Below are 143,815 nucleotides of genomic sequence, written 5' to 3' on the forward strand. Positions count from 1 at the left end.
TGTTTTAAAGTTCACGTTGTCTGCAAATAGAATGGCCACTCCTGCCTTTTTTTGGATTCCTGCTGCATGAAGAATTATTTTCCATCCTTTGACTTTCAGTCTGTGAGTATCCTTCTGGGTTACATGGGTTTCCTGTAAACAGCATATGGTTGGATTTTGTTTCTTGATGCATTCTTCTAGTCTGTTTCTTTTGATTGGTGCATTGAGACCATTGACATTAATGGTTATAACTGTTAAATGCTGGTTTATTGTAGGAATGTTATCTCTCTGCTGTTGCATCTTTATCTTTCTGTTCTGTTTAATTATTTGCTTTGCTTAGTGGTTTTTTCCTTTGTGTATCTAAACTGTCTTTCAATATTTTTTGCAGGGTTGGTTTGGTGTTCATGAAGTTCTTCAGCTGTTCTTTGTCATGGAAGTATCATATTTCACCATCTGTTTTGAATGATAGTTTTGCAGGATATATCAGTCTAGGTTGGAAATCATTTTGCTTTAGGATCTGGAATACTTCAGTCCATGCTCTTCTTGGCTTTATTGTTTGTGCTGAGAATTCTGCTGTGATTCTGATAGGTTTTCTTTTATAAGTGATCTGTCTTTTCTCTCTGACAGCTTTTAATAATCTATTCTTGTGTTGGATTTCTGGGATGGTGATTATTATATGTCTGGGTGTAGTTTTATTTTGGTTATGACTATTTGGAGTTCTATATGCTTCACTGATCCTGATGTCAGTTTCTGATCTCATGCTTGGGAAATTTTCAGCTATTACTTCTCTAAATATCCTCCTGACATCCTTCATGTTGTCTCCCTCTCTTTCCTTAATCATTATCATTCGTATGTTATTCTTCTTTGCATCGTCTTGCAGTTGTTGAATTGTTGTTTCCTGATTCCTTGTTATTTTCAAAAGATCTTTCCTTTCCTGTTCACTAGCTGCAATCCTGTCTTCAAGGTCTGAGATTCTATCTTCACTTTCATTAAGGCGGTTTTTACAACTTTCAGTGGAGTTTTTTATTTCCTGTATATCTCTGTGCATCTGCATTATGTATTCTGTTTGTTTCTTATATTGCTCATCTAGGGATTCTATCTTTTTGTTTAGTTCCTCCAATTTTTTATCTGTGTTTTCTTTAGATATATTCAGAATCTCTTTCATTTCTTTTATCATTTCTTGTTTTATCTGGAAGATTATTTCGAGTTTGAATTTCTTTTTTTAATTTTTTTTTTTTGTCTTTTTCATTTTTATCGGTACCAGGGATTGAACTCACGACTGCCTGCTTGAAGGCAGGCGCTTATGCCGCTGAGCTAAATCCCCAGCCCCATCGAGTTTGAATTTCTTTAAAGCTTCCTGGAGTTGCTTGTCAATTGCAGTAGCTATTGTGTCCGATATTTGAGGTGGATGGCATGTATTTTCTTCTATATACATTGCTCCTAGGGTTTCTTGAGATGGGCTGGAGTTTTGAGGTTGTAATTTGGTCTTTCATTTTGTCATTTTCCTATATTTCTGTGTTTCAAGTGTTATTTGAAAGCTTCCTCAGGATCTGTTTGAAATCCCCTTCTATGTTTGCAGCTACTGAGACTCTGGCACCACGCTACCCCGAGCCACTGGGCCTGCAGAACCAGTGGCCCTCCTCTGCCTGCTCAGAACTCCGCAGTTCCAGCCAAGCTGGGCCTCAGGGACACTGTGCACCCACCTGCCCCTTAGAAGCTCCACAGCTCTCCAATCACAGCCGGGTTAGGGTACTCACCACAGGCCACGGTGCCTCAGGAACCTGCAATCCCTCCCTGCTTGCTGAGATATCCACAGTCCTCCAGACACACGGAGAGGCCGATGCAGGCGCCCCAGATCCGCCCAGCCCCTCCTCTGCACACGGATGGCTAGGTGCGGCAGCGAAACAGGCTGGGCTCCGGGGATAGTGTGGGCCCGCCCACCCGTCGGAAGCTCAGCAGTTCTCCAAGTGCAGCTGGGATGAGGAGGCGGATGTAGAGGCCTCAAACCCACTTCTCCACTTCACTGCACCCGGAAGCCTGGAGGGTCCGGAACAGTCTGAGATTTGGGCAGAGTGTGCTGAGCACTCACCACAGGCCACGGTGCCTCAGGAACCTGCAATCCCTCCCTGCTTGCTGAGATATCCACAGTCCTCCAGACACACAGAGAGGCCGATGCAGGTGCCCCAGATCCGCCCAGCCCCTCCTCTGCACCTATCTTCACTTTCATTGAGGCAATTTTGACAACTTTCAATGAATTTTTGATTTCCTATATATCTCTTTGAATCTGCTTCATGTGTTATTTGTTTCTTATACTGTTCTTTCAGGGAGTCTTTTTGTTTTGTTCCTCTAAATTTTTAATTATGTCTTCTTTAGATGTGTTCAGCATTTCTTTCATTACTTCATTACTTTCATTACTTCATCATTTCTTCCTTTACTGGGAGATTATTTCTAGTTTGAATTCCTTTAAAGCTTCCCAGAGTTGCTTCTTTGTTTTAGTTGCTATTATTTCAGGTATTTCAGGTGTATAGCATATATTTTCTTCTATGTCCATGGCTCCTAGACTTTCTTGGGGTAGGCTGAAGGTTTGAGATTGCATTTAGGTCATTTAGTCACTTTTCTATATTTCCATATTTCAAGTGTCGTTCCAAGGCTTCCCCTTGGCATGTTGGGAATCATCTTCTATTCCCTTGGCTCCTGGGACTGAATGAGAGTTTCTGAGCATGGTCCAGTCAGGCCCACAGGACCTCCCGTGCCACCTCCAGTGTTCCAAGAAGCTGGGCAGGCACCTAACCACTGTGGATGATGGTCCAAAGCTCTCCCTGGGCAAGGGCCAATGCACTGGAACTCATTTCACATGCTCTCAACTCCCCTGGTTGAAGGTCGCTGGGTGTAATCTAGTCAGGCCACAAAATTTCCCATGCCTAATCTAGAGTGGCTGGAAGCTGAGCGGGTCCTTGACCACTGGGAGCAATGATCTCCTTTTCTCAAGTACTATAGTTTTCATTGTAGAAGTATTTTATTTCCTTAGGTTAATTCCTAAATATTTCATTTTTGAAGCTATTATGAATGGTATTATTTCCCTAATTTTCATCTCATTGAGCTTGTTATTGGTGTTCAGAAACAAAATTGATTTTTTAGTGCTGAGTATTTTTCCCCACACTACTGAACATGGCTCTAGAGTTCATTTGATGGAGTTTTGGGGGACTTCTATGTAGATCGTGTCATCTGCAGATAATGATCATTTCATTTCTTCCCTATCCATATTCCTTTTGTTTTTCTAATTGTTCTAGCTAGTTTCTAATTGTTCTAACTCTGTTAAACAAAAGCAGTGATAGCAGATATGTTTGTCATGTTCCAGATTTTAGAGGGAAATCTTTCATCTTTTCTACATTAATTTTAATGTTGGACATTCTGTGTCATAGATGGTTTTTATCTGATTAAAAGAAAGACCTAGTCCATTTTCTTGCGGGTTTTTTTATTCTGAATAGATGCTGAATTTTGTCAATGCTTTTTTTTTTTTTTTTGGTACTTGGGCTTGAACTCATGACCGCATGCTTTTAAGGCAGGCACTTATGCTGCTGAGCTAAATCCCTGGCTATCAACACTTTTTTTGTTTCTATTGAAATAATCATATGATTTTTGTCTTTACTTCTATGTGGTGAATTATATTTATTGATTCATATATGTTAAACTGTCCCTGCATCCCTGGAATGAATCCTACCTAGTTGTGATTCATGAGCCTTAGGCTGATTTGCTGCTGCATTCTGTTTCACAATATCTTATTGAAGATTTTGCATCTAAGTTCACTAAAAAGATTGATATGTAGTTCTCTATTTTGGCTAGACCCTTGTCTAGTTTTGGAATCAGAGAGATGCTTGCTTCCAGGAATGACTTTGGGAGTACTGTGTTCCTTTGATTTCATTAAAGAGTTTGAGGATTATTGGTGTTAGATCTCTGAACTTCTTGTAGAATTCAGCCATGAGTCTGTCAGGACCTGGGATTTTTTAAATTATTTTTTTGTTTGTCTGTTTGACAGATTCTCCTGATATAGCCCAGGCTGGCCTTTTACTCACAGCATTCTTCCTAACTCAACCTCCTGAATGCTGAGATTAGAGGTGTGTTTTACCACACTGGGCCTTGGATTTGGAATTTTCCTTTTTTTTTTTTTTTTTTGTCTTTTTCGTTTTTATCGGTACCAGTGATCAAACTCACGAGTGCCTGCTTGCAAGGCAGGCGCTTATGCCGCTGAGCTAAATCCCTAGCCCTGGATTTGGAATTTTCTTACTTGGTATTTGTTTGTTGGTTTGTTTTGTATTTTTTTCATTTCCACTGAGTAGTATTAGCTATTGCTATAGTTTGTGTCTCGATGTTCCCCCAAATCCTCATGTAGTCATGGGACCAGGCTTCTAGAATTTATGATTAACTCATAGTCTAATGCTGGGATTATGAGTGTGAATGCTATACCCACTCTAGACTGGGTGTGGCCTACATACAATATAAGGGACAGAAAGAGGCTTCCCTTGGTACACTTCCCCTTTCTTTTGCTGCTTTTGCTGTTTTCTACCATGAATACTTGCCCCTGTGGCAACACTCTGCCTTGGACCCAGTTGATTATGGACTGTCACCTCCATAAACTGTGAGCTAAATAAATCATTCCTTCTTTAATTTTGGGTGTCTGCTGTTTTGTTTCAGCAATGAGAGAAAAAACCAAGACACTGATGTAAACTTTTTATATGCTTGGTTCTGCTTTGGTAGTTCATATGTATTTAGAAATTTATCCCTTTCTTCTAAGTTTCAATTTTATCTAGATTAATCTTTTGTGGTTTTGTCTTTTAAAATAACTTTTTCTTTTATCTTTTTGAGACAAGGTCTCTCTGTGCAATTTGGGCTGGTCTTGAGGTCACTTTGTAGCCCAAACCATTAGGTCAAAGTGATAAAAAGTAAATTGTAAATTGAAAATATTGCAGATAGAATAATTTAGTTTCACATTATCAGCAAAACCTTATACTATACAGGGATATATAGGACAACAAAATTTATTAAATATATCTAGCTAATATATACAGAATATACAGATAGATATATTTCACATTAATTAAGGATGATTAAACAAAGATAAATAGAAAGATAGCTCACTATGGATGGGGAAACTATATACATTGCTATAATAAATTCAAGAATTGATTATAACATGATTATCAAATGTAAAATTATAAAAGTCATAATACAAATATAATTAATATAATAAATTCAGCAAATATAGTCTCATCAATATTGAAGAAGACAAAAAAAATTTACAACCAACTATAAAAATATACTATTATCAGCATATTAAAAGTATAGTATTTCATGGGGCTGGGGATTTAGCTCAGTGGCATAAGCACCTGCCTTGCAAGCAGGCAGTTGTGAGTTCGATCCCTGGTACTGATAAAAATGAAAAAAAGACCAAAAAAAAAGTATAGTATTTCTTGAATAAGAAAAGAAGACTGGAATGCATAAATGAATTCTGAAACAGTAATCCACAGAAAAAAGTTAGTAAATTAAAAATATTAATAAAATTAGAAGTCAAGGGCAAGACCATAGGAAAGTGAAGAATACAATCATAATTAGTATAAATAATAAAATTTATTAAAGATTTATTGAGAAGATCCAAAGAATTCACTATAAGAATAAAGTTAAGGGGCTGGGGGTTTAGCTCAGCGGCATAAGCACCTGCCTTGCAAGCAGGCGGTCGTGAGTTCGATCCCCGGTACCGATAAAAATGAAAAAGACAAAAAAAAAAAAAAAAAAAAAAAAAAAAGAATAAAGTTAAAATGATGATAAATTACAGTGACTGCACATGGCAGTAACTGTACCATTATTAGGGAAATAAATGAGTTATTTGTTTATTAAAGTAAATATCATATTTTAATCTATTATCAGTAAAAGGGTAATGATTTACCTGACATTATTTCTATATATTTTAGGAAACTGTATGTGTGAACTTAAGAAGGCTACTTACTTCCAGAATGTATTTTAATTTTGATCCCTTGCAAAGAACATCTATCTTTTTTAAATAAAATAATGTAACACTTGGGGGCAAAGATACAGCCCAGTAATCCTGCACTGGATGCCAAGATAGAGAAGACCTCCATGGCCACCATGACCCTCCCCTTCGTGCTGTGGTATACAGGGAGGAAGGTGACCCAGACGCTGCAGAACACCAGCATGTTGAATGTGATGAACTTGGCTTCATTGAATGTGTCAGGCAGGTTTCTGGCCAGGAAAGCCACAGTGAAGCTCACTAAGGCCAGCAAGCCCAGGTATCCCAGCATGCAGTAGAAGGCAGTGAGCGAGCCCTTATTGCATACAATAATGATGAAGCCATGTTCGAAGTGTGCATCTCTGTCAATAAAGGGTGGGCTTGTCCCCATCCATATTCCACAGAGAGTGAATTGGATCAGGGAGCAGATGGGGATGATGCAGTTAGGTGTCCCTGACACCAGGAACTGCCTAATCCTTCTGTCTGGAGTAGTGACCTTAAAGGCCAGAACCACAGTAATAGTTTTGGCCAAGATGGTGGAAACAGCCACAGTAAACACAATTCCAAATGTGACCTGCTGGAGGATGCAAGTGGCTGTATTAGGGCGGCCAATGAAGAGCAAAGCACAGAGAAAACAGAAGGACAGAGAGAGAAGCAAGATATAGCTGAGACTTCGGTTATTGGCCTTGACAATGGGAGAACTGCAGTGCTTCACAAAGAGCCCAAGAATAGCAACTGTGAGAATAGTGAGGCTCAGGGCTGTGCCTGCCAGAGCCCTCCCTAAGGAGTCTTCATAAGCCAGGAAAGTCACAGATTTTTGGACGCAGTGCTTGTGATGGATATCAGCATACTGGTGATCTGGGCACTTCACACATTCTTCCATATCTAGTATGAAATGCAAATTGTCATCTTTCATGTTCAGCATTTCTCTTATTCACCACACACACACACACACACACACACACTCCCACATGCATGCACACACACACACACGTTGTAGGGGAGGAGAGAGAGAGAGAGAGAGATTCATTGGATTGGTTAAGGCAAATTTTTCTTTGATTTCCTATACACCAAGTAAAAGAGTGTTACAGAAACAATAATTCCCAATTAGCACACTCAAACTGTATTATGACACAAGGAAAAATGCTACCATTTCTTATTATTGATCTGATGTACTCATAAGACCATTTTTTATTTTCATGAAGCACTTGAAGACCCCTCACAAACAAAAAATTCAACCTCTTCATGTGCGGAATTCATTCAATATCCAAGAACTTATAGAAAAACCACCATAATTTCACTAAGTTCCAGGAAAGTAAATATTTCACAAGAAGTTTCAGTGTTTGCCAGGGATAGCTCAGTGGCACAGGTTGCCTGCCTGGCAAGCATAAAGTCCTAAGTTCGACTCCAGGTACCCCCCTCCAAAACAAAGAAGTTGCAGTGTTTATCAGAAAACATTGACATTTTGATTACAGTTTGGTTGAATCAACAGATCAATTTAAAAACTACTAATATTCTCCCATTATTGAGTCTAAACATGAACATGCCCACCCAACACTTATTTCAGTTGTATTGTTACAAATGCTTTTATATAATTTATTGGAAGATTGATAAGAAACCTTTATAATAATTTGTTACCAATGTTTAATACCTTTATACTGTAGTGTCATCTATTAAATTTCTTTAATGAATAGTTCACAAGTGCAGTGCAGAAATAAGTTTACACACTAACTTTGTATTCAGTGACCACTGAGTTTAGTCAGTATAACAATAATTTACCTGAATTTTATACTTACACACTGGTATTGTTGGAAAATAATATCAGTTGTGTTTCTTCCTTATGAATATATTTTTGCTTTTTCTTTCCCTGACAATATTGTACTGGCTGGGACCTCAAGCGTCATGTCTGGTAGAAGTTGTCACAAAAAATTCTTTTTTCATTCTTACTTCCAACATTGAGTAACAAAATATAATATCTATTTTAGGAATCTTGAGATATAGTTTTTGGTATTAATACAGTTTCATTTTATTTCACATTTATTAAAAATTATTTTTATTTCTAAACCAGTTGAGCTAATTTATGTTTGTAGTTTTCAAAAAACTAGCACACTGAGTTATGCTTTGAAAGAAAATTTGGTCATGATATACATCCCCTAAAATCTGTAGCTCAGTTTGAAATAAAATATGAGAATTTAGTTCAAGACAGAAAGTGGCAGCTGTGTTTATTTTTCATAATGTTAAGTAGGCTATGGATAAAAATCTGCCTCTTCTCAACAACTCAGCAGAGTTTCCCCACTTCTCCTTTCCTCTGAAGGATTTCAAGGTCAGTGTTATTATGCTTTTCAATGCATATAAATGGCATAGTGTGACTCTTAAAGTAAAAGTTGTGGGAAAATATAAAACTATTGTATGAATAAAAGTGTTATAGAGACTTATTTTTATGCTCTTTTTCTGAGAGTTTGTGAATTTCATTTAAATTTTCAAATGGTTTCGCATGAAATTGTTTATATATTATTTTCATTTGAAAAGTTGCTATGCATCTGTAAATATTACCCACTTTTACATTGCACTGTTGCATTAAACTTACTAATGGTTACCAATAACTTTTCTTTTTTGGTCCTGGGGATCAGACTCCTGACCTTGTGCTTACCAGGCAGGTGCTTACATTGCCAAGCTAAATCCCCAGCTACTAATAACTTTTTAAAATAATTGTCTACTTTTCTTGTTTTATTTGCTTCTTTTCTTAAGATTTCTTATACATTACTTTTTATTTTTCAGTTTTCTTTATGTTCAGTTTGTTCATTATTTTTCCAGTTTCAAAAAGTACATTGAATACTGAACTTCACCATTACATTGTTTAAATATACATAATATGTAAGTACAAGTAAAATATATTTTTGAATAGTTTTTAGTTCAACTCAGTAATTTGGTAAATATTTTAATTATATCAAAACTTCTGTTTTATAAACTACAGGTTGCTATATATTTAAACCATAAACGTATAGTAATTGAAGCTGCTGGGTGCATTGTATTCTCTATGTGCACATGGAACATGTTCATGGAAGCACCGGATTTTTAATCCATATACAGTGTACTTTCCTAAATTATCTACATGATACAAAGTGCAGTCTCAATAAATTTCCAAACAAATTTTAAATTATACTAAGTATGTTTTAAAATTAAAACACTTTTCAGTCAAAAAGCAAAAATTGAATTAGACAATGTTTAATACATAGATGATTCATGATGAATATTTATTAAAAATTCAATTATTTGCAAAATGGTAATTACAGTCTATGCAAGTCTTCCATTCTGGCTTTCTGTACCAATTTTATACAATGTCACAGCTCATCTTTATATGTTTTGTGTTTTAATGACATCAAACCTCACTTTAGCTCTTTTAAATATACAAAGGAGAATGTCTCATTTTGGTCACTTCTGCTAATCCTAAGAAGAATTTATTTCACTGCTCATCTTTGGGTATAATGCTACTGCCTCTGTAAAGAAGTCTGTGATATTCTTCCAAAAATCTAGATTCTATCCCTTAGTCAATCCCATTGTTTGTGCATATCATTAATTCACTGCTGTGGCATGAAATATCATTTATAGCATTGTCTGCCTTGCTCAGTTATCAGTTCCAAGACAGCAGGGATAAGATTTAAGTAATTGAATGCTGTACCTTAAGCATGTTATACCCCAAAATATGGATATGACAAAACCTGTTTTGTGCCTGGCACTTGGAAAATAAGGATGTGCCAGACCCTGTCCTCAATGTGATCTAAATGTGGCTGCAAAGATAAAGACATTGTACTTAATACTGCTGTGTGCTAAACATCATGCTAGAGATAGAATTTAGAAACTGGGAGGTAGAAAAAGATATATTTTTTAAAGAAAATAATGCTTTCAGTACATTAGAAAAATGAATTGAGGAAGCCAGGTGTGGACACACATGCCTGTGATCCCAGCTGCTCAAGGCACTGAGGTAGGATGATTTCAAGTTCCAGGCAACTTAGTGAGAACCTGTCTTACAGACAGAGACAGTGAGACAGAAAAAGACAGACAGAAAAGAAAGAAAGAAAGAAAGAAAGAAAGAAAGAAAGAACTTTTTAAAGAATGTAGTTATACAAAAATGTAATTGTCAATTGAAAGCAGAACATATTTTATTGTTGTTCCTTTCTTTAAGATACTTACTCATCTCTTAGATAAATGGTAGAATATAAAAGAAAGACAATTTGTCCTTAAGACATTCACTCACCTGTGTCATTGGCAATCTCATTTTCCGGGCAAGGGGTGCAATCAAAACAACAGGCCATCTTTCCCTCCTGAGAGGACTTTCGGAATCCCGGATTGCAACTCTCACTGCATACAGAGCGGGGTGTCTGAGGAAAATCAGATGTGATCAGGTAACTTCTGGGACTTTCACATAATCTATCATAATCACAGTGATAGAAATTAACTTCTCTACATGCATATATCCAGTTATATAAAAACTCATGTTTATTGAGTAATAAAATATATGAACGCTTAAATAAATGTGACTTTACATTCAGCTGAAAGTGGATCAGTAAAGATTCTTTAATTTGAAAGAGTGTTGTGAAATTGCACCATTTTCTGAGTGAAGTTGAGGGCACAGACCCTACAATACTGTACTGTTTGCAGTTAATGAGGTGCATTATGATTAGGTCTAACATACCTCTGTAATTCCTGTGGCCCACTCTATCATGTCCTCAGATAAAGACAATTGTTGATTATGTAAAACATGTGAGGAAAATGATCCTACTTTGACCTTAAGTCTAAGGCCTTCTGGAAAATTCCAAAAGTTGAAAATGTCATACTCCGCATCCAGCTTCCTTTTATTGTCTAAATTCACTTGATCTCCAGCAGGATTGTTAACTTGAACATTCTTCAAATAGTGGTGAAGCTAAAACAGAGAAACTGTACCATAAAGAACTGGGCCACTGTATTAATACATAAAACCCAAATGAGGGGCCCCTTCAATTGTCTTTAATTCCTGTATCATAATGCAAATTTCAAAACAGCATCCAGTGAATCAAAAAAAAAATAGAACAAAAGAACATCTATCTGTGACTAAAATAGAGTGTCATTTAAGAGAAACTACTCAAAACAAGCTCATTTAAATGCAAGTTTTATGTGAACATTAAGTAAAATTCAACTGTGGAGTCAAAGTTCCACACACCTATTTTTTTCCTGATTGTTCCCGGAGGAGTACCAAAAGGGGTCACAGAATTCAGTGAGAAAATTCATATAATGTATCCGTCTGCTGTAGTGTTTAGCACCATTGAAATACTAAAAGAACTACATCTTTTCCTGGTCTTCAATAACTGAAAGTTCAGATTTTCTTATGAAAATATTAGGTGATCAGGGTGTTAAGGCCCTTTAGAAAAGAAAGCATTGATACTGAATGAGAATTAATTGTCTCCTTAACAGTGGGTCTTGAGTTCTACCCAGGTTAGATTGACCCCCTTGACAATGAAATCCATACATAATTTCTTGATTTTTTAGAGGTAATATCTTAAGTATTTACTTTGAGCACCTATGGAACCCCTTAAGACATGCTGCATAGCAACCAACAGAATGAAACATTACCTGCCAGGGGGAAATCTGTATTCCTTCCCTATGGCCCATTGATTGCCTTTGTACTTGCTGAAGAAGCATCTCATGGAGTGCGTGGGCCATGGCATACACAGCATTGTATATATTGTAACTGTCATCATTCATGGTCATATCAAAACGATTCCCAGGCAACCATGCCAGAGATGCATTAGGTGTACAGTTCTTCAACTTACAGTCAGAATCAGCCACTGAGCAATGAAAATGATCATACCAAAATAGAGTGAGGAAATTGTCTTCTGGATACATGGAAGGGTTCACAGCCTGAATAAACTTTTGGAAACCACGAATCTCCTTGTGATGCTTTGCAAAAATGAGAGTCCCATGGAATGACTCAAGTATAAAGTTTCTTCCAGGCATATCTGCATGCCACTGTGAGTTTGTGATCCAGACAGTCCATGTCATTCGATACTGTCCAATATTATAGTTCACATCATTCAAGCTCTTGGTGTCATAGTAAATGATACCCACGTTTACTGGTGATGTCTCCCTGGTCAGGAAATCATGTTGCTGTGCATGAGCAAGAACCGACAAGACTGCATTCGAGATCATTTTCACAAATGCCACACGGACTTTGTTTCTGTTCATCTCAGTTTTCACATCTGATAGAAACTGATGACCTTTCTGACCTTCTGTGATGACCAGCCCCACCCATGTCCAGCCAAAATAAAGCATCAAAGAGACCATGCCAAGAGCCAGAGATGTGTCCTTTGGGGCCGTCTGATACAGAGAAGAAAACTCTGCATTTTCACTTAGCATAGGATCAAAACAGCCAAAGGTAAGCTAAGAGAAAAAAATTTTGAGGCAGTATAAAAAAGAGATTTAGAAAAAAGCACAATCTTTGACTCAAAGATATTAAGCAAGAGCTAGAATTATTGGCAGATCCTCGCTGATGCAAGCTTTCTGTTTTGTTTTGTTTTGTTTTGGTACCAGGGATTGAACTCATAACTTCACACTTGCCAGGAAGGCACTTTTGCCACTGAGCTAAATCCCCAGCATTGCAACCTTCCTAATAATTTCATTCACTGAGTTTTAGAAAATTTCTGATCAGACTGAGACTTCCTGAAACTTTTTTCTGTTCTGCTCTTTTACTCTTTGCTGTACATAAAGAAAGTATGGGTCACCCACTGAGTCTCAGTATTTTCCCATGCACTTTCAAAAGTGCATGACCAGACTCATTCTTTCACCCCTTGAGACACCTGAAAATGCCACCCAAGAAAATGCGGTTTCATCTCTTCCCATCCTACCCACCCTCACCTGTGGAAATTTGTAGAGTTCCAGCAGGGTCCCAATTTGAGCAGCTGTTGCCCATGATGTTCCTGTTAGTACAGCTATGGAATTGCTTTGTCTCCTACAGGTGTAATTAGGGATCTCATCCTGTCCTGTGAGCAAAATGAGGGAGCTCTCCAACACCCTCCAGTGGCTGTGCATGAAATTGTGGAATTCGTATCCCAGAGATATGTTGGGTAAAAGACAAGGATTTTTATTGATCTCTTCAATGGCAAAAATAAAAGCTAGAACATTCTGATAGTTGTTGGGCATAAGCCTGCATAGAGGTGAAAAAACACAAACCATGATGGTCTTCACACCAGTATAATACCTTGTATGAACTACATGCCTTCATCATTTCCCCAAATTTGTATGTCAAATTCCGTATCTGCATGTGATTGCATTAAAAGCTTGCTTTTGGAGGTAATAATGTGAGATTTCTTATGAATGTTAACAACATCCTCATGAGTGACCAAAAAGAGACTACTTGGTCTTTCTTCCAGTAAAAGACGCATTGACAAGCCTGCCACTCATAAGCTGGGAAGCATACATAATAGTAATTGTCTTAGCACCTACAACTTTTAAAAGTATAAACTAAGCTTATATGACACCTTTTATGTGGTACATTTGTATACCACATTTATATACAGCAAACCAAGTTGGGACAATACCCTATGGACAAATAGGTGAGAAATTTAAGATGCTTTTGGAAGTGCTGGGTCTTATAAAGACATAAAATTAATAGTCCTTGCAAATAATATCATATAGGCACTTAAACTCTTTCATCAACCTCATCAAGCATGGAAAACTATTTTTATTTACGAAGAAAAGCATAAACAATGGAGATGACTATATTCAAGGTGGCTTTTGTAAATGATTATTTGTGTCAATAAAAGAACTGCACATACTAACACATCCTCAAATGTCTCATATTATACAACAATATTCACATATATTTGGAATTACCAATAAGGAGTAGTACTAATTATGATTGAAGGGTAGGGAGAAGAAGAATAACATGACATCTGTGCAATGACTATGGGATGGTATTTAAGATACTTCAGTCTCTACCCCGTCAAAGTTATTCATATAGTATCATCAAAAACTGGGAAAATGATACCAACTCAGAGCCTGTGAGGAAGAGGGATTGCAAAAGGCAAGGATATTTTGGATATTTTGTTGAAGCATTGGCAGGACTAAAGGCTCTTAGAAATTTAAGAGACATGACATTGCAAAGTTTAAGTGAATTATTAATTCTTACAATAAAAATATTAAAATGTTAGTACAAATTTAATATCTGAGCAGTGCTTATTATTTCAAATGGCTCCTCATCTCCACACCAGGGTTCCTTGTCATTTTTCATATCCTTTAGGCGCTTGTCTGCACAGCAGGAAGTTAGTGTTGGGAAAACAAGCACCTCGTATTTACAGCTGCTTCCTACAGCACATGTTACCACCTGAGCTCTACATCGTGTCAGACCAGCAACACAATTGGACTTACTTTCCTTTTTTTGTCTTTTTCTTTTTTATCAGTACCAGGGAATCAAACTATTGACCACACAGTTGCAAGGCAGATGCTTAGACTTAACTACATGCGAAGGATCTAAGATGTGCACTCGTTATGAGAATCTAATGCAATACTAATAGAAGTGTAAAATATTATCGTAATAAAAATAAAACACATAAAAAGATCATACACTTAATCACCCAGAAATCAACCTGCTGCACTCTGTGAAACAGTAGTCTTCTGTTAAAGCAGTTCTTGCTCCTGGATCTGCTATTTTACACCTTTCCTAGCACACAAACAGATCAGCAATCAATGACAAATTCTTGCATTTCTTTTCCTTGGCATTTGATTATATAAAAAATAACACAGAGAATCTCCTTGTATTATTTTCTTTCATCTCTGTGTTCAGAGTTAGTTAACAGCCCAGTTTCTGTTCATTTCTTGTTAATGCTCCTTGCATTAGTGTGAAGAATATGCACTCTTACCACTTTCTTTTCCACTGCATTGCTGTAGTTTCAATTCAGAGCCTTCCTGCTAAATGATGTACAAAAGAGCTATATCCCCAACCCCAAATATGTATTCAATTGTGGGCTTTAACTATTTCCACGTATCCAATAAATTAGGCTTGGGGTGACTGCATAGTGGATTGCCAACTTGATTCACTTTGGCATCTGCCTAAAGAATTAGTGAAGAATGCTTCCGAGTATATCTGAGGGAGTCACAGAGCCATTTCCTTGGGGGAAACCTCTTAGAAGTGATTTTAAGGTCTTTGCTAGGGGTGAAGGTGGGGGATAAAGGGAAAATGTCAGCAGAGTGAATATGCACATATAGAGTTTATGTATGTATACATTGTTATTTTGGACCTGGGTGATATTCTAGTGCTTCTTACTCCTCTCAAATGAGCATCCTCTCTGCTTCTGGAGGAATTAGTGGTCATTGAATCTGAGTTCTGATGACCAGGTATAAAACACTCATTTGGAAAGTAGCTTGAAGATCATACTCTGCACATCTAGCCATTGTGATTTCATCCAATTCACTGATAGAAAGGTCCCAGAAGATCCTTCAAAATAACACAAACTCCAAAGCCCAGAAGACAGGGCTTCTCACACTCTCAGAACAGAACTAGCTTCCTTTCAGTATGTATTACTTTATTCTGTCTAATAAATCTACCTCTGAATCGCCCTGATCTGTGACAATTAGTAAAGAACTTTGCATAGGTTTTGAGTTGAGATCCCCGTCTTTTTTTTCTGGGGCCTAGGATCCTATCCAGTGATACTACAGTACCATCCAGTGCCCTCCATCCTGTTCTTTGAGTATCTGTTCCATGAGCCTATGTAGCATCGAGAGCCCAGTCCAATGTCCTTCTCTCTGCAATACCACATTGAAGTGGTTCTTACAATAAGTTATGTCCTGATTAGATAAATAACTTATATCCCATTCAACAAGTAATATTTTTGCTTCTTTTTTTTTTGTCTTTTTTTTTTTTTTATCGGTACCGGGGATCAAACTCACGACTGCCTGCTTGCAAGTCAGGTGCTTATGCCGCTGAGCTAAATCCCCAGTCCCTATTTTTGCTTCTTTTAACCATTTCAGAAGACAATGACCAGGCTTACTTGACTGAGTAATAAAAAATGCCTGAGTACAGCACTTCATAAGAAACAACAGTCATCTGCAGCTATAAAATAAACATTTTATATTAAACCCATCAACAATGACTTGCTAACATTTGGAAAACTATGAAAGGAAGAAGTGTGTTATATATGGTGGACCATTTATGTAATCCCAGCTACAGAGGAAGCTAAAGCAGGAAAACACTGGAACCCCAGAGTTTGCTCAGTACCTATAAAAACATGAGAAACACATCCAATATTAATAATGTAAGCAAATGTCTGGACATGATAAGGAACATGAGATCAGTACAGATTTCTACTGCATGGAAGAGGCCCCAGTTCCTGTTATTCCCATCCCTAAATAGGACCAGATACCACTTGCATGGCTTGGGGTTCTAATGTTTAATAAAAGCCATAAGCAAATATTGATTTTAGTTGCAGCCCATTTTCTCATGGGAATACAAGTCATTTGTAAGAATTCTCTGAGTGTTATTAATTACACTTTTGCCTGCTAACCTGATGTTATGATAGCTGAAACAAAATATGCATATTTCTGAATGAAAAACAACCAAAATGGATAGTAAAAATCTCAGAGACTATGGATCATTGTTCCTGGTCTGATTTACACCTGAGTTGACCCAGGCCTGAGCACCCTTGTCAGAAAACCAGATTTATACACTACTTCAAAATGTAAATGAATATCTACAGAAAGTAGTGTGCTGAAGCAGGTGAGATATAAAAAAGAATGACCCACCTATGGAGATGTTAAATATAAAATAGAAACATCAGCAAACCCTTTAAAAGATACTTTGTGAAACTTTGTGAATGATGTACTTTGCAACAGTGTCTTAGCACTGAACTCCAGTCAATAGTTTGACTTGTCATTCTAAGGAATACCACTTAATGTCATGCCCTGACAGCTAAGGGAGAAAAATGAGGTGGAGAGTGGTTCTGCCTCAGCTTCCAATACTGAAAGGCAGAAGCTGAAAGAGTCTTTCATAAAATACTATTATCTTCCCACTTCAAAAGGTGAAAAAGAATAGGAAGAAACCAAAGAGAAAGAGCTCTGTCAATGAGTGGAAAGTGTATAATAGTTACTAGAGAAAACTGATCTATTCCTACAAAGACTCTCGAGGCATTATCCCTCCGGTTAATCAAGCATAAGAATAAACTTTAAACAGAGCACTTACTGTAAAATGATGGATTCCTTGTTAGGCTTTATGTCACTGCTTCCAGTTAAATAGAAATAAGTTAAAAGTGAGAAAAACCCTGCAATCATCACGTCCCCTTTCTTGTGCACAATGTTGCTCATTCTGAGAAGGCAGTCTTCATCAGCCAAATTACACAGTAAGAGGGGATGATGCAGTAGGAGGAAGAGAACCACAAACAAGAACATTTCAGAAATGTCTGTGAAGCCTATGTCTGAGTGAAGGTGGAATTGAGAATGAGAGTGTTAGTATATATATATATATATATATATATATATATATATATATATTGTATGTGCTATTTTTGAGGACTCAGATTGACCCTCCAAGGTCTCTGACTTCCATCAGTCAAGCCTCTTCTGTGTGCCTGGGGGGGAATTTGTCACCATTTGTCTCTTGGGTTTTACATCTGATGTTTGGTTCCAGGTGAAAAACACAAGTGGAAAAAAAAGTTTGAAGATAATCACCTCCACCTTCAGGCACCACTGACTCATCCAAGTTTATTGATAGTGAGGCCCCATGGGTCACCCCCTCTTAAACAGAAATAATGCCAAGCCTATGTCAAGAAGTTAATGGGATTAATAGTATCTGGGATGATGCAAATAAAATGCATTAGAGGATTCAATTTTAGGTGTTTGGTAAAGTGGTTTGAATGGGTTCATGCTCTGCATTGGATTTGGGAACCAGTGCTCCAAAGATCAAGATATAAAGTTCTAGCCTCACATTCTCCATGTTCAAAGCATCCACAAAACACTCTGTTCAGTGAAATGGAGACTGAAAAACAATACAAACAATCAATGAATTGAAAAGCTGGTCTTTGAAAAAATAAACAAGATATATGAACAAAAAAATTTTTAAAAAGAAACACAAAAATCAATGCAGTTAGAAATGAAAAAAGGTGAAATCACAAGGAACATTGTCAAAATTCAGAAATTAGCAACAAATTTATGTCATAAAATTGGAAAACTCCAAAGAAATGGAGATATTTCTAGATAATTTTGAATTACCAAAGCTAATCTAATAGTTAAAAATAATAATCCAGTAACAAGTAATGAAAGTTCTCCCGAAATAAAGGCAGCCCAGATAGAGAAAAAGCCAATCTTTGAATTTTCTTGCTTAAGGACAAAGTCCTCTCATACTATAAAACAGTGTTAAAGAAAAGACAGAAACAGATAGACTAGCATTTGGTTCTGAAAAGGTTGAAACCTAATGAGTCTGAAGCAGATTCGAGTGGGCTACAGACTCTCCCAGTGAGAGAAAGAACACCAGCGAGCCAGATTCTTGATGTTCTTATGGAAGGGGACCTTCTTCCAAATGTTAACCACCATCCATGTCTTCCTCTCTTCCTGCAAGTCAAAGATGTCAATTTGAATGGTGATTATGGTATGAAATTGTTGTTCCTAGTAAACTAGGCACATTTTATAACTTTTTGATGAATACACTACGACAATTATTTGTGTTCCTGGTAAATTACGTACATTGTACAAGCCTTTTTTTTTTTAATGAAGAGGTTAAGGGGTGCTTTGGGAAATTTGGAACACATTAAGCATATTTCCATTATTTCTTGAAAAAAATAGTGTTGACTTACAAACAACTTGAGTTACAACCAATCCTCCTGAAAGAAATGAGTTTGTAAGTCAAGCATTCACTGTATTTTCATATTTGCTCTGATGCATATGCTGCAAAAGTAGGGGGTCATGCAAAATGTTGGAATCAATGAATCAGAGCAGCGTTTAACATTATAACGGCATATATCTTTTTCCGCTGGTAAAATTGTAAATTTGTTTCCTACAGCTGAGAGAGGTAAAGAAGTTTTCCTTAGGCTTCAGGAGCAGAGAGATGAAAATTACTTGCTGGAAATGTCTGAAGTGTACTATTGTCTAAAGTAACAAAAGCTCCTGTAAGTGCAGCTCGATGCTCCAAGAAAGTATTCCATTCCCTCTTTTTCTTTTTCTGCTTTCTCCAAGGTTCCGGGGGTGGGGGATAGGACCTGAAGAATAGGAGTAATGGGAGTGGGGGAAGGGGGTGGCCTGGATAACCAGCAGGCTACTCAACGCCTGGGTAAACGTAAGCAACTAACTACATTACCCAGAACTCTGTGCGCAGCGTATGGCGGTTTCTCTTGGCGGAAGGGGCGGGACTTCCGTCGTCGGCCTTGTGACGTTTCCTCCTGCTTTCAGTCTGTCAGCGCTGGATACCTGGTTGGGTCTCTGGAGGTGGGAGGCAACAATAGTGAAGAACAGACGCCGTCTCCGCGTGTGTGGCCCGGGTCTGCACCGAGGCTGGGCGGCCTCGCGGGGCCATGTCCGCCGAGCTGCGCAGTTCCGGAGCACTGCAGGCCTGCGCGCCGCGCCTCGGCCTTCCCCTCGTGCGCCTTGGCCTGTCCCCGCCTTTCCCGCCGCCTTGACCTCCGCGAGGACGGGCCGCGCGCAGGTGAACGGACGTCCTCAGCCCCTCGCTACCCCAGGCTTCCTCCATTCCTCCTGAGGGCAGGCCAGTGCGAGGCAGGAAGCAGAGAGGTTTAGCGGGAGGAGACGCGGCAAAGCTGCCGGACTCGAAAGCTGTGTAAATCCCTGGCAGCAGGGTGAGGCAGAGCAATACAACTGCCGCCGGTCTCCATCTGATGAGAAGAGAAGACAGCGGTTCGTGGTCTGGCCTGTAACCGAGACCTAAGAAACTGAGATTTCCTTCTGAGCGCGGAGGGAGCCGCCAGTGGTTCGCTGGAGAGGTGGGGATGCCCAGGCGCAGTTTCTAATAGGATTTCCCTGGCTGCGGCTGATGTGTTTGATGTGGTCTTTAAGTAGGCCTACCAGATCTTCTGAGGAAACTTTGGTATCCTGGCACTCCTAGACTGAAGTTCTGTCTTCCTTGAGTCTAGGAGTCTACAAAGAGAGTCTCTTCTAGCTCATCTCCTCGGGTCCAGGGCAGAGTTACATGGAGAATTCCCTTTTTTGGCTCCAGTGGAATAAAGAATGGAAGAGTTCATTATTCCTAGGAACTAATGTGTGCTAATGCTTGGAGGCGTAAGATAGAGTTAGGGGTACTGAAGGAACCAGACATCTTAATTTTATGTGTCGGAGCTAAGCAGGAATAGCAGATCAAAAAGCAGAGCTCATGTTCTGAGTGTGGTGAAAAGCATGAAAGATTTGGAGAGGATGGAGATGATTTGATTCCAGTATTAGCAGTCTTCCATGGTTGTGAGAATAGGCTGTGGGCAGAGGCAGGAGCCTACTACCAAATTGTTGGTCTCGTGTTCTATTACCAGGGATGTGATAGGGAAGTGATAGAGGTTTAGTTTCCTTTTTTCAAGTGGGATGACAGGACTTGGTGACATGAAGAAGAAAATGGACGACCTCAAGGTTTTATTTGTTGTGCTTTAGGTTGTAGATAGGACTGCCATCAACTGAGATGGGCCACTTTCTGGCTGGAGTTATTTTAGTGATTTTCAGGAAATAGGTAACTGTGTTTTGTTGAAGAGGTTCCATACACCCCTTTGTTGAGACACCAAACTATATATCAAGGTTTTTCATTCTGGGGAGGACTCTTTGGAAGAAAATTCAAAAAGAAACTCCAAAGTAGAGGGTGACATAGAGCTATGGGAGTGTCCAGATGGCAGTGCCATTTGTCAGTAAGTGAGATGAAAGAGAGGAAGGGGAAATGACTTTGTTTTGGTACATAGGTGGGAATGATGCTGTAAATACATAAAGGTGACTATTTCTGTAACTGTGTGCACAGAGGCCTGCTGGAGACATGATGGAGATGTGTGTAGTATGAACGAAGAGTGTATGGGCATTGCTGGGGGCTTTAGAGTTGAGGAAGGTGTGGTCCTGAGTGAAGTGCATTTTTGGGAAGAGCGCACACTTGACAGTAGTGATCCTACTACTGATGGCTTCTGAGACAAAGCTCAGCTGGGTTTATTTGTGTCTGCAGGCATGTTCTGGACATATCCACATAACTGATTGGAAGGAGAGTATTTGGGACCTTGTGTGCCATACAGTTTAGGCAGCACCTGTCTGTGTTCTTGCTTGGTTCTCCAGAAGGCTGGGTACAGTAGTGAGAGAGACTTGGGGAGACAGTAGGTAATCGTGGTGCTAAGACCTGACCTTGGCTGTGATTTGGAAGTCCAGGAAGAGAGTGATCAAGGATTGCCTGTATTTGCATTGAATCAGAAGTGGGATGGCTTTGGGGAGAGGTGCTGCCTGTGGGTTCATCTGTTACTGTTATTCTAGGGCTGTGTGACGTTTGAGGATGTGTTCGTGTGCTTCTCCCAGGGGGAGTGGGTGCTTCTTGAGGAGGCTCAGTGATTCCTTTACTGTGATATGATGCTGGAGAACTTTGCACTTGTAGCCACACTGGGTAAGGTCCTTTCTTGGTGTCTATTGTTAATTGGCAAATTACCCAAAGTTTAATGGCTTAAAACAATAGAAATGATTATCTGTTAATTGCAGCACCTTAGGTTTTCTGTCACAGCTTGTGTAGGTGTTGTTGTCTCAGTGCTTTCATGAGGTTTCATTCAAAGTGTGAGCTAGAGCTGTGGTGTCATCTAAAGCCTGTTACAGGAAGTCTACTCACAAGCTTGAGCCTTGCTGTTAGATAGCCGGAGACCTCTTTCCATGTCTTGTCTTTTCAGCTAACTTGTGCTTGACTTTTCTCATTGCTAAGAGAAAATACCCAACACCCAAAATTAAGGGAGGAAAGGTTTATTTCATTTGCAGTTTGTAGAGGTTTCAGTCCATAATCAGCTGACTGCAAGGCAGGATGGCTTGACAGAGGGGCATCTCAGAGGAGAAATAGTTCATGGTGGGCAGAAGATGGCAAAAAGCAACAAGTGGGAGAGACATCTCTTTCTGTTCCTCATATCCAATGCAGGCTACTTGCCCTATGGCAGATATAGCACTCACATCCTTTTTTTGGTTTTTTTTTTTAATCAGTATCGGAAATTGAACTCATGATCTTGTGCTTGCAAGGCAGACGCTTATACTGCTGAGTTAAATCCCCAGCCTGTCACATCCTTTATCTGAGCCAGAACTATGCCAGATCAATCAGTAGACTGATTTACTAATCACACACCCATAATCCCAGCATCATACATTCTAGATTCAGCCATTTCTGAAAAAACCCTGTGACCACATGAGACTTTGGAGAACACCCAGACACAAACCATAAGAGCAGTTAAGGAGGAGAGTGCCTGAGATGAAAGCCTGATTATAGCCTAATTTCTTTTTTTCTTTTTTTTTTTTGGTACCGGGGTACTGGGGATGGAACTTAGAACCTCATGCTTACGAGGTAAGCACTTGAGCCTCTGAGCTAAATCCCCAGCCCAATAGCCTAATACTGAAAGTGACAATTCATTATTTTTTCCATATCCCATTTCTTAGAAATCAGTCAGTCAGTGCAGTCTCTAATCAGGGAGAGGCTTATGGGAAGGCTAGAGTGGGAGGAGGTAGGATTTCTGGTGCCCTCCTTTGAGGGTGCTTTACACAGGTTGCCACACTCCTGTGTCCTTGGTGGAGTTTGATCCTCCCCAAGGTATACCTGTTGGCGTCTGCCAGATCTGACTCTTCCCTCCCTTCCTCTGTTTTTTCTTTCTTGTGTGTGTTTCTGATCATCAAATCCAGGACCCTACCCATGCTCCGCGAGCACTAGTCCAGTGTACTACACCCCATCCCTCTTCCCTCCCTGAGCTCCCAGAGTAGGTGCTGTGAGTTGGAGTTGGGCTGAGTGCAGTGTCCCCTGCCTTCCTGAGCAGTCCCCACCAGACTTTCCCTTGTGAGCCTCATAGGAAGGGATAGGGATGATAGGATTTTTCAGTGCTGTCAGTGGAGTCTATAGAGCTCGAAGATTCACTGTCCTGCTACCATCCTCATGGCTGGCACTTGTGTTTCTGAGGATTTAGGCTCATCTTCTCCCTGATATTTCCTGATGAGTGGATGTTGGTGAGGGTTCAAGCTGATCTGGCATCAGGCGTCTTAAGTGATAACCAACCAGCAGCATTCTCCCTGCATAGCTCTAGTGTGTTTCCTTCAGTCTCCCCTCCTAGATACAAATAAACCAATGAGTGGAGTCATCTCTGAAGCTTTGTGACTGTCTGTGCTGGGAATGTGAATGATGTCTTTGCTATTTGCAGGAGACAAATTGTGTATTTCGGCTTGGGTGAAGTCACTCTGTCTCCCACAGAAGTCCCTCTTAGGCCTGGATTATAGGGTCTCCTTGCTAGTCTTCCTGCTGCCCTTGGACACAGTGTTGTAATCAAGTCTCCAATAAATTCTCTTCTCTGCCCTTATAGATGTGTCTGTGTCTCAATTTTCTTAGCAACTTGCAGAGCCTGTTCTCATACACTAGCAGTGGGTGTGTGTAGAACAGTTCACAAGTCGGACAGGAGTCCAGGAATATGGGCAAGAGGAAGGAGCGTCTGTGGCACAGTCTCCTGCTGGGTAGCACGGTCCATGTGGTGGGTGATTCCAGCCCCCTGGGAGACAGGGATGTCCCGAAGCACTGCTGAGTTTGGAGCAGTTGTTTCCTGAATGCCCCTGGTCCTACGTGCTAAAGAAGGATGTTATGTAGCTGCTGCAGTGCAGTGTCTTATGGTGACCTGTTCATTTGGCCACTGGTGCCCAGCTGTAACGGAGAAGAGGGCAGAAAAATTTTCAAGTTTTACAACCTGAACGAGATGTATGTCAGTCTGCCTCTCAGCCTCTTATGTGACTGAGAAAGTGGAAGATCAGGAAGGCAGTGTTTTTGTTTTTATTTTATTTTTATTTTTTGAGACAATCTCACTATGTGTGTGAGTTCTTGCTGCCCCTCTACTCACTCTGTAGCCCAGACTGGTCTCAACCTGAGGTGAGCCTCCTGCCTCAGCCTTCTGAGTGTTGGAGTTATGTGTGCAACCACACCCAGCACAGGGCAGCAATCTTGAAATACTTGATTCTTGCTTTGTGCATCTGAGGTCAGATCGCTGAACAGAAGCGATGTGGGAGCTCACTGCAGACCAGGGTGGGCAGTAAGGGGTTGGAATCACTGGGAAGAGGAGAGTGAAGAAGCAGTGAGATCAAGGGACGACCTGGGGATCCCCTGCTGTGTTCTTTGCTTTTAATGGGTCAGAAAGGCACAGCGCTCAGCTGGGTGGGGGTGGTTCCTATTCATGAAGACTGTTCAGGGATAGGCTGCAGCAGAACACCAGATACTGTGAAAACTTTGTTGTTTTCAGTGCTGGGAGTTGAATCCAGAGCCTTGTACATTTTAGGCAAGCAGTCTACTATAGAGAGCCGTATCTCGGACCTGATTGCAAAAGCTTTTGAACAACTGCCCTGTGAGATTCTGACTGCTTGGATTAAGAGATTCTGGGATAGGAGACGACATAGTAATTCTCTGGTGGAAAATAAAGGTGAAAAAATGACTATTACCATTCATTGGGCCCTGTAACACTCAGGGTTTACTAGAGAAACAGATATAACACAATACACAACTTCATAAGAAATTACAAGATTGGCTTATCATGGGCAGCCAGCATCAGATGAAGGAGCGTGCAGAGGATGTCTGCACACTGGAGGTTTCCTGTACAAGTCCATATCAGGAGCCTGATGGATCTACGACAGAACACGAAGAATCTATGACAGCTAAAGAATACAGTGAAGGATGAAGAGTCCGAGCAAAAGCCAGTCTGCCAGAAGCCAGGAGACGATGTCCAAGCTGAAGGCTAAGATTAGAGCTCCTCTGGAGAACCAGCATCAATTCCTCCTCACTTTCCTTTATTGTAGGCAGGCTGCTCCCTGGGGGTGAATGTAGCACTCACAGGAACAGTGAGCTCTTCTCTTGCACAGGCTGAGGATGTTACAGACTAGGAAACCTGGTCCCTGCTGAATCAGTTAGTTAAACTTCTGACCTCCAGTTGACACAATGAACATGTCTGAGAAGGGCTTGTCCTCTACACCCCAGGATGTAGAGCTGCTGAGTCACTTAAGCTTCCAGACTTCTAAAGTTGACTCAATGTATAAACCATAATAGGCCCTTGGGCAGCATCTACATAATGCCTGACAAACCCAGGGAAATCATTTCTTCCTAAGATGGATCACCTTGGGAATGGCATAGGCAGTCACCAGAGCACAGGTAACCCACTGAAAAGTAGAGAGGAAGCCCAAGTGTTCTGAGGACTTGAACATAAGACACCCACATTTCAAAGACCTGATAAAGTAGCTGAGGTGTAAAAAGCAAGTGGTTACAAGATGTTCACCTCAAACCTGCTGTCAGGATGTGTCTGGTGGGTGAGGCATTGCTGACCTGGAAGAGACTGAATGGGCCAGGATGGGCCTTGTTACAAAACCTGATTAGAAAAAGAGACAGACAAAAATGAGTATTAAAGGGGCATAGTAGAATCACTAGAAAACAAATAGGGCATGATTTATTTTTGCCCAGGGAACAATATCTAGAAAATGTCATGCAGTCTTGGCAGACTTACAGAAGGAATGGAAACCCCAGTAATTCTAACCTTTCTTTTCTCTTGGAGCAGGCTGAAGAATTTCTACTTTCTAGAGTTACTGTCAGTACAGAGTGCATTCCTTCAGGTTTAGAACTGGAGCCATGGTTGCTCCAGGATGTGGGTGACCAGAAACTTCACCTACAATGCATTATTTATTGTGTTTCCCCTAAAATAAGATTGGGTCCTATATTAATCTTTCTCTAAGAGATGTGGTAGGGCTTATTTTGAGGGAGGATCTTTTATTTTTTCATGTACAACAATCAACATTTATTCATTTACAGAAGTCTACATTTATTCAAGTACAGTAATGTCATTTTCTGGAACATTGTCATATCTCTCCAAATCCTAAATTTCTTGGGATTCCATTTCCTATAGTACCATTAACCCTGATCTCATGTCCAAAATTAAAGTGCTCCTTCAATGAGCACTTTTTATCCATGTAGCCTGCTTGTAGTAAGTACATTGGCAACTCAACTGTCAGTGACTTTATCCCATGAGTCCTCCATCAGCTTCATGGCCTCTTGTAGTTTCCATTGAATCAAGTGTTAATTGAAGACTTACAAGATACGACTGGCAATAAAAATGGTGACAGTTGAAAATGATGGTCCATGCAAAAAGTGAAAAATTTGCAGGCACTAAAATTCAGAAAATGTTTCTTATTTCACACGAGTGCATTGAGAATGTCTGTTGCAACATGTGGCATGCTGAATTAGGTGGTTTCATATTGTCTGTTATCAGTTGTGGACAATAGGCATGCATTGTGTCTGTACTCTGGTCATTTGTCAGTAAGTCTCAAGTTCATCTGTTTGCATAGGCATTTACCTTTCATCCAAAGGCACCCACTTGACTATTTACAAATAATTATAATTTACATTATCATTTGTTTTCAGTATTTTTATTGTTTATTTTCAATTATATATTAGTATTATTCAATGCAGCCATCATGTGTTAAACTAGATATACTAAATGGATCCATCTGGCTGACAGTCTTAACTGGGGCTTATTTTTGAGGTAGGGCTTCTATTACAAGCATCCTAAGAAATCATACTAGGGCTTATTTTCCAGTTAGGTTTTTTTTTTTTTGTACCAGGAATTGAACTCAGGACCTCATGCTTGCCAGGCAGGCATTGTGCTGCTGAGCTATATCCCTGGCCAGTTAGGTCTCATTTTGGAGAAATATGGTACTTGTTCTTCAGTAACAAGGAGTGAACATTGCTGTGCTAGATACAGATGCTGAATGTGGTGAACAGCAGTCTTGGCCAGCATTGATAGCTATGGTGTAAGGCCATCCCAGTGAAGTAAGTTTTGTTGCATCTGGGAATTGGGAGCACATCCCGTTCCACGTGTGGTACTGATCTCCCTGGCCCTTGAAAACATTTTCGAGATGGTTATTCTTGTGGGAAAGACATTATCGATCTTGGTGGGAAAATTTCAGCTAATCCCCAGGTAGGAAAGGGGAGTATTGAGTTACAAAGCAGAATGGGGTTCTGTTAGCGTTCATATTCCTAGGAGGATAGTAACTAGAAGACAGTTTAAACTGACACATGGGCTTGCTGGTATTGGAGAAATAATAAAAGAATTAAGAGTGGATTGGGATTTATGACCAACTCAAAGTGCCCCTAGTGCCCTTGTGTCACTGGTGAAGCCAGATGGGACTTAAAGAATGACCGTCAGCCACAGGGAGCTAAATAAAGTGATGCCTCCTACCTAACACTACTCAGGTCCTGGAAAAATATATCCTATGGCTGTGTGCTTTCTGGAGCTTACAAATCCCCTTTCCAGCACTTGGTTACCAACTGTCTCAAACCAGTTCACCTTTTCTTCAGATGAAGGGTGGTGAACATTCCATGTTCTGTCTCAGGGATTCTACACAGTCCTGCTCTCTGTCCTGGAACAGTGGTTTAAGACCTGTCTCTGTCCTCACTTCCTGCTCCTTTCATCTGGTTTCATTACGCTGATGATATGCTAGCTGATGTGGGTTGCGCCCTTACAGGACAGACTAGGTCCACTGTGCACTCATCTGTACATGAGGGAGAGGGCTGTCCACTCCAACAGCACCACTTGAGAAGTTCCTTGAAGTGATCTGGAAAATAAGCCCTAGCATAATTTTTCATGTGATTTCAGGCCCAGTGGATGATGAAGGGCAAACTTCCCCGTCCCCGTGTGGCAAAGTACACAGGGTTTTCTGGGGTCCTGGATTGCCAGGTGTTTGTCACACACAGGGCTCAACCCATTCTCAGTGTATTGACTGATTAAGAAGAGAGTCACATGCAACTGGAGTGAGACTCAGTAGGAAGCACTTGAAAAGGCACAAACTTCGAGAGCACAGGTATGTGTTCCAGACACCTCCATCAGGTGTGCCAATGCAATACCCTGGATGGCATGAAGTGGGCTCTCTGGTGACAAGTCAAGGACAAAAGTTACATCTGTGTTTCTGGTCACAGCTATAGAAGGGATCTGATGCTAGAAACATCCCTTTAGCAGTTTAGCACTGCGTACGGGTGGTCACTGAGCAGTATGTCTCCAGTTGCAAGGCAAACAGGCCTACTGAGAAAGGGGTGCATAGGCTGTTTCACCACATCTATCCATGGGCCAGCATCTGTGGCACAGATCCCTACTCTAAACAAGTGGCATTGAATATTTACAACAGTGTTCTGTCTGACAGTTTATTACCTCCCCAACTGTGATGGTGTTGGCCTTGTTATCAATGAAGCTGCCACTGGCTGCCCAGAACCTATGATCCCATAAGTACAGGAGGGGGCGGCACCCACAACTAAAGACTAGAGGCACAGCTGGCTCCAGTGGGAGAGCCCAAGTATCTGAACCATGCTGTGATATGAGCTACCTCTGCCGTCCTCTGATTGGTGGAAGGAAATCTGCACATCCAGCTAGAGTAACTCGCAAGCCATGTGCAAGGCTGTGCTGAGAGCTAGGCAGTGTACTGGGCCACACACTGTGGATGTACAGTGGTGAGAACAGTGTCTACACTGGGAAAGCTTTTCTGGGGAGCCACTTCATGAACCAGGGGCACAGCTGACTGTGTAATGCGTGCTGCCTACAAAGACAGGCGGATGCTCCCCTGAGGTGCAGGCCCTGCCCCTGCCCCAGGTTGTGGACAGAAAAGTGCTAACATAGGGTGGGCCATAACCAAGAGGCCAGATCACTCCTGAAATGCTGCTGTCTCACATCAGGTGTGTGTACACCTCTGTCCCAGTTCGATGCACAGACAGGAGTAGATCTGTCTGTGTAGCCCTTATGGGACTGGCAGCTTGATGAAATTGGCTTTTTTGAAAAAATAACGGCATAAATATGCTTTGGTCTGTATAGATAAAGCTACAGGATTCCTGCAAACCTTTCCCAGCAAGAAAACTAACCAAGCTGCGAGTCTAAGGCCTCACAAGGTTAAGTGTGTTGTATACCCAGTGTGCAGTGAAGCAGTGTTTGGGCACCTGTTTCACTGGATGTGCTCTTTAGCACTGGGCCATGTTTCACAGGCTATACCACTTCCCACTGTGCTGTAAGCCTCAGGAAGCTGGACGATAGAACAAAGGAACAGCTTGTTAAAACAACAGATGTGGATCCTATTAGGCAAACCCAACTTGGCTAGCTGGATTGAAGTCCTTGGAGAAACACTGATAAACTCTTGATAGCCTCACAGCTGGCATACCAGCCATTTATGAGCGCCCCAGGGCCCTGGACCCCACCCTAAGCAGTACACACTCCCATACCTTATGCCCTGATGCCAGAGTTGAGACTGAGGGAATGCTGCTGGTTTGCATTCTGCAAGCATCAAATCCAGAAGAAGGGACAATTAAGTAGAGGCTTGGTAACTTCATTCCTTCCACTTTCTCCGGAGTTAGTTGTTGCTTAGTGCAGTATGTGGAGTCTGTCCCAGCTAACACATTCCCTGTCAATCCTGTTGGCCCCTGGACCTGTGATTGCGACCCATGCTCTAAGGGCACATCTTGGGCTGCACCCATCCACTTGTGCGTGAAGTGGGTTCATGAACAGTATAGGAATCCAAGCAGCCAAATTGATAAATTTGGAATTTAATTAGCTAAGCTTAGGACCACTCGTATAGAAACTTCCATGTTTCAGAGTCTCATTAAATGCCCTGAACTGGAAAGTTACAGTGTTTTTAAAACAGAGAACCACAAAAAGACATCCTGTTGGAAACAATTAGCTAGAAGCTTACATTAATCTTTGGCTGATACCAGTATCCTGCTTCTTTATTGAGCAAGTTAATTTTTCTCCTGTGGGTGCAGCTCATTCTGCTTTTCTCATGGGACTTGTACCCTAAGTAATTTTCCATTTTCCTGGGTCAAGTACAGGGCATTAGTTAAATGCAGGGCTCAAGATGGCATCAGTTATGCCAAGCTACAACAGTGTAGATAGCATGTTGCTATTTCTTTTCTTTTCTCTTTCTTTTTTCTTTTCTTTTTTTTTTTCTGCTACCAGGGATTAAACTCACCACCTTGCACTTGCCAGGCAGGTGTTTGTACCACTGAGCTAAAAACCTGGCCCAGTGTTGCCTTTTCTTTTGGAATCACTTAGGAGACCTGACTGGTGGCCATGTGTGACCTGCTCTACTGCCTCAGGTCCATGTGCTGCAGTTCTGTTCTGTCATGTTGAATGGTACAGGTTTACTGTTAACATGTTCCTGCTAGATATTTATTGTTCTGTTCACAGCTGGAGTCTTTTGCTGTTTTTCCTGGATAACAAGCCCAAATTGTGCCTTGTATGGCCCTGTCCCTCCTGTAGGTAATACTCTAGGCTGTTGGTTTGGTTCCTAGGGCTCCTCTTTATTTTCATTGTATAGTGAGTCTCTACTGGTTTTTGTGCATGTGCCTCTGCTGTAGCTGTGGACTCTGCTCACATGGTGGACAAATAGCCACATGCCATGTCACCCACACCATGCTAAAACCCCTCCTGGGTTCAGGGCACATTGAAGAAGAGGTAGGCAAGTGAGATTGTGTGATTCAGTTCTGAGAGGCAGAATGCAGGGATTCAGCTTGTTTGGAGCAAAGCCACCTTGAGTTGCTGCCACCATGACCCAAGTAGCCCTAATAGGACTTTTTCTCACATAGTTTGCCTATACACCATAAATCAGGGAAGCCACACAATAGTATGGAGCTTCAGAATTGGGTCCTGTGTCATTAGCACCCAGAAGATGTTCTTGATCTTAGCTTGAGATAACCAGGTAAGGTCTGGGTGGATAAAGTCACATTTTTCCTCACCAGGATATCAGCTACCTCCCCCTGCCCCAGATCTTTCAGATTCACTGGTCTTGCTGTCTCCTTGTCCACAGCTCTGTCAATAAGCAGCTAATAAATTGCACTCTGGCACCCTCTCTGCCTCTTTGTTTCTAGTGTAGTGGTGTCTTGTGTCCAGTTCTCAAACACTAAAACCATGCTTTTCAGAACCCTGTGCCATGATACTGGGAACTAGGTAGTGGCTGCATATAGGAGTCCTGGAGCTATTCTGCCACCCACCCAGTTGGAGATCCCTGTTATAACACTTTCTTTTCTTCACTGGGGTGGGCCTGCCCGGGCCACTCACCTGTCCTTTGTTTTCCTTAAAACTTCATCATCCAGATTCTATGTAATTGCCAAGTTGGAGAAGGGCAGAAAGTCCAGGTGTCTGGCAGCACAGACATTACTTCAGCCAGTGCAAGAGGGCTGGGGAAGGTCTCCCCTTGCTGCATAGGAGCTGGGGCAGGTGTCATGTTAGGACTGGGTCCATATGGAAACTGTTCTCTGTTTTTGTTTAGCAATGTTTTGTTGCTAAAGCTCATAGCAACACCTCATTCCTATTCTTCCTTTCCCAGTCTTCACCCTTTACCCATTCACTTCTCCCCTGACTTCTGTCTCTTGGCAGATTTGCCACCCTCTGATCTCCATGATTCATTCACTGTCCTTGTTTGCTCTGTGATGCTGTACAGCACTGGATTCCCTTGATGTGTCATGAGTTTTGCGCCTTACCTAGTCCTTAAGAATCAACTACTTGAGTCAGACATGGTGATGCACACCTGTAATCCAGCACTTTGCAAGCTAAAGCAGGAAGATTACTGTGAGTTCAAGGCCAGCCTGGCCTACATTGTGAGCTCAAGGCGAGTCTGAACTACACATTGAGACCATGTCTCAAAAAAACAAAAAGAATCAACTAATAAACTGCTTGCTTGCAGTAAGCAGTTGGCCTAGACACATCCTTCTGCACAGAATGTTATTGACTCCAATAGCCCAGTCCTGGAAGTATCCCTTTTGCCGGTATCCAATTCACCTTCTGTCTACCTGTCTCAGAGTTTCACTATTCTGAGATCTCTGCAGACCTGGTACCGGAAACTGGCCCTTCCTTACACTGATGTTGACTTCTCTGTCCTTTTAGCAAGCCAGCACACTCTCATTACAGTAGAGCTTCTTCCCAACACATCAACATGCTCTTCACCAAATTTCTTTGCTTGGGGCTGGGGATTTAGCTCAGCAGCATAAGCACCTGCCTTGCAAGCAGGTGGTCGTGAGTTCGATCCCTGGTACCGATAAAAATGAAAAAGACAAAAAAAAATTTCTTTGCTTTCAGGTTGTTGGTGTGAAGCAGGCAGTGAGAAGGCATGTTGTGAGCAGATCATTTCTGTAGAAAAAATATCACAGATCAGGACTAAGTCAGGTCTTTTCTTCCATAAAGGCCACCCATGTAAGATGCATGACATGCTCTTCAAAATCATTTTGCACTTGGATGAACACCAGGGCTCAGATGCTGTGCGGAAAGTGTGCACATGTAAGCCACATGGGAGAGAGTTTTCATTCAGTGCAGAACTTTACCATCATCAGAAGCGGCACTGTAGAGACATTCCCTTTGTGGAGAATGATGGATGGAACTCTTTTGTGAACAGCTGTGCAGCCCATCTGTTAGAGATACCTGTTGTGTGCAGAGAGGCTGACATGGGCTTGGTGGACAACACTGTCCTCTTCCAGCCCCAGACTCCACATAAGGAAGTGATTGCATACATGAGCAATGAGTGCACAGGGTCTCTCCCAGCCAGCCCCAGTGTTAGCCAGCCCCAGGAAGACCACAATGGACAGATGATTTTCAGTTGCAACAATGGAAAAGGCTTCCTAGATACTGTTGGTCTTCTCAACAGCCAGAGAACTCAGACTGATAGGAGTTCCTTTAGATGCCTACCATGTGGAAATGTGTTTGAACAGAAGTTAAGTCTTTTTAATCATGGAGAAATTCACAGTGGAGAAAGAGCTCACATGTGTAAGAAGTGTGGAAAGGCCTTCATTCACCTGTCTCACTTAAAAATGCATCAGAAATGCCATGCTGGAAAAAGACATTACATGTGCAGTGAATGTGGAAAGACCTTCAGCTGTAAAGACACACTTGTTCAGCATGAGAGAGTTCACACTGGGGAGAAGCCTTTTAAGTGCAGTGAGTGTGGCAAAGCCTTCAGCCGTAAAGACACACTTGTTCAACACCAGAGATTTCACACTGGAGAGAGGCCTTATGAGTGTAGCAAATGTGGAAAATTCTTCAGCCAAAGCTCCCACCTTATTGAGTACTGGAGAATTCATACTGGGGCAAGGCGTTACGAGTGTGCTGAATGTGAGAAATTCTTTAGCCATAAATCCAGCCTCATTAAACATCAGCGAGTCCACATAGGAGCACAGTCTTACGTGTGCAGCAAGTGTGGGAAAGCATTCAACTGTAAAGACACACTTGTTTAGCACCAGATAATTCACACAGGAGAGAGGCCTTATGTGTGCAGCCTGTGTGGGAAAGCCTTCAGCCGTAAGGATACCCTTGTGAAGCACCAGAAAATCCACACTGGAGAAAGGCCTTATGAGTGCAGCGAATGTGGAAAGTTATTCAGACACAGCTCCAACCTTATTGTACATCAGAGAATTCACATGGGGGCAAAGCCTTACAAGTGCAGTGAATGTGGAAAATGCTTTAGCCACATTTCCAGCCTTATTCTCCATCAGAGAGTTCACACTGGAGCAAGGCCTTATGAATGTGGCGAAGGTGGGAAATTCTTTAGCCGAAACGCTAGTCTCACTCTCCACCAGCGAGTACACACTGGAGAAAATCTTTATGTCTGTGGGAAGGCCTATAGCAGGAGCTCCCATCTTATGTAGTACCACAAAGTTCACTGTGAAGAGAGGGCCTATGCATCCATATTTAATGATCCCTAGCTGTGGCTCTTTAACTTGTTTTGCATAAAAATTCACACAAGAGAAAGACCTTATGAATGCAGAAGAGTCGACATTTCATCTTTCTTGCTTATTTGAGAAACGAGAGTTTTATGTACCCTCTGGAGTCAACCATTTGCTCACAGATAAACTGTTCTTACATCCATCCTAGGGAGACTCCAATAGATGCTGTATTTGTGGAAAGTTGTCGTGAGACATGTTAGACTCTCAATGCAGTCCAGGGCTCTTGGCAGTTGTGTCATTGCCACTTCCTGGGGTGGAAGCTATCATACGCTTTCAGCTGTGTGTCGGGCTCTGTTCTGCTTAGTGAAGGCAGGTATCTGCTTACTCTTCTGTTCCCTGTAGGAATTGTGAATGTTCTGAGCCTGTTAAAGGTCTTCATTTCCTCCTTCATGCCTAGGTTGTGAGTGGCTGTGATCTAACTCTGGTGTGAAGGATCTGAGCTAGGGTCTGCCAAGATTTCCAGGCAAGATTCCCCTTGGGCAGTGTCAATCATGAACATGATAGTCATCCAGATCATCCAACCTGGCTTAACTGCCTATCCCTTGACTCCAATGTATGCACTGATAAATGTTGTTATATATTATGTCAACCTTTCTTCGTGGCACTGTGTACTGTGTCGAGTGGATTGAGAAAAAAAATATTATTCTGCCAATGTGAAGGAAGGGGAGTACCTTTTGAGGCACACATTTTATTTTCATGACCATAGATTGGCCAGGAATAGTTCTGTCTAGTTTGACTTAGTGTACACTATTGTAAGCCTACTAGAAAAGATTGAAAAGCTTTATCTGCCTAATTCTCTAGCTTGAATGTAAGGGTCCCTTGTGAGTAAGTGTTCATTCTGAGGAAGGTATAGCTCATGTGAAAATCTCCCATGCTTCTAGACACAATAGGAATCAAGTCCCTTAAATGTCACATGTTCCATAACATTGTTGAGGGATTACTGTCTCGTACACCTGTACAGAATCCAGGCTTTGATATGCAGAGTCCCATTGGCAAGTGCTGTGCATTCTAAGAATCACTGGTAGAGAAACACTGAAATAGAGATGTAGGGGTAACTGTGGCAAACACTGACTTTCTAAAAGTGGAAAATTTTAGGAAAGTTGAGAAAAAATTTTTTTAAAGTGCTATCCACCATGTCCATGTAATTGTGGCTGTGAGAAATGAGGGTGTACAGGAATTTTCAGTCTTCAGACATCAGTATTTCCTGGGGCCACAGCTATTGTGAGTGAATAAAGATTTGTGGATTTTTGTAGCTCCATGGGCCATCACTGCACAGGTGCTGCTCTGACCTCAGAAGAGGCGTGACGCTTCTCTGACCTAACTTCTAACTGAACAAACTTTATTGTTCTCTGGATTTTGGTTACATTGAGGCAGGAATCACTCTCCTAAATTGGGAGGATACAGTACAGCCAAAATAGTTTGTATATCTGACTTTCCATGAGGAGTTGTAGATGAATTTTCCACCCTAAGCCCGAGTATTAGGTCTTAACAGCTTTTTTGAGATAGGATTAACACCTCATACACTACAAATAGGTAAATGGTAAGATGTGCATGTTTTCAGCATAATCAATGTATGTATCAATAATGAATGTATACAATAGAAGCAAAAGATTCCTTGTGTCCCTTTATAGCCCCACCAGCCTTTATTCTTCCCAGATTAACAAACAGCAAGAGGCAGTTTATGTAAAAAAAGGAAATCATGGTATATACAAAAGTTAGGGGCTCTGAATTTGTTTCAGTAATCATCACTATTTTAAGATTAATTTATATTGTTGCATGGGTAGTTTGTTAATTTGTATTTCTGAGCAGTATTCCATTGTATACAACAGTTAAAATCCATTCAGTTGCGGGCTGGAGATTTAGCTCAGCAGCATAAGCACCTGCCTTGCAAGCAGGCAGTCATGAGTTCGATCCCCAGTACCGATAAAAAAGGAAAAAGACCCCCCAAAAAATCCATTCAGTTGTTAATAGATGTTTGAGTTGTTTCCAGTTATTTACTATTATAAATAAAGCTGCTATAAATATTTGTGTTTGAGTTATGAGAAAATAATATTCCATTGCATTGATATGGCACTTTCTGTCCATTCACTGATTGAAAGTAGTATCAGTTGGTTTCAAGATGTGGAAACTATGAATAAACCTACTACAAACATCTGTGTGCAGTTTCTATGTGGACATATTTTAAACTTTTTAGTTATCATCAGGGAATTATATCTTAAAGATATATTTATAATCATAAGTGACCTTTCAAAGTGACTATACCATTTTGAATACAGCCATCAATAGATGACAGATTTGGATTTTAGCCACTCAACTAGATATAAAATTGGGACTCAGCGACTCAAGTGCCTGCCTGGCAAGTGTGAGGTTGTGAGTTTGATCCCTGGTACCAAAAAGAAAAAAAAGATATGAAGTGTTAATATCATTGTTGCTTTAGTTTGTCATTGCTTAATGACAGATGATGGCATCTTTTCATATTCTTTTAAAAGTGTCTTGCAGAGGGGTTTTTTTTTTTTTTTTGGCTTTTTTGTTTTTATCGGTACCAGGGATTGAACTCACGACTGCCTGCTTGCAAGGCAGGCGCTTATGCCGCTGAGCTAAATCCCCAGCCCCTCTTGCAGAGTTTTTAATCAAGTTCAGCTTACTCAAGTTTTCTTTCATGACTTTTATTTTCCATGTTTTTGTTAGCTTTACATTACTATAACAAATGCTTGGAATAAAGAAGTTATGAAAAGAGGTTTATTTTCCCAGGGTTTCTAATGGTTCATGTCCAACAACAGGCATCTCTATTGGTTTGCTAAGTGTGAAAAGTCATGGTGGGAATGTGTATTGGAGCAAGTGGTCACATCTTAACCTAAGAAGGGAAAGATAGTGTAGAGAGCCGAGCAACAGCCCCATTGCTGCCTCCCTGCCTCTCTCTCTCCTGTGGGCACAATGCGTCTGCCTACATTAACCATAATCCTCTCCTGCTTACCTCACATACCTGGACATGATGATGACCCTATTGCATTCACCCCCGTAGCCTCTTCCTGTCCCACCTCCTGCCCTTGGCTTATAAAAGATGTAATCACTTCCGGAATAAACAGGGGGCTTGATCAGATTCTCTCGACTTGCTTCCATCTCTCTGTCTCCCCTATGTCTTTATTTAATCCCCGTTCCGCTTCCAGGTACACCCCACGGATTGATCCGCAGGCCAGATCAGATAGAATGAGAGCTCTGTGAGTGGGAGAATGCAAAACTCATCAAATCCGTAACAGCAGTGGCTGATGAGTGATAGAATACATCATCAAGGATAAAAAGTAAAAATAGGAGCACCAAGAGAGATCAGATTCTCCCACTGATGTAAGAGAAAAAATAGCCTCACACTGTCCACTGTTTCCAGGCCCAGTATCATTTCAAAGCTGATGACTAAATTATGACTCATATTAATTTCAGAAAAGCACATTTTAAAAGGCAATGAAATTCCTAAGTGGTTTTTGTTTCATTTTGTTTTTACAATGTTATCTGTAACCAAGTTGTTACATGGTAGTGTATTCATTTCCTTTGGCAAAATCCTCACTGTAAAATGGCAGGATCACATATATGTTAAATAATTGCATGCTTTCAATGTGTTTCAGGAAGGATCATTTTTTAGTTTACTGAGCTACTCAGCAGAAAATACAGAGTTGTTATATATTCTACCTATTCACTACTGTGCTAATCTCCATTTTTTTCCTCTTAACATTTGTTAGTGTATATTCAGTATCTTTCAGAGAAGGATACCTCTTCAATAATTAGGAGAAACACAAAATAGCAATAAAGTTTTTATTACTTTCAGATCCTGAAAGAAAAAGGCACACTCAGCCAGCCCACATAGGCAGTGAGGAAGCCCATAGAAAGGAACTGGATATGGAGATAGAAAGGAAGAGAGTCTAGAAGAAAGTAAATAGGACAGTGCCTTTTCCAGGAAAGTCCTGGGAAAGATAACATGGGGATATGGCTATTGGGCAGGAAGGGAATATATACATGTCAGGCTCTGTGGTTTAAGGAATTCTAATGAGTTTTCTGTACTCAAAAAAGCAATATTCAAGAAAGGTGAGCAACTTTGGCTTTCCATTTGTCTCAGTAATTAATGAATATCAAATTGACAGTTTTTGCATCTAAGAACACATGCAACAGTCCTGTATATATGCAGAGCAGCTGATAACTATTCACAATGTATCTCATGCATCTACTATGGTACCTGAAACTCAGTATATGCTCGTTGACATTTTGTAAAGCAGTAAATATACATCAATGTGCTGCTTCCCTGTTCATCTGCACCTTCGTGGCAAGTGTTTCACTTTATTACCTTTACTTATCTCACCAAACGGTTAGTGAGCAATAATTTCAGGTATTACAAAAAATCAGTTTGGAAACAATAACATGAATGTGGCAAAAGTTTCAATACAGCCACGTGTTCAGCTTCATTCTGACTTTTTACACTTAACGGTCTCTTTCAAACTTCCCAGAGATGTTCTTTCCCCTACACGTCACAGATACGTTTCATTATAAATAGCTCTTGGAAATTTGTTTCAGCATTTTCATGGATAATTTCAACTCCCCCACATGGACAGCATTGCAATTACAAATGAGATGAATGGGATGATAAATCACTTCTCAGCAAGAAAACGAAATTATGGGATTTCACTTTTTCTTAGGAAAGAATCATTCTTTGCACATATGCCTCTACTAAATGGCAGTGTCTTGGCAGGAAATTACATGTTATCAGTTGCTGTGGTTTTTCATCTTGAGATTAAAACAACTGGAAAACAGCTGTGAAGTAGTATTATTTTAATGAAATTGTTGTTCCCAGGGTAGGAAAGTTTTGACTGATTATACAGCTAGGAAAAATGTTTTTCCAGAATGAAAGACACGTTTTCATCCTTTCAGTATACCTCAGCAAAGCCTATTATTCCTCCTCCTCATTCCACTGCCTAGTCTTGCGTCTCCTGGACCAACCGTATTGGAGATTGTCATGGATTTTTGTTATTTTATTCTTGCTGGGGACTGACCCTAGGGCCTCACTTAAGCTAACCATGTGCGTCACCAGAGGGCTACTCCAAACTTTTTGGAAGCTTAGCACTCTAAATATTTAAAAACCGGCGGGACAACTGAGTGCTAACAGCTATCTGGGGAAGCAGAAAGCACTCCCATGGTGTGTATCTCGTTAGATGTGTTGCCTTTGGCAACAGTGGGTTACTAACATTTCTGAGAGTATCCCATACTCCGAGGAAATCTGTGTACCTTGCCTGTAAGAAGAAGCTAAACACCCTGCCATCTCTGGAGCCCTAGCGCTCCACTTTGCAATGTCCACCCAGGTGCCCTGGGCCCCTTACCAGGAAACAAGGGACAGTTTGCGGAACCGCATCTGCAGTGGCGCGGAGACTCCCTTACCCAGAAGCGCCTGCGGTGCGCGCCCTGACTACGGAGCCGAGGACGACGTCTGCGCGCGCATGCCGTGAGGGGCGGGACTTCCGGCGTCTCCCTGAGGGGCGCCATGTTGGTTGCTCGTGGTTGGGTCTTACGGAGTGTTTGGTTATCAGTGAAATGACAAAGCGAAAAATCAAGAGAAATGGATTGATTCCCAGTCCCAAGAGGAGGGGATGAGGCTCCGCTGAGCTAGGCTGTGCGGCAATGTTTGTCTTTGTTTTACTGTTGAATCCCCGCCCAGATTCCCCCGGGCTCGGTTGGTGGAGCCTATGAGGTCGGTGAGCAGGTGGGTGCTGCGACCCTGGGTGCCCACTCGCAGTGCTAAGCTCAGGTGGACGGGCCCAGTCCGTTCGCCGCAGGTCAGGGCCTGTGTGCAGGACGGGACGATCTTGTGGGTGATCCTCTTTTTGACACTAGCCCTGAGAACCTGCTCACCCGAAGGCTGCAGGTGCCGCGGAGTCGGAGCAGCGGGGAGACATGAGGTGTCTCTCCTGAACGCGGTTGGTGGAGTCCCCTCTGGATGACCACCAGAACTTCTGGAGGCCCAGGGGGGCATGTCCTGAGTTAGCAGTTGATAGTTGGGGGAAACGGGTTAGGGAATTAAGGCAGAGACTGATGAGACCACTGCAGTTATACTCCAGCAATACCGCGCTGGGGCTGGACCAGGGTGGTGGCGGTAGAAGAGCAATGTGATGGGATTCTGGGTAGACCTGAAAGATCGAGTCCAGAGGATTTCCTGTTGCATCAAATAGGACTGCAAGAGTAGTTAGCATTCTGTCTTCCCCCCAGTTCCCAAGCCAACATCTGAAGCAGTGCTGTTGAAGAAGTGAGAGTTTAAAGAAAAGATCCTGGCTGAAATTATCGTTCACAACTCTGACCTAGAAAGGCACATGGTTATAGGAAACGAGCTCTGGATATGGTTAAGAAGCTGGCCTAGGAAAAAGACTTGAATGTGAGGTTGTTTAGATTTTACACCTTCAGGCCTGGCAGATCCTTAAGGCTGCTGTCTGTGGAACAAGACAGGGCATCCAAGTTAGTGGTGCAGCTGGACTTCAGGCCACTGCTTTTTCCTCCACCACATCTAGGGCAAGAGGGGCTGATTTAGTATTGTAATCAAGAGACCTGAATAAGCTCCCTCTGCTTGCAGAAAAGACTAGTAACTGACCTGCCAGGTAGGTCCTCCCTGCAGCTTGTTAACTGCAGGATGTGTGAAACACTTAATACTAGGTAACTACTGTCCCTCTAAGTATGTACACATCTGTAGCAAGTGAAGTTACTCAGGAAGTGAAATTTCGGCAAGCATTTCATAATTGGTTTGACATTGATTTACTTCTGTTTGCCTCTCCAGCTGGCCAATTCCCTGGTATCCTCCAGATCTTACTTCCCACAGCCAAGCTCAGGGTCACCCTTCTCCCCAAGTGCCTAATGTCAGAATCGAGGGCTAACCATTCGCGCCTCTCTACCTGCACATCACTGTGAACACACCTCTCCCACAGCCCCACAGCAGACACTTCCATTACCTGCCAGCTGGAGAGGGTAGCATTGCACAGAGCAGCCTGACAGTTTAGATGGTGCCTTTTTCCACTTGTGTACCAGATTGAGTGATGAATGAAAATGAGAGAAAAGGCAGCAGCGCCACCAGGACTGGTATCTATTCCACAATGGGAAGGTATGGAGAAGACTGAGCAGTGAGTGGGTGGTTTAGGGAGAGAAGGACTTTGAACTAGAGAGAGAAAATGTAACAGTGGTTGTACCTGTGGGGTACGTACAGATATGAGTGAACGCAGTGACAAGGGCTTTGTTCCTTACATTTCCCAGAGGGGCTGCACACCACACAGGGTGGTATGGCAAAACATTGCCTTGGTTAAGAGGCGTAATATAGGAGCAAGGGGAAAGCTTAGGCCGCGGTCTTTACTGGGGCTCACAAGGGAAAAGTAAAGCTGAGCAGGGAGATCGGCTTGGCTTTGGCATGGAGCTGTCCCTGGATGTTTGGTACTTACCTGGTGTTGATTTAGGACAAGGAAAATAGTGGCCGGGGCTCTGAAAGTTAGAGGAGGAGGTCATTCAGAATCAGGCTGCACATGGCACGGGAGAGGTAAACAGACCTAGCTTGTAGCCCTTTAGTTACTGTGGTCCAAATGGATGAATCTAAAAATTGAAGAAAGCATAGTTGCAAAAAAGCTGCATTTACTGAGCTATATTCGTTGTGGCAGGGCCAAGTGGTCTTTGAGGACGTGGCCATCTATTTCTCCCAGGAGGAGTGGGGACACCTCAGTGAGGTCCAGAGACTCTTGTACTGTGATGTGATGCTGGAGAACTTGGCACTTTTGTCCTCCCTAGTTAAGGCCCTCCATCCCACTCAGTGCAGTGGTGGACTGTGGTCTCCCTGTTGCCCAGGGCAGCTCTGCCTTCCCACATCCTGACCATGGCACAGGGTTCTTCACTGGTTTCCCGACAGTGTGCTGTGGGAGGTGTGTGACACTCTGGGTTTGTCCTCTCTCCCTGTGCAGGCCCATCCCTTGCTGCTCTGAGGACTTGAGAAAAAGGATTGTAGGCAGAAATCAGTTCCTCAGTTGAGGATTTAGTTCAGTGGCATAAGCACCTATCGGGTGAGCACTGGGTTGTGAGTTTGATCCCCAGTACCAAAAGAAAGAAGGAGCTGGTCTTGGTGACTCATGCCTGTAATCCCAGCACTCAGGAGGCTGAGGCAGGAGGATCATTTCGAGTTTGAGACCAACCCAGACTACAAAGTGAACCTAAGGCCAGCCTGAACCGCATAGCGAGACCCGGTGACAAAAAGACCAACAAAAAAAAAAAAAAAAAAAAAAAAAAAAAAAAGAGAGAGAGAAAAAGAAAGAAAGCAGTTTCTCTAAGAGAGCTTGATGCACTGCCTGTCCCTGTCCAGGTTACCCTGTCCATATGTGTGGCCTTGCTCCTGCTGATATTTTTGGTGTCTTCCTGTGCCTGGTCACTTCCTATGCCTGACACTAACCTGGTCACCAGTTGAAAGCCACGAAGTTGATTCTGCAGTGCTTCTCTGTGATGTGATTTAGCATGTGCGGTGCTTTGCGGTGATCCCTGGACTTGTTTTTCACTCTTTTTCACTCTTTCCCCTCCAAATGGCTTCTCCCAAGTTCTAGCCAAGTCACTTTGATGGGAAGGTTTTGGGTACCTGGGAAGATGGATATTAGTACCAGTGATTGTAATAGTATCTCACAGGGACATGGTCCTGGTGCCAGGGAGTTGGGAAGGGCCTTCATATCAAGAGTTTGGTTTTGATCACATTGGGAGCCTTTTTTATACCTACCGTTATTTGATGCCAGGACCAGTGGCCAACCACAGTTCCACCTTTGTCATTTGCTTAAGAATTCCTGCCACTGTACTCCTGGTCCTTTGTCCGTCCATTCCTCCCCACCCCCAGTCCTGTGGCACTACCTCTCATGCATGCTCCCATTGCTCCCTAAGCAGAGCCCTCCAGCGCTCATGGTGCAGTAAAGTGTGCATGTCTCATTCAGTATTCTGTGGACTCTGCTGCATCTGGACACAGGCTTATGCACACTGCTCCCTGGTCACCAGCAGCTGTAGCCTACTGAAAGCATTTGCAGAGGAGTGAGACAGCGAGCATGCTTCTTTCCCTACCATACCTCTTTGTGTCCTTATTTATCACCTTACTTAGTGTCTTTGTGTCCTTACTCATCACCAGGCTTTCCTGCACAGCAGGTCCTCCTCTCACTGAGGGCTATGCCTCAGTGAGAGAGGCACTGAGGCACAGTGGATTTCCTGGTGAAGGAGTTTTGGTTGGAGCTTTATGTCCATCACCAGCAGGAAGCCTGTGAACTTACTGTGACTGTGTGACACACATATGGGATGAGGATGTCCTCCTACCAAAGTCAACAGACACCTCACCAGCATGTTCTCTTCTTACAGGTTGCTGGAATGGAACTGAGGATGAGGCACTTTCCAAGCAAAGAATTTCTGCAAGAGCATCACAGGTTATCACTCCAAAGCCAGAGCTGTCCACTGAGAAGACCTGGCCTAGGGAGACATGTGACGCACTCTTGAAAGATATTCTGTGCCTCATTGAGCACAGTAGAACACAAACTGAACAAGAGATGTGTCGTTGTGAGGCAGAACTTTACCAGCCTCAAAAGCATACTGGAGAGAATCTTTCTAGAAGGGACACATGGAGACTTTCATTTTTGAAGAACCACAGAGTTCATATGGCACAGAAAACCTTCACACAGGGAGAGATGGAAAGAATTGCTGGCTACTTCGGGCCTTCTCCAACACCCAGCCCCTCACTGTGGGTTGAAGCCAGATAAGGAAATTGAGGACAGGGAACCCCTTCCAATGGGGCACAACAATTACACATGCAGTAAATGTGGGAAAACCTTCAGATGTGAATACTCCCTTGTTGAACATGAGAAAACTCACACATGAGAAAGGCCATATCAGTGTAACAAATGTGGGGAATTCTTCAGGTACAGTGCCAACTTAATGAAACATCAGAGTATTCACAGTGGAGAGAGGACTTATGAGTGTAGAGAATGTGGAAAGTCATTTATGTACAACTATAGACTCATAAGACATAAAAGGGTTCACACTGGAGAAAGGCCTTATGAATGTAATGTATGTGGGAAATTCTTTATGGACAGCTCTACCCTCATTCAACACCAAAGAGTTCACACTAGAGAAAGGCCTTTTAAGTGCAGTGAATGTGGGAAGTTCTTTAGGTACAACTCTACCCTCATTAGACATCAGAGACTTTACAGTGGAGAAAGGCCTTATGAGTGCAGCATATGTGGGGAATTCTTCAGGTACAACTCCAACCTTGTTAAACATTGGAGAAACCACACTGGAGAAAGGCCTTACAAGTGCAGCGAGTGTGGAAAATGCTTTAGGTACCACTGCAGGCTCATTAGAGCAAGTTCACATTGGAGAGAGGCCTTATACGTGTAGTCAGTGTGGGAAATTCTTCTGATACAACTCCAACCTCATTAAACACTGGAGAAATCATACTGGAGAAAGACCTTATGAGTGCAGAGAGTGTGGGAAAACCTTTAGCCACAAACATGTACTTGTTGAGCACCAGAAGATCCATACTGGTAAAAGACCTTATGAATGCAGTGAGTGCCGAAAGGCCTTCATTTGAAAGTGCCACCTGGTTCATCATCAGAAAATCCACAATGCAGAAAGGCTGGTGCGCTCTGTGAATGTGAGGAATTCTATAGGTACAGCTCCAGTTTCATTAAACATCAGAGATTTCATCATGCAGAAAATTTACCGTTGACTTTTAATTGGACAGTGTTTTCTGAACTCCCATTGTTCCTGCAGTTAATCTACAGAACTTACAGAAGTAAAACCATTCCCATTAAATGAGAATGCTGGGGCTGGGGACTTAGCTCAGTGGCATAAGTGTCTGCCTGGCAAGTGTGAGGTCGCGAATTCCGATCCTTGGTACCAAAAAAAAAAAATTTTCCTTCCCCTGCTGGCCCTTACTACTGCTTCTCTATAGTTTTAGCTAGGAGTTGGACCCCTAGTGCTACTTATAAGTGGAGTCATACAGTATGCCTTTTTGTGACAGACTTCTTACTTAGGATAGTGCCCCTAAGGTTCATCCATGTGTAATATGTCAGAAATTTGTTCCTTTTTTTAGTGAAATAATATTCCGTGGTGGATGTACACCATACTTCTTTATCTCTCCATTGACTAATAGATACCTGTATAGTTGTCACTTTCAGCTATAAGGGAGAATGCTAGTGTGAGGATGAGTGTACCTCATGGTTTGAACCCTGCTTTCAGTTTGGGTGTTTCCAGAAAGGAAAATACTGTGTCATACAATGTCTTTCACTTTAGTAAGGAACTGTTTTCCACAATACCTGTACCACTTAACGTTCCCACCACACTGCACAGCATTTGTCTGCCTCATTACCAACACTTCCTTTTCTGTTTCTGGTGTTTGTGTGTTTGTGTGTGTATTTACCTCACCTTTTGGGCCTGAGAACACATGGCTTTTCATTTTTATATTGTCAGTGATGTAGAACAGCTTATCTGTGCTTATTAGCATCTATTCATCTGGAGAAATACCAGCTGTTACCATTTTTAATGAGGTTTCTTGTTGTTGAATTACAGAAATTTTAGAAATACAAATTTTTATGTGATCTTAAAATGTTTTCTCCTAGTGCGTAGATTGTTGTTCTGTCAGTTATATCCTTTGCTGATTTTTTTTTTTTTTTGTCTTTTTGAGACAGGGTCTCGCTGTGCAGTTCAGGCTGGCCTTGGGCTCACTTTGTAGCCCAGGCTGGTCTTAAATTTTCAGTGATCCTCCTACCTCAGCCTCCCTAGTTCTGGGATTACAGGAGTGCACCACCGTGCCCAGCTCTTTGCTGAAATTTTTTAACTTTCATATAGTCCACATTCTTTTATTTCATTTATGCTTTTGATATATGCAAGAAAGCATTGTCAGCTGGGGATTTAGCTCAGCGGCTCAAAGCACTTGCCTGGCAAATGCGAGGTCGAGTTTGATCCCTGGTACCAAAAAAAAAAAAAAAATGCTAAGAAAGCACTGTCAAATCCAGTTTTATGCAGCATTTTCCTTATGTTGTATTCTAAGTGTTGTATTTATAAGCCTTATATTTATGTCTTTTATCCTTTTTAGGGGGATGGGTAAAGCCTTACTATATTACTTAGGCTGAACTCATGGGTTTGGATCCTCTTGGTTCAGCCTTTCAAATAGCTGGCACTAGAGGTATGTGCCTCTGTGTCCAGCATTCATTTGTTTTTGTATAAGATGTTAGGCATACCTCCATTTTCATGCTTTTGCATGTGGATAACTAGCTTTCTAAGCTCTGTTTATTGAAATACTACTTTTTTCTTTTCTTTTTTTCTTTTGAGACAGTGTTGCTATGTAGTTCAAGCTGGACTTGAACTCATTATGTAGGCCAGGCTGGCTACAAACTCACAGTGATGCTCCTGCTTTCGCTTCCCAAGTGCTAGGATTACCGGTATGCACCACCATGCCTGGCATTTGTTTGTTTGTTTGTTTCTCTTTAAGCATATACTATTTACTATTTTGAATCCTTTTGGAAGCCTAGGCTAGAGGTAGACCAGTTCCTCTGCTGGAAAGCTGCTTATATCTTTACTCTCAATTCATTCTTTTCTTGGGCTCTCAGGCTCTGGGCACTAGAGATCAGCCCAGATAATTCAGATTAGCCATTTCTTGGAACACTGGAAGCCAAGCTAACCCAGTCCTGTTGTCTTACATAAGCTGATCCGCTTTTTCCTAGCTATAGGCAGCAAATACTCCTGTTGCATGTATCTGACATTACGTCTTGCTGTGAAAAAAAAAACCTTTGTATCTTGTGTTTGTGTGTGGGAGCTCTATACCCAGAAGGGCAGTAAAAGTGCAGCAGGCTGGGGATTCAGCTCAGTAGTACAGCACTTGCCTAGCATACAGAAGGCCCTGGGTTCTGTCCCTTGCACTGAAAGGGGAGTGGGGTGTTAGGTGTGGTGAGGTGGGGTGTTAGGCTGAGGCAGGAGGACTGCAAGTTCAGACCAGCCTGGGCAAGTTTCCAAGGGCTGAGGTATAGCTTAGAAGATCCTAGGTTCAGTCTGTATTAGGAAGAAAAAGAATAACAACCAAACTATGATGGCACATGCTTGTAATCCCAACACTTAGGAGGCTGAGGCAAGAAGATCAGTCTAAATTCAAGAATAGCCTTGATTACATGGCCAGTCCCTGGAAAGGAAGGATGAAGTGACTTGAAAGTCATTAGGTGTTACCCACATTCAGCACCAGCAAGTTCTTACTGGAGAATGGCCTTAGAATGCAGGCAGTATGCTCTTTGCTTGTTCAACTAATAGAGCAGAAACTCCAGGAATAGGCTTTGTAACAAGATGGGCAACAGCTGAACCTCTAACATCCACAGCAGGGTTATACTTTATGTCACCAGATACATGGCAGAGTTGCAAACTACATTGCGCCCTTGGGTTTGCTTGCCGTCTTTGACAGTTATTTCACTGTTGCTGTCTATAACAAAGGTCATTTCTCCCTGCCAGCTGGCCAAAAGCCACAGAATGTGGTATCATTACATTAAAAGGCTCAGGCATGAACCAGGTGTGGTGGTGCATGCTTGTAATCCTTGGCAAGAGGATCACAAATTTGAGACCAACCTGGGTGACTTAGCAAAATGTCTCAAAAAATAAAAATAGTATCTGAGTGATAGAATGCTTGCCCAGCATGTGCAAATTCCCTGGTGTGATCCCTAGTACCATCAAAACTAGGACAGAAAAACAACAAGTTAGGACATGGCATTATCCTGGTTTATCTTTGGAGGATGCATGGGTCATTTGATTGCTTTGGGTGCCTTACTCCCTTGCCAAAGGTTGGTTTGGCTGTGGATGTCAGCTTTGGATCAAGGACATGGCCTGTTGTTGACTAGGAGCTTGCAGAAGTTTTCCTTAGGAACAATATTGGTTATCTTGAGACCCTCATGAGTTTTTCCAACCTCCCAGTAACCCATTCTGTGAACTGTCCCCCATTTGTTTTTTGTGATGTGTCATAATAAAAACCTGAATATAGGATGTTTAAGGCATGTTGACAAAAGCAATACACAAAAATATGTAGGATACACCTTGTATAATAGACAGCTGGCCACCCTTTTCCTTACTATTGTGCCTGAAATCCAGTGAATAATAAATATGATGCTAGAGTAATAAAGATGTTGCAGATGCCCTATTCACTTTTACGTTCTGTCAATTCTTTACTATTCTGTCTTTACATTTTTCTCCAAGTTATTAGTTTTTGAGATCAGGTCTCTATTTCAGGCATTAACTCATTAGTTAGCTCAGGTAGTCTTGAACTCACAGTGATCCTCCATCTCTCATCCTCCCCAGGACTGGGGTTACAAACTTGTGCCACCCCAGTCAGCTTCATCCATTTGTAATATACAAAGTTTGCAAGACTGAAGAAGGATCAAAGTTTGGAAATTTAGTAAGTGTGTCCAAGGTTCCCGCATAGCCAGAGTGCTTTATCCTCTGATACCTACCTCATCATGGTGTTGCTTGTTCAGACTTCACTGACAACTTTTACTTCTCTAGTCAAGGATATGTTACTGTAGAAGAGTTTATTTTTTGATAAAGGATCTCCTATAGTTCAGGCTGGCCTCGAACTCCCTGTGTAGCCCAGGCTGGCCTTGAACTCGCTGTGGTCCTCTTTCCTTAGCCTCCTGAGTGGTAGGTTCACGGGCGTGGGCCACCACACTCCGTGCTAAGGCTAGCTAGGCTATTCTATTTGAGTAATTACATAATCATTACGGATACCTTTGATAATACCTAGTTTTCAAGGACTTTTCTATTTTTGAGACAGTGTCACTTTTGTGATTCAGGCAGACCTGAAACATTACCTAGTCCAGGCTGGTCTGGAACTTTTGGCACCTCCCGCCTCAGACTCCTTGTGTTGGGATCACAAGCATGGGTAACCACACCCAGCCACATGGACCTACCTAATTTCAATTTGTGCTCACTGTTGATTCAGTTCCAGGTGAAATGATGTCACTTCCCAGAACGGAGATGAACTTATCAATTCCCAGACTTTTATTTCAGGGTTAAGAGGTCTTCTTTGAACAAACAGTTTGACTGTTAGAAGGCTGCTCTTGATCTGTCAGGAAATAGGACGTCATTTTTTTTTCAGCTAAGTTTAAAGTTCCTAAAAAACCATCAGATGTAAAGTAGCAACTATTAAATGAATAAAAGTGTTTGCTAGGCTGGAATACAGTCGCAGGTTATTTGGACAGGAAAGAACCTTCCTCTTAACTCCTCATGCGTCCGATTTGGGGTCTTTCTTTTCCCTGGGTACCATGCCCAGTCTGTGAAGCTTCAGCCTATTTGTATTTCATAGACAACACACGCGCTGACCGCAATGAGTGGTCGCCAAGTGTGGCCATCTGCTGGGTCTGTCGTGCTGTGTATTCTTTAAAACTTTGTTCTGCTTCACAGAATCTTAAATGTTTTCTGAAACATCCTTTGGGTCTCTTCTAAACTTCGCTACGGAACAATCTGAGTTCTCATTTAAGAGGCAGGCAAGCCTCGCCTGTTCTCGGAGCCCCCCAACCCAGTTTCCAACGCCCCTCTTGATGCCTCTGCTCCTGTCTGGCTGGTGAGAGCGGATTCCGGACTCCGAGAGAAGGTGGGCATAGGGGTGGGAACTAGGTTACCCACAAACCTCTGCTGCAAACGTGTCGGCGAGCTGAGCCAATGAGGACCCAGAAGGAGGAGAGGTGCACGCGCCGCGAGTGGGCGGAGCTTCTGGCGGCGACCTTCGGGGCGGGCGCCTTGGATGTTAGTGGCTTTTGTTTGAGGGTCCGAGATCCTCGGATCAGCCCAGCGGAGATTGGGCTAGTGAGGCCGACCAAACTTGCCCAGAATTCTGTTTCCCTTGTCTCTTAGTTGTCTCGTGCTCCGTCGGCGGAGGCCGCGTCCACCCCGAGCCCTGAGCCAGAGTCCCGCGGGCCAGGGTCCGGCTCAAGACAGGGAGTCCTTTCCGAGTGTCGCCGCTCACGCGAAGGCCGCAGGTGCCACGAAGTCGGAGCACCGAGGAGACGCAGACTGGATGTCGGGAACCGAGGGTGGGCGGAGGCCCTGCTGCAATGGTGTCCTGAGTTCTGAAAGAGGCCCCGGACGCTGCGTCCTTACTTCTTCGGTCCTCGGTTCTTTGTGCCCTTGTTGAAATCATTTCGATCAAGACATATAGGCAGCCACGCAATAGTGTGGGTAGAACACTGTAAGGAAGAAGTAGAGGCTATGCCTTCTAGTGAGGAGGGGAGGCATTGCACAGGGTGGGAATTTGGATACATTTTGGTGCACTCGTAAGTTATTTGTAGAGTTCAGGCAACTAGCATGCTTACGATGTTTTGTATTTATAATTTACTTTGGAATTGCAAAATGTTTTCTTGTCCTTTTTAGGTAGTCATTGTTTCCCCAGAGGCCTCAGTCATGTAAGGAGCTTACAAAAGAAATTTAAGAAAGATAAATTCTTAATGTAACCAGATCCCAGCCCAAGGTAAGAGGTCTTTAAAGTTTCACTTCCGCACATGACTGCACTGTAAGGCTGTGGCAGCCAGGAATATTGCACGCCTTGCTCTGGAGTTAGATGACCAGGCGGCCAGTTATTGGAAGGATGTGCCCCACATGTAAGATGTCACAATGCTTTGTGGAATCATTTGACTAATGAGACTTAACACATGATTGTAAAAACATCTTTTTTTTTTTAAGTAGTAGCAGACGTTTGAACGCTACCTTAATTCCCTGACTCCTGATGTTCGACTGCTTTCTTAACAGAAGGTGTTGGAAATGGTGCAGTGAGGGTGGATTCGTTGTGGGATTAATCTGCCAGATTTTGGAAGTTTAACATTGTAGGGAGGATAAAACCCCATCGTCGAAGCTCTTGCATTTTGTTTGCACTGAAAGCATGCAAAAGTTTAATTCTGTAGAATGTAGCCATTTTAATCTCCAGTTACAAAAGAGGACACTGAGGCTTAAGGAGACTCCGTGTTTGTTTAGGGTGACAGCGGTGCTAAGGGGCAGCACTGCAGTTCGAAGGAGGGCGGAGGTGGTGCTTAGCTTATTCCCTAGGATCCTGCAAGAGCCAGCATGGGTAAATGGTGGATGAGTCTTAGATTTTCACCCATTCCAGTTTTGGGCATCCTTATAAGGGAATGCAGTGTCCCAAGACTCTGGATCCATGCTTTCTCTCTGCCAAATCATGACACACACAATATACACCCCGCCAAGACCTGGGGTCCTAAACTCAGTCTCTGGCTACATAGAATAGTCTCAGTTCTAAAACTGGGCTAAGATGTCCCAGGATGTCCCGGGCTTAGGATCCAGTGTGATAGATCCTTGCTGTTGAAACTTAGCTGGAGTGCTTAGGGCATTGCAAAGCTATGTTGTCTCTGGCAGGACTAGGGAACAGGGTGGGAGGTTGGGACAATCAGGGATCAGGAATGGCATCTTGAGTTCTGGGCCTCTCATCTGAAGGGTGTGGGAAGCAGGAAGGATTTGAGGCAAGGTGTTTTGACCTACATTTTAGGAGGCTCCCTCTGCCAGCAGAGTGGAGGACACAGTGGGAGTGAGGATGGAAGCTGAGATATGGTTTTGATAATTTCTGCATCAGTCTAGGCAAGAGTGGGGGCCACAAAGATGTGAGGAGTTGTTGGCTTCTGGATGAGTTGTGACCTAGAGCTATGTACACTTTATGACATGGAGAATAAGGGAATAGAACGGTGGTTGAAGGACCCAGGGGAAGCCCTGCAGTTTGGGGCCTTGTTTGTAAGGATGGCCCAACAGCTAGGCTATCATGGAATTCCTGTGGTAATGGAGTTTTAGCCAGGAATATGCAGAACTGGATTTTGACCAAGTCAGAAGTGTTCCAGATGACCCACCTGGAGATGCTGGTAGCAGTTGTCAAACTTGTCTGGAGTTGAGTGGAGGTGCTCAGGGTAGAGACTCTTGCCACCTGTGAAGCTATGTGACAGATTTAGGAGAAGGTGTCTTTGAACTCGTAAGGTAGTTCTGTCAGGGCAGAAGGTTTGGGAACAGAGGGTTTCTCTCTTGGTTGGTGATGGTGGCTTTCACAAAGATGTGAGAGAATGAATTGGCTTTGTGTGAGTGTGTGGGAGAGGGAGAGAGAGAGTCAGCTTGCTGAGGATAACAGGATTTTCAGGGAAAACCAGACTCGAGGCGGATGACAAGGCCGGTCTGCCTCCGAGATTAGGTAGTAGTGAGTTCAGGGTGGCGCTTGTAACACTGTTATGGACTCATCAGGTTTTACAGCAGCTCTTCATGGTACTTAGATGCTTTCTTTTGGGCTGTGGTCAGAGGAAGGGAGGTGGAGTCTCCCACACAGGGACCAGCCTGGGGTGGGGATTGAACTAGAGGTGAATGCAGCTGACCTTTGACTAGTGCGAGAGAGTGAGAGGAGGTCATGGCTGCATGGGCCAGTGTGTGCAGTACAGAGCTGGAGGGCAGCCTAGATCTGGGGTTGAGGGGAGGTGTGGGGGAATGAGGAGGTCCTTGTGTAGGCCCCTAAAACAAGAAGCAGGGCTGGAGGGAGCCTTTCAAAGCAGGGCTTAGGGAGGCTCTAAAAGTTAGGGCAGCTGGGTGTCCTGGGCATTGCAGAGGCAGGTTCTTGCTGCATTTTCCCTGCTCTGCTTGGATTCCTAATTCATAGTGGTATGTTGAGAAGTCACAGAGAAATCCCTGTGGTGTGGGTGGAGGGACAGAGTGGGGTTGCAGTTGTGGAGGCTCTGGCGAGGTAAAGGATGTGCTATTCAGAGAACAATGTGAGTAGAAGGCAATGGGAGGACCCCAGGGAAATTGACTGATTTAGGAGGGATGGGACCCTAGTTTCCAGCTTTGATGATGCTTTTCTGCCTTCTGTCACCTCTGTTCCCCATTTTTGCCCCATGCTGGAGTTGGCAATCAGTGGAAATCAGGAGAGAGCAGGTGCTTTAATCCCCAAAATCTGGCATTCATTCCACATTGGGACCTGGGAGGAGGCTCCCAAGGGAGTGGGGAAGGAGGAGGACTGGAGATCCTGAAGGCAGAAGTGCATCATTGACTGTACCCATAGGATTTTGATTTGCTGGTGTGAGTGATAACCAATGACCCTGGAAATTTTTTGTTTTTTCTGTTTTCTAGAGCAGGGGGCATGGCCACGCATACCACATAGGCCATGAGGACTAGGTGAAAGCAGGCTTTCTCAGCCTGTTTCAGGTGGGACAGTCAGCACAAAACAGCTTCTGTTCAGCTGATTAGAGTAAGCCTGGCCAGCCGTGGAGAATGTGAACTAGCTCTGCTTGTGTCATAGAGGGCCTTGGATTGATTTAGGCTGGGGGAAATAGTGGTGAATTAGGTAAGGAGGTGGTTCAGAGTGTGGGCCCTAGATGCCAAAGGAAGCTGAAACAGACTTGGGCTGTTCAGCTGGCCCTGTAATTAATAGATGCCAACTGCATAGATGTGGATCTTTGGAACACAGCCAGAAGCAGTTAATGTGAAGTGTCATAACTGTGGCAAGGCCTCATGGTCCCTGAGGGCTTGGCCATGTAGTTCTCCTGGGAAGAGTGCAACCTCCTTCATGAGGCTCAGAGGTATCTATATGTGGTGATGCTGGAGAACTTTGCACTTTTGTCCCCACTAAGTGAGTCCCTCCCATCTACCCAGGATCTTGGGTGGGTACTGTGTTTTTTCTTTGCCACAGTGTAGAAAAGGGAAACTGTCTTTCCCACACTGGGCCATGGGGCTGAGTCCTTCTCTGGCTCTCTAGCAGGTGTGCTGTGAGTGTGCACTGCGTCACCTTACCCCAGGCAGTCCTGGTTCCTGTTGTTTGTTGCCTTAGAAGCTCAGGAATTGGGAGTGTTGAGTTTGTGCAAGGGATCACAGCAGGTCCTGGTCAGTTGCTCTCTACAGGTGCTTTGTGTCCCAGACTGTCTCCCTTTCCTGTTGCTGACATTCTTAGCGACTATCCCTGTTAGGAGTTTCAGGTGACCATCTGTTCCTCTGTGCCAGGATTACAGGATTATTTGTGTAAATCTCTTCTCTAGATGTTCTCTTAATTTTAGGGGGCTGGATGTCCTGGGTTATACACTCTAGGCCTGTGCTGGCCCTCTTATACCTAGAACTGGCTTGGCCAGGGCTGGAGAGTTGCTCACCTTAAGCAGGGATGGGGATTCTGGCTTCTGGACAGGGCGGCCATCACTCCGGCAAAGACAAAAGAGGAGGACTCAGAAGGACACAGCTGTAGTGTGAGGGAGCTGAAGAAGGCACTGTGGTCAGAGCTGGGTGCAGATCACACTGCACATCTGTCCAGCTTCTGCCGATATCAGTGGTCACACCCTTTTCCACCCTCTTATTAGTTCTTTTTTTGGCCCATGGATGTCCTCCAACCCAACTTTTTGGTTTTCAACCCTTTGTGCTTCTACTTAATCCTTTGTGGTACACCTGACATTTGACACTCTGGTTATTTTGAGCTCCTTAAGGAATCTTTGAGTACCAGCCACTGTTGCAAGAAGTGTCCCTGGATTTGGACATAGCCATAGACTGTCAAGGCCATTTACAGGGTCGGATTTGAAGACTTTGCTCCTCCTTCCTCTTCTATCCCCTCCCTTGTGTTTTTGACGAAAGTGGGAGCAAACCAGGGCTGCTCTTCACTACAGCTACCTTTTTCCCTCTTATTCCCTCTGTAAACTCATAGATGACCTGTGGTGTGCCCAACAGACACCATGAGAGGACAAGAGTGCCTGTTCCACTCGAATTCAAAATACCTCCACAGTGTGTCTCTTCTCATAGGCTGGCATGGAGTTGGGGATGGGAGGAACCTGCCAAGCAAGGTGTTCCTGCCGTAGCATCATGGGTCATCATTCCAGTTCCAGGCTCAGCCACCCAAGAGACCCAGCACTGTGTGCCATACAGCTTGCTTTTGTAACCCTTTCTGCACATGGCTGAGCACAAGGCTGCACATCCTGAGCGAGAAATGTGCAAGCGCCTGGCAGGGCTTTACCAGCAGCAACTCATAGTGAACCATCCCAGAAGTGCAGAGTGGTGCCTTTCATTTCCGAAGAACCTTAGCATTCACACAGCATGAAGAGGGGAGCAAGCAAAGAGAATGGGAAGGACTTCACTGCCACTTCAGGCCTTCTGCAGCAAAAGGCCTCTTACCCTGGCTGGAAGCTGCATGGTGATACTCAAGGCAGTGAGGCCTTCCAAAGTGGACAAAATGATTATAGCTGCCAAGAATATGGGAAAGACTTCGGCCACTGATACATGCTTTTTGAGCACCAAAAAAATCCACACTGCAGAAAAGCTATGACTATAGTGAATGTGGGAAATTATTTAGGTATGAATCCAACTTCATTAAACATCAGTGAGGTCACATTGAAATGTGGTGAGTGTGGAAAGGCCTTCAGTTTCAAATATAACATTGTTGACCACTACAAAATTCACACTGGAGAAAGGCCTTACACGTGTTTTAAATGTGAGAAGGGCTTCATGAGGAAGTCCCACCTTGTTCAGCAACAGAAAATCCACATTGAAGGATTCTTTACAAAAAGGTCTAATGGCTGTAACCAGAGAATTCACACCAGGCCAAGGCCTTATAAATGCAGCCAATGTGAAGAGGCTTCCACACTGGAAAAAGACCTTGAGTGAGTCAGTGTGGGAAGTCCTTTATGCACAATTCTACACTGATTAGATATCAGAAAGTTCACACTGGAGGAAGACCTTATGCATGCAGTGAATGTGGGAAATTCTTCATGGAGAGCTCCATCCTCATCATCAGAGAGTTCATACTGGAGAAAGGCCTTAAGAGTACAGTGAGTATGGGAAGTTCTTTAAGTATTGAATCACACTGAACAGGCTGCACTCTGGGGAAAGGCCTTAATGTATGCAGTGAATGGGAAGTTTTTATGGACAGCTCCATGCTCAGCCACCAGAGAGTTCACACTGGGGAAAGGCCTTATGCATGTGGCAAGTGTGGGAAACTTTTTAAGGTATCACTCCATATTAGATATACACCAGAGTTCATACTGGAGAAAAACCTTAGGAGTGTAGTGAATGTGGGAAATTCTTTAGGCACAATTCAGATCAAATCAGACATTGAAGAAATCACATGGGAGAAAAGCCTTATGAGTGAATGTGAGAGAGTAGCCAAAAGTCCCATCTCATCTGGCATCAAAAAGTTCATACTCAGGAGAACTCACAAGTGCAGCAAATGTGGGAAGTTCTTTATGGATAGCTCCACAATCATCAGAGTTCACACTGGGGAAAAGACTTATGAGTACAGCAGATGTGGAAACTATAGATACAACTCCAGCCTCATCAAACATAAGAGAACTCATACTGGAGAAAGGCCTTACCAGTGTAATGAATGTGGGATGGGCTTTAACCAAAATTCCTGCCTCATTCAACACCACAAAGTTCACACCAGATGAAATGTATAAAGATTTCAAACAGACATGTTTGGATGTCTCACTATGAACTATTACTTTAGATTATAAAATTCAGGTAAAAAATTTACTATATGAACCATATTTAAGTTCACTTGTCTTAAGTCATTGATACACTATTATGCAGTGAGTATGCAGAAGTCTTTTTACTTTATGAAACTAAATTTTATACTGTTTAGCAGCTAATTTCCCAGGATATCCAGCTTCTGATAACTGTCACTATGACTTTTACTACTACTGGTTCTCCATATAAGAAAAATGAAGTTTCTGCCTTTTCTTAATTCCTTTGTGCCTTATTTCACTTACCATCATGTCATAATCATGACAAGTTCTATCCTTTTAAAAAACATTAAAGTTCCATTTTATGCATGTAGCCCTTTTTCTGTATTCATTTTCCCATCAATGGCCATTTGGGCTCCTTTTTATTTTGATGATAATGCTAATGAGCATGAGTGTGGAGATAACTTGGGAACCCCAAGGGAGATTTGATTCATATGTACAAGGTGTCAGCAACAACAGCAGGTGGCATGGAGCACAGCAGAGTGAAAGAAAGCTGCCTGCATCTTTATTGTACAATTTCTCATACAAGTTATCTCATGTTTATATTCTTACATAGTGCTGTAACCAACAAATATGTGTTTAACCTATGTTAAGTCATGGTTACATAGTGTGTGCCTGCACTAGATGAGTAGGGTCATGTCCTCAGGTGGTCTTAGATGCCCCTGAGTTTCAAAGCAGTTCCCCACATGCCACCCCCTCTAAAGTTGGGGTTATGTGAATGTAACATATATGTAAGGGGCACAACTACTTGTAGTTACCAAATGAAGTCATGTGTTTCTGTAAAACCACTTTTTTCATTTGATCAGTTTCATCCATAAATAACGTCAAAGTCTGGCATGGAACATTCAAGGTCTGGGCCATATGTTGAACAAGGGCTTCAATTGGAGGGCTGGGTCTGTGGTTCTTTCTCTTGGTCAGATGCTATTTCTAGTGGGCAGCCATTGCAGTGCCTGGTCAAGGTACCTGGTGAATCATTTCCCATGAGAGGAGGGGTTTATGTCCAGAACCATGACACCTGGTCCGCTTTTTTTTTGTCTTTTTCCTTTTTATCGGTACTGGGGATCGAACTCACGACTGCCTGTTTGCAAGGCAGGTGCTTATGCCGCTGAGCTAAATCCCCAGCCCCACCTGGTCAGCTTTTAACCATGCTCCATACGTCTCACCACAGGTTGGCACCCAACAAGGAACAGTGCCCTTATCTGTCATTTCCTACCAGTCCAAGCTGGCAGCCAAAGTGACAGCCCCTCAAGATGGCCCAGCTTGCCATGCACACATGTAGGTTGTTTCTTTCATGCATCACAACAAATCATACTCTACAACCATGCACATTGGTTGACCTGCCTGTTCTGGTTTCAAACCAGAGTACTTGTGGACTGGACTGGACAGTGACCACTGTCCATTGTGGGTTTGAGTCATGATTAGAGCCATTAGTTAATCCAGCATCAGTTGTAGGTCCCTCTTTTCCTTCTGCACAAGGACAAGGGGCAATTCTTGTAGTCTGTCCTGGACGGGTTCCTGGGCTGTGTATATCAAGAGTCCCAAAACTTTGCCGGTTTAGCTGCCAACAAGCTAGTTGAGAAAGAGGCCTGCCATTGGAGGTGCATCCCCCAACGTGTGAGAGAGGGTCTGTGCCACCCCGCTGTTGGGACATCCATACCTAGACCTCCATCTGTCCTGTGATTACCCACAGGCACGCACAACATTATACAGCGCTGTTTTTCAATAAGGAAATACAGGTTCTTGGCTTCCTTCCACAACTGACCAAAACTAGCAGGTTGCTTCTGTTTTCCCTGTGTTTTCCACAGGCCGTAGGCAAACCCATTTTCATTTACATTGATGTTTAGGGTCAATGATGCATAGGGCTTGCACCTGTGCAGCAGCCCTCTTAAGTCTTAGCTTCTGCTGCATCTGTTCAGCCCTGTGTTGTGCCCTTTTGATCGTCTGGTATAAAGGGCACGACATGGTACTTCTGCTGGACATAAGCCCCTCCCCTCACAGGAAATGAATTAACAGGTGCCTTGACCAGGTGCTGCAATGATAGGCATAGCATCTGACTGAAAATGCTGACTGCTGCATATGCGATGCTGCTAGGACTGGCATCTGACCAGGAGCAAGCACCACAGACCCAGCCCTCCTAGGACAGTACTCCTGCCAGAAGTCTAGGAAGCCCACAGATGCCTGTAATTGGTGTGCTGTTGTGGGTCTGGTCTTACTTGACCATGTAACACCCAAGAATTTGACAAGCCAGTTCCCGGACCTTGTCTTTGTCCATGGCCTGCACCCATGTCAGCAAAACTTTCTTCAGACTGTGCATGGCAGCTTTCAGATCTGAAAGAAAATCAGATTAACATTATCAATACAAAACAGTGATACACTGGCTTTTTCCAGGTGTCCAGGTGCTGGGCCACCAGGCCATGACACAAAGTTGTGCTATGCCAGTAGCCTTCTGGAAGGTCCACTGCCTGCCCTCCTGGGGAAGGCAAATTGGTCCTCCCTGCCAGCATCAGTGAGACTTCACAGCTGCTGGCCAAGACCTGTCTGGCTTCTGCGTGGGCCTTAGTGAAGGGCTCTGTGCAGGGCATATCATGCCTCCATTTTCCAATTTTAAGACAGCCTGTCTCATTGCTTCATGACTTCCAGGCAGCTGGGACCGCTTCATGCACACCACGCCTGCGACTTGTGGGAATCAGCGGTATGTGATGTGGATGACCTTGAAATATGGTTTTTACCATGCAAATTCACAACCAAAATTCTCCTTGCACGGTGTTAGCAAAACACCAGTTAGTATGGCCACCCTTAGTATGTATTTAGCAACCAGGGAAGCATAAACATCACACAGGTGTTGGGGCAAGTGTCCAATACTCACAGTCACCTGGGCCTTCTGTGCCATGACATAGTGACCTTCATAGCCTTCTATGCATGCAGTAGGTCCTGTAAAATGGGTTGGGTTGCTGTATATTAGTGTTGGCTCAGCTCCAGTATCCATCAATTGTACACACTGCACACTGCGGGGGAGGCAGTAAATAGTTCTACATGTGGCTTCCAGTCCCTTATGATTCCCCAAAACCCAAGTCAGCCTTCTAACTGGGGTAAAAGGCCAGTGTCACTTTTTCTGCTTCCCTGGGGCTGCTTTGACCTTGTGGCCCTGGCCCATTCCCCAGTAGTGCTGCTCAGGGCGTAACTACCTCCACAATCTGCAACACAGCCAAAGGCTGCCTGTCTAACTTATCTGTGCTTAGGCCAGCGGCCAGCAAGCTTGTTGAGATACAGCGCCTACTGACCATCAGGGGCCCCACAGCCTGTCCTTGGGGAGATAGCGTTGCCATGATGTTTTGCCTAACTTCAGGTCCAAAGAAATGAAACCGGTCTTTTGTGGACGGAAACCTATGGAACCATAAGCCAAAATAAATGTTTCCTTCTTAAGCTGTTTTCCCTAGGTATTTTGTCACAGCCATGGAATGCTAAGTAACATACTCCTCTTCTAATTCGGAAACCCAGTCCTGATCAAAGGAACTCCTGATTCTCTTCAGTCTGCTTATTATTGCAGAGGTATTTAAAAGGAGATACTATCTCATAACACATGTATTTCTCCCATAGCCCATATTCCAAGCAGTAAGGAAATTTTTAGCTCACCTTTCCAGTAATGTCAAAAACTGACCACATCTCAGGACCATTACTACTGACTCAGTCATTACTACCATTCCACTATAATAGATGCATTTTACTCATGCTTCTAAATGGTCTACCAGCTGCTGACAACTCTCAATGTAATAGCCCTAAATAATTAAGTCTTCTATTCAAATCAATGTCATGGCTCCCTGATTCATTTAAATAAAATTGAAAATTCTTCAAGATCATTTTCCCTGCTGTCTACATTCCCCACTCAGGACAAATAATCAGTGGAAAATATTTTAATTACAAGAATATACTCCCTTTTTTCATAGCATTCTTAACAATTTCTTATAATTATCCATAGCATAAAAATATAATTGACCACATCATTAAAATGATCTCTGCATTCCTGTTGCCTAAAATGAAAGCCACATGAGAGTGAGGGTATTTTAGCTTGGGTTCTGATGTGACCCATAGACCCACAATAGCACCTGAAACCCAGTAGGAACTTACTGGGTAAGTAGGAGGAAATAAATGTTACCAGTGATTCTTCTCTTGTGTTTTGCATTCTGGAACAACTGGTCTTTGTATCTCTTCAAGGTGTTATTCTCAGTGTACTCAAGGATGATTAAAATAAATTACATCTAGATTGCAATAGCTTCATGGGACCCAAACTTCCTGTGTAGCAGAATTTTAACCTTTACTGTCCGCACTCCTTAGGCATTGGTGTCTTTTCATACCTTCCTGAGATCTTGCCCTTTCCAACATGCCTTCAACATATTTCTGCAGAGGTATTCTATTATCTCAGTTCTGGAGACCAGAAGTTTGGTAGACCGGCACTCCTACAAAAGGCTCTCAGAAAGAATTCATTCTCCTCCCTTTCCACTTCTGGTGTTGGCCACTAAGATTGGTTAACTATATAATTATTAATCTTGGTAATATTTTCCTGACATCTTTTAAGCTCCCCATGCTTTGTCACTGCAATCACATATGAAATTACATTTGCATGTCAGCAAGGAAAGGGGCTTATAATTGTTTTATCTCATCAAAGTAAGGTTATTTGTTTGAATATATACCTGTAACGAGGTAGTCTCTATTGTGTAAGCAAACCTGAACTTAACCTGGAATCATTTCTTATAACTGACATTGGCTAAAAGTCAAAAATGAGCTCCAGGTATTCATAAAAGTCTGTTAAGCCCATTGATTATACAAGCAACCTCCCACTAGACCACATTTGATTAAGGCAAAGTTTTCATCTCACCACCCACAATAAGGCAAACTTGGCTATAGCCAATCAGTGCTCTGCTTTGCTTACCTGTTTGGTCTCCAAAAGATTACAGCTCATGAGGATCAGAGATCTGTTTCTTTGCATTCTGAGTGCTGCCTGAATCACAAGTCCATATTTGTATTAAGAAACTAATTTGTTGAGGTCAGATGTTGTGTTGCTTTCCTGTAATCCCAGGTACTGTAGTTGAGAGTGTAAAAAAGTGTAACAAGACCAAGGATGTAGCTCTGTTACGGAGTTCCACTGAGTTTGAGTCTCAATACTTAGTACTTTTTTGTTGAAAATTTTTCTTCTAGCTATCTCAAGATTTAGATACTGTTTTCCTAAATATGCTGACTGTGATTACCACAGTCCTGGTGGAAAATGGCTTGTAGTAACTGAACCCTTTTTTCCCAGATAGGTTTTAGTACCTAAAAAATAACTGAATGTGCATCAGGGTATGGAAAGAAAAATAATATTTGGATGAAAGTTTCACTTCTTGAAATCCCATCACCAGTTCTGGATTATTCTGAAGAAACCAATCACAGTCACAGCTGCTTCTGACCACTGCTAAGGCCTCATGACTTCTCTCCAGACACTGCCAACTCTTACTGTCTCACAGCAGTGATGGCAAATCTTTAAAAGCTGTTAATAACAAAGGCCACCGGTGGCACAGGTGCCATAAGTTTACCACCATTGCTATAACATAACATACTGAACTTCACAAATTCATTAAAAATAGTCTATTTAAAGAGGAATAAACCTTTTTTTGTCTTTTTGAGACAGGGTCTCGCTATGCAGTTCAGGCTGGCCTTGGGCTCACTTTGTAGCCCAGGCTGGTCTTGAACTTGTAACAATCCTCCTGCCTCGGCCTCTTGCGTGCTGGGATTACAGGTGTGTGCCACCACACCCCACAGAACAACTTTTGAGATTTTTGACCAAGTTACATCAGTAATATAGTACACACGTGCCTGTCTCTTCACAAGGAGCCATTACTGAATGACAATTTCATGAGCTACATCAATTTTGTCAGCCTTGTCAGGCCAAGTACTCAAGGCTCACTTGGTAGCCAATACAGCAAGCAGAGTGTCTACAGAGGTGTGGGAAGTCACTTCTGGTAGCTAGATTAAAATTAGCTTCTGCATGGAGACATGGAGCTTGTTGAGAGTGCAGTTGGTTCAAAGCCTGATTTTGCAGTGTGAATGTGCTTTATTAAGCAAGGAAACTGATCTTAGCTGAGCTGAGACGGACGGCAAGAGATCCTGGGTTCGTGGCCTTTTGATCTTGTTATGTGTTTACCAGGTGGTATGATGACAGGCCAGTGTGGCACCACCATACTCCATTGCTGAATGTCCCTCCTTTTATATGGCCCAGGTGAGGGGGTTGCATTTTTTGGTCTGGTGTGTCTGATAAACTCATAGACCTGGTTTTTTCTGCTATAACTATGTTACTGTATGTATGATTTAATGTGAAACAAACAGATATAGATGTTGAGCAGAGAGGCCTGGAGGACAGTCTTTTTCCTTTTTATCAGTACCGGGGATCGAACTCACAACTGCCTGCTTGCAAGACAGGCGCTTATGCCGCTGAGCTAAATCCCCAGCCCCGAGGACAGTCTTTTCATTCACATCTTCACAAGTGGACATCTCTGGATTTGCCACCACCTGGACCTAATCAGAATCAGTACCTTAAACTTGGGCTCTCTCTGCTTCCTGTAGCTTCTGCTTCTCCTGCATGTCCATGGTGTACACAGAGTGGCCTATGTTCACCAGAGACAGATTGGAGATAAAGAGGATTTGCAATATCTAGCAGAAAATGTGGGACTTGGCTATAGCAAGAGTTCTGGAAACTAGTAGTACAAAAAAAAAAAAAAAAAATCAGCCTTCCAATCCTGAGAAAGATTTGGCAGCCACACCCAACACAAGTATTCAGAATACAAAAAGGGCAGTGAACCAGCCCCTGCAGAATACCATGGAGAGCCTGTTGACTTCCTCCAGGAAACATCCCAATAGCTCCTGTCACCCCTCTGGGAGGGATGCTTCCCAGACATCTGGAAGTCATCATCATGCTTGGGGCACTAGTTCATGTCACTATAAAAATAGTGCAATTTTGAAGTCAAGTGTGCTCAAAATCTCCTCCTAACACAGTGAAAATACAAAGAGGACATTTTAAGCCAAATTACAGCATGGCTCCATACTAATGGATTTAGGTATTAAATGAGCTGTGTTCCAAAGTGGATTCTCAGGGGCTGGGGGTTTAGCTCAGCGGCATAAGCGTCTGCCTTGAAAGCAGGCAGTTGTGAGTTTGATCCCCGGTACCGGTAAAAAGGAAAAAGACAAAAAAAAAAAAAAAAAAAACAACAAAAAAAAAAACACAAAGTGGATTCTCTGCTTTTATTCCCAGAAGTAGTTCAGGAGGTCTGGGGCGGCCTCCAAGAATCCGAATTTGCAACGAGTAGCCCAGTACTCCTGGTGCAAGAAGTGCAGGAACTACAGTTGGAGAAACCCTGGAGTAATGGAAAGCAATGCAGGACACTGGCCTGCTGATGTGACACAGCATGTGCTTTAGTTTCCTGGACTGCCAAGTGTGGGTGGGCAGGAATACTTACATGAGGTTTTGGACAATTGAGTGAGATGAAGTATGTGACACACTGCAAATTGTACCACAAATGTTCCAAATTTGAATGGCTGTTGGGGGGAAAATGTTTTATGGCTCCACAGGGTATAAGTAGCTAGGTGAAGGATGGAGTTGTGAATTTGGCTTCTGGGGAACCGTGCAAATTTTTGGTGATTCCTTATATTTAAACAAATATTAGTATTATTAGTAGTCTGGAAACACTATCTTTAGCAGAAAGGATTTTTCAGCTGTGCTGAAAGGTGAGTAAAAGCACACTTTGGCCTCCCAAGTTGTTACAGATGAGTCCTGGCTTCCCCAGCTGCTATGCAGCAGACAGTGTTGACCTCATCTCTGTGTGGCATAGCAATTCCAAAAGTACAGCTCAGTTTTCTAAGTTCTCTGCTTGTAGAAGGTCTCTAGGAGTTCCTTTTGTCCATCAATGACAAGTCTTGACAGATTCCCAGTGCCTTTTTACTTATGCTTACCTGGCCTCTCACCAAGTAAGCAAATCCCATTTATCTTTCATAACTGAACACAATCATGGTTTTCGCTAGTTGCCTTTGCTCTCTTCAGCTACCGCAGTGACACTGAAGTAATTTTCACCATGTTTTCTAATCTCCTGCCTGTGTTCTTCCAGCAGGTACTTCATGAAAAAAGACACTACTGTTTCTTTTTGTCTTCGGAGGCCCAGAGTAGGTGTTCAGGAAATGTTGGCTGAGTAAGGGAGAGAAGGGCTAAGAAGCACCAATGCTAGAATGACTCACTGAACTCACTCAGAGTGCTACCTTTACTTACAATTTTATTTTTGTTATAAGGCGTAAGACTCAGGAAAAGCTAAATGGAGAACACATAAGGCAAGGTGTAGGATGACCCCAGATGTGGAGATTCCATGGCTTCACCTGGAACTTTGATGTATTTGCCAAAGTAACCAAGCCTTAGCATCCAGAGCTCTTTTTTTTTTTTTTTTTTTTTTTTGGTACCGGGGATTGAACTCACGACCTCGTGCTTGTCAGGCAGGTGCTTATGCCACTGAGCTAAATCCCCAGCCTCAAGCATCCAGAGGTTTGACTGGAGTCTCATTTCGTAGTCATGATTGTGCTTGGTAATGTGGTTATGATTTAATCAATCTTTTTCCTTCCCAAAGGACATTTTGACAAACGTTTTAATCCTCTAATGACGTGGTTGGCATTTCTGGTGACCAGCAGTTATTCTGAATTTTCCTGGGCCAAAGACAAGATGTATTCCTTTTTATATTACACTTATTTAACGTTACATTAAATTTCCAATTGTTAAGCCATCTGGGCATTCCATACATGTGTCATAGATATGCATGAGATTTAATTTGCTAAAAATTCTTTAAGTGTTTTGCTCAGTTTTTTGGTGTCTACATTTATGTCACTTTTGGTGTGTAGTTTTTAGTACCATTACCTACTTTTATTTATTTATTTAATCTTTTTCCTTTTTATCGGTACCAGGGATCGAACTCACAACTGCCTGCTTGCAAGGCAGGAGCTTATGCCACTGAGCTAAATCCCCAGCCCCATACCTACTTTTATTCTGAGAGTAACAGTGACTTCACAAAATTAGTGGGGAAATGTACCACCTTTGTTTAATATCTTGTAAGAATTTAATAGAATATTAATAGGATATAAATTATTACTTCATTAACTACTTGGTAGAATCATTAGTGAAGCCACTTTGATCTCAAATTTTTGGTGATTCCTTATGTTTAAACAAATATTAGTATTATTAGTAGTCTGGAAACACTACCTTTAGCAGAAAGGATTTTTCAGATCCACCCCCCCCCCGCCCCCTGTACTGGGGATCAAATGCACGATCACACGTTTGCAAGGCAGGGACTTATGCTGCTGAGCTAAATCCCCTGCCCCCTTTTTTGCCTTTTTGAGACAGGGTTTCACTATGCAATTCAGGCTGGCCTCAAACTCTCAGCAATCCTCCTGCCTCAGCCTTCCAAGTGCTGGGATTACAGGTATGCTCCATCTCTCCTGGCCATCTATTTGTTCTTGAATGAGCCTGATCAGTAGATATTTTAAATTGAGTTTTCTTATCCAAATTTAAATTTATTAAGAAAAAGTTGTTTAATCACACTTAATCTATTGTATGTTTCAAGAATATTTCAATACTATATCATCTTTCCTTGGTCACATTTGTAATTTTCAGGTTCTCTTTTTTATCTGATTTGGTTGGAAGTATACTGATTTTGCTGTTATAGTCAAAGTATTTACTTTGGGGGCTCATAGATTCCCCCCCTCCCCCCCGCTTGGTATGAGGGATCGAACTCACGACCTTGTGCTTGTCAGGCAGGCACTTATGATGCTGAGCTAAATCCCCAGCTTGGCTCATAGATTTTTCAAGAAAACAGAAAAGCTGGGCATGGTAGTGCATGCTTGTAATCCTATCACTAAAGAAAAAAGAAAAGCTAAATAAAATGACAAAGTACATTGCATTCTCATTAGGCAAGCAAATGATGTGAGATAAATCAATGTATTAGGTTACTGTGAAAATAAATTCTCAGGCTGTAGAGCAAGTATGGAGAACCCAGAAGAATCCCAAAATTGTTGTGAGTTATGGAGGCAGAATCTGACACCTGGGTAGTTGGAGTCTATATAGAAATGGGATGGAAAAAACTTAAGAGATATACATAAAGACATCTCCACAAATTCAGTAGAGTACTAATTGGTATATACCTACACTGAACCATCAGAGGACAAGTAAAAAAATCAACTGAAGGATTACATTAATAATTTTCAAAGCTTATCCAGAAACCAGAATATCCAGGCCTAGCCAGCTTGAGTGGAAAACCGCATAATTCAGGAATTATCAAGAAGAGAATGAATGTACAATGTTTATGCTATAATAGAGGATAGGGAATTAGCTTTAAAATAAATGCTACAACAGTGCCCCTTAAAAATGCTTAGAGTTGAGATCCAAAAAGATCATATTGTTTCCTAGGAACTTGACAGGGTAACTGAGAAAAAAAATCATTTATAGAGATGCAAAATATTTTCCATTCTCCAGAACAGCAAAATTCAAGGTCTAATCAAAATAAATGCAAGTTAACAGTATTACACAAAGTAGATTTTTAAAGCAAAGAACATTCTGTAGAGGATGATGACAGAAATCAACTCACTAAATAGACATAATAGAAAATATTTACTCAATTCAATGACTTCAGAATATGTAAGAAAAATTTAAGTCTACTTTTATATTCAAGCATTCTCTTCAAGTAATTGATACAAACAATCCAAACACAGAAACTCAGGACACAAAAAATTTACACTAATTAGACATTGTAGCCTCTGGCATTTGTAGGACTTTTCATTGAACAAGAGTACATTACATTCATGTCAAGTGAATCTGAAACACTTGCCAAGTAGCTTATATTTGGGCCAAGAAAGCAAGTCCCAATACATGTCAATAATTCAACTCATAAAAAAAAATTCAACTCATAAAGCATACATGCTACAGTGGAATTAAACCGGAAATCCCATAAAGAAAGTAAGCAAATATTTGGAAACTAAATAACATTTCTAATGAGAGCCGTGTATCAAAAAAGAAATTCAGATATAAGCTGCAAAAGATTTTAAACTTAACTAAAATGAAAATATAATACATCAAATTTTGTGTTAGACATCTAACACAAACTAACACAGTTCTTAAAGGAGTAAGCTTAGCATTGTATAATTACTTTAGGAATAAAACAAAGGTTTCAAATGAAGGACTTCTTTCTAATAAAAAAGTAGAAAAAGAGAAATGAAATTCAGCAAAAGCTGAAAATGAAAGTAAAAAGTCAAGCGAGGAGAGGTGTGGCACCTCTGTAATCCCAGCACTTGGGAGGGAGGCTGAGAAAGTGCCTTGAGTTCAAAGCCAGCCTGGACTATGTAAGAGAGTTTAAGGTGAGCCTACAGTACACAGCAAGACCTTGCCAAAAAAAAAGCAAAATGGAAAAAAAAAGAAAGTGGAAAAAATATAATGAAACCAAGTACTGTAATACAATCAGTAAAACTGATAAGTTTCTATCCAAACTGATCAGGAATAAAATAGTAACACTGTATGGATATTAACAGCTTTAGGGGCTGGATGTCATGGTGCAGGCCTTGGGAAGCTGAGGATCATTGAGTTTGATGACAGGCTGGGCTATACAATGAGTCCAAATCAAGCAGGAATTACATAATGAGACCCTGTCTCAAACAAAACAAAAAAGAAAAACAACTAAAGCCAAACCAGTATTAGTGGGAATTAGTACAGATTCTACATACTCCTAGCAATAAGGTAATATTTTCAAAATGTAAATCAAATACTTAAATAAAATAGACAAACTTGCTAAAAGACACAATTTATCAAAGCTCATTCTATTGGGGGATATATATTGTGCAATTTTATAAGACTTACTTATTAATTTCATATGTTTAGAAAGATATTTTTCACCTGAAATGTGGGTATGTGTGTTCATATATTCAAAACTTGTATAGCCTTTTACCTATCATGGACATTAAACTTGCACTTAAAAACTTCCCTGCAAAACAAACTCATACCATACTGTCTCACTGGCAAATACTTCCAAACATCTAAGAAAGAAATAGCAACTTTTCCATAAATTCAGCAGTAAGGCGTATCTGCCAATTTACTTGGTAAAGATAACATTATGCAGAATACCAAAACCAAACCAGCATTAAAGAAAATTATCAACTAACAACCCTCATGCATATAGATGCAAACATATTTAAAAAGAAAAAAAACAAATCAAATTCAACACTTACCAGCAATACCTAAAAGTAACAAACAAAAACATCATTACCAAATGGACATTTCCCCAGAAATTCAAGGACTGGGATATCGGTCAATTTAATTTGCCATTCAAAGAGTAAAGAACTGGGTGTAATGACACACATAGATAATCTCAGGACTTGAAGGCAGGCTGAGGCAGGAGGATTGCTATGAATTTGAGGCCAGTCAGTACTACATAGTGAGACCCTATCTAAAAAAAAAAAAAAGTTAAAAAGTAGTTATCAGTATCTAAGAAAAAGCCCCATCCTTTTTCAAGGAAGGCTTCTCTTCTGGCTAACATCCAGTGAAAATCTCTGTAAATTCCTACCTTACATTCTCACTTTCATACAGTTCCCTTCCACCTTAGCAGAATGAGTCCATTCACCTACTGAAGGTATCAGAAATGCTGCACAGCAGGTCCAGGTTAAGTTACAGCAGACTATGGCTTAGCTCTTCTGAGTTCTCTCTAGATAACTTGTTTTGAAACTAATTATCTTCAGTGGACTACTAACAAAAGAACAAACTACTGAGACACAGAACAAAATGGATGAATCAAAGTAATTATGCAAAATTAAACAACTACACTTGAGTGCATATTGCATTATTCCACATGTATAAGTTCGAGTGGCAGCAAATCAGTGGTCTCCTAGGGACAGGAGCCTTTATAAAGAGAATTGGGCAACTTTTGGATTCAGTAGTGCAAAATGTGCACCAAAAGTTATGAAACCACACACTACTACTATGTGGTTTGTTGCAGAAAATACACAGGTCTGCAAGTTCTTTTCTGCCAAGCCATAGGGATGGAATGCACGTGGATAACTTCTACTCATTGAGGCACGGTCCAGCTATGTTGCTTGGGCTGTTCTAAACTCCTGGGCTCAAGCAATCTTTGTGCCTTAGCCTCCCAAGTAACCTAGACTTCATGGGTCTCTGACCATGCCCAGCTACTCTTGGGTTGGATTCCCTGTAGTTTGTTGTTGTCTCCAAATCCATATCAGTGTCCCTGCACTAATTATGATTTTGAGCTGGTCCAGTATTTGCCTACTGAATGAAAGACTTCAGGGCTCAAAGGGTCAAGTTTTCAAATGAGCTGAGAAATATGAAATATATTCTGAAACCAAGGGAACTCAATTCAATCTGCCTTCAGACACATTAGAGATTGTCACAATAAATGCCCACTCACCAGGGTGACATTGATCATTCAAATAATTTTGCCATAGAATTCAAGATTGCCCATGACAATCATTATTCTTTCTTAGAAGCACTTATGCAGCAATGCACAATGGGCAGACACTGGATCAGAGCTATTCTTTGCCCTTCTATCACCTATGAGACACACATGCATCTATAGCTCTCACAAAGTTGTTTATCCCTTCATGCTTGTGGAGCTCAATTCTCACGGAGGTTCCACTCACGGAGTGAAAAGAACCTCATGGTTACAGGGAGTGCAAAAATTAAGGCGTCACACCAGAAGACAAGGCAGATTTTGAATTAGGTGCCTTGGGGATTAGACAACCCATTACAAATGCTACATGAGACCAACAATGTCCCTAAAGGAGGGCAATGGGCAGACAGCTCACAGAATTCTCCTGGCCAAAACTGGGCCGTATCTATGCTTAAACCAACTTGGGTGGGACAGACAAGAATGAAAGTCCTTGATGGGCTTCTAATGATTTCAAGGAGGAGGTACACAGAGGCACACCTTTTAAATTACTGATGTGCACAAGGCAGGACTCTGCTAGTGCAAAGATGACTTCTGTCAGACAATGGCAGTGGTAGAATTTTGGCAAGGGGCTTAGCAGACAAAAAATGCAACATGGCCCCAGGAAGCTTCCCATGTAGCTGGCACTTAAGATTTCCTCAGTGTGGGTATTCAGATGTATGACGCTCCAATTCTGGCTAATAGTGCACAAGACTACTGAATTTTTCTCTGGTGTCAGTTGTCAATGAGATGGAATAGTTCCCGCCAATTTAAGGCCTTTCCCCAGTGTGAACTTTCCAGTGCCGGACAAGGGACGCTCTTTGCCTGAAGGCTTTCCCACATTCACTGCATTTATATGGTCTCTCTCCAGTGTGAATCCTATGGTGCTGAACAAGCACATGCTTGTGGCTAAAGGCCTTTCCACATTCACTACACACATATGGCTTTTCACCGTTGTGAACCCTTTGGTGTGCAATAAGATCAGAACTTTGGCTGAAGAACTTCCCACATGCAATGCACTCATAAGGTCTTGTTCCAGTGTGAACACCCCAATGTTTAATGAGCCTGTATTTGTGACCAAAGTATTTCCCACATTCACTGCACTCATAAGGCTTTTCTCCAGTGTGCACACTCTCATGCTGAACAAGTGTGGATTTGTGGCTATAGGCTTTCCCACACTCACTGCATTTATATGGCCTTGCTCCAGTGTGGACTCTCTGATGTACAATAAGGTTAGAACTATGATTAAAAACCTTTCCACAAATACTACACTCATAAGGCATTTCACCAGTGTGAATCCTCTGGTGCTGAGCAAGTATAGGTTTGCGGCTGAAGGTTTTCCCACATTCACCACACTTATAGGGCCTTTCTCCAGTATGGACTCTCTGGTGTTGAACAAGTGAATCTTTTCGGCTGAAGGCTTTCCCACATTCACTGCAGTTGTACTGCCTTCGGCCACTGTAAAAGGCATCTTCCCTTGTGCTACTGCCATGCAGGCCCCACTCACTGTGAGGGGTCTGGTGCTGGAAAATTCTTGGGCTGCTGTCCTTCAAGCTCTCCCCTGTTACAAAAGGCCTCGGTGAGGGCTGGACAGGACAATTGTGAAGAAAAGTCCTGCCTTCCTTTCTCAAGGATTTCTCTTCACCATGCTGCTTCTGGTGCTGGTGAACATTTGCAGTAAACTGCAACCGTTTCCCACATACTACACCCATCTGCCTAGCATGTGCTTCCTGGTGCTCAGCCAAATGTAAAACATCTTTCAGTACCAGGCCACACATTTCACAGCAATGAGCCTTCTGAGTAGATGGGCTTCCCCTAGAAATCCTGATCTGTGATACTCCTTTTATAGAAACGCTCTGCTCACAAGGTATCTTCTTATCCTCCTCTCCACGCCAACAACCTGCAGGCAGAAAAATGCTGGTGAAGTGCAGATTGACCCAGGTAAGGGGACAATGTGTGTCTAACACAACAAACATTGTAGATGACAGGAAGTCAGGTTAGGGGCCTATGCTTCAGTGATGCCTGCTGTGTAGTAGCTGACAGCTCATGGTTGTAGAATAGATGCAGCCTTGACAGGGAAAAGACAGAGATGTGGGGTACAACACAGGAAAAAGAGGTAGGGTGTCTGGTGAAGCCTTTCATCATCAGATTTCCTTGTGAGCTATGGACACGTGAGAGGTGCAGAGGGGCTATGTTCATGCTCAAGAAAATCAAACTGCTACTAGGTGGTATTTAAGGACCATGTAGGGTATGTGCATATCTCACAATGCACTGAGCACAGGCCAGTGTTGGAGAGCACTGCGAAGACAGAAATGGAGAGGAACAGCTGAGATGAAGAAGCAGGGACATAGGGGCTGGGGATTTAGCTCAGCGGCATAAGCGCCTGACTTGCAAGCAGGCAGTCATGAGTTCGATCGCTGGTACCGATAAAAAGACCAAAAAAAAAAACAAAAAAAAAAAAAAAAACAAAAGCAGGGACACAGACCAGTTGAGAGGCCCAGGTCAGTACCCAAAAGAGAAGAGATGAAGTGTGGCTAATGGCTTTGACACTGAAACAGCTATGGGCATAGAGGTTACGGAATGAGTTGAACAACCCTGATATGACCCTTTACCCATCTGTACTTGCCACACCTAGCTACAGTCTCTCCAGCAATGACAGTCATGTGCACCTAGTCAAGGAACTACATGGAATATGGAAGATGAATATCTGGAGGAAAAACAGAATGGGCAAAGAGCCAGCACAATGGAGAAAACTGAGTATTAGAAAATAATCTTACAGGAGTGTTAGACCATCAGTCCTAGCAAGTACTGACCAAACCTATCATTGCACATCTGGGCATAGGCATGTCAGCCAGAGGGCAGATTCTAGGGCATTCAAGTGTCATGGATACGGATACACCCTAGTCAGGGAAGAGACAAGATGAGTATGATGCCCTGGGCTGATTCTAAGACTTGATTCTCAGATCCATCATTTGCAAATACTCAAAAGCAGGAGGCAGCAGGGCACATTCAGAACTATTATCCAGAGTACTTCCAGGGAACTGGGGAAGGTGGTAGTGCCTATGGCTCTGATGTACGAAGGACACAGTTGCCTTAGGGATAAGGGAAGGGCAGAGTGCAGTCCAGGACACTGGGTAGGTGGGATGGCCTTACCCAGTGAGGCCATAAGAGCAAAGTTCTCCAGCATCACATCTCGGTACAGGAACCTCTGAGCCTCATCAAGGAGTTCCCACTCCTCCTGGGAGAAGCACACGAACACGTCCTCAAAGTTCACCTGTCCCTGCCACAGTAGGGAGAGGCAAGTCCATGAGCAACTTCTCTGCCAAGGATTCCCACCCATGTCCCCATTTATCTAACTCCTCAAATCAGAGGAAATACCAGAACCAGCTAATACGGTATCTGCTCTTTCCTCATAGTCCTACTAGTATGTCCACTCACGGTACCAACAGGCAGTAGGCAAAAGTAGACCATTTAAGTTCAGGGCATGGCCCTACTTCTGCCAGCTAATTCCTCTGGGGTTGCTAGGATCATGCTAAGCAGTCAGCCTAACTTGGGCTCATCTGGCTCCCTTAAGCCCAGTACAAAGGCCCAGGACCCACCAGTCTATGCTCCTGTCTGTGTGTATATTGTTCTTTGAATTTGTAATTGCCCCTCAACTCTGTCCCTCCATCCAGTTGGTAGCTTTCATCCTCATAGTTCTAGTTCACTAACTGCACCACCACTGTGTAATTTTCCATCTTAAATCCCAGTCTTTACATCATCACCTGACTTTTGTTTGTCTCCACACTAAACCCCTGTATATAACTCCAGTCCTGTGGTTTCACTAGTCAAGATACTTCCCCTCAGTGTTCTTTGGACTCTCTTAAGACTTTCACATGGCCATAAATAAAATCCTGATATCCACAATGAAAGACACTTCCAACACTGCCATGCCTTGCTAAGATATGGAGCTCCTATCCTCACTGGTAAGTCCAAAAACCTTGCTGTATCTGTTTTTTTATCTCACATTAGAAAATTCAATCACTTCTCCTGTCTACACAGGCACCCCTCTGGCCCATCTGTTGTCACCATTCCTCTGGAAAAATGTAGTAACCCTCCTTTCTGGTCTCCTTGTCCATACCATACCTCGACAACCTTTTATCACACCCAGCCAGCTCTCTGCTTGGCATCCGCAGGGAGGCTATTAAGACCTCGGTCAGACTGACTCCCTTCTCTGCTGCACACTTCCCATTACCCCTGGAAGAGGCACTGCACTTCTGTCAGCCATTTCAGGCCTGAGTGCTGCCTCTCTGTCTTTGGTTTCTAACAGACATAGCAGAGAGCTGCAGCTTCTGTAAGGTATTTTGTTTTATTTTGTGGGTGGGTCTAGAGTCATGTTATGTAGTTCCAGATGGACTCACTATGTAGCCCAAGCTAGTCTTGAACTTGCAGCAATCCTCCTGCGTCAGCCTCCCAAGTGTTGGGATTATATGTGTGTGCCACCCTGTCCACATGACATGCAGTTTCTTTACAACTCCCATCTCGATGCCACCTCAAGTATTTGCTTATGCTAGCTCATGTACATAGAACAATTTTCCGACCTTATTCCAACCTTTGGTACAAATGGGAACTTCTCCATATCACACCTAGCCTGGACACAGGACCCTGAACTGAGGAATTTCTCTAGGGTCTTCATCCGCAAGAAATTAAAAAAGCATTAGGAAACTGTTTTTTAATGTTATCATAGTCCTGGAGGCCATATAGGTGAGGGTGGACTCAGTGAGACCACGGGACATTCTTCCCTCACCTGTTTAGGGCCCATAATTACTTCTGTGTTCACAGGAACCTGTGGGGAGAGAGAGACTGTGAGAAGCAAGAAATCACAAAGAAACCCGGAGGGTTCTGGCCTATCCTTCACTTCAGCTCTGCTACAAAGTGACCGGGAACTCACTGACTACCTTTATACCTGTTTTCAGGGTCACCTCTGAACTACCATGTTACTTACCTTGCACTAGCTCTCAATCCTAGCATACCTCACTGAGCTCATCTTTTCCATACCCACACTATTCTTTCCTGGACAGTCGAGGTACTCTCTAAATTCTCACATTGCATTTCTCCTCCATTCAGAAGCTTCCATGGCTCCTATGGGCCCCTGAGCAGAGGTCCAGATGCCCGGGTCCCGCGAATACTCCAGCGGAGCCGCAGCGCAGCTTCTGCACATGCGGGTCCCGGGTGCCGTGACGTCCTTCCACCACTCATATAACTAGGTGTCAGAAAAGAGCTCACCACAGAGCTTCCACTGCCCCGGACCTAGAAGCCCAAACCAGGATTCAGACACTGGAGCAGGGCAAGACCCACCTGCGCAGCGTCCAGCAGCTCGGCCATAGCCATCAGTCCTAAAGACCAGGGGGAGAGGAGGCAGGGTTGGGGATCGCGGATTCTCTCTGGCCCCGGTCGGGCCCAGAGCTGGGTCGCACGGGCGGCGCCACCGTGGAGTCTGAGGCCAGCTTCTGTTTGGACGACAACGCCTTCCCTCGCGTTTTCCCGTCCCGTCACTAGGAGCCTGACACTGCGTTCTGGTGACTGACCTACGAACGCGAAAGGAAACAATATGTCCGCTGGAGGCGGGAACAGGAAGTCCCGCCCTATCACCCTGCCCAGCAACGGAAACAACCCTTTGTTGTGTTCTGATTGGCTTAGAGCCGCGAGGGCAATGTTTTTAGGGTGCATGGTTACTTGGGTGACCTTCGGTATATAGTCTCAGTCAGTCCACGGTAAATTGGTGGAACTTGTTATATCTAAAAGGGGCTGCGACTATCTGATGCGTGTAATCTATTATCTCAGAAATAGAGACTTTAGGTGAATGCAGGGAATACCGACGCGGTAGGGGGCGGGAGAGTTGGCAGGAGAGTGGGGTAGCAACGCAGACTTATGTGACAGGATGCTATTATAAATATTATGGTACTCTGAATACACTGACCTTAAAACTCTACAGGTAAGTTTTTAGAGCCTTAGCATTTTGGATTAGTCACAAGACAGAAAAGATTGCATAACAGTAACATGGATTAGGGATGTTTGGTAGCCCTAAAGCTGATCCCCTGGAAGATATTTATCCTGCCTGTCAGTGATTGTGCCAAACCCCGAGAGTAACACACTTTATCAAGATATTTTATATTCCATATACAGAGATGTATCAAATAACTTTTAGTATTTTACAAATGTCTGAAAAGATGCTTGATTTAATGTCATCTGGCAATGATGTAGAGGCTATTTTGATGTAGAGGAAATTTTAAAACTTATATGTCTAATACTAAATGTATTTCTAACACTGTTCAAGGATGAAACTAAAAGACACAGCCTGTTCCCATGGTTAGAAAGTTACAAGCTTGGGGCTGGGGATTTAGCTCAGCGACGTAAGTGCCTGCCTTGTAAAGCAGGCAGTCATGAGTTCAATCCCCGGTACCGATAAAAAGGAAAAAGACCAAAAAAGAAAGTTACAAGCTTAAGAAGCCTTGACACTGTGGGTGCCCATTGCAAGTGTAGCTCAGCCAGGGAAAAATGTTTCTCTTACTTCCAAGTCCCAAAGTATTATTACTACAAGGACATTTCTCTTGGTCTCAGACAGTGATGAATTCTTCCTCTATGTTGTACCCTAGTAACCTCATCTAGTTACTGTTTCTGTAAGAGTGATTTATGCCTAGCAATTAGTGACAGAGACATGAATAGCCAACCATAGAATATTATGTTATATGCCTTTATACTTTCTTTTGGAAATATATGTAAGTGATTGGAAAACTCTAGCTGGGGCTGATGTTTTGGAACGGAGATCCCTACCAGTCCACTAATGTAATAAACCTGCCTTCTAAAGTTCCTCTGGTGCCATATCTCCATTTAGTGTGGTCCTGAATTCTGTATCAATGAAAAGAAAAACATGAAGAATTTCTGCATGGAAGAAATAACCACCAACTAAATTGCTATACATAGCAAAACTGTCTTTTTTGAAGGTCTGATAGGAGACTGTGTGAAGACAAAAAAAGATAAATGTAATAGGAACACATTTACACATAAGTTACTTAATGTAATACTAAATAACAGAGAATGTGGATCTAGGAAAGTCTGCAATGATAGAACAAAAGGTGATGGGAAGTAATGTTCATCTTTTGATTGATATAATAGCTTATTGTAGTATGAAACATAAATATACCACCTTGTGGTATAAAATCAGTGAATACCTATGTATAACTTCAGTAACCAATAACTTGAAAGGAGGCTAAATGCTCAACATTCTAAATCATATATATATATATATTGGGGGGGTACCGGGGAATCAAAACTCACAACTTTATACTTGCCAGGCAGGCACTTATGCCACTGAGCTAAATCCGTAGCCCAGAGGGGTCCCGGGTTCCTGGGGCACCTTGGCCCGTACCCAGCCGCGCCTGGCCGTCGGTGTGCGGAGGAGGAGCTGCGCGGATCCGGAGCCGCCTGCAGAGGCCCCTTCCTTTGTCTGGAGGAGGAGGGGTCCCGGGTTCCTGAGGAACCTCGGCCTGTGCCCAGCCGCGCCTGGCCATCGGTGTGCGGAGGAGGAGCTGCGCAGATCCGGAGCCGCCTGCAGAGGCCCCTTCCTTTGTCTGGAGGAGGAGGGGTCCCGGGTTCCTGAGGCACCTCGGCCTGAGCCCAGCCACGCATAGCCATCTGCGTGCAGAGGAGGAGCGGGGTAGATCCGGAGTGCCCGCAGGAGGCCCTTCCTTTGTCTGGAGGTTTGTGGATATCTCTGCAAGCAGGGAGGGATCACAGGCTCCTGAGGCACTGCGGTCTGTGGTGAGTACCCTAACCCGGCTGCGATCCAAGAGCTGTGGATCTACCAAGGGGCAGGTGGGCGCACAGTGTCCCTGAGGCCCAGCTTGTCTGGAACCGCGGAGTTCTGAACAAGCAGAGAAGGGCCATTGGTTCTGCAGGCCCAATGGCCTGGGGTAGAGTGGTGCCAGAGTCTCAGTAGCTGCAAACATAGAAGGGGATTTTCAACAGATCCTGAGGAGGCTTTCAAATAACACTTGAAACACAGAAATATAGGAAAATGACAAAACGAAAGACCAAATTACAACCTCAAACCTCCAGCCCATCTCAGGAAACCCTAGGAGAAGTGTATTTAGAAGAAAATATATCCCATCCTCCTCATATATTAGACACAATAGCTACTGAAGTTGACAAGCAACTCCAGGAAGCTTTAAAGAAATTCAAACTCGAAATAATTTCCCAGATAAAAGAAGAAATGATAAAAGAAATGAAAGAGATTCTAAATATATCTAAAGAAAACACAGATAAAAAATTGGAGGAATTAAACAAAAAGATAGAATCCCTAGACGAGCAATATAAGAAACAAACAGAATACATAATGCAGATGCACAGAGATATACAGGAAATAAAAAACTCCACTGAAAGTTGTAAAAACCGCCTTAATGAAAGTGAAGATAGAATTTCAGACCTTGAAGACAGGATTGCAGCAAGTGAACAGGAAAGGAAAGATCTTTTAAAAATAACAAGGAATCAGGAAACAACAATTCAACAACTGCAAGATGATGCAAAGAAGAATAACATAAGAATGATAGGGATTAACGAAAAAGAAGGAGACAACATAAAGGTTATCAAGAGGATATTTAGAGAAGCAATAGCTGAAAACTTCCCAAGCATGAGATCAGAAACTGACATCAGGATCAGTGAAGCATATAGAACTCCAAATAGTCATAACCAAAATAAAACTACACCCAGACATATAATAATCACCATCCCAGAAATCCAACACAAGAATAGATTATTAAAAGCTGTCAGAGAGAAAAGACAGATCACTTATAAAGGAAAACCTATCAGAATCACAGCAGACTTCTCAGCACAAACAATAAAGTCAAGAAGAGCATGGAGTGAAGTATTCCAGATCCTAAAGCAAAATGATTTCCAACCTAGACTGATATATCCTGCAAAACTATCATTTAAAATAGATGGTGAAATACGATACTTCCATGACAAAGAACAGCTGAAGAACTTCATGAACACCAAACCAACCCTGCAAAAAATATTGAAAGACAGTTTAGATACACAAAGGAAAAAACCACTAAGCAAAGCAAATAATTAAACAGAACAGAAAGATAAAGATGCAACAGCAGAGAGATAAGAATCCTACAATTAAACAACATTTAACAGTAATAACCATTAATGTAAATGGTCTCAATGCACCAATCAAAAGAAACAGACTAGCAGAATGGATCAAGAAACAAAATCCAACCATATGCTGTTTACAGGAAACCCATGTAACCCAGAAGGATACTCACAGACTGAAAGTCAAAGGATGGAAAACAATTCTTCATGCAGCAGGAATCCAAAAAAAGGCAGGACAGACAACGTGAACTTTAAACCAACAATGACCATAAAGGACAAAGAAGGTCACTACATACTCGTAAGGGGAAAACTCCAAGAGGAAGAGATAACTATCTTAAATATATACGCACCAAACTCCAGAGCGCCCAGTTATATAAAACAATTATTAACAGAAATGAAAACTCAAATTATCAGTAACACAATTGTAACGGGAGACCTTAATACGCCATTGACACCAAGGGACAGATCGACCAGACAGAAAATGAGTAAAGAAATAACAGAACTGAATCATACCTGTGAACAAATGGGTTTGATAGACATATACAGAATGTTCCACCCAACAACATCAGAATACACATTCTTCTCAGCAGTACATGGATCATTTTCTAAAATAGACCATATATTAGCTCATAGAACATATTTAAACAAGTGCAAAAGAGCTGAAATCATCCCTTGCATGTTATCGGATCACAGCGCTCTGAAATTAGAAATTAATGATAAAAGATACTGCAAAAATCCCACAAACACATGGAAACTGAATAACACACTCTTGAGTAATCAGTGGGTCACAGAAGAAATTAAAGAAGAAATCAAACAATACCTAAAAGAAAATGAAAATGCAGATACAACTTACCGGAATCTGTGGGATACAATGAAAGCCGTTCTGAGAGGAAAATTTATTGCACTGAGTTCCCACATCAGGAAAACAGAACGAATACAAATAAATAACTTGATGCTACACCTCAAACAGCTAGAAAAGGAAGAGCAAGTCAAGCCCAAAGCCAAAAGAAGAGAGGAAATTATAAAAATCAGAGCAGAAATCAATGCAATAGAGACTAAGAAAACAATCCAAAGGATCAACAAATCAAAGAGTTGGTTCTTTGAAAGAATAAATAAAATCGATAAGCCCCTAGCCAACCTTATTAAAAAAAGGGAAGAAAAAGCTCAAATTCATGCAATAAGAAATGAAAAAGGAGAAGTCACTACAGACCCAATAGAAATACAGAAGATCATCAACACCTATTTTGAAAACCTCTACTCTCAAAAGTTTGATAACACAGAAGAAATAGACAGTTTCTTAGAAGCATATGAAGTGCCAAAGCTAGATCAAGAGGATGTAAAACTGTTGAATAACCCAATCTCGGTTACTGAAATTGAAAATGTAATTAAGTCCTTACCCACCAAGAAGAGCCCAGGCCCAGATGGATTCACTGCAGAATTCTACAAGAAATACAAAGAAGACCTAATGCCAACACTCCTCAAACTATTCAATGAAATTGAAAGGGAAGCAATCCTGCCTAAGTCATTCCTGGAAGCAAATATCACTCTAGTACCAAAACCTGAGAAAGACCCAACTAAAAAAGAGAACTATAGACCGATCTCCCTAATGAACACAGATGCAAAAATCCTCAATAAAATATTGGCAAATAGGATCCAGCAAATCATCAAGATTATACACCATGACCAAGTGGGATTCATCCCAGGAATGCAAGGATGGTTCAATATACGCAAATCAATAAATGTAATTCACCATATCAATAAAGCCAAAAATAAGAATCACATGATCATTTCTATAGATGCAGAAAAAGCCTTCGATAAGGTCCAACATTTATTCATGATAAAAACTCTACAGAAAATTGGAATAGATGGTCTTTACCTCAATATAATAAAGGCCATTTATGACAAACCAACAGCCAGCATCATACTAAATGGCCAAAAATTGAAAGCCTTTACTTTAAAATCAGGCACAAGACAAGGATGTCCTTTATCACCACTCCTATTTAATATAGTACTGGAAGTACTAGCCAGAGCAATTAGGCAAGAAAGAGAAATAAAAGGGGTAAAGATAGGAAAAGAAGAAGTTAAGTTGTCATTGTTTGCAGATGACATGATACTCTACATAGAAGACCCCCTAAGCTCCATTGAAAGACTCTTAGATACAATAAATAAATTCAGGAATGTGGCTGGATACAAAATCAATACTCAGAAATCAATAGCATTCCTATACACAAACAACAAAACCACAGAGAGGGAAATAAGGGAAACTGGACTATTCACATTAGCAAGCAAAAAAATGAAATATTTAGGAATTACTCTTACGAAAGAAGTGAAAGACTTATACAGTGAAAACTATATTACACTGAAAAAGGAAATTGAAGATGATCTCAGAAAATGGAAAGACATCCCTTGCTCATGGATAGGAAGAACAAACATTGTGAAGATGGCCATTCTCCCAAAACTCTTATACAGATTCAATGCAATCCCAATAGAAATACCATCAACATACCTTATAGATCTAGAGAAATCACTCCTAAATTTCATCTGGAACCAGAAGAGACCTAGAATCGCAAAAGCAATTCTAAGCAGCAAAGACAAAGCAGGAGGCATCACAATCCCTGACTTGAAATTATACTACAAAGCAACAGTAGTAAAATCAACATGGTATTGGAATCAAAACAGAGCTGAAGATCAATGGAATAGATTAGAAGATACAACCACAACTACAAACACACTCAACCACCTTATCTTCGATAAAGGAGCCAAGCAGGTTCACTGGAAGAACGACAGTCTCTTTAATAAATGGTGCTGGAAAAACTGGCTCTCCATTTGCCAAAAACTAAAGCTAGACCCATGTCTATCACCATGTACTAAATTAAAATCTAAATGGGTCAAAGATCTGAATATTAAAACAGAAACGCTAAATCTATTGGAAGACAAATTGGGTAGAAACCTTGGAGACATAGGAGTAGGTAGAGAATTCATGAATAGGACTCAAACTGCACGGGAAATACTTCCCAGAATCAATAACTGGGACCACTTCTTATTAAAAAGTTTTTGCATGTCAAAAGAAATCTCCAGCATAGTGAAAAGAAAACCCACAAACTGGGAAAAGATTTTAGTGAACTCTCTCTCAGACAAGGGACTCTTGTCTAAAACATATAAAGAATTAAAAAAACTCAGACCTTCAAAATTCAAAGATCCAATCCAAAAATGGGCATCTGAGATGAATACGCAATTCTCAGATGAAGAAATGCAAATGGCAAATAAATACATGAAAAAATGCTCATCATCATTGGTCATTAGAGAAATGCAAATTAAAACCACACTGAGATACCATCTCACTCCTGAAAGAATGGCCAGGATCAAGAAAACCAACAACAACAAATGCTGGAGAGGCTGTGGGGAAAAAGGAACTCTCCTGCACTGTTGGTGGGAGTGTAGACTGGTACAGCCTTTGTGGAGATCTGTCTGGAGGTTTCTCAAAAAGTTGGGATTGGAAATCCCATTTATTCCAGCTATTCCACTTCTAGGCATATTCCCAGAAGAACTGAAAGCATCATACCACAGGGATATATGTGCACCTATGTTTATAGCAGCACAATTTGTAATCGCCAGATCTTGGAAACAACCCAAGTGTCCATCAACTGAGGAATGGATAAAAAAGTTGTGGTATTTCTATACAATGGAGTATTATTCAGCTATAAAGAAGGATCGCATTGAGATATTTATCAATAAATGGGCGCAGCTTGAGACCATACTCATAAGTGAAATAAATCAATCTCGCATGTATGAATACCGAATAGTTTCCCTAATGTAAGTAATGATTCAAATATATAAAAATATGTGATAATCATGATTCCCCATTATGTGGCCTTGAAGCCTTATAAAATTTACACTTATTAATTAGAAAGGCTTTACTCTGGGCTTTTTGATATGGAAATATTTGAAGCTATAGTATATGAAGTTTTATCCAAAAATTTTAGGAAAAAGACAGACACTATGGTAACTACTATTCTTTAAAAAAAATTATTTAGCTATTTCTTATGTTTATTTTAATTAAGGGAAAAACTTAAAAAATTAGGATATATAGTAGTAACTCTTTTTGATCTCCTATTAACTTGTTTTGAAGTCCTGTAATACTCCCAAGATCTTGTTTTGACTGATTAGACTCTGTTCCATTCTGTGCGATAGTAGCAAGTTTGAAGGTATAGGCAACTAATTTGAAGGCAATAAGATTCACAAAGATGCCCATTCTGGTTTGACTATTGTCTCCTTTGGAAGTCCTGTAATGTTCACAATGCCTAAGTTTTATTGGTCTTGTTCTCCACTGTTTTGTCCGGCTTTATAATATCTAATGAGATGGACAATTCCTTTTAAGGAAACAAGAGACAATGTTGATAACCATTGTTGATGACCTTGTACTCTGTTCTACATCATGTGCTATGTCTATCCTTGGTTTGGACTTACAGCTTTGTTTTGCCATATTTGACTTTATTCTCTCCCCCCCAAGAGAGTAATGAGAACTGAGGAGTAATAAAATCCAAAATGTATAAATTTTGTTATAAAAAAGAGAGGGAGGGGGAAAAAAAAAGAGCTCTAACGGATATAACAACAAGTGTGTTTAGGGATGTTAAATAGCTGACTATATTAATGTTTTTGGATCATTGAACACAGCTGTTTGCAGTCTCTCCGTTTGAATGTCTACTTTGTATTCTTTGATACTGTGATTTGAGCAACTATTTCCAAGATGATATTATGTAATCTATTAACAGGTGATTTCTTACTGTTATGTTTTTTTTTGTAGTTATGTATTATGTGTAACCTTACACTGCTTTGTTTTGTTTTGTGTTTTTCTCTTTTTCCTCTTAAATAAAAAAAAAAATCCGTAGCCCAAATCTTTTATATGTTTAAGTACAAAGAAAATATATTCACAACCTATATTCTTGTAGTCAGGGTTTTCAAGGGAATAGATTTAAAATAGGACATACAATTTATAGGATTATTTATAATATTTACCCAAAGAGCTAAATGCAAAAGAGTGAGAAATCTGTCCACACACTAGCATCTGACACCCAAAGAGTCTGGCTGAGGGCCTGGATCCCATGGCAATATCCTGCATAAATCCATCTGGAAGCCTAGAGCCCATGACAGTGTCTCATGGAAGTCTGTATCAAGGATCTGCACTGGGAAGAGTGAGAAGTCAGTGGTGGAAGGTAGAAAGTCTGCACCAGTGGAATGGAGGATCTGTGCCAGCAGGCTGAGGGATCTGCACTGAGACAGGAAGCAGCAGTCAACATAAGGACCAGAGCTACCCTAAAGAGAACCACAGCCATCCTTAGTGACAGCAAGGACCTGAGCTCCTCCCATGATGAGAACATTTGAGTTTATATCAGGAAAGCCAGTGTGATGAACCTTTTCAGGAGGATTAACAACATGCCATCTTCCCCTCCAGTTCTTTTTATGCTGTTGCAACAGTCCTCAAGTGAGCACCTTCCATACGCACACCATGCTGATTCAGTTTAGCTGGGTATTACAGGTTGCTCATTAGTTAATCCATCACAACCCTGATTATTCTTTATAATTTTAGCTTAAACATAATACTTAGAATCAGAATTCTGTACCTCAGCATGTTCTCTCAAAAACACAATATTAACTAAAAATTAGTCATTCCCATAGCAAATCTTTCAGAAAGTATGCCATAAAAAAAGGAAAATCTTTGTGATCGCAGTAAGCAAATATGTCTACATCAAAGGTAAGAGTAACAGAAAAGTGGATACACTTGACTTTCTCTAAATTGAGAGAATCTGTGAAAATAATCTTGTGAAAGGAATCTCAGAGTATAATAAAGGGCAAGCCAAACACTGAATAAAAGTATTTGTAAGTCACAGATGCTGGGTGAAAACTTGTGAAAAGAATATATTAGCAAACTTCAAAATTCAAGACTATAACAATAAACAAAAATAAGTAAAAGATTTAAATCAATAATTTCACAGAATAATTAAACTAGTTGCAAATAAGCATGTGTAGATTTGCTCAACATCATTTGTATTTAGGAAAATGCAAATTACAACTAGTATGAGCTATCACTACATGCCAGTAGGTTGGCTTAAATTAAAAATACTGACCATAGTAAGTGTTTTCTGATGTTAGGCATGAAGTTAGTGATTAACAGATTGAAGACAAGCATAGGGGGCTACTTAAAAATCAAAGAAGACAGGATTCCCTCTTTTCTTTTTCCTTTTTATCGGTACTGGGGATTGAACTCACAACTGCATGCTTACAAGGCAGGCATTTATGCTGCTAAGCTAAATCCCCAGCCCTATTCCCTCTTTTCTTAATCATTAGCTGTTGATAACATCCATACAAGATTGTAGTTTCAAACTTTAGTGCAAGGGAATATTGATTGAGTGGAAAATTTGTACTTGATCTAGAGCATGGCAGAAAGAGAGAAGGCAACTAGATAAGAAAATTTGATGGGGGGGGGCATGGAGGGAGTCACCACAGAGAAGGCTGTGGCAGCTTTCCTGCAGACAAAGGGCAGGTTCTGCCTGATACAGCCTCTGATGGGGGAAGGGCTCTGGTGGCTGGTGTGAGCTGATTTATTTCGTGAGAATGCAGGGGGTAAACCTTTATATGCTGAGTTGTGGCAGACTTTTGGGAGGGAGAAGCCATGGGGGCTTCTGGGAAAAAGAAGGTGTGTCTTGTCAGGGCACAGTGGTTTGAACCACTGTCATGATTGTGCTCAGATGGTGGGGGATCTAACATTCCCATCTCTTTGGTGTTAGGGGGTGTTGTGGAGTCTGTCTGGCTGCTTTCTGCTGAGAGGGGGCATTGTTGGAATGTAGGGTAGAAGAGAATGGGATGAAGGGATCCATTCTATCCAAGTTTGTGAGGTAGTGATGTTGCTCAGTAATAGGATTTCTTTGGTAGTGAATGCCTGTATTCTGGCTTGGATAAACTGCCAGGGAAGCCTAAAGGCACAGGGGGCAAAAGGCAAAAAATTATTATAGTAATTAAGGGACCATAATGGGCATTAAGATGGGAGCCCATGTGTCTAGGGAGGCCCAACATGATGACCAAGAGATAGGTTTTGAAAAGCGGTATCTACTTCATATATCAGTTGGCAATATTTTGAATTTTGTACCTGGTCTTTTATTATATATGATTGCCTAACAAAATAGCAGCGTTCTTCTCCCAACATGGCATAGTATCCCCCTTTTTCTGCTGTGAGGATACTGAGTTGAACTACCGTGGCCAGTGAGTTTATTTAATCTTGGAGTGAATCAACATTTTGGGGTGTCTGAGTGTTGCAGGGTAAGGTGAAGGTGTCTGAGTGTTGCAGGGTAAGGTGAAGGAGTAGATTGAGGAAGAGGAGGAAGCTTATCATGTTGACTAAGGCTATTGCGGAATGTAAACATTAAGAATATTATTATGATAACTGTAAGCTTGTGGAGAATGGTGTATTTTTTTGGAGGAGAGTTTTAGAGCTCCTGCGAGGAAGAAAAGCATAGAGCCATATGTAGGCCAAAACCAGGTAAGGTAGCAAAGCATTAGCATTTGTGATATGTTAATCTGAGATCGGTGGGAGCTATTGGATGTGAGGTTCATAAAGTCCCTTTAGTGTGTCTGGGATGGAGATTACCAGGCAGCAGATGATATCTCTTCACCTGGGTGATATGAAACAGCATGGGAATCCCTTTACCTTTACTGCAGTTGGAGTCCCAAGGTTTACCAGCTGAGCTGAGGTCTGTTTTTCTTAGGTTGAAGAGTTGAAGTTGAACCTGTGGGCCGCTCTCTGGTGGACAGGGCGGTCGCACTTACAGTGGGCTTCTTGGTTGCAGATGGGACTGGTTCCTAGTCATGGCCGCAGATCAGGGCAGGCTCATGTCCAGTGCTGTTTTTGTGCCACACTTAAAGCACCTGGTGGGGGGGGTTCAGGTTTTAGATTTTTTTCTCCAGTCTATATTTTATCTCAAACTCCGGGTGGTGGGGGTGCTGCTCACTGCAGCTGTAGCTGCTGTGGCTATGAATTGACCTTAGAGTTTTAGCCTGGAATGCAACCTTTTTCGTAGCTGTCCTGGAATGTAACTTTTTAATGGTCCTCTTGGAACGTAACTTTTTTTTTTATCGGTACCAGGGATCGAACTCACAACTGCCTGCTTACAAGGCAGGCACTTATGCTTGCTGAGCTAAATCACCAGCCCCTGGAACGTAACCTTTTAAAGGTCATCCTATTGTTGTTATTTTTGTCCACTGTTGAAGACATGGAAAGCCATATGTAAGAGATCTCCCTGGGGGGTATTGGGGGCCAAGATCTGACATTTTGAATTTAGTCTGAATGTTAGGTACTGCTTGGGAAATAAAGTGGAAGTTTAGGAGGACTAATGGATCAAGTATGATGGGCAGGGGAAGAAAGAGGAGGGGACTGAGTTGGGTAAACAGAGGAGGAGCTCACAGTGGTGTAGGAGGGGGCAGATTTACGCAAACAGAGGAAGAGTTCACAGTGGTGTAGTCCTCTGAGAGTAACTGTAAGATAAGGAGGGGGAGAAAAAGGGGGTGGTGAGAGAGCAGAGGGGGCCTCCATGTCAGTTATGGCAATGGGGGTGGAGGTATTTCATCTGTGGGGTCTGAGAAACTAGAAGGAGAGTCACAATGGCAGACTGATAAAGAACAACTTGTGGAGTGAGCCAAAAGAATCTGAGAGGCCTTGCAGGCTTGGAATAGGTCAGGGCATGCCAGCAGGTGGACATAAGGTATTTACCCCCCACTTGCCATTTCAGTAGTAAAACTTACATAAATCTCTTAATGTTAGCCTCTGGCTGAGAGTTTGTTTTAGCCCCAGTGTATCTAAGTGCATCCCAGAGGAGTGGTTGATTAATACCCATGTTTTCAAATGAGAAAAGTGAGCTGGGGGTTGGAAGGGTAGTCCTTTGAAGTAATAGAGTAGTTCCAACAATGAATTCCCTAGTCACCAGAGAAGACAAGGGTGAAATCCCAAAGGATGCAGAGGTCCTGAAAGAGTAGGGGGGAGGCTCATCTTGGGCCTAATGAGATGGAGGCTGGTGTTGGATGTTGACTAGAAATGGCAAGGCAGAGGAGTCCCTAGTCTCAGAGAGAGAGAGAGAGAGAGAGAGAGAGAGAGAGAGAGAGAAGCAGAGAGGAGATCCATAGGCAGGGGGAAGGTGCTCAGACTGGAGGACAGACCCTCCAGGAGCCACACAGCCTCCAACTGCTGAAGTCATGGCACCAACTGATTGAGTGGAAACTTTGTACTCAATTTAGGGCAGTGCAGAATATTAAAAGAGAGAAGGCAACTAGGTAAGAAAGAGTTCAATGGAGGGGCACAGAGGAAGTCACCCCAGTGAAGGCTGTAGCAGCTCTCCTGCAGATGAAGGTGGGTACTGCCTGATCCAGCCTCTGATGGGGTAGTGCTCTGGGGACTGATGTGAGCTGATTTATTTCATGAGAGTGCAGGGGATTGGGTAAACTTTTACATGCCTGAGCTTTGGCAGACTTTTGGGAGGGAGGAGCCATAGGGGCTTCTGGGAAATAGAAGGTGTGCCTTATCAGGGCACAGTTTTGGAGCATTGCCATGATGATTGTGCTGGCTCTCAGATGGGGGCTACTCAAACATCAAAGAAGACATGATTCCTCCTTTTCTTAATCATTAGCTGTTGTACTCTGTCATCCTGTTCTATACTCGCTGTTGCCCTAATTATTTGCCCTAATTACCCTGTAACTCCCTTTGCTAAAGCAGCTGTTTCTCACAACTGACCATCCTGGAGCAACTGCCACAGTGTTGTAATTTAACCAAAGTGTTGCCATACTGTTCTATATGCACTGTCACCCTGGTAACCTGTTGGCTGTGTTAACCTTTGTTCCCTTTGTGAGGGACAATTGTTCCTGGAATTAGTCGACCTTGATTTACCTATATTCCTTGTAACCTTTGTCTCCCTTTTGTGAAAGACAGTTGTTCCTGGAATTAGCCAACCAAAAGTTGCAAATTCCTGTAAAGGAAGAACTCATCGACAACCAAACGGTGAAACTTCCCTTAAAAACTCTGTCCTCAAGCAAAAGGGAACAAAGGTCTTCCTCAACCAAATTCTCCTCCCACCCCCTAACTTTTTGGTTTTTCCCTTTATAAGCCTGACAAAATTTTAACCTAGTTACACACCTTTGCAAACTCCAACTGCACTGTGTTGCTGGTGCCAGCTTAAATAAAGCACTTCTTTTTCTTTTAAAAGATATCTTGCCCATTTTTGGACAACATCTCAGGGTCTCATTTTTGGGGTACAACATTAGCTATTGACAACATCCATACAAGTTTGCAATTTCAAATTTCAGTTCAAGGGAATATAGCCTCCTTTAAGTCTGTCTTACATTCAATCCTTGTTTTTCTAGGTGATTCTTTTTTTTTTCTTGGTACCAGGGATCAACTCACGACCTAATGCTTGCCGAACCTAATGCTTGCCAGGCAGGCACTTATGCTGCTGAGCTAAATCCCCAGCCTCCACCTTTTAGTCTGTTGATAAGGGCCCATACACTCCAGACAGTAAGTGAGAGGCTGGAGAACATTAAGGTCTCAAACTAAAGGAAAAACTTCCACCTAGGGAATAAACAGGGACCCACTAATCAACATAGTTCATGTTGCTTGCAAAAGAGCAATGACCTCAAAAGAAACATTCTTTGTAAGATCCAGTTAACCAGATAAATGTAACTTGAGACCTTATTGAGTGCAACTAGCAGGTTGGTGTCTACCTGCCTACCTTCACACCTGAGGGTGTATTTTCTTTCTCTTTGTATCTGTCTCTTTCTCTCTTTCTTTCTCTTTCCCCTTCCCCTCTCCATCTCTTTCTCTCTCCCCCTTCCCAAAAAACTATCATTTTGCAATAAACTCTTGCTATCCTCTATATAATGGTTTAATGGCTTACATGTATCAAAGATACAAAGACTCTAGATGCATTGCCAGTTCATTTCTATGTTAGGACCTTGCAGTGTTAGGTCGCAACTTCCAGGTCAGAGATTGCAACAGTATAGAGGTAGGGAAAACTGTGTTGATGGTGGAAATGCAAAATGATACACTTACCTCTGAAAAAAGTTTAAGCAGGTACTTACCATACCAACAGTCTACTCAAGTAAACATCAACTTCACTTGTTTTATAGAAAACTGTTAAAAAAAAAAAACGACAAATGTAGTGTGGTTCTATTAGCCTATAATTTCTCACAAAAAATCCTTATTAAATGAATGATTAAAAAACAATGTTGAAGGGGCTGGGGGTTTAGCTCAGCGGCATAAGCACCTGCCTTGTAAGCAGGCGGTCGTGAGTTCGATCCCCGGTACCGATAAAAATGAAAAAAGACCCAAAAAAAAAAAAAAAAAAAACAATGTTGATGCCTGGCAAGCATGAGGTCATGAATTCAGTCCCCAGTAACAAAAAAAAGAACAACAACAAAAACCCCCAAAACACGCCCCCCCCCCAAACAAACAAACAAAATAGTGCTCTGGGAATATAGCTCAGCAGCACAGTGCCTGTCTGGCAGGTGCAAGGTTGTGGGTTTAATTCCTCATACAAAACAACAACAACAATAAAGTACCAAAAAAACCAATGGTGCACACATACAGTGGAGCACTACTTGGCAGTATAAGTAATAAAGTGTTAATAGAAATGATCAGGGTGAATCACAAATGTATCATACTAAGTGAATGGGGTCAGGTTGCCAGCAGTTGAATCTTACCTACAGAACTCTAGAATGCTGTGTCTCTAAAACTCCAAGGACTGAGATCAGACCCCTGGTTTCCAAGGGTTGGGTACACAAAGAAGAAACATGAGACATGAGAGAAGAAAGCTGATACTGAGCACTAAGTACACTGTCATGCCCGGTTCCTCACATTGCTCCTTTCCCCACTCTCTACCCCTTATGTCTTCCTTCCTGTTACTCCAAATTATCAGTCTTTTTTCTTACCTCATCTCTGGCACTTCATCTAACTTTTAGAGCCATATTCTAAACATGGTGGTCCAACAGCTGCTTCCTTCTCATTTCCTCATCTCAATTCAGTTATTACTCTGTGAAAGCCACCAACATCTAGCCTGTGCAAATGTGCAGTTTCCTAACACTCAGTTTAAAAATTGAATTCCTTCCTCAGTTCAACTGCCATTCCTTCACGCTCGTCCCCTTCCTATTCTCCATCCTTTTCACCACCATATTCAGAATGATGACTGCACTTTTCCCATTTTATATCCAGTTTCCACAATATATATATGGGCTGAGGTAATTATATTAAATTAGACCATAATTTTCTAGGCATGATATCAGAGGAGACACTTTACTACATATATTTGGCATGTGTAAAGAAAATAACTTTTCCCTATATTTTTAGTCCTTTTTCACTCAGTTTTCAGCAAAGCAAAAAAATTGAGGTAAGACTCAAAGCTGGAGTTTCAATGAGAGGAAACAAAGGATTATAGTTATCATGATCAGATGCATCCTTGGGTAATCTTTGAATCCTTGGACTGGGGCTTCAAAATAGTCCATTGTTAGCAAGACACCATCTACATGGGATGTTGTCTTTGGGTATAAGACTTGGGCAATACCGGGAGACAGGAATACTTACCTGTTGTAGAGTTAAACTGGCCCTCTGAAGTATCATGCTTCCCCCACCCCCAAGAACACAATTGTATTCCTTTATTATGGCATTAATTCTTCCTAGGAATGGTGCTTATAGAAAGTTAGCCCAACATTTAGGCAATTAGATCTTAAGTAGATTTTAAGGACAAAGGGAATCAAAACAACATGTTTTGCCAGTTATATTTTTTAACCAAAAAAAAGCCTCAGTATATAATTTATAATTAGTGTATAATGTATAATTTATTATTATCTGTGGGTCTTAGATAAAATGATAATTCTGTGAGGGCATTTATAACCTCCAAACCCACTATTTGCTCTTTGGTCTTTTCCTTGAAACCCTTCAAACCCTAATCTTGAAAGCTTCCCTTACTTTATAGACTATATAGATCATAGTCTAGATACTCAGCTAAGCAGTTAAACATTAAACAAGTGAACTTAAGTGAATTCCCCCAAAGGCCTCCTTCCCCCTAACTGGCCATAAAACCATGGAAAGGGGAGCAGTTTTATCTCAAGGTGGACAAGCTACCCTATAGCCACCTACTATGTGTCAACCAGATGTGTAAGAAGGTCTGGTAACATTCTAAAGTAATGATGGTATTGTAAGAAATGGTATCCATGGCTGGGGGTTCAGTTCAGTGGTATAAGCACCTGCTTGGCAAACATGAGGTCGTGAGTTCGATCCCTGGCACACACACACACAAAAATAAAAATAAAAAAAGAAATGGTATCCATGACAACCCTCTGACTTTGTGAACCTTCGTGTGGGTTTATAAAGACAGTAGAACAAAGGATCGAAGCCAGAAGTTTCAATGCCTGAATTAGCTATTGCTGACTGCTGCAGCTCTAAATAACCAAATAAATCTCACTAGTTCCTCTATTCTGTTTTCTGGGGGTAACTTTCTCAAGTGTTCCATTACAACCTGTTGGGAGCCGCGGCCGACACCGGTCGCCTTACTTGGCGGACGTAGGGCCTGTGGGTGGGAGCGGAGCCTGAGCTAGATTGCCCCTCCCATCGAGTGAGTCAAGTTGGCGCCTGCTTCCTGCCCCCTGATTGCGCTGGCGACTTAAACAACCCGCTCTGTAAGATAGTCTGCCTAGCAACAGCTGATGTTAGCCAGTCAGCCCGCATCGCGCGCTTTGAACTGATTGGCCACTGTTACCCTATAAAAGTAAATGCCTCTCCCGCCACAAGAGAGAAGCACAGAGAAAGCACAGAGAGAGACAGAAAAAGTCCACCGGCAAGAAAGGGCTGGTGGCAGAGAGGAGGCCTCGCGGGGCCCACGCGGAGACAAATAAAGGCAAGGTTGCACACCGCCAGACTTTGTCGTGTGTCTTTCCTGCCGGCCGGGAGCGACACCGACATTTGGTGGCCCGTACGGGGACTGATCAACCCCGAGACACGGCGGTGGTGTGCAACGCTCCAGCGTGGTGCTGCCGGACAGGTGAGTTGGGGATAAGCCTGGGCTCTGGGTGGCGCGCACCTACAGGGCTTTTAGACTCCCCTCAGGCTCACGCGTAGGTGATGGGTTCTTTAAGTCACACGCGGTGAGTAACAGCCCTTAGAGGTTGAGGATGGGTAATTTACCGAGCGCGGAGGCGCGGCCCTTGGTAAAGGCCCTTAAAAAGCTTTTAAAAGCTAGAGACCTCAGGGTAGGTCAAAAAACACTGGAACTATTCATAGCAGAGATAGATAGGGTGGCTCCCTGGTTTTTACCCACGGGGCATTTAAACCTGCTGTCATGGGAGAAGTTAGGCGGGGACCTCGCCTCTGCGGAATTGGAAGGGGATATTTCGCCGGCTATTCGCCCCCTGTGGGAAATGATACATGCGTGCCTTGACTCCTATGCCGAGTTGCGCCGCGAATTGTGTGCGTGCGCCGCTCGAAAAAAGCAGAGAGAGGAAAAAGGGCCCCCGAGCGCTCTCTGGTGGGGAGGAGATAGAGAGCCATCCGCTCCGCCCTAGAGCTCTTCTCCAGAAGCGGCTCCCCGCCGAGAGGCCGCTACAGGGAACCCTCCCTTCTCTCAGCCGGCACAGGAAGTGACGCCCCGTTCCACTCTGTCGCGACTGCTGTCCTATGACGTTGCGCCGCGGGGCGGACGGTATTTTCATGGGCGGCTACTCTGCCGAGCAGGCTGAGAAAAACGCCGGTCGAGGAAACGGGGGCTGGGGATTTAGCTCAGCGGCATAAGCGCCTGCCTTGTAAGCAGGCAATCGCGAGTTCGATCCCTGGTACCGATAAAAAAAAAAAAAAAAAAAAAAACGAAAAAGACCAAAAATAAAAAAAATAAAAAATAAAAAATAAAAAACAAAAAGGGGGAGTAAGCCAAGGCCTGCCTCCAAAGGCGCGGTTATCTACGGCATGACAATGGATGGGCCCAGATCCGGTGGTTAGCTGGAACCGAGGCGCGGTTTGTGTTTTTCCGCAGGAACCGAGACGAAAACCACTGTGGGTCCCAGAGAGGTTGACGCGACAAGTACCTCGACTAAAGATCAGGCCTGTTCCACCAGAGGCCAACCGCAGACCCAACAACAAGATGAGCCCTAAAAGAACTGCAGGACAATCCCTTTTTTGGGAGCCTGGAATGGCTTGCTCCCCTATGTTTTATCATTGTTAGGTCCCCTGTGCTCCTTGCTTCTGCTCTTACTTGTAGGACCATTCTTGCTCCGATGGGTTACATCATTTATTAATGGGCGCCTTGCGGCGGCCTGGCGTCAAGTACGCCTGGTTGCCCATGCGGCCCTGGCAGCAGCCCGTGATGGGCACAATGACCCCCAGGCTTACGCATGGCTCGCTCGACTGGCCTACGACTGGGTCTAGATGTGGCGGGTCTTCCGCACTCCTTCCCTATTGACACTACACAGCAGGGTAGGTGAGTCAATGACGGGTAAGAGCGTGCCTCCCCAGCACGACTCGACCTAAGCCAGGCCCTACCCCATGGCGCACGAAAGCCGCTGGATTACTAGAATCTGACCAGATCTAGATGCCTCTCCGAGGGGATCACACGGAGGGGCATGAGTGCATGCCTATGTGCATCCAGGTTCCGTCCAGTTCACTCCTGGCCCTGGAAAAAGGACGAGGGTCTCAAGGCCTTGGCGGACCCGGGGCGGCCGACCAGGGTCCAAGCCAAGGGCCTACGGTGGGCCTCAACACAGGGCATAAGCCTCTGCACTCGATCCAGGGCGGGCTGCGATGCATACATTCATTCAAAGTAAATAAAATAGGGGGAGATGTTGGGAGCCGCGGCCGACACCGGTCGCCTTACTTGGCGGACGTAGGGCCTGTGGGTGGGAGCGGAGCCTGAGCTAGATTGCCCCTCCCATCGAGTGAGTCAAGTTGGCGCCTGCTTCCTGCCCCCTGATTGCGCTGGCGACTTAAACAACCCGCTCTGTAAGATAGTCTGCCTAGCAACAGCTGATGTTAGCCAGTCAGCCCGCATCGTGCGCTTTGAACTGATTGGCCACTGTTACCCTATAAAAGTAAATGCCTCTCCTGCCACAAGAGAGAAGCACAGAGAAAGCACAGAGAGAGACAGAAAAAGTCCACCGGCGAGAAAGGGCTGGTGGCAGAGAGGAGGCCTCGCGGGGCCCACGCGGAGACAAATAAAGGCAAGGTTGCACACCGCCAGACTTTGTCGTGTGTCTTTCCTGCCGGCCGGGAGCGACACCGACAACAACCCTACATGGTACAGTGAGATCTATGACCAGACAACGTACACAGCTTCACTGAAGTCCCACCTAGAACTTTAGGGTCATTTATTTTTAACACTAGAAAGCCAGACATTTAGTATTCCTGGTTGCTACAGCCTAACAGTGACACAAATGTGAACAAAAGTAACATTTCAAGATCAATGTTTACTTTCTTTACAGACATGGAAATATTCCTGAAGGCTAAAAGTAGAATGGATCCCAGAGGTTATAGAAAATTTACAGACCCAGGGTTTGCTTTTGTTTTACTTTTTTTTGGACACAGGATTTTTCTGTGAGCACAGGCTGGCCTTGAATTCACTATATAGGTCAGGCTGGCCTTGAACTTGTAGTGATCCTCCTGTTTTGGTCTCCTGAGTACTGAGATTATAGGCTTCCACCATCAAGCCTGGATTTTTTTTTAATATCCACATGGAATTTATTTTGGGAATTCAGTGGGATAAGTAAATTTATTAGATAATTTTGTCTGAACTGAATGATTAAGTAGTCTTTTCTTTCCTTATTATGATAGTATGAATATGAAACATTCCCTAAGACTTGCATGAAAGGTTTTGTCCTTAGTGCTACAGTGGTCAGAAGTAGGGCTTTTGGGAAGTGATTAAATCATGAGGGCTCTGAACTTGAGAATTAAAACACTGATGGGTTAATAATTTGATAGGTTGTTTGCAGATGATGGAAATGTGGGATGTGGGAACCAATAGAACCAGGTAAATCATGGCAGCATGACTTTGGAGGCTATGTCTTGTCCTTGACCCGTTCTTCCTCTCTATGGCACCTGGCTGAAATGAGGTGATCAGCTTTTGTCCTCCATGCCCTTTCACCACAATTGTTCTGCTTTGCCACAGGCCTGAAAGCAATAAAGCCAGGCCACCATGGGCAGAATCCTCTAAAACTATGAGCCAAAATGTGTTTTCTAGGGGCGGGGATTTAGCTCAGCGGCATAAGCACCTGCCTTGCAAGCAGGTGGTTGTGAGTTCGATCCTTGGTACCGATAAAAATGAAAAAGACAAAAAAAAATGTCTTTTCTTCTTACAAGCTGTTCATGTCAAATATTTTGTTACATTGATAGCAGCTGCTGTGATAACTCGGACCCCGGTATAAAATCCAAGGAAGCAAGAAATTAAAATTTGGGGAGCAAAGATTTCATTAGGCCAGGCCTGGTCATGAGTCTCCGGGAGCCAATTTGTAGACTGTGTACCTGACCGCTAAAAGTCAGGGCTTTTATCTTGTAAATCCACAAACAGCTGCTGGTCACACAATGTAAGGAAGGGGATGGAGGTGTGACGCAAACAGAAATGGCGATTACACACCTTGGGAAGAGCAAGACCAGGTAAGGGTTGTGCTAACAAGCAAGTCTCCAAGCAAGTTTACATAAGAAGAAATCTTGTTTTCCTTAGCAAAGAATAGAGAAGTCTAACAGCAATTAACAACCTTAGTTACCTTACTTTAGCACCACAACTGTTATTTGTAGAGGGCAACAATGGTTAACATATCAATTAGATAAGATTTTACAATTCTTTACAGAGGAGAGCATTGAGTAACATATCAATTAGGTCATCCAAAGGGAAAAGGAAAACACATATACAGTAAGGCCAAGTTACAGGTATTGCTATGATACAAATATAACGAAGCTATTTTTGTGAAGAATAGTACAATCTAATACAATTTAATGCAATTACCATAATTTGTGATGGGCCACGGGGTAAGGAAGGGGGTTGTCAGGAGCTATTACTTCAGGCCTTTGTTTTATGGCCTTTCGGGAAGTTAAAACTTAACCTAGTTAGATGTGAAGGGAAAAGGGGAGGGGAAGCTGCAGGTGGTGCTTATACAGAACAGGCTTCACGGCCAGATAGTTAGGGGGGCTTAGGTTATAACACTGCCTAATGAATTTACTGATCACATTATCTGTGATTTTATATACATATGCATCTGTTACCATATCTTGAGGCCATCCATTTTTGTACTCTTGTCACAAAATAAAATTACTCTACACAGGATCTTTACTTTAAACTCTCACACATTCAGTGAAATATTCTTAAGAGCTACACAATTTTTAAAATTTATATAAAAAACCCACATCAATGAAAAAAATCACCCATGATTGAAGAATACCTATGTGCCTCTCTCCTGGGCACCCCTAACATGATTGGCAATTCCCTGACATTTCGATAGTCATTCCATTGTTGTCACTATATTTTTTTCATGTGAGTAGATTTCCCTGCATAATATGTTGTTTATTATTGCCCTATTCAGAATGTAATTCATCCTGGCCTTGAATTCACTATGTAGCCCATGTTTACCTTGAACTCAAAATGATCCTCCTGCCTCCTCCTGAGTACCTGATGCCCTGTTCAGAATATTCTTTGAGATTGCATTATACTGTATGAATTTGCTATGATTGTATCTTGTAAATATTTTTATACTCATTTAGAATGGTTCATGTCATAGTAGTCACCTCAATTTTCACAATTTACCCACAATTTATTATGTAGGTGGTTTACAACCTACATTTTTTTGGTTTTGTTTTGCTTTTTTGGTACAGGGGATCAAACTCACAGTCTTACACTTGCCAGGCAGGTGCTTACACTGCTGAGCTAAACTCTTGGCCCAGAACCTACATTTCTAAGAGATGTTTTCAAGGAAGTAAAGTGTCTGTCTCTGTACCTGACTTAAGGAGCAGGAGCTTCTCCACAGATTGTCCCACTGATTTTGGTGGGTCCATCATTCCTTATTGCATCCCTTCTTTCCCATCCACATGCCACAGTATGGCCTGATTGAAATAGCTAACACTGAATCAACAACCATGGTAGTGTGTGATGAAAAATTTAGGCCTTTATCTGTCCTATCATAATATTAATGACAATATTCACTTCCCACCTTCTTTCCACAATCAGCTAGTACTGAAGGTCCAGTCCCAGAAAGCTCCAGGAATGTTTCATGATTTCTTGTCTTCATGGGTCACCCCAAGGCTGTGATGAGAGTGTTCAATACTTAGACCACAATAAAAGAACAGGAGAAGAACTGGGGGAATAAGACTGACATGGAGGAACTGGAGATAATGGTAGAGGTGATAGTAGGCTAGCACAAATTAAAGGTTTGACATCTCTTATAAACACCTGTGTGCTGTCAGCAAATAGTTCAGCTTTTCACCTATCTTTGGGGAGTTAGGCTCTGTGTTTGAAAATAGAAGGGCTGTGGAAGCAGAGAATTGGAAGGAATGAAAAGGAGAACTACACCTGGGGGGATAATGGCTTATGGATTTGAACCCTGTTGCTCCGCCTGAGCAGCCTAGACAGAGGAGCAGAGTCCTGTGGTCTGAAGAGCTTTCTAGCTGTCACTTCAAGTGTACAGTGTAGAGCTAAGGACTCAGGACTGAGATGGAGACCGAGGTGTTGTGTGGTGCTATAGATTTGTCATGCCAGGCTCAGCAGGACGTTGGGTCCGGTCCCTGGGGAGAAAATGGGAAGTCAAGCAGGCTGCTGGAACAGGCTGCTTGCTGCCAAATTTCCCCAAAGTTAAAGCAAGAAGGGGTGATACCTGTCCTAAAGGAAGGACTCCCACAGAATTGCTGCCTGGTCCCAAATTGCCAAATTTGGTTTCCTCAGGCTCTAGCCCTGTATTTCATAACTTCTGAATTTATGAAATAAGTAAGTGCTCCTCGATCAAGATTCATACACAGTGACAATTAAAATATCATGGATTTAACAATTTGGATGTAAACATTTAATGACTGATTAAAATATTGTTCAGCATTTGACTAAAATCAAATGTCTTAAATACCACATTCTTAGCTAAATAGTATGTTTAAAAACTCACATTATCAAACCCTGTCAGTTTGTTTGCACTGAAACTGTTGATAAAATCGTTATGTACACTATTCTTAGTACCTGGCATATAGGAATAAGTTACAAATAATATTCCCATAGGACAATTACTGTCCTCATCCCACTTTACATATATCAATAATGAGGCATAAGGAGGCCACATATTTGGCCAAGGACCCAGAGCTGGTAAGAGACCTCACTGACAATTGAGGCCCAGTCGGGAGATTGTCAGGCATACCTGATTCCAGGGCATAAGAGTAGGTGTAGTACTTTGTGATGCCAATATCAGTGCCTGCGTTTCAGGGGCTCCCTTTCCCATAGATTCCTCTGTATGGTCATTCCCACACTATGCAGAGGTCACTAGAGGGTGCCCCAGGTTTTCTCCCCTTAATTGCCACCTATATTCCTTTGAGATTGTTGTCTTCTGGGACTTTTTGCTTGCTATTTTTTCTACTCTTCACCATGTCAAATCCCTGGGTCCACATCAGGAATTACTTAGATGGACGCGGGGTAGAGAGGACTGTTGTACTCTAAGAAAATAGCTTCGTTATATGTGTATTATAACAAAACCTGTAACACGGCTTATGTATGTATTTTCCTTTTCCCTTTGGATGACCTAACGGATATGTTAATCAATGCTCTTCTCTGTAAAGAATTGTAAAACCTTACCTAATTGATATGTTAACCATTGTTGCCCTCTACAAACAACAGAAGTGGTGCTAACAAGGGTTGTTAATCACTGTTAGGCGCCTCTATTTTCTGCTAAAGAGCTAAAGAAAATCAGGATGGCCCTCTAATTTGCTTGTGTGCAGGGAGATTTGCTTATTAGCATAACCCTTTACTGGACCTTGATCCCCTCCCCAGAAAGAAAGAAAAACATAACCGCCATTTTCTGTTCTGTAGCGTGCCTTATTGCCTCCCCTCTTCCCTTACCTATCTATCTAGGCTAGGCCATAAAGATTTTGGGTTTCTGGTGACCTCTTCCCGACCTGGTGGTGGTCTGTCATAAAATGAGCCTGCTCTGTTTTTAAGAACTGCTTAGCTTCAAAGAAATTACAGGAAAATGTTGTGGCTTAACCCTAATGCACCAAAAGAGTTAAGTTCCAAATCCTTGTGAAAACTTAAGTTTCAGCTTCTTGTAACTTTCGACCCCTTCCTACCTGTTAGTGTTAACGAGCTGTCCTGAGATAATTAACTTTCTACTTTCTTCTCCAAATGTGATTGCAGATAATTCTTATCTGCAGGATGGGAGTAACTCAAAAGGCGCCAAAGGTTCCTGAAGTTGTCAGAACTAAGTGGACAGCTATACAGTTTCCAGATTCGGGTCAACAAGTTTGACGGCTCTGCAGGTTTCTTTGTTTCTCCCCCCTTTTCCTCCAGCCTCTAAGTCCTCCCTTCAGTCTCTGGCTTGCAGTCTCCAAATTGGCTCCCGGAGACTCATCACCAGGCCTAGTCTAAATAAAACCTTTGCTCCCCAAATTTCAGTCTCTTGCTTCCTTGGATTTTATACCGGGGTCTGAGTTATTACAAGGACAAAGCCACACCATCAAGGAAGCCCGGTCTGGGAACCAGTGCCATGTATAGGCCGCCACTGGACTGGAACAGCCAGACCCCAGACCCTTCCATTGCACAGAAGGTAAACAAGAAATACGAACCCCCAGGATAGTGGTAGCAATGCAACATCTAGAGGGGGGTCTCCTTCTGAGAGCTGCAGCCATTGTTGATTCCCTATGGTCTTGTTTTGGAAGTCCTACATTGTTTCCAATGTTTTGTTGGGTTGGGTTTTATTCTCTTTTGTTTTATTTGATTATGTGAAATCTGATGGCAGGAGCAGCTGTTTTAAAGATTACAAGGTATATTATGGTAGATTTTTTTGATTTACACTAGGTTTGTTTTGAAGTCCTTTATTGCATTCATTGTTTTGTTTTTATTGTTTCTATTCTATTCTTTTCTGTTTGATTTTTACCATGTCTGAAGTGATAGAGTTATTTCCAAAAGATGAAAAATATTAACAAAAGATGAGAAATATAAAATAAAAAGTGGCCTTTATTCTGAGAACATGGAGAGAGATGACCGGCACCCCACCGCTGGCGTCCGGTGATCTCTCCGGTGGACACGTGGTGTGGGGGCCTGTAAATAGCCTTTGGGGTTTGGGGTGGAACCTAAGGCGGGCATTAGGGATACACAGGTAGCCCATTGGTCCTAGGTTTGGTGCCATATGTAAATTTCCAGGGGCGGGAAGATGGCGTCACAGGTAACTTCCTAGGGGCAGGGGAGATGGGGCTTCCTGCTTCCGGTTGTGGCTTTCCTGGCTACAGTGTCCTGTCTGGGCCAAAACCCTTTCATATCCCGTCTTATGATTATTATTATGAAAAGGGGCGAAGATTTCTCTCTTTAACTACTTCCTGCTGGCAAAGGGCACTGTACTGGAGCCTAGGGGAGTTGACAGGATGAAGGTTGATGCCCAGGTAGACGCTGGTGCCAGGTGTTTTGGCCAGGACAACTTCACTGGTGAATGCACGTATGTCAGACTGGAAAAACAAAGAGACAAGATGTTATGAGGAGACATGGCACTGTCATATTTAAGGACCCAGGTGAGGTAGAAGGAAAGGTGCCTTTGATTTAGACATGTTCCAAGGTGAGGCAGAATTCTGAAAATTAAACATGGGGTTAGGAGGAGTGCAGTTATGAGAGGTGCTTACTCCCCCATCTGAAAGCATAAAAGTTAAGACGGTAGGTTGGTAAGGCTTGTCTCTGGTATGCATGACGTTGGAGTCTGTAGGCAATACTGTTAGAGTCCTGCTGTAAAAATGATCATTAATAGAATGTAAGAAATTAGGAACCAAAGTGGATAACAAAACATGACTTAGCCTGTTAACTGTGGCTGCGAGGCCTTCATGAAACGGAGATTGGGTAGGCGACAGAAGATGAGATGACCACTCAGAATGATCAGATTTAGGGCTGGGAGGGCACCTCTTAGCCTGAGCAATGTGAAACCAGAATGGCAGTCTAGCAACTTTGATTTAGGCATGGGTCGCTGTAACCTGGTTGTAGTCCTTGGAATGATTTGCTGTATCAGAACTTTAGCAAGTATGAGAAAGGCTTTTACGTATCCTGAAAAAGTATAAACCAAGTGAGAAGACTGGGACCTGCACAAACTGTTTGTAAATGGCATAGGCTGACCATCAATACCCTGTCATAGAGATTGAGGACTTAATATAGCAGCCTGAATACTCAGGAAGAACTCTGTATATATGGCCTCTATGTCCACAAATATAGAGAATGTCTCACCTGAGACTTTAGTGCGACTTAGAATCCGAGACAGACACCCACAAAGGGGGCTGCTGGCCCTGAGTCTTCTCAGTCTTCAGCAGAGATTTTCTGTCGGTGACGAATCTGGCAGTGTCGACATTTCCTGTGAGGGCTATTACTTAGGATGACTTACCCACTCTCTGGTGGCTAGGACAGTCCAGTAGCCCTGGAGTAAGGTCTCAAAGAATGCCAGGATGGGGCATTTTGTTGCCCAATGTCTTCTGCTGCATTTGAGCATGGTCCATGGAGGGGCCAGGCAGCTCCACCTTGTGTAGGTTTACCTGTCTCAGAACTCCAAGTGTCACAAGTGTTAAAAATATGAAAAACCATATTAAGATCTCTATAAGGTTTGAAGGTCAAGTTTTGCCTTTTTGTTTGGGATTTGGACTACAGTAGAATTAAGTAAGTATGCAGGAATTTAATATTGGCATTTTGGATTAGAGAGCAGGCTTTATCTGGATGGCACATTGCTTTTTTATAGGGTGACACGTAGAATTAACAAAGCTTTAGTTTGCCAAACAAGGCTTTAATGGAAACATTTTGCAGTAAAGGTTTAGCAATCTTATGAATAAATCTATCAAAACTGATCTAATACTGTCAAATTAGAACACATTTACTTTTAAAGTTGTTATTTGCAGTAGTATGAACCAAGACAAATAAAATAAAACTTTGAAGAAAACCCTTGTCTTGAAATAGAGCTAGTGGTTCCCAGCAAAAAGGAATTTATAACCTTAGTTGTTAAATAGGAGATTGGTGAAGGCTTTGATTGATAAACAAGGCTGGTAAAATTATCAGGTGGCCAATAACCTTGATTAAATGGTTTGAGAATTGTAATAAAAAAGCATCTTTTGAGTGGAGCCAAATTGTAAAAAAAAGCATGCCTGAGCAGAGCCACTGAGCTGCTGTTTCGCGGCACTCCGGCAGAGCACGCCCAGTGGGTGGGGCAAGCGCTGGGATGTAGCACGCAGGGGCGGGCTCAGACTGCCCCCAGAAACGTGTAAGGTGGCAGCGGCGGTGACGGCGGCGCACAGGGGAGGGAGGGGCTGGGACGGCGCATGGGGGAGGGGCCGGGAGGCGGCCCGACACAGTGTGCAAAGCTGGAACTGCTTGCGGGACTCGAGGATTAGAAAGCCAATTTAGGAACACAGCTGGGTTTTGATTAGCTTCCTGGACCTGTTTTAAAAGTTTGTTATAGTTAGTATGCTTGACCTGCTCTGGCACAGCTATAGGCCCAGAGTCACTATCAGCGGTGTTTACCTCATGTCTGTGATCAGCTTCTTTTTGAGCTGCTTGCCACAGCTGATTCCGTTCTTGTGAGATGAGAGAGGTATTTAGAATCCCATAAACATCCTTAAAATGTAAATCATAACAATTAGTAATGAATTCAAATTGCCTGATATAATTCTGTGGGTCAACAGAAAAGCTACCTAATTTATGGGCAGTCTGGGATATATCAGAAATGGAAAAAGGCACATGGATGTTAACAAGCCCCTCAGGGCCAGCTGGCTCCCGAAGCGGTAGCAGAGCCTGAGGAGATTCCAGAGCAGGGGGCCATTGAGCAGCCATCCTTCCAGTAGGCACATGTGAGCAATCATCTGTAGAGCGGCTACAGAGCTGCTGCCAGTCACCCTGGGAAACACAAGCAGATGGCATCTCACTGTGTGCCTTGCAGCGAGAGGACTGCTGTCAGCAGCACAATGAAGCATCATGTGCACTGCAACAGGGCAGCTATTGCAGTTCACAAGAGGAGCCACAAGGGGGCGCCAGTTGACAGTGAGGGTCCTGGGAACATGGCAGTGCCCTGTCACGTGACCCAAAACATGGCAGTGCCCTGTCGCCATGTGGCCCTCCTGAACATGGTGGCGCCATGCCACATGGCAGAGGGTTGCAACATGGCGACTGTTCCCGGCGCAAGCTGGAACAATCACGCGGGCTGCTGGAAGGACATAGCAATCGAGACCTAGTATGGTTGGCGGGCGGTGAGAATGCTGTAGAGGATACAGAATTATCAGGAGAAGTCGGAGACTGAGAGGAAGCACTAACAGAGGGATCAGAGCCGCTGGGAGAGATATGGGTCCCTGGAGACGGAGGGAGAGAGGATGGAACATTGGGAGATAACTGCGACACAGAGGGATTAGAGCTGCTGGGAGAGTTATGGGTCCTGGAAGGCGGAGAGGGAGACGATCGCACAGTGAGAGGTATCTGCGATGGAGAGGGATTAGAGCTGCTGAGAGAATCAGGCATAGGGGGAGGGAAGAGCGGTCCGGCGGGAGGTAACGGCAGGGAAGGAGTTTGGTGATAGGCAGGCGGTGGCTGGGAAAACAACGGAGGGCAGGACGGAAAAGTTTGTGGCGCGGTAGAGTTAGCTAAAAGTATCTCAGCGGGAGCACAAGACTTAATGAGAGATGGGCGTGTTCTCAGAATAAGAAAGGCTTGGACATAAGGGAGTTCTAATAACTTGTTGCCAGCTTGACAAAAATCGTACAAGTTCCTGAGAATGCAGGGGTCAAATGTTCCTTTTTTGAGCCAAGGCTTGCCGATAAGTGGGTAGGTTGGCCAGACCTCCTGGCAGTAAAAAGTTAGTTGTTTAGTTTTTATGGTACCTTTAATTTTTAGAGTACATAAATTGGAAATTAGGCATTGTAAAGGCGTCTTTTGGGAGTTAGAAAATACGTTCCCCATGACTGATTCAGGCAAGAAAAAAAACCGGAGGTCCAGAACAAGTCGTCACTTATTTGTGGCACTATGCGGCGGCTAAGGTTCCAAAAACTCGTAAATTCCAGTCATCACTGAGAGATTTAGGAGTGGAGCCTAGGTGGGGTCAGTAACAGTTTTGCCCGTGAAAGCGCAAGGCTTTAAGGGAAGTGAGGCATTCTTTCAGTGTGGGCGGTCCCAAAGATCTCTGCTTTGGGCTATCTGATCCCAAAGAACGTGAGAGATTTTGTGGACGCAGGTTTGCCCAGAAAGAACCCTGCCCTGGGCAGTCCTAAGGACGTGAAAATGCACAGACCCACACAGACGGGGAGAACATTCCACTGGGGCTGCCCAGTGCCAAAAGTTCCCCGGGGAGTGCTCATCTGAAATCAATCTGGCCGATGCAGAGTGCAGGCGGCTGGCGACAGGAACGTCTTGGGAGAGGAAAAAGCTCAGGATTAATCCAGGATGTTATCTGGTTATCGGCTAGGAGACTCAACTGGGTATGTGGCCCAAGAGTCAGTTGCCTGCCGATCGAGTCACGGCACTAAATGATAGAGTTATTTCCAAAAGATGAAAAATATTAACAAAAGATGAGAAATATAAAATAAAAAGCGGCCTTTATTCTGAGAACACGGAGAGAGATGACCGGCACCCCCACTGCTGGCGTCCGGTGATCTCTCCGGCGGACACGTGGCATGGGGGCCTGTAAATAGCCTCGGTTTGGAGTGGAACCTAAGGCGGGCATTAGGGATACACAGGTAGCCCATTGGTCCTAGGTTTGGTGCCATATGTAAATTTCCAGGGGCGGGAAGATGGTGTCACAGGTAACTTCCTAGGGGCAGGGGAGATGGGGCTTCCTGCTTCTGGTTGTGGCTTTCCTGGCTACAGTGTCCTGTCTGGGCCAAAACCCTTTCATGAAGTTTTCTGCAACTATTTTGAAAACATCAAAATGCATTATGTGAAAGAGGTTTGGCCCAGACAAGACACTGTTGCCAGTAAAGCCTCAGGTAGAACCAAGGAGCTCCATCTTCCCCACCCCTAGGAATTTACCTATGGCACCAAAAGAATACCAATGGGATACCTGTGCATCCCTAATGCCCCTCAGGCACCACTCCCAACCTAAGCTACATGTATGCCTCCACTCCATGTGTTCCATGGAGAGATCGCTGACCCTGGGGGGAGATGCCATGCCCCAGGGGATCGGGGGTGTCTCTTTCTGCATTCTCAAAATAAAGGTCATTTATATTTCATACTTCTTATCTTTTCAGCCGCTGCCAGTCCCCACAGTTCTATCAATTATGGTAATTATTGTTGATTTAGTAATGTTTTGAAGTACTATGTCTTTTACACTGGTTTGTTTTGATTGGTTTTATTCTGTTTTAACCTCTTTAAAATAAAAAAGGAGTTACTTAGAGAAGTTCCTACTTCTGGCAACCCATTGGTATGAGATCCAGGAGATATTACAGTTACAGGGATCAACATTAGAAAATACTTGGAAGTGAAGTTGAACTAGGAATTCTTAGATAACCTTAGGTCTTCATTGTCTGGAGGAAGCAGGAAGAGGATGAGGAGGCAGGAGTTAATCCTGAGGTGTTAACCAGAGTACTTGGGCCTTAATTTCAATATGTAAAGGGAAGTGTGGTACAAAGAGCAAAGTTTGTGTTGGGAGGGTAATAAATGGATGGCCTCAAGGTTTTGTACTGCAGGCCTAGGGAGAACATTGACCAAGGTCTGGTGAATTTGGGATGTATGATTTGGAGTGCCTTAGGTGAATTGTGTGGCAAGAGAAGTGCTTTATATCAAAGACAGAGCGTAGGTGAATTCAATCTGTCCATCAAACTGTTACTGTCAAGTGAAGAACACAGTGGTTAGTGGGATCTTGAAGTGAGACTGGCACCATCAGTGGCACTGGGACATAGTAATTTCTCTGAGGTAGAGGGTAGGGGGAAGTTGAGTGGGGGTGGATGTTTGAGAGGATGCCAGGAATCACAGGAAAGAGGCTGCAGGTGAACTCAGCTCTCCTTATCATGGCAGGGCCATGTGACCTTTGAGGATGTTGCTGTCTTCTTCTCATGGAAGGGGTGGAGTCTGCTTGATGAAACACAGAGGCTCCTGTACTACAGTGTGATGTGGGGAAATTTCTGCTGATGATTTCTCTGGGTAAGATCCTCCCACCCCGTCAGCATTCCAGGCTGACTCAGAGCTTCCTCTGTTCCATGGGGACAAGTATATTCTTCTCAAAGCTGGGCAATGGACACTGCTTTTTTCCCAGTGTCCCAACGGAGCTATTGTAGATAATAGGCTCATGCCATGTGCAATACTACCTTTTTTCCCCAAACTACCAGAGGGCCCTGCAAGAAAGGGATTGAGGGTCAGGAGTTTTGGAAGTCAGCCTAGACAGTGATGGCAGACGTTTTAGAGACTGAGTGCCCAAACTGCAACTCAGAATATACTTATTTATTACAAAGTGCCACCACTACTGTTAAACCTGAATATACGATGGTTGGCTGCTGGGGTGACTTGGCCTGCAGGCTGACAGAAAGGGCTCTATGTGTCCACTGCAGTACTTGTGCCATGAGCTTGCCACCACTGGCCTAGAAGTGCCCTCTGGCTTGGTGACAGTGTGTGAATGCACAGCTGTTCTGTGTCCCAGGTTTAGTTGATATATCTTGGATCTGCCAGTGGCTGGAATTGAGGCACTGAGGTATTCATGACTTCACTAAGCTGTTCCTGCAAGATGTTTCTCCAAAGTTCTGATTGTATTTTTTAGTTTTTTTTTTCTTGTGTTGTGGGACAGATCATTCTGGACCAGTGCTGGTAGCACCTCTCCTATTTTTCCCACAGGACTTGCATCTTCTAGGACTCATGAAATTATATAACCAGAGTTCTGAGGAGAGCTCTTCATGCCTGTGAAGGGAGCCATGACCCAAGACATTCCAGAAGGTACTTGGAGGCTAGCACTGGAGAGATGTGAGTTAAAAGACAGATTCATGTCAAGCCTCCTGAGTACTGGGATTATAGGTATGTGCCACATTATTTCTACCTCTTACCTCAGGGCTGGCCCTCACCTATGGGTTCTCTGTTTTACTTATTCTTATACCCTACAACAGTGGTTTTTCTTGAATGGTTATGAAGTATCATGTATCCCCGAGTAGCCCTAGAATACAGGCTACTCAATTATAGTTGGTTTTTCTGGGCCTGGACATATCCTTCTGAATTGTGTTCTTCATCTCTAGCAGCTGAGGTTCTTTGTTTCTTCTTTGTGTTATTGAGGACTAAACTCAAAGCCTGGTGCTGAGCTACATCATCAGTTTTTTTAAAATTTTGGGACAGGATATTGCTAATTTGCTCATGGTCACCTTCAGCTTGTGATTCTTCAGCCTTAGCCTCCCAGGAGTGCTAAGATTAAAGAAGTGTGTTGTCATGCTTGAATCTTCTGTTCTTTTTTTTCAGGTTAATTTTACCAAATTGTATTTCTTTTTAGATTTTTAAAAATTAATTTTATTGGTGTATTTAAGATATCCATAATGATCGTACTCATCGCAGGGAATTTGTACCTGTGCATAATGTATCTTGATTCTTTTTTCCTTAATCCCCTTCCCTCCCTTCAATTTCTCTTCCCCTCCTTATTTATGAAAGCTTTGTTTCCATTTTTCTATTAGTTTTTTCCTTTCCTTTCCTTCCTTCTCCCTCCCTTGTTTCCTTTCCCATTTGAACATTTGCTTCCTATTTTTCAATATCTGATACACATTTTAGTCCTTATTTACACTTTCAGTTTCTCACACTAAAGAAAGAATGCAATATTTAAATATGTGTGTCCAATTAATTTCACATAAGGTTAGGGTCTGAAGGTGCATCCATTTACCTAGAAATGTATCAAGTTTGTCCTTGTTTATGGCATAGTCCTATGCATTGTATAAAAACTCCCAAACATCTTCTTTATCTACTCATTGACTGATAGGCATTTGTTTTGAAGATTTAGCTGCTACAAATTGTGGTGCTATAAAAGTGGGTGTTTATATCCCTATGGTATGATGTTTTTAATTCTTTTGAGGAGATACCAAGAAGGTGAAGATATCAAGAACAGAATCACTAGAATTAGTTTTTGAGGAATCTCTATGCTGATTTCCACAGTGGTTGCACCAACAGTGGAGAATGGTTTCTTTTTCTCCACAGCCTCACAAACATTAATTATTGGTTGGTTTCTTAATAACCATATTTTAGAGAATTTCAGGTTTTAATTTATATTTCTCAAATCATCAGTGATGTTGAACATTTTGACCACATATTTATTAGCTATTTCTACCTCTTGGTCTGAAAACTGTCTGACACATTTCAGATTCCCACTTTTGGACTGGGCCTTTAAATTTAGGGGTTTGACTTTTTTCTGTTCGTTGTGTTCTAGATGTTAGTCCTTCATGAGAGGAATAGGTAGTAAAATTTTTGCCCATTTTGTGGATTGTCTTTTCAATTTGTTGTCAGCTTCCTTTGCTGTGCAAAAGCTTTTTAATAAGATGAGATACCAGTTGTTGATTGTCTGTAATATTTCCTGTCCTGTCCAGGTTTTGTTCACAGTTTTTGTCTACACCTGTGCCAGGTGTCTTTAAAAGAGTTCTGCCTATTCTGTCTTCCACCAGATTTAGTGTTTCATATTTAGATCTTCAATTTTAGTTTAGTGCATGATGATAGACATTGGTCTAGGTATAATCTTTTTTTTTTTTTTTTTTTGGTCTTTTTCGTTTTTACCGGTACCGGGGATCGAACTCATGACTGCCTGCTTGCAAGGCAGGCGCTTATGCCGCTGAGCTAAATCCCCAGCCCCTAGGTATAATCTTGACATGTGGAAAGCCATTTTTTGAACATCATTTAGTAGAGTCTATTCTTGTTTCAGTGAATGTGTTTGGTGCCCTTGTCAAAGATAACATGGCCGAGTGTGTTTTGAGTTGTTTCTGCATCTTCTAATCTGTTCCATTGATCATCAGATTTTTTTTGTCAGTACCATGCTGCTTTTCTTTTAATCACAGTGGATTTCTAGTATAATTTCCAGACAGGGATTATGTGATGCCTCCCTGCCTTGCCTTATATTGTTATGTGTCTCTTCTAATTCCAAATGAATTTTAGGATTGTTTTCTGTAATGCTGAGGTATGCTATTGATATTTTGATTGGGATTGCATTAAAGATGTGACAATTTTTGGAATATGGCCATTTTAATTATATTGGTTTCTCCTACTCAAGAACAATTCATATTTTTACATTTTCTGATATTCTCTTCAATTTCCATTTTCAGAGTACTGTATTTTTCAATGTAAAGTCTTTTACAGCCTTCATTACATTGATTCCTGTTTCAGTTAGGGTTTAATAGAGAAACAGATATAATACAAGAAATTCAAATGTATAAGAAACTGCAAGATTGGTTTACAATAGTTAACCACAGAAGTGGATGAGGAAGCAGAGGTATGCTCGAGGCTGAGGGGCCCAGTCCAAGGTCTGGAGCTTCCTGCAGTGATCTGTGCAAGTCTGTATCAGTAAGCCAATAGGTTTGTGTTGGAGAGCTGAAGAATCTATGCTGAAAAGACTGAGTTCTAGGCAGAAGCTAACCAGCTGCACCAGAAGCTAAGAGACAACATCAACGCTGAAGGTGAAGACTAAAGCTTCTCTAAAGAATTAGCAAGTCTTTTCTCATTTCCCTTTTTATTGTAGGTAGACTACCTGCTCTAGGTGGAGGGAGGGTCCTTTAAACCTGCACCATCTCCCTGCCGGTGCCCTTCTCTTGCACAGGCTGAGGATGTTTACAAAATGTGGACACTAGTCCCCTGCTGAATCACTTAAGCTTTTACATTTAAGTTGACACAATGCACAACATCCTAGAATGGTTAAGATCACATCCTCTATACCCCAGTAGGTGTAACTGCTGAGTTACTTAGCTAAGCTTCTAGACTTCTCAAATTGACACAATATGTCAACCATTACAAGTATGTTGTATTTTTGAATGTTATTGTGAAAGGTGTTGTTTCCCTAATTTCTGAGTTTATTTTTCCACAAGAAAGCCATTGATGTTTGTTTGACTGTTGTCTGTATCCAGCTACAATACTGAAATTGGTTGGTAAATCTAGGAGTACCTTGATGGAGGTTTTAGGGTCTATGTACTGTATCACATCACATGATATCATATGCAAATAATATAACTTCTTGCCTTCCTATTCTTACTCATTTTATTTCTTATTGAGTATCAGGGATCTAGCCAAGAGCCTGATTGTATTAAGGGTATGGAAAGAGGATAAAATAAACAAATTTAGTAGTACATGATGAGTGACTGAGAAGTCAGTGCCTCCAGATGGGCCAAGAGAGAGACACTCCAAGACAGCCATTATTTATTGGGTGTATACAGTGGTAAGTGGGTCTAATGAAAGTTTCCAAATTGGCAGAAGATTCAGAGGCCTATGACTCAGTAGGCAAGTATAATCTTGGCATGACTCATGAACAAAAATCAAACTCCACAGGAAGTACTTCAAAGAATCAACAAATGCTATCTCATCTATTAAACTTTTTTTTGCATATTCAAGAAATCACCAACAGAGTGAAAAGACAACCCACAGACTGCAAAAAAGTTTTAGCCAACTGTCCTTCAAAAGACTCCTATCTAGAACACATATAGAATTGAAAAAAATCAGGCTTCCCAAATCTGAAAACCCTATTTAAAAATGGGCATGAAATGAACACACACTTCTCAGGTGAAGAAATACAAATGGTAATACATGAAAAAAATGTTCAACATTAGGCAATCAAGAAATGCAAATTAAGAGCTGGATTTAGCTCAGCAGCATAAGTGCCTGCCTTGCAAGGTGCAGTCGTGAGTTAAACAAACCAAACCAAAACAAACAAACAAAAAAGAAATGCAAATTAAAGCAACACTGAGATTCCATCTCACTCCAGAAAGGCTATCAAGAAACCAACAATAACAAATGCTGGAGGGGCTGTGGGGGAAAGGAAATCCTTCACTTTTGATGGGAGGGTAGACTGACACAACAGTGGAGATCAGTGTAAAGAGTCCTCAAAAAGTAGGATTAGAGGTTCTATTTGACCCAGCTAGTTTTCTTCTGGGTAGTTTCCCAGAACTGAAAACATACCACGGTGATATAAGTGCACCCATGTTTATAGCAGCACAATTTGTAATAGGTAAATCTTGGAAACAACCTAAATGCTCATCAACTGAGGAATGGAAAATAGAGATGTGGTAGTTCTATACAATGGAGTAATATTCAGCTATAAAGAAGGATAAACTTGAGGATTTACTAGGTAAATGGATGTAACTAGAGACCATAGTCACAAGTAAAATAAATCAGACTTGCACGTCTAAACATCGTATTGTCTTCCTAGTGTAAGAGATTGAAAGAGTAACTGAGATCCAAAATGTACAATGCATATAGTGAAAGGGAAAGAAACTGCTCAAAATGAAAGAACAACTGTGATAGAGGAAATAAGGGAAAACAAAACAATATATATGTAATAGCTAAGTTAATTATGCTACTAATTTCTATTAATTCACTGAAAAGAATGGTTTGAGTTATACTGCTTGATCAACTTGGCATGCCTGTATTTTGTAATCTGAGCAACAACTTTGAAGATAACAATACACAATATATTAACCACTGTTAATTTTGTATTATTTTGAAACTATCATTTTATTGCTCTTTAAAATAAAAATGTTAAAATAATTCATCAATAAAAGTTCTAAAGAACACAGATCGACACACGTACCATTATGCTCCTTCGTGACAAAAAATACTATGCTCCCAGTGTTCAAGAGAAATACATCAAAATGTAAGTTAAGTATCTCATGGTGTCTTTTATATGAGAAACCTAAAATACATATATATAGATCAAAATAAAGGGGAAATGATAGGATCCAGGAGGTAGACATTTTGAAGGTGGGAAGAGGTTCATTTTGTATCTGTTCCTATGCTTTTTCTACACTAGACATATGTTCCTTCCCCACTCAAGTGTTGGCCTGTGTGTCACTCACGTGTCCTACTAGCTAGTGTGACCACAGAAGTCTGCTACCTTTTACCTATCACAGGAGCAAGTTCATGGCAGGTCATCGTACCATGCAGGAAAGACTTATGAGAAGACTTGACAGCTGAGGGATTGTTCTTTTCAATGACAAACAAATCACTGCTCTTCCCACAATAAAAAATGTGTACAGCATTTATATGTTGACTCAGTGAAAAAATGAAAATTCTAGTCTCCCCACCCCACCTACCCACTCAAGGAGTGGAATGAACCCAGAGCCTTGAAATTTTTTTTTTTTCAAAATTTAGATATTGAAGTTCTAAGTTGTTCAGGATGAGTTTGATCTTGTGATCCTCTTGCCTCAGCCTCAAAGACTGCTGAGATTATAGTATCTGCCATGACTTCTAGGTACAAGATACTTTTTTTTTTTTTTTTAAAACAATGTTGCTTACCTTGGATAGTCTGGGAATGAACTGGAAGAAAATCCCACAGGAAATTCCATATTCACCATACTCTATGCTAGCACAAGGGAGGGAAACTATGGTGGCTGTGAGCCTCACAAACCTGCACATGTACATCCTGATTCAAAACGTAGGGTACTTGATTTTCTAGCAAGATTTTAGAGTACCACATTTAGAGTACCCAGTATTTTCCTGAGTTGATTATAGATTTGCCCTATCTTCTTTTGCCTATCATTCAACCCTAAAGACCTGCAGAGAACATGTAAATAAACCTCACAAGATCATAGAAACATCAGAAAAAAAGATCACTGGGGCCCCCTGAGGAAACTTAAGTGCAATGTGACTGAACACTACACTGCAGAGAAAACAGACAAGTAGCATGGAATAAAAAAAACCAAGTGTTAGTTAAAAGTCATATGAATGGGTTTATAAAAAGCAAGCCCTTGCAGTGCTACAAGGTGCACATTTTCATGTAGCATTTGAATTTCTCTTAGGTTCAACCACCTCATCACTCAATCCTTTATCTGTCAAGAAGCAGTGCCCTTCTCACGTGTCAAGATGTGTGATCAGGGAAGGGCTGCTGCAGTTCCTCTCCTGATATAACTGTAGGTCACATATAAAATAACAGACTGAGAGCCCTTTCACGGCCCCGAGGTCCCTATCAAAAGTAAAACTGATAAATACTATGAAAGGCTTGGCAGTGAAAGCTGAGTGAGTTGTAACAGAATGTGTTTTCCTCCTACTCTGTTGTTCTCTTTTCATACGGCTTTCTGAAAGCTGCAGAGAAAGCTTTCCATGTTAACCAAGGAGACTGGTGAATGAGGCATTCTGTGACTCCATAGGCCAAATACAAAAGGGAGTCTGATTCTAGCACAATGGTTTCCAGTGCAAGTCAGTGATCCACTGTCAAAAAGGTTTCTCACAGGCACTCCTACACTAGGGATTCCAGGATAGAAGTAAGGTTTTGCTTCTGCTAGAGTCCTCCAAGATGCTTCTCACCACTCTTTATACTCTATGGGTTTTTCTTCTGTGTAGGTCCTGCTAGCATAGACAAAAGATGAGCACAGTATAACCAATTGTCCCTCATTCACTGCTTGTGGTTTCCTTCAAGAGTGGACCCACTGGTGCTGCAGGAGGTGTGATCGGCGTTTGAAAGCCTTGCCACACTCACTGCACTTGTAGGGCATCTCCCCAGTATGGATGACCAAATGCTGGACAAGATACATGTTACGGTGGAAGGCTTTCCCGCACTGGGCACACTCATAGGGCTTCTCCCCAGTGTGGACCCGCCGATGCTGCACCAGCTCCGCACTGCACCGGAAGGCCTTCCTACAGTCCATGCACTCGAAGGGCTTCTCACCAGTGTGGACTACATAGTGTTGAATCAGGTGCGCTTTAGTGGCAAAAGCTTTCTCACATTCTTTACACTTAAAAGGTTTTTCCCCAGTGTGTGTCTTACTATGGCGAATAAATGTAGAGCGGTGGGTGAAGGCCTTCCCACACTGTGGGCACTCATACGGCTTCTCTCCAGTATGGATTGGGTGATGCTGTGTTAGGTACGCCCTGCGTTTAAAGGCCTTCCCACACTCGACACATGTGTATGGTTTCTCTCCGGTGTGAATGAAGTAGTGACGAATGAGGGTTGAGTTCTGACTGAAGGCTTTCCCACATGCAGTGCACTCATAGGGCTTCAAACCTGTGTGAACCCGCTGATGTCGAACAAGATACCACTTCCTGTTAAAACCCTTCCCACACTGTTTGCAACTGTATGATTTCTTCCCTGCGAGTACTGAAGTATCTTTCTCAGTTTGCTGAGAGTCACATCCACGGAGAATATCCGGTGGGGCTTGCTCCTGTAATATCCTGGAGTACAAACCACCATCCATTTCCAAACTACCACCTTCAGGACATGTGTTTCCAGGACTGGTCTCTTTAGGACATTCTTTCTGTCCTTTCCAAAAGCCCTTCCTGATCTCCAGGGTACCCCATCCAAAGTCCTCCGAAGATTTCTGAGTTTGCCTTCCATGGAGCAAGATTTCTTCAGACTTGCTTGGAAGACAGGTGGTTGGCATACTGGTCTGAAGTTGTGCTCTATTACCTGAAAAAGAATCCATACAGACAGGTTTGTGATGCAATGAAGAAAAACCAAGACAAACATTTCACTTGAAAAATGAAGGTGCAAACAGAACCACTGTTATGTACTTCCTGTATCTTCTCATCCCTAATAACCCAGGTTCCAATTATGCTCTGTTAAGTCCTTGCAGCCATTTAACCAGTAAAGGGAAAATCATGAGAACAAGCTGCACAAAGGGACAGACAATCAGGAATGTAGCAGTCCACAGATGGGAAGGGAGGATAGAATTTTGATGATATTGTTGGTAGACCATTTGGTCTAAGAACTGATGTCTATTGGTGTCATAAAAGTATAGGAAAGTGACATATAAGACTAGAAAAAGAAAGAGACAAAGATAGCGAATAGATCAATCATGGATGGTTTCCTTGAAGGGTGTCCTATGAGATGGAGCTGGGACAGAACTGAGAAGCCACAGTGCTTCCCAGATGGAGATGTAGGTGCTGCATTGAAGCAAGGGAGAAGGCAAAGGGAGATTTACCCTCAGAGAGGGGTTGAAACTTAGAAACAAATGTCACAGCTGCCTTGGGAAGCAAACACTGAAGGAGGTGGTAGACAGTAAAGAAAGAAGGAATGGCACAAAATATGAAGCCCAGTATTGCTGCTGCATCAGCAGGCAACAGCAGCAGCAAGATGGGCAGAGCAAGGTGAAGGCATAGTGGGGCATACAATAACTGTTCAAGTCTTGCCTCTGCCAAGCCAGCTGCGAATGGATGAACTTCTTCCTCTACAAAGTCTAATACTCTTGTCTCAGCGCTGTGGGTGCCGTTTCTCAACTGGCGCAGAGGGCTAAATAAGAAAATGGCTGGGGAAGGGGCTGGGGATTTAGCTCAGTGGCACAAGCGTCTGCCTTGCAAGCAGGCAGTCGTGAGTTCGATCCCCGGTACCGATAAAAAGGAGAAAGACAAAAAAAAAAAAAAAAAAAAAAAGAAAATGGCTGGGAAAAGACAGCTCCTGATGTGACATCCATGCTTGTTCACAGCCACGCCTGCTCATTATCACTGTTGCCTTTGGCTCCAACTGCTGTGCCTGAAATAGTAACATGGACATTCTCCAAGTTCAGAAGGACCCAGTACAATGGTACTCACACAGGTACCCCACGAGAACAGGAAATGGGGTCACCCCTCTGGACAAGTCTATGCTTAGAGTTGAGCACAGACCAAGCCAGTCAGTACTGAGTCTTTTCTCTCCTGAGTACAAACAAACACACGAAACAAATTAGTTCTATCCAGTGAATGTGATGGAAAACAACTTTTACAGCAGGATTCCCTAGAAATAGTAACAAAATTGGGGGCTGGGGATTTAGTTCAGCGGGATAAATGCCTGCCTTGCAAGCGCTTGGTCGTGAGTTCGATCCCTGGCACCAATTAAAAAAAAAAAGTAACAAAATAGTAACAAAAATAGTTACTATTTCTAAGATGATAATATGTAATTTACAACTAGTGATTTCTTACTGTTAATTTTTTTGGTAATTCTGTATTATTTCTACTTTTTTGCTTTTTATTCTCTTTAAAAAAAGGGGAAAAAAAGCATTTTGTGTTTTTTTTCCTCAAACACAAGCAACATATACATATTTCTGTAAGCATGGAGGACGAATGTACAGACAAGGCAGAAGAAACAAGTTCCCTGAGAATACAGAAGGTGTGATGTAGCTGCCCAAGACACTGGTCAAGGTTAGAGACAAGATCCCTGTCATGGGGGACAAAAAGGGAAGTCACAGTATACAACAGAGACAGACGAATGTTTAAAAGAAGTTCTAAGAATAAAAACTGGAACTGAACCTTTAACAATATTAATTCTGCCTATCCAGGAACACAGGATGTCTTTCCATTTTCTACTGTCCTCTTTAATCTCATTCTTCAGAGTTCTATAATATTATAGAGGTATTTTAATACTTTGATTTGGTTCATTCCTGGGTGTTTAATTTTTTTGAAGTTATTGTGAACGTAATTACTTTCCTCCTTGGGTTTATTATCAAGGCAGAAGAACATGACTAGTTTCTGTGTGTTGACTCTGTATTGTGAGGCAAGACCCCTTCTTTTGGGTCTGGAAGGAAAAGTGTAACATTCCTTTTAATTCATTTTGACTAATGCTACCAAATGGACAATATGAACAGGTGACTTTCATTGATACTACAGGCCAACCCTGACCTAAGTAGTAACTTGCAGGACCTAATTATATCCTCCAACAATTCAATGACACAGACTTACTTCCCTCTGATTTTCTGAGCATAGCAGCCTTAGGTGGTATAAACTAACCCCTTTATTTTTCTTCTTGGCCGCATGGCTAGACCACATTTCTCAGTCACAAGGCTGAAAGTTTGGCCAAATGCCTGTGGTTTGTCCAGAATGTATACAGAACACATATGCATGTCTCTCCTTGCTTTCTCAGTAGCCTTCAACCCTCAGATCATGTTCAGAACAATCGAAAGCTGCCTGATCACAGGTGAAGTCAAACGGATCTCTCAGTAAGTGTGGTGCAGAGCTCACCTGTTCATGCACATTAGACCTTGAGGAAGGTCAGAACCAGACAGAACCCTTGAGGTCACAATAAGATGCCCCACACAGTATCCTGTGGTCATGTCCTGTCAGTCTGAAAAATGCCATGATCATCCCTGACAATGTCATGGTCACCTACCTGCACAGGTGACAGGCATGAGGCCTTTCATTTGCCACAGCTCCTGCCCATGCTCCGGAAGGTAGATCAACTCCGGTTTAGGAACCTGGTACCCTGTTGATGGCAAAGGAAGCAGGAAGGGGGTAATTGTATGAGAAGAATGAAGCCACCACCCTTGTCTGGAACCTCATGAGAGGAGCAAGATCACAAGTAAGCAAAACATTTCTCTGAGACCTGAAAACCAAGGGCACTGCTGTGATGGAACTGTGTCCCTCTAAAATACAAATGTTGAAATCCCAGCCTCAATGTAACTGTACTTGGGGAGTCTGTGGGAAGTAACTGAGCTGCTGAAGAGGGCAGTCTACCCAACCCCACTGCTCTTGACTGTCTCTGAAAGTCAACTCTGCTCACCAGCATACCGTTTTCTCAAACAACCAGGGAAAATGGCAAGGGTGAGGATTCCGTGCAGTGATGTTTCAATTCAAAGTCACTGACTCTCAAACTCCTATGCTTCAGTCTCCTAAAAAAGCTCCATTCCAAATTCTCATCAACTCAAACCAACTTTCATGCGATGAGGTTTGGGCATCTACATTTTTGAAAACTCTCTGCTTGAAATAAACTAGTGAATGACATCCCAGGTTGTCAGTAGTTTGAGACAGCCAGGCGACCACAGCTGTATTTTCATGCTAAAGAAGAACTTTTATTCCAATGTGAGAAGGGAGGGCTGGACTCAGGGACCTGCCATCTACTCACTGCCTCAGCACCCTATATTCCTGAGGGAGTGGATCTGGGACAAAAGTGGTGGCCATGCTGAGAGAGGAACAGAGAACTCAATGTCCTTTGACAATGCCATAGTACTGCTACATATAAGAAGCCTGAGCCACCTATGCAGTGAGGTATCTCCTTAATGAGCAGCAACTGTCCTTCCCAGTTTGATCTTCATCAAATAAAAAGAAGAGAACCCTGTCTGAAGACACAGGATTTATAGAAATAACCAGCAGGCTCTCATTTACAAGATACCAACATGTCTTGGCAATGTTCTCCAAAGGGAGCTATGTGCCTGGCTCTGGGCGTGGGGATGGAGATTTGGAAACCGTCAAGCTGTTGGTCCTTGAAGTCCACCAGCACTTGAGTTCTCTGTCACATCATGGCTTTTCCCACCTAGCACACTTTCCCTCCTTCACTTCTTTCCACTTACCTAGTCTGACTCAGTTTTCACATCTCAGTCCTATAGTCAATTCCTGACATGCCTTCCCTGAAGCATCCATGACAGGCTATGCCTCCCTGGTTATCTACTCTTTAAATTCTCCTCAGTTTCCTTTATACAACTCACCAGAATTATAGCCTATGGATTGACATCTTCTTATGTGAATTCAAGAGTGACAGATGTGTGGCATGCAGCATGCCAATGTTTCTAATTGTTTGGCTTTAATCTGACCTGCATTTCTAAAATATTTTATTCCAGTGGTTGCTTTGGCAGCATATACACTAAAATCTGAAATACATTTATTATTCTGACAGGAAACTTTGTTTTAGTCTGGAAAATGAAGTCAACAACAGAATACAACAATGAAATAAAAATGTCACTTGGTCCCAGTGAACTTGGGCAGCCTGCTGAGAGCTGGCAATTAGAGGCTGTCCTCTGTGTCAGCCACTGCTGGGTGAAAAAGAAGACTCAGCATGAATCTGATGTTTCCGTGCCTATAATCAGAAGGCTGGACAGGAAGGTAGAAGGGTCAAGTGTCCCTTCACATGCTGTTTTGAGGACATTAAGCTCTTCAACTGACACAGGCTGAGGACTAGCCTCACGAAAAGAGCGGTAATTACAAAAGTGTCCTTGGTCTTTTTCCCAAGATCATGTTTTTAGAGATATGTGACAGTGATGCCCAATGTTTCCTGAGAACCTGACTCACATCTTCTCATAATTCATCACCACAGCCTTGAGCGGGCAGTGAGGACAGCTGACTCCTCCATAGTATCCTCGGCAGGACAGTAAAGCTTTGTGTTTAAACTTCATGTATCTGATGCAGACACAAATGTATCAGGCAGTGGGAAGTGGGACCAGAAAACTTTAGGAGTTGAGGGGACAAAGCAAGCGAGCTCTTGTGACCTTATTACCCAGCCATGAATCATAAGTCTTCAAGGGTGAGAAGGGAGTTACCTAGTGAGACCAGAATTGTACAGATCTCTAGCATCACCTCCTGATACAGAGTCCTCTGGGTCAGGTCTAACTGTCTCCATTCCTCCTGTGTGAAGGTCACAGCCACATCACTGAAAGTCTCCAAGACCTGGAAAGTCAAACAGAAGCACTGGCATGTATCTTATTTCTGGATAGGATCAGAGCCTGTCATTCAGTCTCTAAAGAAGGGCCAGAGGCTGGACTCACTTAGGGCTCCTGAGGGCCAAGTTCTATGTTGGGGTCAATGTGGAGGTACATATGGCCTTTAGGCGTAAGGTAATTCTGAGCAGACAAAAAGCTTCCCATGGGAAAGCAACTAAAGAAAACACACACAATAGCATTCGTTGAGAACTGTGACAGGCATAGATTACATGCTCTGAGATACAGCAAAATAGAAACAATTTTGATAATTCACACTGTGACAGCAGTAGCAGCTGAACTCTTGGTGTTCAGTGTACCTGCCCCAAACAGAAGGCTGTGCATGCCACGGTAAAGCAAATAAGGGACCCTAGCACTGGGGCCACAATCAATCCTCTTACATCTCACATTTGCCAGCTGCTTGATCATGAAAATTTCATATTATTTCTATAAGTCTCAGTTTCCAAATCAAAATCCAAAGTCATTCCTATATTATTATGTAGTTCTGAGAACTAATGAGGCTATAAGTTGAGTATCTACAACATGTAAGTAAGTGTCATGTGCTCTGAAATGTCTATCAGTCTTCCAGAAACCACATGAATAAATGCCATTATTATTCCTATGTCAGGGTCACTAAAATGGACTCAGCTTTCAAAGTAAATCACAGTCTCATATAGGGGTACCTGGATCACAGAAATCATACTAGAATTGTGGAACTAAGTTTGTGAATCAAGGTAGCACTGTATTTAGTCAGAAGCACCTCTGGAAGCCAAGGCAGATCTCAAACTCATGCGTAGCAGAACTTGTCTCAAAATTTAGAAAGGGGTAAGGAGGTAGCTTAGTCCTAGGGCCATGGATTCAATTCCCAGCACCACCACAAAAGAAAAGAGCAAAGCAAAGCAAAGCAAAGCAAAAAAATCCCAAACAAAACAACCCCCCCCAAAACCAAAAAACAACAACAAACCAACCAAAAAAACAAAAGAAAAACAAAAACGAAAACGAAAACACTCCAAAAAACAAACCCCAACCCACGTCGACAGGATTTACACATCTGGTAAAACACCTCACAAAGGTGCAAGGAGGAGGCAGTGCTTCAGCTAGATCTATGGTGCCCAAGAAAATACCACCCTAGTCCTGATGCACAAAAAGGGTGTGCAGGACAGATCATGGACAGAGTCCCTCAGCAAAAGAAGTGCAAGGACAAAGGCTGCATAATGGGAGACAGCTTGGTAAATTCAGGGCTCTGGCTGATGGAGTGAGTCAGGGGACAAAGGAAGAGGAAGCAGAAGTTGCTAATGAGCAGATCAAGAACTGGCAGGGCAGTGTCACATGACCGTAATTTAGATGCTGAGGCAGGAGGATTTCATGATTAAAGGTAGTTTAGGTAACTTAGCAACACATATACGCTAAGGCAAGGGATGGGACATACATAAGTGGGACAGTATCTCTGGGTTCAGTCCCCAGTGCCAGAAAGAACAGAAAGCAGATCAACTAGTACAGCTTGTGGGCCATGTTGGAGGGCTGGGAGATGGGATTTTTTCCACATGTGGAGGGAGCCCTTGAAGGGGAGACCTACTCATTGCTGAAAGCAATCAATGTATTCGAGCTAGGCTATTCTAGGTCTTGGGGAAGAGTAGCAACAAGCATTCACACACAAGCACTGTGAACAGATTTTATATAACCAACCAAATAACGAAGCAAGGCAATTTTAGATTGCCTTGAAGATTCAGAACACAAGAAACGGAGAGGAGACCAAAGATACCTGGTCAACTTTACGTAGACCAACAGTAAAGTATTTTTACAGGGTAGAAACCAGAGGAAATCTGAAATAAAGTGAGGGAGGGAGAAGAAACTGACACAACATGGGTCCTCGCAAAAACAAAAACAACACCCCCAAAACAAAAACCAACAACAAAAAAAATCCCCCCAAAACAAAACCAACCAAAAACAAAAACGAAAAAACTCCAAAAAAACAAACAAACAAAAAAACCCAATCCACGTCGACAGGATTCACACATCTGGTAAAATCGGGCATAAGGCGCAGTGAGCCATCAGGGTAACTGCGAGAGTAACGCGGGGCCTCGCGTGTACGTGCACACGCCCGGAGGCCAAGTCTCATGGGCGCTGGAAAACAGGTATCTGTCAGGTGCGACCCAGCGTCACTTGTCTTAATCTGAGAGATGCATTGCACCGCCCACTTGCGACCTCTCTTGCGCAACGGTCGACACAGCAGCAACTCCCAACCCGGAGAACCTCCCTGAGCTGGGGAGACGCGTGTCGGTCTGGCCCGTCTGGCCTCCTTGACCGAGGGATGGGAGGTCCGAGGGCGGCGGGAGCTTCGGTGGAGGGTTAGTCCGCTGGAAGCAGCCGTACGCCCGCGCTCAGCCCCGCCCGGCTCCGACAGCAGACGAAGTCAGCAAGGGTCGCCGGAGCGCCGTCCACTCACCCGCGGCGCCTCAGTCTGCGCCGCCATCCTGAGGCCAGCGCCTCCCCCACCCACGCGGGAACCAAGAAGCCCTGTGGTCGCGGCTCTCGAGCTCCCCCGGTCCCAGTACACTCAACCTCAGCAACACCGGAAGCCTCGGTCCGGTCACGCAAGGCGTTGTTCACGCCCCTTCCGGTGACGACATACGCTAGGCGCGCCACAGTCCTGCTGCCTTCTGGGTAAGGAAGTTCCAGCCTGTGTCTCCCGGAGGTGGACGAGACCATACTGGCCTGTAATCTGCGGCCTGGGTCGCTGTTAAAGGTGTTCCAAGGCTGTGACGGAGGAGGAGGAGCTTGAATACTCTTACGTGAGACACACGTAATACTTCTCATGAACAAATACAAATGCTCTTGAGGGCTAAGTGAATTCTATGGTAAATTCCAAATTTTCACGTTACTCCAATCCTCAGCATCCCCTCAGCCCCTCACTGGCTGTTTTTATCTTTCCAGATTGCATTAGTGGGATAGACTGGTCCCTGCCACAGCGTCCTCTCCTTCCGTGACAGACACTGCAAAGCACCAGGAAGCTCTCCTACCTTTTCAGTTGGAATGCATTCTGACGCCCAATACAGGCATCATCCCTCAGTCCATGCTCTCTCTTGGGTCCTCACCCTGTCTTCTTCCCATGTCATTCTCTCCTTGTTCTCCTGGGACCTGAGGTCTGGGAGTTCAGCAACTCTAGCTTTCAGGTGTGTCTCTGAATGTAATTTCAGGCCCTGTAGTTGTGTTCCTTAAAGACCCAGCAAAAATACCCCTACATCACAAAACATAATAGTCACTTGGATAAAAACTATACTCATTCGTACCTGTGAACTAAAATACTTTTTTTTTTTTTTTTTTTTGGTCTTTTTCATTTTTATCAGTACCAGGGATTTAACTCATGACTGCCTGCTTACAAAGCAGGCACTCATGCCGCTGAGCTAAATCCCCAACCCCTAACTAAAATACTTTTGATGCTCTTCAAATACCACCCTGAGCCTACAATTGGCTTTGTGAGTGTCACTTTGTTGGTCAGAGTCAAGAGAGAAAAATCTCATACAGGGCTATGACAGGTAGGCTGAGGAAGAGATTTGAGGCATCCTTAAAGTAGGAAAAGAATGAAAGCATTGTTTCTGATAAATTTCTGGATAAATGTACGAAGATGCTTAGGATTAAGTGTAAAATATAAAGAGTGGATTTAGTTTAGATAAAATTAGGTGATTAACATATAATTTAAGCTTTTGTCATTATCCAAATATACATATGTAGATATAGTTATTCTATCCTTTCTGTTATTTTTTAGCAATATATTTCCCAAAATACCTATCTCATGAACAAATACAAATGGCAAATAAGTATATAAAAATGGTCAACATCATTGGTCAACTGAGAAATGCAAATTAAAACAACACTGAGATTCCATCTAACTCCAGAAACAATGTCTATCATCAAGAAATCAACATATAACAAATGCTGGAGGTCACTGTGGGGAAAACGAACCTATCTCCACTGTTGGTAGGAGTATAGACTGGTGCAAGCACTGTGGAAACTGGTGTGAAGATTCCTCAAAAACTAAGTTTGAAGGTCCTGTTTAATCCAGCTATCCCCATTCTGTGTATTTTCCCAGAAGAATTGAAAACATCAAACCACAGCGATATATGTGTATTTACTTTTACAGCAACACAATTTGTAGTAGCTAAATCTTGGAAACAACACAAATGCCCAACAACTGAGGAATAAATAAAAAAGATGTCATTTTATAGAATGGAGTACTAATCAGCCATAACAGATAAACAAGACTTTTACAGGTAAATGATGCAACTTCAAACCATACTGATATGTAAAATAAATCAGACTCACATGTGTACACATTATATTGTCTCCCATGTGTAAGAACTGAAAGAGTAAATAAGATCCAAAATGTTTGATAGATATTGTAAAACAGAAAGAAATTGCTCAAAAGAACAGAACAACTGCAATGGCAGGAGAAAAAGAGAAGGGAAAATATATATGAATGATATATGAATACAAGATATATGATTACTCAAGAGAATATATATATATATGTATATATATAAGATAGCTAAAATAATTATACTAATTTCTGTTTGTTGAAAAGAACAGTTTGTGCTTATACTATTTTTTTAAAATTTTATTTAAGAGGAAAAAGAGAAAAACACAAAACAAAACAAAGAGCCTATATATTGTAATCTGAGCAACTACTTTGTTTTTTCTATCTTTTTTTTTTGGTACCTGGGATCAAACTCATGACTGAGCTTGCCAGGCAGGTGCTCATGCGGCTGAGCTAAATCCCTTGCCCTGAGCAACTACTTTGAAGATAACAATATGCAATATATTATCCATTGTTAGTCTATTATCTTGATTTGAATCTATCATTGATTTTATTTTTTTCTCTTTAAAATAAAAATAAAAACCTCTTACAGCCAGATGTGGTGCACGTGCCTGTAATCCCAGCACTTGAGAGGCTGAGACAGGAGTATTGCAGCAAATTTGAGGCCATCCTGGGTTACAAAGTGAGTTCAAGGCCAATATGAGCTGAATAATGAAAGCCTGTCTCAAAAAGACTAACAAACAAAAACTTCTAGTATATAGGTTATTAATAAAACTATATAAGATGCTTCATTTCTTTGAATGTCCATAACTCCACACTTAAAAGCATCCTATATTTACTGCTAATAAATGTTTCTCATGTCTGTTTAAAAACATAAATAGATAAAACTAAACTTTTTTAAGAAAATGATGTAAATCTTTGCATTTTCTTCACATAAAATGTTTAAAATATTTTCTAATTTTCATTTCATTTTAAAGAATTCTAATTTTTTTTTTTTTTTTGTCGTTTTTGGTACCAGGGATCGAACTCATGACTGCCTGTTTGCAAGGCAGGTGCTTATGCCGCTGAGCTAAATCCCCAGCCCCTGGGGATTATTGTTGTATGCTGGCACCAGTGTATATAAAATACCCTCGTGAAATAGAAATTCATGAAAATTCAGAGAGGTAGAGGTTAAAGACTGACAAAAGTAGAAATTTGTGTATGTTATGGCACATGTTAAGAAAGGGGAAGTTTTTTGTACAGGCTTCAATTTTCTTTTTTTCTGAATAGTCACGGTTGGTTAAAAGTGGTCTGAGAACTCCCAAAAATTCAATTTACTACAAAAAGGAACAGACTTTCTGCGGTCTGAAGGAATTTGTTCTTGAGGATACTCCTGTCAGGAGAGGATCATGCTGAGCATTCTGCAGGCAGAACTGTTTCAAGTCTGCAGCTGCCTGGGAAACCTTCATGCGGTTGAGCCCGGCCTCCAGCCGGAGCTGCTGAACCACTTTCTTCATAGCGGTGATGCTGGAAGAGCCAGACATAGTACACGCGCTATGGCCGGCCGACTCCAGGGCCAGAGGCAGCGGGACAACAGTGCTAGGCGAGACGGCGAGGGGGGAAGAATTCTAATTTTTAAATCATGTTTAACTGTGGTTTCTGATAGAAACAAAAACTTAAATTTTGTGCTGTTAGGGAAATATATGCCATAATATTTTGACAAATTGATACATTTTAGAATAAAAGAAGATAGAATATCTTTTTAAATTTTATTGTCATTTTATGGTCATTGCCAAACAAACTTTTTGAAGCATATAATTTTGCCTGTGAAGAACTGCCTGTTCAAATACAAACCTTGGGGTTGGGGGTTTAGCTCAGCGGCATAAGCACCTGCCTGGCAAGTGTGAGGTCCTGAGTTCGATCCACAGTCCCACAAAACAAACAAACAAAAACCAAAACACACCCACAAATACCTTGACATCATTTAATTTTGGACTTTTAATAATTTTATGATTGTCATTACTACTAGCCATGATCTTGTCTTCAATGTCTGAAAGTCTGTCTTCAGTTTCATTAAGTGATTTTGCCAGCTTTCAATGAAATTTTAACTTCATGGGTATCTGTTGGAGTCTATTTCATGCATTTTATTCCTTTCCTATATTGATCATTCACAGTTTCCATCCTCTATCATCTATTTTCTTATCTGTCTCTACTGTAGATTTACTGAGCAATTCCTTTGTAATGCTGACATTACATTTTTTTTAGTCTGTGTTTTAGGGATGTCTTCTTTTTATAGAAGATTCTTGGTTTATGTCTGTCTGAAGATCATACTTTTTCAATTATTGAAGAATGGATTGTTGGTAATTGTTTGGCTTAGTACCTAGGCCTTTGGTGTAGGGCTGTGGTGAGGTTATTACCCCAGAGCTCCTAGTATTGTTACAGGAGAGAAAACAATTGAGATTACAACTGATGTGACAATCTGGGTGATATGGTAAAATTAGCATTAACAATAGCATGAAGCACAATGTAGAAACTGACAGACTGTAGTAGCTATTGATTTTGTGCTTTAGATCATAGGCACAAAGTCTATAGTTATGTAACAGAACTGATTTTAAATTAGGAGTTTGCATGCAAAGTGTTTCCCATTGGCAGAGTGACTATACCATGTGTAGGGAAATTTAGGAATGATAGTGTGTAAAACAAAGAACGGCAGAGGAAGTAACACAAGGCTGGAGGACAAAGGATGGTCATACAAGGTTTGGAAAACTAGAGAAAGGGGTAGAAAAGAAAGGGTGAAAGAGGGATTTGAGGGATTATCTGAGCTTGTCTCTGGGTTTGCGGATGGTATTAGTTTTCTTTTTATTTAAAATATATATATTATATAATATATTATAATACATATATAATATATAATATTACATATATATTATATATTTTAAATAAAAATAAAAGTTATATATATATATATATATAATATATTAGTTCTATATAAAAGGGGGAGATTAAGATGAAAGAGGACATAACCACACAGGTCAGAACAGAGCAATTTAAGCCACATAGTGTTTCACCACAGGATAACCCGACATAACAGTAGTTACCATAATGTCTCTTTCCTTAAATATTTGAGTGTGCCTTCATATACTATCAAACATAACAAGACAGTTTAAAACTATTCAAGAAGGTAAAAGTATTACAGGGTATTTAGAACCAACTAACAGAAAATGAACAATGGTTTCTATATTATCTCCTTGACTATAAAAAATTTTGTTTATACTATCACATAAAATAAAATCCAATAAGATACAACATGATAAAACTGATGCAGACAGCAGAACAAAAGCTTCATGGGGCTTCAAAACCAGCTGATACTAAATCAGCACTAGCTATTATAATGTCTTGTTTTCTTCAAAATAAATGTTCATAGCATCACAGACAATAAAATCAAGCAAACCAGGATAAAACCATTCTAATTAATGAATGAAAACATTATAAGACTTCAAAACAATATAATGGGGAATCATGATTATCATACACTTTCATGTATTCTTACCATTTCTTACACTAGGGAAACTATTCGGTATTTATATATGTGAGTTTGATTTATTTCGCTTATGAGTATGGTCTCAAACTGTGCCCACTTATATATACATATCTCAATGTGATCATTCTTTATAGCTGAGTAGTACTCCATTGTATAAAAATATTACAACTTTTTTTATCCATTCCTAAGTTGATGGACATTTAGGTTGTTTCCAAGACCTGGCTATTACAAATTGTGCTGCTATAAACATGGGTGCACATATATCACTGTGGTATGATGTTTTCAGTTTTTCTAGGAATATACCTAGAAGTGGAATAACTGGAACAAATGGGACTTCCAATCCTGGCTTTTTGAGAAATCTCCAAACCTCTGCAATGGTTGCACCAGTTTACACTCCCACCAAGGAGTGTTCCTTTTTCCCCACAGCTTTTCCAGCATTTGTTGTTGGTAGTTTTCTTGATCCTAGCCATTCTTTGTGAGTGAGATGGAATCTCAGTGTGGTTTTAATTTGTATTTCTCTAATGACTAATGAAGATGAACATTTTTTCATGTATTTATTTGCCATTTGTATTTCTTTATCTGAGAATTGTGTATTCATCTCAGATGCCCATTTTTGGATTGGATCTTTGAATTTTGGGGGTCTGATTTTTAAAAATTATATGTTTTAGACAGAAGTCCTTTGTCTGAGGGACAGCTTACTAAGATTTTTTCCCAGTATGTGGGATTTCTTTTCACTATGCTGGATATTTCTTTTGACATGCAAAAACTATTTAATAAGAGGTGGTCCCAGTTATTGATTCTGGAAAGTATTTCCCATGCGGTTTGATTCCTGTTCATGAATTCTCTACCTACCCCTATGTCTTCAAGATTTTTACCCAATTTGTATTCTGTTGTAGTCGGGGGTTGTACACAGAGAACAACTAGGATTAGGACATGAAATTTATAATATTTTTATAATGGTCACTGGAAGTTAACACAGGAAAATGCAGGAAATCTATCCGCAACACCAAAGACATAGATTATTTAATCAAGGGCCTAAACTCCACAGCAATGTCCCACATGAGTCCAGATAAAAATCCAGAGCTCAGAACAATGCCTCCCACGAGTCCAACTGGAGGTCCAGAGCCCATAAGAAGGACTCACGCCGGTCTCTTTTACGGATCCATGCTGGGAAGACCCAAGGGTAAGCAGTGGAAACCAGGAAGTCTATGCCAGCAGGATGAAGGAGCTGTGCTAATGGAATGAGGGTTCTATGCTGGAGCCGAGAAGTCATACAACAAAGAGCAGGGCTATCCTGAAAGGCACCACAGCTGTCCTCAGTGACACGGAGGCCACAAGCTCCTCCAACGACAAGCACAGTCGGTACGTGCCAGAAAGCAGCATGACGAGTTCATCCTGGAGACCAAGCAGTACATCTTCCCCTCCGAAACCAGGAAGCAATGTTCGGTGTGAGGACCAAAGCTTCTCCAGGAGAACCAACAGCTCAGACAGCAACTCGTAGGGGAACCCACAATGCCTCCTTAACGCCTCAACCCTTTCAACACCTCCCTTCTTCTCCACCTTTTTATCCTGGCAACCCTCCTCAACTGGAGCATCTTCTTTCAATGCATGCTGATGTAATCCAGCTGGCGTTAAGTTGACCACCAGTTCTCAAACCATAACATATTCCAATAAATTTAGTGTTTCTCTTTTAATATTCAGATCTTTGATCCATTTAGATTTTAATTTAGTACATGGTGATAGGCTTGGGTCTAGTTTTAGTTTTCGGCACATGGAGAGTCAGTTTTTCCAACACCATTTATTAAAGAGACTGTCCTTCCAGTGAACATGTTTGGCCCCTTTATCAAAGATAAGGTGGTTGAGTTGTTTGTAATTGTGGTTGTATCTTCTAATCTATTCCATTAATCTTTGACTCTGTTTTGATTCCAGTACCATGTTGATTTTACTACTGTTGCTTTATAGTATAACTTCAAGTCAGGGATTGTGATGTCTCCTGCCTTGCCTTTGCTGCTTAGAACTGTCTTAGTTATTCTAGGTCTCTTCTGGTTCCAGATGAATTTTAGGAGTGATTTCTCTAGATCTATGAGGTATGTTGATGGTATTTTCACTGGGATTGCATTGAATCTGTATAACAGTTTTGGGAGAATGGCCATTTTTACAATATTTATTCTTCCTATCCATGAACAAGGGATGTCTTTCCATTTGATGAGATCCTCTTCAATTTCTTTTTTCAGTGTATTATAATTTTCTCTATATAGATCTTTCACTTCTTTCGTGAGAATAATTCCTAAATACTTAATTTTTTTAGTTCTTAGTGTGAAGGGTGTGGTTTCTCTTATTTCTCTCTCTGTGATTTTGTTTAGTGTATAGAAATGCTATTGATTTTTGTGTATTGATTTTGTATCCAGCTACATTGCTGAATTTATTTATTATATCTAGGAGTCTTTCAATGGAGTTTTGGGGGTCTTCTATGTAAGAGTATCATGTCATCGGCAAATAATGATAATTCAACTTCTTCTTTTCCTATCTTTACCCCTTTTATTTCTCTCACTTGTCTAATTGCTCTGGCTAGTATTTTCAGTAATATATTAAATAGGAGCGGTGATTAGGGACATCCTTGTCTTGTGCCTGATTTTAAGGTAAATGCATTCAGTTGTTGGCCATTTAATATGATATGAGCTGTTGGTATGTCATAGATGGCCTTTATTATATTGAGTTAAAGACCATCTATTCCAATTTTCTGTAAGGTTCTTACCATAAATGAATTTTGGACCTTATCAAAGGCTTTTTCTGCATCTATAGAGGTGATCATGTGATTCTTTTTTTGGCTTTATTGATATGGTGGATTACATTTTTGATTTACATATGTTGAACCATCCCCGCATGCCTGGGATGAATCCCACTTGGTCATGGTGTATAATCTTCTTGATGATTTGCTGCATCCTATTTGCCAATATTTTATTGAGGATCTTTGCATCTGTGTTCATTAGGGAGATTGGTCTGTAGTTCTCTTTTTCAGTTGGGTCTTTCTCAGATTTTGGTACTAGAGTAATATTTCCTTCCAGGAATGACTTAGGCAGGATTGCTTCCCTTTCAATTTCATTGAAGAGTTTGAGGAGTGTCGGCATTAGATCTTCTTTGTACTTCTTGTAGAATTCTGCAGTGACTTCATCCGGGCCTGGTCTCTTCCTTGTAGGTAAGGATTTAATTATTTTCAGTTTCATTAATAAAAATTGGGTTATTCAGCAGTTTTACTTCTTCTTGACCTAGATTTGTTACTTCATATATTTCTAGGAACCTCTTTATTTCTTCTGTGTTATCAAAACTGAGAGTAAAAATTTTCGAAATAGGTGTTGATGATCTTCTGTATTTCTACAGAGTCTGCAGTGATTTTGCCTTTTTCATTTCTTATTGCATGAATTTGAGATTTTTCTTCCCTTTTAAAAATAAGGTTGGATAGGGCTTATCAATTTTATTTACTCTTTCAAAGAACCAACTCTTTGATTCATTGATTCTTTGGATTGTTTTCTTAGTCTCTATTGCACTGATTTCTGCTCTGATTTTTATAATTTCCTACTTTCTTTTGGCTTTGGGATTGACTTGCTCTTTTTTTTGTAGTTGTTTGAGGTGTAACATCAGGTTATTTATTTGTATTCATTCTGTTTTCCTGATGTGGGACCTCAGTGCAATAAATTTTCCTCTGAGGACAGCTTTCTTTGCATCCCACAGATTCCGGTAAGTTGTATTTTTATTTTTGTTTGCTTGTAGGTATTGCTTAATTTCTTCTTTAATTTCCCCTGTGACCCACTTATTACTCAAGAGTGTGTTATTCAGTTTCCATGTGTTTGTGGAATCTTTGCAGTATCTTTTATCATTAATTTCTAATTTCATGGAGCTATGATCCAATAGCATGCAAGCGATAATTTCAACTTTTGCATTTATTTAAGTATATTCTGTGGGCTAATATATGGTCAGTTTTAGAGAAAGTCTCATGTACTGCTGAGAAGAATATGTATTTGATGTTGTTGGATGGAACACTCTGCTTATGTCTATTAAGTCCATTTGCTTACAGGTGTGGTTCCGTTCTGTTATTTCTTTGCTGATTTTCTATCTGGTTGATCTGTCCCTTGGTGTCAATGGTGTGTTAAGGTCTCCTGTTATAATTGTGTTATTGCCAATTTGGTTTTTCATTTCAGTTAATACTTGCTTTATATAACTGGGTGCTCTGGAATTAGGTGCATATATATTTAAGAGTTATCTCTTCCTCTTGAAGTTTTCCCCTATCCAGTATGTAATGACCTTCTTTATCTCTTCCATCCTTTGACTTTCAGTTTGTGAGTATCCTTTTGGATTAGAGGGGTTTCTTGTAGATAGCATATGGTAGGATGTTGTTTCTTAATCCATTCTGCCAGTGTGTTTCTTTTAATTGGTGCATTGAGACCATTTACATTAATGGTTATAACTGCTATATGTTGGTTTATTGTTGACATGTTATCTTGCTGCTGGTGCATTTTTATCTTTCCATTCTGTTTAACTGTCTGCTTTGCTTAGTGGTTTTTTTTTTTGTAAGTGTATCTAATCTGTCTTGCAGTATTCTTTGCAGAGTTGGCTTGGTGATCATGAAGTTCTTCAGCTGTTGTTTGTCATGGAAGTATCTTATTTCTCCATCCATTCTGAAGAACAGTTTTGCAGGGTTCATGATTCTAGGTTGGAAATCATTTTCCTTTAGTATTTGAAATACTTCACTCCATTCTCTTCTTGATTTTATTCTTTGTTCTGAGAAGTCTGCTGTGATTCTGATAGGTTTTCCTTTATGGGTGATCTGTCTGTTCTCTCTGACAGCTTTTAATGTTCTATTCGTATACTGGATTTCTGGGATGGTGATTATTATATGTCTGGGTGTAGTTTTATTTTGGTCGTGGCTATTTGGAGTTCTATATGCTTCACTGATCCTGATGTCAGTTTCCATTCTCATGTTTGGGAAATTTTCAGCTATTATTTCTCTTAATATCCTCTTGACATCCTTTATGTTGCCCCCTTCTTTTTCATTTATCCCTATCAATCATATGTTGTTTTTCTTTGTGTCATCTTGCAGCTGTTGAATTGTTATTTCCTGATTCCTTGTTATTTTAAAAATATCTTTCCTTTCCTATTCACTAGCTGCAATCTTTCCTTCGAGGTCTAAAATTCTATCTTCACTCTCATTGAGGCAGTTTTTACAGCTTTCAATGGAATTTTTGATTTCCTGTATATCTCTTTGCATCTCCTTTGTGTATTCTGTTTGTTTCTTATATTGTTCATCCAGGTATTCTCCCTTTTGTTTAGTTCCTCTAATTTTTTAACTGTGTCTTCTTTAGATATGTTCACCATTTCTTTCATTTGTTCTATCATTTCTTCTTTTATTTGGGAGATTATTTCTAGTTTGAATTCCTTTAAAGCTTCCTGGAGTTGCTTCTTTATTTTAGTTGCTATTATGTCCGGTATTTCAGGTGTATGGCATATATTTTCTTCTGTGTACATAGCTCCTATGGTTTCTTGGGATGGGCTGGATGTTTGAGATTGAAATTTGGTCTTTTGTTTTGTCATTTTCCTGTATTTTCATGTTCCAAGTATCATTCCAAGGCTTCCCCAAGGCCCGTTGGAAATCCTCTTCTATACCCTCAGCTCCTGGGTCTCTGGCACCCAGTTCCCTGGATTGAGAGGATCACTGGGGGTGGCGCAGACAGGCCCAACCCCTATGTTGCAGTGGAGTGTGGCAGAAAGCTTTGAATTTGCTTGGCTGGTGGGAGCAATGATCCCAAATTCACTGGTTCAGGGGATGGTATGGGGACACTCTCCTCAGGCCGCTCAGCCTCCAGAACTGAGGATGCTGGCAGGCCAGGGACCCCAGAGTCAGCCAAGCGCAGCAGGGAGCCAAGCGGGCAGTTGTTGCAGTTGGCTCAAGACTGACTGAGCTGGTCCAGTGCAGGAAGAAGCTGCAAAGTTACTTGGCCAGGCCCCAGCAAACTTCCTGGGTTTGGCAGATGGTGCAGGGCAGGGAAACACTCACAGCAGGCCACTCTGCCTCCGGAACTGAGGGTGCCCGCAGGCCAGGATCCAGTATTAGTTTTCTGTGGCTGGCATTCTTCCCAGTCATTTATAAGAGAGACGAAAGAAAGACGTAAGAAAAAAAAAAAAAGTAAAAGGAAAGAGAAATGAAAAAAAGAAAGGAAAAATAAGTTGGGAAAAAAGGACTGGTTACTGATCTACTGGTTCTTTCCACACTGATTACTGGCCCCAGGTGTGAGGGAGTGTCATACACCTGGCTTCTTGTGCTGGTACCAGTTGTGAGTCCTGGGTTCCTTCTGAACTGTTTGCTGGTCCCATGGGTTGGCTGCTGGTCCTGAGGCATGTGTGGAGGGAGTCAAGCACCTGGTTTCATGTGGTGGCACCTGCTGCCAGGTCCCTGGTTCCTTGTTTTTATGAATTGTATTAAACAAAGATCCAGCGTGGTGTGCCGGCACATACCTGTAATCCTAGCACTTGGGAGACTGAGGGAGGAAGACTGATGTGAGGCCAGCCTACGCTACATAAGGGAGATAAAGCCACCCTATATTATACAATGAGACAAAAATACCAATAGCAGTCTACAAAAAAAAAAAAAACCCAAAGAACTTTACTTCTATTATCATACTTAAGACACACAAGATAATAGGAAATTCATACACTTACATCACTTATGCTGACAGCTCATGTATTTTGTTTTCCTGGCTCTTTTGTAGGACATAGTTGACATGTGGCTGGTCTTGGTGTTTTGTTAGGAGGTTCTTATTTTATGCAATGTGTAGTTGACAGGAACATAAAATATCAATAAAGTATGCATAGTATGTACTGTGTGTTTAGAATAAACATCAACATTTCACATCAGCTCTGTACTTGCTTATAACATCAGAAGTAAATTCCTTTATGAATTACAATGAAAATACCAATAGCACTCTACAGAAGTCTTTAATTATCACATCTAAATAAAAATGAGATGTAAATAAAATATCAAATGTGTAATGAGTGTTTAGGGTAAATATCAGCGTTGCCATGTAAGCTACGTGCTTGTTTACAAAAAATCAGATAATATCAGAAAGAAAACCTATGTGAGCTGCAATGTAAACACAAAGTTTACCACAGGAATAGTCTTTGCTTCAATTGTCACACCCAAGGGAGTCTTCACCTATGGTAACTACATGTTCCAGGCACATGACTTGCTTACACTGACCATACATGTGCTTAGCTTCCCTTTCCTGTGTGACATACTATTCTTGTCACCTCTCTTCTGTTTCTATTTTTTCAGGAGTTTACTATTATGTTGTACAATGTTCACTTAGCAGGAAAATAAGGATATCAATAAAATAAACTATCAATTGTGTAGTGAGTGCTTAAAATAGACATCAACATTTTCAGATGAACTGTGTACTTTCTTACAAAGCCTACGTATAGCATCAGAAATAAATACCTACATAAACAGTGAAAATACCACTAAAACTGTACACCATAAATAATCTTTACTTCAGTTGTCACATCCAAGGCAGTCTTTTTTTTTGTTTGTTTGTTTTTGGTACTGGGGATCGAACTTATGACTTTGCACTTTCCAGGCAAGTGCTTGTGCCACTGAGCACCAAGGCAGTCTTTTTTTTTTGTCTTTTTCTTTTTCTTTTTTTTTTTTTATCGGTACCAGGGATCGAACTCACGACCACGCACTTGCAAGGCAGGTGCTTATGCCGCTGAGCTAAATCCCCAGTTCGCCAAGGCAGTCTTAACATATGAAAATTGCATGCTCCATATACAAGTATCATTTAAACTGGTTGAACCTATGTTTTCTTTATTATCCTTTTTTGTAGGGCACAATTGATAGCCTTTTGGTTTTCCTGTTTTAATAGTAGGTCTTTGGGATGCTGCAGTTGCCCATTCATTTGTCAGCTGCCAGTGTGCTCCACAATTTTTGTTTGTATAGCTTCTTGACCATAAATAACTTGTTTTTCTTCAACTGTAAAATATTTCTCATGAGTTCCAGTCTCAGTTCTCTAAAAAAATTTAGCCATGGTATTTTTTAAAGGAAAAAAAACAAAAAACAAAACAGTATAAGGCTACAAGTAATACAGAATTTCAAAAAAAAAAACACTAAGAAATCACTAGTTAATAGATTACATATTGTCATCTTAGAAACAGTCGTTCAAGTTACAAAATTAAAGCATTCAAAGTGGACATTCAAACAGTGAGACTGCAGTTGTGTTCAATGATCCAACAAAAACTTAGTAATATGGTCATCTATCTTAACACACCTAAACACACTTGCAGTTTTATCACAACTGTTTGCAGTCTCACTGTTTGAATGTCCACTTGTATGCTTTAATTTTGTAACTTGAACAACTATTTCTAAGATGACAATATGTAATCTATTAATTAGTGATTTCTTACTGTTTATTTTTTTGAAATTCTGTATTACTTGTACCCTTTTACTATTTTGTTTTGTTTTGTTTTTTTAAAAATAAAATAAAAAAGAAAGACTTCCCAACATGGAAAAAATAGAAAAGGGAAAAGGGATCTGTTATGGTTGTTTGCAAAACAGATGTATTTAGTAAGTGGCCAGTAGGTTTTAGGCATCATGGTAGGTGTGTGGAAGATGATGGGAAACAGACAGATGTGCCTGCCCTTATGGAGCTCATGGTTTACTCAAGGAGGACAGGAAACAGAAGTACTCAATTACATAATATCCTGTAATGTGGCAGGAACAATGGAAAGAAGGGAAGGATGTGAGTGTGCTGAGAAGATGGGGAGGTCATCCACAGCAGTCTTCCTAAGAGAGAAGTAAAGCCAATACAAGGATGAGACTCTGAGCCGCATGGTTCAAAAGATCAAAAAGTAAAAGCACACACATGTGTGCTAAATGTATGTGTTATTAAAATAATATTTAAATACAAAGCCAGGGTTATGTTTGGCTGCTCTATGACTCTGCATTATGCTGGACTTTTCTCAGCTGGTTCTACAGCCCAGACTCTCAATAGTCACATGCAGGCAGGATTGGGAATGGCCAGAAAATTCTGCCCTGCTCTGGAGTGCTGTGGAAACTTATCACCTGAGTGCTACTTCTGAGTAATTATAAGGTACATGAAGCTCAGATTGCTTCCATAAGATAAAAAGCATTATCAGGGGAAGAGAACAAGAAGACACCTAGAAGCAAGCTCTACCTGTGAGTCAGTGCCATGTTCAGGCTGCTGGGCGGGGGGAGAAGCAGATGTCAGCCTTTCCCCATAAGTCAGTACTATTCTCAGACTGCAGGGAAGAGAACTAGATGTCATCAAGAAGCAAGCCCGCCCTGTGAATTGGTGCCATGCATGGGACACTGTGGGAACATCCAGATACCAGCTTTTTCCTGTGAGTCAGCATCATTTGTGGACTGTGGAGGAAGAGATAAAGACATTGCCAAGAAGCAAGCCCTCCCTGTGAGTCACCACCATGTGCAGGCTGCTGTGGAGAGAGCCAGATGCCAGCCCCTTCTGGCGTGTGAGCTGGGAAACAGGAAAAGCCAACACTCCCTCAATTCCCCACCCCACCATAAGCAACCAGCTGATCTGGAGAAACAGGCTTCAATGATAGCTATTGAAGTACAATGCAATTTGCTGCTTCACTGACTTTGCAAGTCTAAAGCTGGTAGTCTGATCATTTATTCAGAGGATAACAATACACCATGTAGCATCTATGTGGGCTGTCCCTCTGAAGGTGGTAGCTACTGTTAATTCCTATTACCTTGTTTTTAAGTCCCATATCAGTTTTATTGTTTTGTTGGTGTGGATTTTATCCTGTTTCATTTTGTTCGATATTATTATATATGATGGCATGGGGAGCTATTTCAGAGATAATAAGATATGTTATGGTAGTCATTTTGGATTTACCATTATCTTGTTTGAAGTCCTTTATTGCACTCATCATTTTGTTTTTATTGGCCCTATTATGTTCTATTTTGTTTGACTTTTTACTATGTCTGAAGGTATTTATGGCTATTTTGAAGACAACAAGAGGCAATTTGGTAATCATTGTTGATTTCCTATTGTTTTGAAGAACTGTGTCACTTATATTGATTTGTCTTGATTTGCTTTATTCTGTTTTATTTTGCTTAGCTTTAGTCTCTTTAAAATAAAATGAAAAAAAGATAAAAAGTATTGTTTCCCAAGTCCCCAAAGGGGGAAATCTGATGCTCTCTCTTTGGTAGCTCATATACTGAAGGGGGAAATTCAACTAGACACTTGATTACAGTGAATCACCTAAATACAAACAGTGACAGCAGAGCTGAAAGATAATTGGTGCTTTTGTACAGCCATGCAAATGCAGCATCAAGGCTTTTAGTTGCAGTATGTTCATTCAGAGACAGAAGAGAAGGTGGCACACAGATAATAGAGACTGAGGAGGTATGGATTTAGGCAACTCTGAAGCAGGTGGACAGGGGTAGGACTTTTCCTCTGGTTCTGTCTTAGAGTCTCTGTTGGTAAACCAAAATACCACAGACTAGGTATTTTTATGTATTTTTATTTTAAAGAGAATAAAATAACAATAGAATGAAATGAAACAGTGATAAGACTGTAGGAAATCTACCATAATTACTATATTGCATAATATTGTTTTCTAAATAATTGCTCAGACTACTGGCTTTAGGCTGCCTCACAGGCCTGGGTTTAGATTTCTTCCTGGTTCTCTCCAGTCTATGCTATGGCAGGCTCACAGGTGGGGGCTTAGCTGCTTTCCTGGTTCTCTCCAGTTTGTGCTTCAGCTGGCTCCAGACTAGGTTATTTATAAAGAATAGAAATATATCCCCTCACAGGCCTGAGTGCTGCAAGTCTAAGATTCAGGCCCTGGTATTTATTGTGGGCTTCTATGCTCCATCCTCACATGGTAGGAGAGCAGAGGAGAGAATCCTGCTTCACATGGACTGTCAGAGTAGTTTTAACCCGCGGCGGTGGAGACTAAGGTCCTAAACACCTTCTCAAGGACCCCACATCCCAGACAACATTGGGATTAGATGTCCAACAACAGATTTTTTTTTAAATCACAGCAGGTTGCCTCAGAAAATTCCATTTCATTTCTAATTACCAGTGGTCATGTGTAACACAGTGAGTAACATGGTTTCACCCATATAATATGTCTTATTCGGTACCATGAGATGTATTCACTCCTTTTATGACTTTGACAACTATTTAAAAGGAAGAAACTCCTACTAAATTCCATGTTGGGGCAGGACAGGATCTCCCGTGTATATAGTCAGAACAAGTGTTCAGAGGAGATACTGGAACTTCAGCCTGAAGAATGGAAAAATACACCAAATGTGGTATACTCATTTATTGGAATGCAAATGGAATATATTTTAACCCTAAAAAGAAATACATGAGTTTAAATATTGCATTGTTTTTCTTGTGTGAGAAACCCAACTATATACAAGGAGATAAATGAAACACAGATCATTGGAAATAGGGAAAATATTTTCAAGTGAAAAGGAGACCAAGAGATGGGAGCAGTGAGGAGAGGAAAGAGAAAAAGGAGATATAAAAAACTTGAAGCAAGACTTCCGGGAGAACATGGCAGACAGATAACAGCAGCTATGGAGGCTCTCTCAGATTGCCAGCTTAGAATCCAGGAATGGTGTGGTGTGAGGAGTCCTAAGCAAGGGGAGTAGTGCTGACCCAAGGGGAGTCAGCAAGGGGAGTCTTGCTGACCCAAGAATGAACTAAGCTGAGAGAAACCAACTGGAAATGCAATCCTGGTACTATAACAGGAACAGATAAAATCTCAGTGAGGAAGATGGAACCTGCACCACTGGAAGCCGCGGTTTGAATTTCCTGTCGCCACTGCTGCGTCTGAATCGGCACAGCAAGGAGAGAGATGCGTGAAAGCTTTGAGAGTGGGAATCGGCAAACGGAGTTGAGAGTGGGACTGGTGGGGAGACCTGCATCAACCTGAGGTGAGTGAGAGGAACGGGGACCTTTCCATAGATTAGGAAGCTCCAACAGAGGACATTCTGGACTGGGCAGACTAGCCGAACAGGATGCTGCAGTGACTTTAGTCGCATATTCCTCTCTCAAGAGGGATTAGTGGGGAGCTTTTGGCCTGGGTGACGCTGTGGACTAAGATCCAGTAGGCTAGGCCAAATCAGGTCCCAGTGCCTGGCAGTGCAGCAGTGAAGTCTTCAGTAGGTTGACCTGGAGAGGCAGGCCCAGCAGAGGCTGCCCAGGTCTGTGTCTCCCTAGTACACTGCAGTGGGCAGGAACACCTAGCCGGCAGATTCAAACAAACTGTAACCAACAAAGAAAAAAAACTGGGCCTCCTACATATGCTTGTATGGAAGGAATAAAAAGTATGGGAAGAGGGAGCAACAAGAAAGGGTCCTTAGTCCCCAATCCTGAGAATGCTGATCCAGGAAAGGTAAATGCAAAGGAGAATGAGGACAGAAAACATGCAATATCAGACATGGCACCAATAGACATAAAGAAATATCTCCAGAGCCTCATAAATGAGTTCAAAAGTGAAGTATTTAATGAAATAAAGCAAGATATAAGTAAAATAGTTAGAGAAATGCTAAGCACCATCCAAGAAAAAACAGATGGTGCAATGGAAGAACAGAAAAAAAAGGTAGAATTGTTTGACAGAGAAAATAGAGAATACATAGAATATGTGAAGCAGGTTCAAACAGATTAACAGGAAACTAAAAACTCTATTGAAAGCTGGCATAACAGCTTGAAAGAAACTAAGGATAGATTATCTGAACTGGAGCACAGATTTGTAATGTGGGAGCCTGAAATGAAAAACTTCTTAAAAATAATAAGCAAACAAACAGCAATAATACAAAGGCTAGAAGATGATAAGAGGATCTATAACTTAAGAATTAAGAATGTAAAGGAAGAAACAGGGATACAAACAAATGAACTACAAAAGATATTCACAGAAATAATCCAGGAGAATTCCCCTAATTTAGCAAAAGGTAAAGATACTCAGATGTATGAAGCATACAGCACCCCAGCCACTTACCACCCAAACAGAGCTACAGGCATATAATAATCAAAATTTCAGAAATCCAATATAAGAACAGAATATTAAAAGCCATCAGAGACAAAAAACAGATCACTTACAAGGGAACACCCATCAGAATTACAGCAGACTTCTCGGCATAAACCATCAAATCACTAAGAGCATGGGGGGGGAATAATTCAAGCTTTGAAAGATAATAATCTCCCACCAAGATTGATATATTCTGTACAACTGTCCCTAGAAATTGATGGAAAAGCAAGGTGCTTCCAGGATAAAGAGGAACTAGGGGAATTTGCAACCACCAGTTCAACTCTACAGAGAATACTGCAGGATATTCTAAAAAAGAAAAATATCAAGATTCCAGAAACAGTGGCAGAGAGACCACAATGAAAGGAGCAGTAAGCGAAATGAAGAAAACAAACTGATAACTAATGACAGAAAAAGAGCTCAACAGAAATGAGGCAGAGAAGGTTAGATGGTTGGAACAGCTATTTTGGAGAAAACAAGACATCATAATAGCTAGTGCTGATTTAATATCATCTTGTTTTGAAGTCCCATCAAGCTTTTGTTCTTCTGTCTCCATCAGTCTTAACATGTTGTATCTTATTGGATTTTATTTTATGTGATAATATAAACAAAAACTTTTATAGACAAGGAGATTATACAGAAACCATTGTTCATTTTCTGTTAGTTGATTCTAAATACCCTATAATAGTCATTCCCTTGAACAGTTTTACATTGTCTTGATATGTTTGATGCTACAGTATATGAAGTTATACTCAAAGATTTCAAGGAAAGAGACACTATGGTAACTACTTTTAAGTCGGGATTATGTTGTGGTGAAACACTATTTGGCTTAAATGGTTATGTTTTGATCTGTGCTGTTTTGTTTTTATCCCCTCTTTTATCTCAATCTCCTTTTTTATTGTTTACTTTTTTATTTTTATCTTTTTAATTAAGGGAAAAATAAATTAAAAATAGCAGGGTATATTGTAGTAACCCACTTTGATTTCTTATTGACTTGATTTGAAACCCTGTATTGCTCTCACCATCTTATTTTGACTGATTTTCCTGTTCTGTTTTGCTTGATAGTACCAAGTTTGAGAGTATAGGCGACAACTGTGAAGACAATAAGATTCATTATGACCTCCATTCTGGTTGACTATTATCTTCTTTTGAAGTTCAGTAATGTCTCCAATATTTGGGTTTTATTGGTTTTGTTCTTCACTGTTTTGTTCAATTTTATTATAACTGATGATATAGGCAATTCTTTTTAAGATAGCAAGAGGCCTTATGGTAACCAGTGTTGATCACCTTGTATTCTGTTTTTACATTATGCATTATGTCCATCCTTTTGATTTGACTGACTCTGTTCTGTTATGTCACATTTGTTTTTACTCTCTTCAAAAAAAGCAATAAGAATTGTGGGAGTAATAAAACCCAAAATGTGCAATTGTCATTGTATAAAAGAGAGGAACAGAAAGTGCTCTAATGGATATAACTGCATGTATATTTAAGTGTATAAGATAGATAACCATATTAGTGAGTTTTGTTGGATCATTGAACAGAACTGTTTGCAGTCTCACTGTTTGTATGTCCACTTCATATGCTTTAATTTTGTAACTTGAACAACTATTTCTAAGATGATGATATGTAATCTATTAACTAGTGATTTCTTACTGTTTATTTTTTCTGAAATTCTGTATAACGTGTGCCCTTTTTCTGTTTTTTTTTCTTTTTCTCCTTCAATAAAATTAAAAACAAATTTGAAGCAAAAACAGAAATGGAGCTTCTGCCATTGGGGAGGGGAAAAAGGTTTGGAGGGAGGAGAAGGGAAAAGAATAAAAAGAATGAAGATGTGTTATGTACATGTACAATCCCCCATGATGACTGCTAGCATCATATACTGCAAATGTGTACTAAGAAAAAAGAAATAACATCCCAAATCATGCCAAGCATAATGAGACCTAAACATTATTCTAAGCGGAAGAGGCCAGATGCAAAAAGTCACATAGTAATTGAGTGTTGTATCCAAAGTATGAATATCTTTAAATTCAGAAAGGAAATTAGTGTTTTTCAGGAGTTGGTTGGAAAGGTAGAATGGGTAACTTTTCAATGGGCATAGGGTTTCTTTTTGAGGAGATGAAATGTTTTGGAACTAGATAGAGATTGTTGGTAACTCCCTGGCCTTCTGAAC

At 41.9% G+C, this 143,815-nt stretch overlaps 6 protein-coding genes and 1 long non-coding RNA gene across 21 annotated transcripts; 3 read left to right on the forward strand and 4 right to left on the reverse strand.

The window, feature by feature from the left end:
- Positions 1 to 5,945: 5,945 nt before the first annotated feature.
- Positions 5,946 to 14,118, reverse strand: LOC100718440 (vomeronasal type-2 receptor 116-like). Its single transcript, XM_063252364.1, has 5 exons — positions 12,890 to 14,118; positions 11,609 to 12,415; positions 10,695 to 10,922; positions 10,257 to 10,380; positions 5,946 to 6,886 (listed from the first exon to the last, which is right to left on the reverse strand). The coding sequence occupies exons 1-5, from the start codon at positions 13,205 to 13,207 to the stop codon at positions 5,973 to 5,975; spliced, it is 2,391 nt and encodes a 796-aa protein (XP_063108434.1). The 5' UTR covers positions 13,208 to 14,118; the 3' UTR covers positions 5,946 to 5,972.
- Positions 14,119 to 32,978: 18,860 nt separating this feature from the next.
- Positions 32,979 to 33,836, forward strand: LOC106028185 (zinc finger protein 304). Its single transcript, XM_013155146.3, has 2 exons — positions 32,979 to 33,350; positions 33,432 to 33,836. Exons 1-2 carry the CDS (start codon positions 33,003 to 33,005, stop codon positions 33,834 to 33,836), a joined length of 753 nt encoding a protein of 250 aa, XP_013010600.3. The 5' UTR covers positions 32,979 to 33,002.
- A 5,560-nt stretch (positions 33,837 to 39,396) lies between these two features.
- Positions 39,397 to 48,106, forward strand: LOC101789305 (zinc finger protein 548). The gene is given in 2 exon segments (XM_013155151.3): positions 39,397 to 39,651; positions 43,293 to 48,106. A coding segment is annotated over 1 exon segment (609 nt). The 5' UTR covers positions 39,397 to 39,651; positions 43,293 to 43,715; the 3' UTR covers positions 44,325 to 48,106.
- A 1,522-nt stretch (positions 48,107 to 49,628) lies between these two features.
- Positions 49,629 to 56,738, forward strand: LOC106028242 (uncharacterized). 4 transcript variants are annotated; one of them, XR_010048496.1, is made up of 3 exons: positions 49,629 to 50,230; positions 50,328 to 50,424; positions 54,616 to 56,738. It is a non-coding gene; the product is annotated as an uncharacterized LOC106028242 (long non-coding RNA). The 4 variants fall into 4 exon arrangements; XR_002791877.2 differs by having other exon boundaries at positions 49,632 to 50,145; XR_001201853.3 differs by having other exon boundaries at positions 49,635 to 50,131.
- Positions 56,739 to 64,677: 7,939 nt separating this feature from the next.
- Positions 64,678 to 75,517, reverse strand: Znf772 (zinc finger protein 772). Of its 2 annotated transcripts, none has more exons than XM_063252337.1 (4): positions 75,244 to 75,517; positions 74,693 to 74,731; positions 73,060 to 73,180; positions 64,678 to 71,806 (listed from the first exon to the last, which is right to left on the reverse strand). In XM_063252337.1, the coding sequence occupies exons 1-4, from the start codon at positions 75,274 to 75,276 to the stop codon at positions 70,677 to 70,679; spliced, it is 1,323 nt and encodes a 440-aa protein (XP_063108407.1). In that variant the 5' UTR covers positions 75,277 to 75,517; the 3' UTR covers positions 64,678 to 70,676. The 2 variants fall into 2 exon arrangements, with proteins under 2 accessions (XP_063108407.1, XP_003461730.2); XM_003461682.5 differs by having other exon boundaries at positions 73,060 to 73,186.
- A 37,339-nt stretch (positions 75,518 to 112,856) lies between these two features.
- On the reverse strand, positions 112,857 to 123,347 carry Znf550 (zinc finger protein 550). 11 transcript variants are annotated; one of them, XM_063252347.1, is made up of 5 exons: positions 122,756 to 123,336; positions 120,809 to 120,917; positions 120,621 to 120,710; positions 118,444 to 118,536; positions 112,857 to 115,773 (listed from the first exon to the last, which is right to left on the reverse strand). In XM_063252347.1, the coding sequence occupies exons 3-5, from the start codon at positions 120,661 to 120,663 to the stop codon at positions 114,782 to 114,784; spliced, it is 1,128 nt and encodes a 375-aa protein (XP_063108417.1). In that variant the 5' UTR covers positions 120,664 to 120,710; positions 120,809 to 120,917; positions 122,756 to 123,336; the 3' UTR covers positions 112,857 to 114,781. The 11 variants fall into 11 exon arrangements, with proteins under 11 accessions (XP_063108417.1, XP_063108413.1, XP_063108419.1 ...); XM_063252343.1 differs by having other exon boundaries at positions 122,502 to 123,336; XM_063252349.1 differs by having other exon boundaries at positions 123,186 to 123,325.
- Positions 123,348 to 126,154: 2,807 nt separating this feature from the next.
- LOC100735413 (guanine nucleotide-binding protein G(I)/G(S)/G(O) subunit gamma-5-like) lies at positions 126,155 to 126,658 on the reverse strand. The gene has a single exon (XM_063252362.1). The coding sequence runs from the start codon at positions 126,575 to 126,577 to the stop codon at positions 126,371 to 126,373; it is 207 nt and encodes a 68-aa protein (XP_063108432.1). The 5' UTR covers positions 126,578 to 126,658; the 3' UTR covers positions 126,155 to 126,370.
- Positions 126,659 to 143,815: the final 17,157 nt, after the last annotated feature.

The sequence above is a fragment of the Cavia porcellus genome, unplaced genomic scaffold (genome assembly GCF_034190915.1).
Source record: "Cavia porcellus strain 051 isolate PalLab524CR breed Dunkin Hartley unplaced genomic scaffold, mCavPor4.1 scaffold_7, whole genome shotgun sequence".
In the NCBI taxonomy this organism is placed as follows: Eukaryota; Metazoa; Chordata; class Mammalia; order Rodentia; family Caviidae; genus Cavia; species Cavia porcellus.

Coding starts and splice junctions, on each gene's coding strand:
- LOC106028185 (XM_013155146.3), top strand. CDS start 33,003: ATGCATCAGAAATGCCATGCTGGAAAAAGACATTACATGTGCAGTGAA. Junction 33,351..33,431: donor GCCTCATTAAACATCAGCGA/GTCCACATAGGA, acceptor GTTTAGCACCAG/ATAATTCACACAGGAGAGAG.
- LOC100735413 (XM_063252362.1), bottom strand. CDS start 126,577: ATGTCTGGCTCTTCCAGCATCACCGCTATGAAGAAAGTGGTTCAGCAG.
- Znf550 (XM_063252340.1), bottom strand. CDS start 122,791: ATGGCTCACTGCGCCTTATGCCCGATTTTACCAGAT. Junction 118,537..120,583: donor TACAATTCTGGTCTCACTAG/GTAACTCCCTTC, acceptor TGCCATCAACAG/GGTACCAGGTTCCTAAACCG. Junction 115,774..118,443: donor CATGCCTGTCACCTGTGCAG/GTAGGTGACCAT, acceptor ATTCTTTTTCAG/GTAATAGAGCACAACTTCAG.
- Znf772 (XM_003461682.5), bottom strand. CDS start 75,276: ATGGCTATGGCCGAGCTGCTGGACGCTGCGCAG. Junction 74,732..75,243: donor AGCTGCTGGACGCTGCGCAG/GTGGGTCTTGCC, acceptor CTCTCCCCACAG/GTTCCTGTGAACACAGAAGT. Junction 73,187..74,692: donor TAATTATGGGCCCTAAACAG/GTGAGGGAAGAA, acceptor CTACTGTGGCAG/GGACAGGTGAACTTTGAGGA.
- LOC100718440 (XM_063252364.1), bottom strand. CDS start 13,207: ATGGTTTGTGTTTTTTCACCTCTATGCAGGCTTATGCCCAACAACTAT. Junction 10,923..11,608: donor TACAGATTTCCCCCTGGCAG/GTAATGTTTCAT, acceptor TCTCTGTTTTAG/CTTCACCACTATTTGAAGAA. Junction 10,381..10,694: donor GGGCCACAGGAATTACAGAG/GTATGTTAGACC, acceptor GATTTTCCTCAG/ACACCCCGCTCTGTATGCAG.